Source organism: Jatropha curcas, chromosome 3 (genome assembly GCF_041381405.1).
Source record: "Jatropha curcas cultivar XTBG-Jc1 chromosome 3, XTBG_Jcur_1.0, whole genome shotgun sequence".
Lineage (NCBI taxonomy): Eukaryota > Viridiplantae > Streptophyta > Magnoliopsida > Malpighiales > Euphorbiaceae > Jatropha > Jatropha curcas.
Window position 1 is genome coordinate 23188771 of NC_143153.1, and position 144179 is coordinate 23332949.

The following is a 144179-nucleotide window of genomic DNA, read 5'->3' on the forward strand; positions in this document are numbered from 1 at the left end:
GTTTATAGAATTTTTCAATCCAAACCAAACCATTTAATCAACAAAATCAAAGTAGTTTGATTTGCAATTTGGTACCATTAAAATATATGTTACCGTTTTCTATTTCATCTTCGTTCTCTATTTCGTCTTTGTTCCTTCTCTAATTTCCCTAGCTTTTGCAATTCCAAAAGGAGAGAGGTAAACTTCAATCCAAGACCAAGACACTTAAAAATGAAGTAAATTGAATCATCTTCTTGACCGTTAAAGACCCATTTATCAATTTCTGTTGGTGTCATTGTATGTTGTTTTTTGTTTTTAATTCACGGTGAATATAAATTATTATCCAATTTACAATTATTATGAAAATTATGATCTTTTATGGTTTGTAATACGAATTTTTGATTTTGAAACATGATTTTTGGTCCTGCTAAGAATTTTGTTCCTAGTTCATGGCGACTAGGGGGCCTATCATACAATTTTTTTCCTGTGGACTTCTAGTTTTGTGTTGGGATTTCTTATTTAAATTGAAACTTGATTAAAACTGTATTGCTGCTTGTGCTTGTGCTATTACATTCTAAACAATAAACGCATGATAGAGTTTTGTGTGAATAGAGTTTTTGTGTGAACAGAGTTTTGATGTGAATAGAGTTTTGAAGAGTTGATGAAGAGAAAAAAAGATCCACAATAATATTTTTTTTATTAACATGTTTGGCAGGTGACAAGTTACTGCTTATATTGTAATCTAATATTCCTTATTAAAGAATTGAAATCTGAAGGTACAAAATAATTTATGTATTGATACAGAATTTCTCATTCCTACACAGTAGTCTTACCCCTCTTTTGAATTCTATTGCTCATTTATCATTTATTCTCTCTCAAATCAGATAATCATCTCATTTATCGTTTATCTCTCAAATCAAATAATCCTCTCATTTATCTTTTATTCTCTCTCAAATCTAATAATATGAGATTATCTTTTTTTTTTGTTAAAAAAAAAATCCATTAATAAAATCTTTTATCTTTTGTTCGTATTTGTTTTTTTTTCCTTCCATTTATATATTTTCCATTCATATTGGTTTTTCCACCTATATATATATATATATATATATATATATATATATATATATATATATATATATATATATATATATTGAATAGCTTATTTTGTTTGACTTGCAAGTAAAGATAATCCCTTGGAGATGTTTAAGGCAATATTTTGAAAATAAAGGATCATTATTTAAACCTATATGTTGTAGCTCATTTGGCAACACAGGCCGGGCATGTGAAGAGCTTTTGAGTTTAATTCCCACTAGACTTACCTGCAGGGAGGGGTAAAGAGCTTTGATTATGACTAAGCCCCGAGTCAACATAGGCGGGGCATGTGAAGAGCTTTTGAGTTTAATCCCCACTAAATTTACATGCAGCAAGGGGTAAAGAGCTTTGATTATGACTAAGCCGTGAGTCGGATTAGACGGTCTTTAGAAATAGAGTCTGGATACCAGTGATTTATACAAAAAAAAAATATACCATTATTTAAATCTTCCAATGCGTGACGAGATCTGCCCTCATTCTCATTAAATCGGTTCTACTTCTGTATCCATCTTCTTTATATATATAAAGCAGATGAATTTGTTTGCTTTGCATTTATTTTTTTTTTTTTTTTTTTTTTTTGCGGGGTTAACATTATTGCTATAGAAGTTTCTTGGGTTTTTGTTTATTTATTGAAAGTTGAATTTTGATTTGCAGATTATAACTTCAATATGGTAATGACATGAATTATCCACACAAGCACAGATGCATATTCTGCTTCTTTGATAATTATTTAATTTTTTTTTCGATAAAAACTTTCTATCTATCTATCTATATATATATATATATATATATATAATCCTGAAAAAAAAAATTTATAAAAGGCTGAGTTGGCATCCTATTCTATCAGCATTTCCTTTTTTTTCTTTTTTTACTGATTTTCTATATTTTTAATTTATTTCTTTCATTTTTATTAAATTTTTATTATAGATTTTGATTTTTTAAGTATAGTTTGCATTTTTTTTTTAAATTTCTCTCTTATCTATATCTGTATCCAGTATTTTCTCTCTCACCGTCTATAAATTATCTATTATGATTTATCACTTATCATATCATATTATATAATATATCTCATGAATAACAAAGTAGACTTTCATTCACGTATTTCACTAAAAGAACATTACCCTAAAAAGCCTAAAGGTTTTGGTATGGTGCGTATAAATTCACTGCTTCATCACCAAAGAGAGACGGAGACCACACCTGCTGGCTGCCCATATTTCACCCTTGCCAGAAATCAAATTTTGATTTTTTAAAAATTTTCTTCTTCTCTACAAGAAGCCAGTATGTATGTGTTTGATGCAAAATTTTTAAGGTTCCAATGAAGGCTTTTGCTCTCTGATAAGGTATAATCTACTTTTGGTATAATCTATTTGTAACTGTTATTTTTAGTGTTCAAATGTGATTGATTTGAAAATTTGTCCTTTTATGACGTGATATTCTTATTCTTGACTTTGTAAGTTTTGTAGTGAGCTTATAAAAATTTATCGACGGACAACTTGGTATGGTAATCTATTTGTAAGTCTCATGTGAATTTATATATAGCTAGATATGCCTTTGATTATCTTTAATTGCCATTGGCAAGCTGGGTATATATATGCACTAGAATTTTTTTTGATGGTTCTATCTCCATGAAATCTTTATCTGTATTTCCCAGAGGATGACCATGAGTTACTTAAATTGAAAACAATATCCCTGTTTTGAACAACACATTATATCCTAATGTGTCAAATCTATAAATGCAGTACTTATTTTACTTCATGTTTTTTTTTGCAGTATATGAAAAGAAACCATCCCTGAAAGTCTGTCAAGGCATGCAACAAAAGTTGCTTGGATCTTATGCAATTGTTTTTTGAACTGAAAAGTTAGTACTTTTATAGTGGCAGTTGTGATTCTTGTGAAATGTCCATTGGCATTTACAACTCAAATATTTGGAACTATTCTACAGTTTTTGAATTTTGAACTATAAAATTTGAATTTTTTTGATATCTTTGTGGTGATTTGAATTTGAATTCCAATATAAAATTCTAAAAAAGAAAGACATTGGTTCAAATATTTTGAATAACGTAACTGAATGAAATCAACGAAAATAAATATTACATAACAAATACTCATCCTATAATTTGAGATTCTTTTCGTTAAGATTTGATAGTCTTGCTTTTTCGAGATTTCTAGATGTTTCCAATTAATCCCATTTTTTTTCTTGATAATCTCAGCTTCTTCAAGGAATAAACCAACATTCGGATACACAGTATTTGTCTGTTTAACGCATTATCAACGAGTCAGGTCTAACTTCAAGACCTTTTATTGCTTCCCTCTTTAGGTCAATATAGCTTGTAAATGATTGGGTTATTAAATCATTCATCTTTACTTATTAAATTTGAGACAAATCGTAAAAAAAATAAAAATGCAATATAATTTATGGTCACATAAAAGAAAGAGTAAAGCACAAATGGTATTCCACTAAAAGAGAATGCACATAACTCTAGCAAAATATGGATAAAAAAACGTGGATGATGCTGTTATTGACAGAGAAAAGACTAATATTATTAGTAAAAAATAATTAGATAAATTACGTAAAGAGAAATAGAGAGAAGATAATTACCAAAGGATGATGATAGAATGACAATAGCATAGCAAGAGGTACGATAGGAAACCACAAACAGAGATACTTGAAAGAGAGAGTTGAGCAATATATAGAGAGAAAAAGAAAGATCGGATAGATTTATGATCTCTTAAATTTAAAATTCAACTAGATGAAGGTCCGCGCTTTGCGCAGGTTACTTTGCTAGTTTATAATTTATAAACAATTTATTTCTAATATATGAATCATATTTAGTATATATTATAAGATTCATCTTCCACGCGGGTTGCTTTATTAAATTTTCGTATTATATAGAAATTATAATGCCATTAATTTATTTAAAATAATTATAAATTTCATAGTCTAGCAAAGTTTTGTTGAAGTTTATAATTCAAACACTATTTTTTATCCTAGATAATTCTATATAAAATATAAAGTTCTATAGTTTAAATAATTCAATGTGGATAATATACAGCAAAATAATAGATAGATAAGAAAAAAATTTTTAAATAATTTAATGTGGATAATTCTATGTTAAATTAAAAATATTAAAAGCGTAAATAAAGAATACAAAATCCCGAAAGATAAAGTTACTGACAAATACAAATAACACATAAACAAAATTCACTATTCACTAAATCAAGGAGGATAAAAAATTAGTTAAACTAAATATAAACTTACAATTAATTTTTATTCTATTGTTCATACATCTATCCTTAGTGCATAACCTTGCCGTATTTTGAAGCATTTTTCCTCAAATTGCAATTGGAATAGTTGAAAAAAAATCTGAGATTTCTTGTTGAGGCTGTCATAATAAAAGCTATGGATGGAGAGTAACCACCATTTTGTATCCCAATAACTCGATCCTAATAAAAATATTGTAGAAACCAATCAACAAACAGAGTGCACTACAAAAAAAACGCTCAATTGCGACCGATTTTTGCGACCGACATATAAGGGTCGCAATTTTGCGACCGATTTGCGACTTCTAGTACATCGGTCGCTAATATTGGCGCTGAAAAATTCCCGCGAGAATGGTTAGTGATTTGCGACCTCCTTACTACGGATTTGCGACCTATTTTGCGACCGATTTGCGACTACGTTTTATCGGTCGCAAAATTTCGCGCTTAAAAAATGCGGCAAAGTTCTGAGACCGATTTGAGACTGAATTGCGACTGATTTTTTTGCGACCGATATGTTTTGTCGCAAATCGGTCGCAAAACTTGTGCCTAGTCAAACGACGTCGGCTCATTAAAAATTGCGACCGAGTTTATGGAAATTGCGACCGATAAGTCGGTCGCAAAAATTAGGGCTTTAAACAAGCCGCGCCCTCTCTTTTTTCTTTCTTCTTCTTTCTCTCTTCTCCTTCTCCTCTCCTCTCCTCCGTCCGCAGCGCCACACAGCCCCTTCCTCACACCGTTCCAGCTCGCCTGACGCCGCCAGTCCCGCCCCCTTTGCTCTCCGCCAGCCACACAGGTTAGTTTTATTTTGCGATTAATTTGTCAAAATTTTTTTTTTCGAATTTATTTGTTTTTCGAATTTATTTATTTTTATTATATTAAGTTATATATGGTTGATTTTGTATATTGTTGTTAGAATTTTGTATATGGTTGCGATTAATTTATTTTGTATATGGTTAATTTATTTTATTATTATTATAATTATTAGCTAGTATTATTGCTGTTGTTATTATTATTATTATTATTATTATTATTATTATTATTATTATTGTGATTGTTATTATTATTATTATTATTATTATTATTATTATTGTTATTATTATAATTATTACTGCTGTTCTTATTATTATTATTATTATTATTGTTATTATTATAATTATTATATACTGCTGTTCTTATTATTATTATTATTATTATTATTATTATTATTATTATTATTATTATTGTGATAGATCAGTAGAAGAAGAAATAAAAAATAATTAAAAATAATGACAAATTGATTTAAGAGGATGAATATCTTTACAGTTCATATAAAATTTTAAAAAAATGAACAATAAAATACGAAAAAAAATTATAAAAGAGCAATACAAAAATAATACTTGATCATATCTAAGCTTCGTGTTTTTTTGGTGTTTTTTCCAACCATTCTTCCTTTAACAATGATATAAATGAAAAGTCAAATAAAATAAATAAATGAACCAATAAAAATAGAAAGAATGAATTATAAAAGAAGAAATGGAAGAGAAGGAAAAGAATAATACAGTAAAAAAAAAAAAAAGAGAAATTGTATGAAAGAGAAAATTTTACCTTTTATGAAGAAAAAATTGTTCTGTAGTTCATAATCTGAAAAACAAAAATAGCAAATTTAATATGAATATAAAGAAATATAAATATATCAAGATAAAGAGATAAACAAAGAAACTAAAAAATAAAAAACAATTATTGAATCAAACTGATTGGTTTGAGGTTTGAAAGATAGAGAATAGTAGAGTTATATAAATAGTTTGCTACAACTTATAAATTTGTAAAAAATAAAAATATTTTTAGATTTTTAGATGAGATTTGTAACACCCCTTCCCGGTCCACCCGTTAACCCGAACGAACCGAGTCGAGATGATACAAAACTGGATGACTGTATGCTTTGACATGCTGATATCATAATGACTAGTGACTATTAGATTATACAAATGCTATTTACATTACTAATTTACAAAACGTTATACAAGTTTTGCTGATTATTATATTTACAGATGCTGTTTACATTAATAGTGTACTGAATATTTATATACATGATACAAGTTTCAAAATGAGATGGGCCCAACTGTGTGCCCTGTACATGCCATGAAAGAATAATAAAAGATACATATCAAACTTGGGAGCTACCCTGAAGACCGTGTCTTCTACATATGAACTGCTGCAGTTGTACGCTGACGCTCTATAGACCAGTCTCAAAAACCTGCGAGTTAAACAGGTAACTCGCTGAGCTATTACAGCTCAGTGGATATCTCAACATAAAACAACAATAAGCACACATATAAGCAGAAAGACTTATGTAAGCAAATATAATCACACATAACATGCTGCTTTCATTTGTGCCTTGATGATCTTTCTTACTGTTTATGTTACTGTGTGTTTCATGCAATAGCCAGTTACAATATCGGTATGGCTCCATAAGGTTATAGTGAAACCGAAGTGATAAGATAAACTGTATGAAACTGGATGAAACTGTATGCTATAGGCCCCGAACCGGATTCGCCTATGCCAATATTGTCCGTTTTGGTGCCCCTAACCGGATTTGCACCGCACGGTTTAATCATATCCACTCAACGGCCTGTAGCCGGAGTTCCAAACTGTATGGGGCGCAGATCTGCTATTCTATGTCGCGACATAGCCTTATCTACATGGTTTCTACCCAACCTCAATGGAGCTTAATATTAGCATATCAACAATGTAACACAATAGCACAGAAGTGGTTTCACAACTTCATAGTTCATCATATTGATTTGATTTCACATCATATAAATGCTTACATGTTGTTTTAATCCATGTTCTTATGTTATATTTTTGTTTTACAATGATTGGATGCATGCATGATGAGCAAAGGAAGTTAATTGCATAGGAAATGAAGACAAAAAGAATGTCAAAGCATCAGTCGCGAGCGCGACATGCCAAGTCGCGAGCGCGAGTTACACTGAAGAGGTAAGTCGCGAGCGCGCTTTTGAAAGTCGCGAGCGCGAGAATGTCAAATGAGAGTCAGAGAGTTTCTGGCTCAAAGTCGCGACCGCGCAACCTTAGTCGCGAGCGCGAGACCAAGTCGCGAGCGCATCTTCAAACCTCGCGAGCGCGAGATGTACCATTTGAGAGTCAGAGAGGTTTCTGGCTCAAGTCGCGACCGCGCAACACAAGTCGCGAGTGCGAGATGAAGTCGCGAGCCCGCTTGTGGAGTTCGCTAGCGCGAAATGCGCAAACTGAGAGTCAGAGAGCTTCTGGCCAAAGTCGCGACCGCGCATGTGGAATTCGCGAGCGCGACACGCTGCTCAGCCTGCGCGGCGCGCGCGACGTGATTCCAGACTGTACAGTCTGTATTCTTTTGGCCATAACTCTCAATATACAACTCCAAATTGAATGATTCAAAAGCCCACGTAAAGATAACACATAGAGGAACAAATAACTCTTCTATGACAATTCCTAGTTCCATCATTAAATGGGGTCAAAATCAAGATGAAGTTGCTGGTAAAATTTCCAGCAAACTCTGGTTCAGCATAAACTCATTCCATCCCCTGTTTTCACATCATTTTCAATCCTCTCACTCAACAATAAGCAACATATGATCTCATGAACAACACTCCACACAATTTTTCATGCAAAGAACATGGGAAGTAACAAGAGATATCAAACCTTGCGTTCCAAAAAGCTTGGACTCTGTTTTTAGCTTCTCTTTTCTGCTACCTTTGAACTTTCTTCTCCACAAGAATTCTCATAACTCATCTCCAATATAACGAAATTAAAGAGTGAATAACATATAACTTCAAGGAATTCTACTTACTTGGAGTGGACTTAATGCGTAACTTGCATGAAAAGTGCAAGGAAATGGAAGGGAAACGTAAGAAGAAAATGAAAAACGTGAAAATGGGAAAGTGAAAATGATAGGAACGGGTAGACTCTAGAAGAAGTGATTTTTGTGTGTAAAAGTTCTACATGGTACCTCACTTATAAGAAGGTTGCAGCTTCATACCCAAGCTATATATGGTGATGCCAATAAGTCCTAAACTTTTCATGCAACTAAGTCCACTTATCATCCATTCTACCCCAACCAGGTTTGGTTCAACCCAACTCAACTCAAGAGGATGTTACAAGATTAGTTAAAGAGATTGTTACAGAGATTTAGAATTTGATTTTTTTTCAAATAAATTATTAGTGACAATAATATAACTTATATTATTTTTAATCGACAAATAATTATAGTTTTTTTTTTTGTTAAAAATGAATTAAAAATCTAGAAAATTTGTAAAAAAGAAAAAGAAAAAGATGAATTCTAAAACCAGTGGATGCCAAGTCAGCATTTACAAAAAATTTTATGCTTCAAGATTATATACATATATAGATAATAATTTTTTATTTTCTTTTTTCGTCACTAAACAATTTATAACTACTATCATTTTAATCTAGGAAGAGATTTATATCTCCTTTGCAATAAATAGATGACCTATTGATGATTAAGCATTTTTAATTTTCTTGATATTTTTCTCTTCTATCCTAAATCTATCTAACTTAAAAGAAAATAAAGTTTAGGAAACTAGAAAAAAAACTAGAACTATATATTTCTGCTCGGGTCACTTTTTGGGATTTCAAGAATTTATGTCTATGTGCATATATTTCCCTAATACACTGGATAAGTAATATTGCGACTTTAGCCAAAGTGATTTTCATTATCAATTCAAATCATCTTCTCATTTTTTTTCTTTTACCTAGCAGTAAAAATAAGTTGTTATTATTATTTTTCCTTATAGTTATATATAGATATTGATTTGGGTTTGAAGGCAGGGGATTGAAAATTGAATGATGGCTTGATTTAGGAACTAAAGAATTAGGTCTAGGTATGAGGTTAAACGTCATTCTAAGACCACTTCATTATATAAAAATAGAATTAAGTACATAATAAGTAGCATTGCAAGTAGTTTGTATGATAAAGTGTAATACAAATTAATTACTGTATTTATTTTAATCTAAACAAACGTATGCTTTAATATTATATAGATAAAAAAATAAGTATATAATGAGATAGTCAACGTGCAACGCACGTCATACAAAAAACTAATTAAAGTTAAAAAAACACTTATTTTTATTTGAATGGAGGATTTTCCAACCTCACCTATGCTCCATGAATTTTATATCAAATCATCAAACTTTCTATATGGCTTCCTAAAAGAATAATAATTATAAAAAAAATTAGGTGAAGGCCTGCGTGTTATGTGGTTGCTCTACTTGTTGTACATTGCACTTTATTTTGAAAAATATTTTTATCTATAACTTCAAGCTAAATATATAATAAAAATAATTTAAATATTTTAGATAAAATAAATTTGTGCTAAGCTCGTTTAAATTTTCAAATATTTAATTTTATAACTATGTCTCAATTTTTACATCTAAATAATACAACCTATTATGCATTTTTATGAACTTAGTACAATTTTATGAAGCAATAAAAATAAACACTCCTAAATTATGATGATAAAGCAATCATGCTTGAATTTGTATTATTAACATTTAAACTGTGAGTAGTTTTCCTCCAAAAGAATAACTTACTTTTTAAACATTAGTACTCAATAAAGAATTTGAGAAAAAAAAGTGAGGAACATCATATCATAATAAATTAATAATAATAATTTTATAAAAAAATAAAAATATTATTTATGATATAATTTAGAAACTCAAATATGTTTGACCAAATTTAATTTGCTAACTAATGCAGTAGAGATGAATATTAAAAGCAATTTTGAACATTTCATTTGTAATAATGTGGCGGCCTCCATTTTTAGGCCTCTCTGATCCCATTGGAGGCTCTGTACTGACAGCTTAATTCGCAAGTGTACGAATCGCTACAAGTAATATATGATGAGAGAGATATCGTTCCCACGAGGATTGCATTCCAAGTACAAAATTATGTTATCTCGTTATTATTTAAACGATGATTAAGAAAATTGTTGTATAAATGTAAATTAAACAAGAGTCAAGTAAGCAAAAATTGATTGAAAGAAATCAAGGAAGTAAAACTACTAGGGGTTTTGATTTCACTTAATCCTATCCAATTTATTTCATTAGTTCATTGATCAATTTAATTATTCAAGTAGGGGAAACAACTTTGAATTCCCTAACAAGCTCTTCCGATGTATTGCTAGCTATTTTAATTCCATTTAATTACCTATCTTCCAATAGCGCAATCAAATATGAATTAAATCATTAGGTTATGTAGTTGTTTGTGAATCTACAATTTAAGGTTGATAAATCATAAAAACCCCCCATGAGTCAAACCATATAGTTTCCGCATCAAGTTATTATTCTCATGTGTTTTGTTAACATTTTCATATCAAAGATCCTTCTTCTGATAGTGATAATTGAAATAAATCAATCTAGGGGAAAATTCTGCCTAGAAGCATTAAGTTCATTAATAAATCATAACTTGAATAAGGAAAAATAAATCTAATTGCATAAATTGGAAAAGAGATTAAGTTACATCAAACCCCTAGTATAAGAATTTAGTTACACATAGTACTTAAATAAAACTCAACAATATTTGATAAATATTCCATAATCAATAAGAATAATGAAAGAAATAAACAAGATTAAGAGTTTAAAAATAAGAACTAGTGAGGGATTGCTTGGGTGGCTTCCTTGAAACTTTGCACAACTCTTGAGTGCCTAACTTCTAAAGAAAAACAAAACTATATACAAAGCTATGAAATGAGAGATGGGAGAAGAGATGTAGAATATGGGATGGGATACCCTTGGAATGGCTCCTTCCCCTCTTTATATAGACTTATTGAGGGAACAAGCCTTATGCTTTAATGAGTAAAGTCCAACTTTGTGAGGTGGAAAAGTTCTAAATCAAGCCATAAATTGCTCTCAATTATGGCTTTCCAAATGCATATGGTTGAACTTTGACTAGCATGTGAAGAGAGTATCCAAAGTATCCTGTGAAAATGGTAGGAATTAGTTGGCAACTTTTGACTCAAAATCAGGATTTCTTGATTGGCACGGGCGTGCTGCCTGGCACGGTCTGAGGCGTGCCAGGCTCTGGAAGTCTGGGGCTCTCAACACGGGCGTGCTTCAGTGGCATGGTCTGGGGAGGTTCCAGAGCACGGGCGTGCGCACTGGCACGGGCAGGGGCGTGCACTCCTCTGGAAGTCTAGAAGTTGTGTAGCATGGGCGTGCTTCAGCTGCACGGGCCAAGTTTCTATCTCCAGTGCGGGCACGGGCGTGCTTCTTGGCACGGCCTGGGGCATGCATCTCTCTGGAAGTCTGAGGCATTTGAGGCACGGGCGTGCGCCTTAGCATGGGCTGGAGCGTGCCAATTATGTTTTGCCTTATTTTTGTCTTTTTCTTGCAAAATCCTACACATTTCCTCAAAATCAAGTGAGTTGTGTTTCAAGGAAGCTTTTCAGTCAAAACATAACAATATTTCATAAAAACTAATTTAGATAAATTAAAAATGCTAGAAATCTTAGTAAATATTATAATAAAAACACTATAAAAATTAATACTATCAAAATTCCCCAAACTTAAATTATTGCTTGTCCTCAAGCAATAAAATTCCCTTGAAATAGTATGGAATAATTATTCACGAATTTAATAAATATCCAAATTATTAACATAAGAATAAATTATAGGTTTCCTATGTCAATTATTTTCTAACCAAAATTTTAATTTTCAATAGAACATATTCTTTTTGTTAAACATAAGTTAACAAGATTTTTGTCTCCTTCTTTGGAATAGTAAGTAAATTTAGCACACATGTAATATTTCTCATCTCAAGGTATTTTTAGGTAACCTATTTCTATTACACAAAGTGGTTGCATTTTATGCTCCATACCACTTCTCACCTTTTGCTTCTTTTGTAGTTTCATTTTATGCTCCATACTACTTATATATAGGCATGGCCGGTTCAATGAACCGCCGGTTCGAGACGTTTAAAATTTTGAATCGGAACCGACCCTTAAACCTCTAGTTCAGGTCCGGCACGGTTCAGTACGGTTCCGGTGAACCGACGGTTCAAATTACGGTTCCGATTCGGTTCCAGCATTACGCAAATTTTTAAAAAAATAATAAAATTTTGATTCCGAATTCATGAATAAATAATAATTTTAAAATGTTTAAATTTTATTAACTAAATAAATTATTATAAAATTTTAAAACAAAAACTTCTATTAACTTAGAACTATTATTACATTAAATTTACAAATTTTGCTAACTCACTAATATAGAAATTTATAATTTTTTTATTTTGGGCTTGAATTAATTAAAATTGAAAAATTTTAATTTAATTGCCTATGTATCCTCTTGAAAATTAGAGAAAATCAAAGCCTATGTAGTTCTTTTTTTTTTTATTACATTGGAAAATAACCTCCTAATTATTACAATTAATTTTAGTCATCGTTTACCTATTGAAATATTAGGAGATATTGCTTCTTGTGGTGAAAAATCAATCAATGGATTGTTTGAAACAATCCACGCTTTGAGCAACTCGCTTTCCCTTGGAGTTTTGTGAATTGTGTGCCATAATTTTAAATGGAATTATGGAAAAAAAATGAATAAATGGAATATGAAATTAATGGAATTTAGAATTGGATGTATGAAAATAAAGCAATATTAAGAAGAGGAGAGATAGGATATAATTGGTTGTGAAAAAAAATAATCAACTCATCATATTTATACATATTTTTCATTTATGTAGTTTCCTAAATTGTCCCTTATAACAGAAAAAAAAACAATTATATTTTTGGATAATTTAGTAAATTATAATAAATGAATAAAATTTATTTACCAAAACTAAAAAAATTAAATGTCATTGACACCTCAAACTACTGACTAGCCGTTTGAACCTTGAAAAAAATTGTGTAAAAAAAAAAAAGGTTCAAACGGCTAATGAAGTGATGATGTTTTTTTATAAATGATGATGTTTTTTTTATAAATGATGATGTTTTATAAAAGGTTCAATGATGATGTTTTTTTCACTACTTTTTATAAATTAAGTATTATTGCAACAAATAATTTTGTTTGTGAATTCGGTTCGAATCGAACCGAAACCGCCGGTTTCGGGCCAGTTCAGGTTCATTTTCTAACATTCACATGAACCTTAACCGGCCCTTGTACCGTCAGTTTCGGTTCAAAATTTTGAACCGCCGGTTTCGGTTCGTCTACAGTACGGTTCGATTCCTGTTAGAACCGAACCGTTGGCCATGCCTACTTATATATATGTATTTATGGGAATATAAGCAATAAGTAGTTGCATTTTATGCTCCATACCACTTTGTTTAGACGGATTTCCATTATTCCCTCAATCTTGCTTTTTCTCTCATAATACCTTCATCCTTTATTGATTTGAAACATACATGTAAGCTAAACAAAGGTTGCTTGTTTATAATCTTAGAAACAAATGGTTAAATCAAAGAAGTATGTTGAGTTAAAAATATAAATTTTGGTTAGAAGCAATTAACTTTGGAAGCACGATTAATTTAATCAAAGGCTAATGAATTTAAGATAATTTTTTTTAATTCGATCATAATTATTCCATACTTATTTTATTTAATAAAATAAAATAAAACAAAAATTTTATTGGAATTTTATAGTTTAGATAAAACATTTTTCCCCCAACTTAATTGAGCACATTGTCCTCAATGAGCTAGATGCAATTCCCCAAACTTATGGTGTTATGGAAATCGCAATAAAGAGTAGGAAGTGGAGAAAAGTACCATCATTGATGTGAGACAATATAAGGAAGCTGGGTGGCGAAGTTCATCCAAGCTATGAAGTAAGAAACATACTAAAAAGATAACCAAAATATTGAAATTGAAAAACAATTAAAAACCCAAATATGTAACTGCAACGAACTGAAATCTAAAGTATTCAAACAAAACCAATTTGAAATATTCAACAAACAGAAATATAAGAGAGAATAACCAAAATAATGTGAAAGATATCATGCCTCTGGTGGTGGAGGTGGAGGGCGCTGAAGCAAGTGAAGAATAGTCTGAAGTTGACCCTGCATCGTGTCAAGGAGAGAATCGATGCTGCCCTGCTTGATCTCAAGTGACTGGAAACGATCAGTGATCATGGACTCCACGCCAGTAAGTCGAGTGTCGAACACATCTATGCGAGGGAGCATTCGAGCAAGCACCTCATCATTAGACATGGTGGAAGTGCCCTGAAATGAAGGTCCAACTCCAGAAGTACCTACACCAAAACTAAAACCAGAGAAAGGAGGTGGCTTATCCTCCTCTATATTAGCTACTGCAGGTGTGTCATCATCGGAATTTTCTACTGGGGCTCCTATTATGCGGTATGAATCTCCAAACTTCTCCACAAGCTTCATGTGAAGCATGAGATCAATGTCTAGGTTAGTCCCTCTACTGCCTTCGAGACTGTCATAAATGGGCCTAGCCGGATTCCACACTCTTAAGTAGGTAGCGATCCGAGTGACAAAACTACCCATCATGATCGCCCCCTTGTCTGCCCTGGCAACTCGAGCCCATTTTTGGCATAGCCAATAACCCACATTCAGCAAGACTCCGTGGTTAATGGCCCATAAAAAATAGAGTTCATTTCGTCCTAAAACCCCGTCACTCTCACTTCTACCAAAAATGGCACTAATTCGAAATTTATGTAGATACCTCAAAGTAGGGCTTTTCAATTTCGATGCCTTAGAGACCCTAGGATTATAATGGTCTTCACCTGTCAATTCATGCCACCTATCGGAATCAAAAGAATCTGCAGGGATTTGTGTAGTCGCATTTTCGGTGGGAAAACCGAAAATGTGACTAACTTCATTTATCGTCAGTTAAAAATCTCTTCCAAGTAATCTAAATCAAATGAAATCCCGAATATAACCAGTTGGGAATCTAATAGTGGAGGAATATGAACTTAAAAATTCCAAAGTTAAAATGGCATTCATAGGATCCTTCATCTCAATAAAAGTTCCCCACCCCACACGCCTTAAAGGTTCAAGCACAGCATCCTTAAGTCCAACTATTGATAATGCATCAACATCTATAAATTTGTTCGACAAAAGAGGGCGTGATGAAAGTTTATGCTACCTTTCCAGTTGCTCGGGAGAACTCGGCTCAAATGGAGGAAGTGGTGGACTGTCAGATGGTGGAGATGTGGTGGAAGAGCGAGAGGAGCGGCGTCCAGCTGCTACAGATGAAGCAGATCTGCTACGTTTATACCTGAGAGGCATGATTATGAAGAATATTGAAAAAAAAAATTGAGGTTTTTATGCCTGTTTGGGAAAGAAACGAGAGAAAATGAGAGAGGAGAAAAGAAAATGCAGCTGGCGGCTAGGGCGTACGAAGTGAATAGAGCAGTTACAGGGCATGCTTTTTAAATAGAATATCACACACGACCATGCGGTTCAGCACGGTCTGGACCCTGCTCGCTCCTGGAAGTCTGGTTGATAGCGCGCATGCGCTATGGCACGGGCGTGCGCGATGGCACGGGCTAAGGCATGCAAGCCTCTGGAAGTCCTGATACAAGCGGGCACGGGCATGTACCTTGACATGGCCTGGGGCGTGCGCGTCTTCTCCTACAGGATAAAACTTAACTTACCTGGCATGGGCGTGCGGCGCGGCACGGCTGAGGGCGTGCGGCGCAGCACGGCTGAGGGCGTGCAAGCCTCTGGAAGTCTAGTGAATAACGGGCATGGCCGTGCAAGATGGCACGGTTCAGGGAGTGCGCGCGTCCTTCCTAGCACAGGCGTGCGGAGTAACACGGCTGAAGGTGTGCAATCCTCTGGAAGTCCAGGTGACGATAGGCACGGCCGTGCTAGATGGCACGCCTTGGGGCATGCGCGCATTTTTCCTGCACATTTGAAAATTACTTACCTTGCACGGGCGTGCCAAAGATTTTGCAGTGGGCGTGCTATGTGGCACGGGCGTGCTACATGGCACAGTTCAGGGTGTGCTACCCTCTGTTTCTCCTTTTTCAAATTTCTTCTTTGAAATATGGTCATGCTAAGTGATATGGCCGGGGCGTGCTGCATGTTGAACCTCTTATTATTCCTATAAATTGAATAAAACAAACAACAAGCAAATAAAACAATCAAAATGAAAATGGGTTGTCTACCATAAGCACTTTTGTTTAACGTCGTTAAGTTCGACGTACCGAACCTGATTCAAGCTTAATCAAGACTAATAGCGGTTTTAACGGGATCAAAATTTCCACCTTGGTAAACCTTTAAACGGTGAGCATTAACCTTGAAACTTCGGTCATCGTCCATTATCTTAATTGCTCCATGCGGGAGAATTTCTTTAATCGTGAATGGGTCGAACCATCTTGAGCGCAGTTTTCCTGGAAAGAGGCGGAGTCTAGAGTTGTAAAGTAATAGCCGTTGGCCTACCCTTAGATTCCGCAGAATGATACGCTTATCATGCCACTGTTTTGTGCGCTCTTTATAGATTTGTGCATTTTCATAAGCGTGGAGCCTCATTTCATCCATCATGTTTAATTGAAGCAGCCTCTTCTGACCAACTCCCTTAGTATCAAAGTTAAGGAATTTGATTGCCCAATATGCCTTGTGCTCAAGCTCGATAGGGAGGTGACAAGCCTTACCGTATACCGTTCGATATGGTGACATGTCAATTGGTGTTTTGAATGCAGTTCTGTAAGCCCAAAGAGCATCATCAAGCTTTTTGGACCAGTCCTTCCTTGATTGGCCAACTGTTGTCTCCAAAATTTTTTTGATTTCCCGGTTCATGACTTCTACTTGTCCGCTCATTTGAGGGTGATACGGGGTACCTATACGATGTGTAACACCATATCTGGAAAGTAGGGAGTCAAGATACTTGTTACAGAAATGTTTACCCCCATCTGTGATTACTGCTCTTGGAGTACCATGTCATGTGAAAATATATTTCTTGATGAAGCTTATCACACTTTTGGCATCATTATTGGGAAGGGCAACAACTTCTGCCCATTTTGACACATAGTCCACTGCCACTAGGATGTATTGGTTTGAGTATGATGATGGAAAAGGTCCCATGAAGTCCAGACCCCAAAACATCGAAGATTTTGACTTCAAGAATGCTATGTAAGGGCATCTCATGTCTCTTCGAAATGTTACCTAACCTTTGACAGCGATCACAAAGACGAACATAGTTAAAAGCATCTTTAAAAATATTAGGCCAATACAAACCGCTTTCCAATACACACGCTGCTGTCTTGTTTGCTCCAGAATGCCCTCCACATTCATTGAATGACAGAATTTAAGGACACTTTCCATTTCACTTTCTGGTATACACCGCCGGAATAGTTGATCACTATAATATTTGAACAAAAAGGGCTCCTCCCAATAGTAGTATTTGATATCATGGAAGAATTTTTTCTTTTGTTGATAAGAAAAGTTGGGAGGAGTGATTTTGCAAATAAGATAGTTAACTATATCAGCATACCAGGGGGCTTGAGTATTTACCATTAGCAAAAGTTGCTCATGGGGAAAGCTTTCATTGATTTATAGCTGGGTTGTATCTTCTTCCCCTAACTCTAGCCTGGAAAGGTGGTCAGCCACAAGATTCTCGGTTCCCTTTTTGTCGCGAATTTCCAGGTCAAATTCCTACAATAAGAGAACCCAATGAATTAGTCTCGATTTTGCATCTTTCTTTTCTAGCAAATATTTGATAGTTGAGTGGTCTGTGTAGACTATTGTTTTGGCTCCAATTAAATAGGCCCTGAATTTGTCAAAAGCAAAAACAATAGCTAACAATTCTTTTTCAGTAGTTGCATAATTCAATTGTGCATCATTCAGTGTGCGACTAGCATAATAGATAACATGCAACTTCTTGTCCTTTCGTTGCCTAAGAACGGCTCCAACAGCATGATCACTACCATCACACATAAGTTCAAAAGGAAGAGTCCAATTTGGTGTAGTGATGATAGGTGTTGAGATCAACTCCCTCTTTAACCTGTTAAAAGCATCTAAACGCTCTTTGTCAAAATTGAAAGGAACATCTTTAACTAATAAATTGCAAAGAGGTTTTGTGATTTTCGAGAAGTCTTTGATAAACCTTCTATAGAACCCTGCATGACCAAGAAAACTCCTTATCCCTTTCACTGAGTTAGGAGGAGGAAGTTTTTCAATTACCTCGATTTTGGCTTTGTCTACTTCAATTCCTTTTTGAGAGATTTTATGCCCTAAGACAATACCTTCACTAACCATAAAGTGACATTTTTCCCAATTCAAAATAAGGTTAGTGCCTTCACATCGTTGCATTACTAAAGATAAATTATGAAGACATGCATCGAAAGAAGAACCAAATATAGAAAAATCATCCATAAATATCTTAATAGATTTCTCAACCATATCAGAAAATATGGACATCATGCATCTTTGGAAGGTTGCAGGAGCATTGCATAGTCCAAAAGGCATTCTCCTATAGGCAAAAGTGTCATAAGGACAAGTGAAAGTAGTTTTCTCTTAATCCTCAGGAGCAATAGGTATTTGAAAGTATCCTGAATACCCATCCAAGAAACAATAGAAAGAATAACCTGCTAGTCTTTAAGCATTTGATCAATAAAGGGTAGAGGAAAGTGGTCTTTACGTGTTGCTTTGTTCAATTTTCTGTAATCTATGCACACACGCCAACCTGTGACTGTTCTAGTGGGAATTAATTCGTTATTTTCATTAAAGATAACAGTCATACCTCCCTTCTTTGGCACAACTTGGACAGGACTTACGCAACTACTATCGGAGATTGGATAGATAATGCCAGCATCCAGAAGTTTTATGATTTCAGCCTTTACTACCTGCTTCATGTTTGGATTCAATCGTCTTTGATGCTCGATTGAAGGCTTCTAGTCTTCTTCCATCAGGATTTTATGCATGCATACACTCGAGCTTATCCCCTATAGATCAGAAATTGACCATCCTATTGCTTTCTTGTGCTTTCGAAGAACCTACAACAACCCTTCCTCTTGATCAAGCGTTAAGTGAGAGGAAATAATAATAGGAAAAGAGTTATTCTCACCTAGAAATGCATGCTTCAAATGAGGAGGAAGTTGCTTCAGTTCTTATTTGGGTGGTGTATCTTCTTTTTCTTTTTCTTTTTCTTCTGTATTATTATTATTATCTACGCTATATAAAGTTTTCTTTACACATGTATCAATTACATCTATTCTAAAGCAATCATCGCAGTCCATAGGAAGTTTACAAGATTTTAACACATCGAAAACAACTTCCTCTTGACCTACTCTCAATGTCAGTTTCCCATCATGTACATCAATTAGAGCTCTTGCAGTTGTAAGAAAAGGTCTTCCAAGGATCAATGATCCTTCTCTTCCTTCATCAATATCAAGGATGACGAAATCAACTGGAAAAATGAATTTTCCTACCTTGACTAGTACGTCCTCTACGATTCCCTTTGGGTATTTGATCGATCGATCTGACAATTGTAGAGACATCCTTGTTGGCTTGAGCTCCCCCATACCTAGCATTTTAAAAACTTCATAAGACATCAGATTTATGCTAGCTCCTAAGTCAGCTAAAGCCTTTTCAGAATTTAAATTGCCAATATTACAAGGAATAGAAAAACTCCGTGGATCTTTCAGTTTAGGTGGCAATTTATTTTGAATGATTGCACTGCATTCCTCAGTCAGTTTCACCATTCCTTGGTCATCAATCTTTATTTTCTTGCTCAAGATTTCTTTTAAGAATTTTGCATAGCTGGGCATTTGAGCAAGAGCTTCGGCTGCAAAAGGAATGTTTATTTGAAGCTTTTTGAAGACGTCAAAAAATTTCATGAAGCTTTGGTCATCTTGCGTCTTTTTCAACCTTTGCGGAAATGGAACGGGTGGAATATAGGGTTTTACTTCTTCCTTTTCCACCAGATCGATGATAGGTGCCTTTTTCTCCTCTTCCTTCTCCTTCTCTTTTCTGGGTTTGTCCTCCAACTCTCTACCACTCCTCAAGGTGATGGCTTGTACTTGCTCTTTAGGATTTTTCTCAGTGTTACTGGGTAACGTACCTTGAGGTCTAGCTACCATCATGTTTGCAAACTGTCCCATTTAGATCTCTAGATTTCTTATCGCAGCTTGTTGGATTTTGTTATGTTCTCTTGTTTCATTCATGAAATCCATGTGCGATTTTGAAAGGGCAGTGAGGAGATCATCATGAGACTTATTCTCAGGAGGCAATAAACCTGGTAGTGCATTTAAAGTGTTGTTAGAATTACCATATGAAAGATTCGATTGATTTCTCAACCTGTTATCGTAAGGGTTCGAATATGGGTAATTCCTCCTCTGTTGGTTCATCACATAGTTTAGTTGCTCCAAAGTTTGTGGATTTGCAGAATCTAACATGCATTCTCTAACTCCATGCTGTTTGTTGCATTTGTAACAAGTTTGCATGATGGAATTCACAGATTTAGTGGTTAGCAAATCGAGCTTCCTTACCATGTTGTCAGCCTTCGCGTTGAGTGCAGTGATGGCATCAATTTCATAAATCCCAGCAGTTTTCCTTCTTTCAGAAACGCTTTGATAATGGCTATTGCTTGCCATTTCTTCTATTAAATCATATGCCTCATCTATTTCCTTTCTTTCGAAAGAACCTCCTGTAGCTACATCAAGAGTAATTTTAATGTTAGGTGACAAAGAATTATAGAAAGTTTGAACTTGTAACCACTTAGGTAAACTATGGTGGGGACATTTTCTCAATAAGTCCTTAAATCTTTCCCAAGCTTCATATAAGCTTTCTTGATCATGATGAGCTAAGGTCATGATCTCATTTCTTAATTTGGTGGTTTTAGAAGATGGAAAGAATTTGGCCAAAAATTTCTGGGCTAACTCTTCCCAAGTTGTAAAACTTCCAGTGGGACAAGATTGTAACCATTATCGTGCTTTGTCTCTTAAAGTAAAAGGAAAGAGTCTTAATTTAATGGCATCTTCAGAAACACCATTTTGTTTAAAAGTGTCACAAATCTCCAAGAAATTTATGATGTGAGCATTTGGATCTTCACTAGGGAGTCCTCCATATTGAATAGATGTGGAAAGCATTGGGATAATTGCTGGTTTGATTTCGAAATTATTTGCTTCCACTCTTGGCCTAGTGATGCTGGAGGTAGCTCCATTGAGAGAGGGCGTGATGTAGTCTCGCAAGGTGCGAACATTTTGTTATTGTCCGATCTGAGGATTTGCAGCAAGAGGTATGTTCGGAAGTTGAGGATTAATGTCGTCCATGTCTGATTGTTGTTCGGATCTATTTTCTTGTGCTCTCCTTGCTGCGTTGTTTCTTCTGCAGGTTTTCTCAATTTCTGGATCAAAGATTAGAGGTTCTGTTCTTCTAGATCTTCTTTGCATAAAACCAGAGATGGTCTAGAAAAATTAAATGAATAAAGACAAATGAATAAGTAAATGTCTAAATTAATAACAAGATAATTCGTATTGATATTAGTTTTGCCAATCCCGGGCAACGACGCCAAAAACTTGACAGCTTAATTCGCAAGTGTACAAATTGCTACAAGTAATATATGATGAGAGAGATATTGTTCCCACGAGGATTGCATTCCAAGTACCAAAATTATGTTATCTCGTTATTATTTAAACGATGATTAAGAAAATTATTGTATAAATGTAAATTAAACAAGAGTCAAGTAAACAAAAATTGATTGAAAGAAATCAAGGAAGTAAAGCTACTAGGGGTTTTGATTTCACTTAATCCTATCCAATTTATTTCATTAGTTCATTGATCAATTTAATTATTCAAGTAGGGGAAACAACTCTGAATTCACTAACAAGCTCTTCCGATGTATTGCTAGCTATTTTAATTCCATTTAATTACCTATCTTCCAATAGCGCAATCAAATATGAATTAAATCATTAGGTTATGTAGTTGTTTGTGAATCTACAATTTAAGGTTGATAAATCATAAAAAAACCCCCATGAGTCAAACCATATAGCTTCCGCATCAAGTTATTATTCTCATGTGTTTTGTTAACCTTTTAATATCAAAGATCCTTCTTCCGATAGTGATAATTGAAATAAATCAATCTAGGGGAAAATTCTGCCTAGAAGCATTAAGTTCATTAATAAATCATAACTTGAATAAGGAAAAATAAATCTAATTGCATAAATTGGAAAAGAGATTAAGCTACATCAAACCCCTAGTATAAGAATTTAGTTACACATAGTACTTAAATAAAACTCAACAATACTTGATAAATATTCCATAATCAATAAGAATAATGAAAGAAATAAACAAAATTAAGAGTTTAGAAATAAGAACTAGTGGGGATTGCTTGGGTGGCTTCCTTGAAACTTTGCACAACTCTTGAGTGCCTAACTTCTAAAGAAAAACAAAACTATATACAAAGCTATGAAATGAGAGATGGGAGAAGAGATGTAGAATATGGGATGGGATGCCCTTGGAATGGCTCCTTCCCCTCTTTATATAGACTTCTTGAGGGAACAAGCCTTATGCTTTAATGAGTAAAGTCCAACTTTGTGAGGTGGAAAAGTTCTAAATCAAGCCATAAATTGCTCTCAATTATGGCTTTCCAAATGCATATGGTTGAACTTTGACTAGCATGTGAAGAGAGTATCCAAAGTATCCTGTGAAAATGGTAGGAATTAGTTGGCAACTTTTGACTCAAAATCAGGATTTCTTGATTGGCACGGGCATGCTGCCTGGCACGGTCTGGGGCGTGCCAGGCTCTGGAAGTCTGGGGCTCTCAACACGGGCGTGCTTCAGTGGCATGGTCTGGGGAGGTTCCAGAGCACGAGCGTGCGCGCTGGCACGGGCAGGGGCGTGCACTCCTCTGGAAGTTTGGAAGTTGTGTAGTACTGGCGTGCTTCAGCTGCACGGGCCAAGTTTCTATCTCCAGTGCGGGCACGGGCGTGCTTCTTGGCACGGCCTGGGGCGTGCATCTCTCTGGAAGTCTGAGGCATTTGAGGCACGGGCGTGCGCCTTAGCATGGGCTGGAGCGTGCCAATTATGTTTTGCCTTATTTTTGTCTTTTTCTTGCAAAATCCTACACTTTTCCTCAAAACAAGTGAGTTGTGTTTCAAGGAAGCTTTTCAGTCAAAACATAACAATATTTCATAAAAACTAATTTAGATAAATTAAAAATGCTAGAAATCTTAGTAAATATTATAATAAAAACACTATAACAATTAATACTATCGAAATTCCCCAAACTTAAATTATTGATTGTCCTCAAGCAATAAAATTCCCTTGAAATAGTATGGAATAATTATTCACGAATTTAATAAATATCCAAATTATTAACATAAGAATAAATTATAGGTTTCCTATGTCAATTATTTTCTAACCAAAATTTTAATTTTTAATAAAACATATTCTTTTTATTAAACATAAGTTAACAAGATTTTTGTCTCCTTCTTTGGAATAGTAAGTAAATTTAGCACACATATAATATTTCTCATCTCAAGGTATTTTTAGGTAACCTATTTCTATTACACAAAGTGGTTGCATTTTATGCTCCATACCACTTCTCACCTTTTGCTTCTTTTGTAGTTGCATTTTATGCTCCATACTACTTGTAGATATGTATTTATGGGAATATAAGCACGGCCTGGGGCGTACATCTCTCTGGAAGTCTGAGGCATTTGAGGCACGGGCGTGCGCCTTAGCTTGGGCTGGGGCGTGCGCCTTTGACTCTTGCTTTGTTTTGCCTTGCAATTGGCACAGCCGTGCGCCTTAGCATGGGCTGGAGCGTGCCAATTATGTTTTGCCTTATTTTTGTCTTTTTCTTGCAAAATCCTACACTTTTCCTCAAAATTAAGTGAGTTGTGTTTCAAGGAAGCTTTTCAGTCAAAACATAACAATATTTCATAAAAACTAATTTAGATAAATTAAAAATGCTAGAAATCTTAGTAAATATTATAATAAAAACACTATAAAAATTAATACTATCATGTACCCTCTATACATTTGAGTGGGTTAAGTCAAAATCAGCGAGAGTACCATCTAGTACTCTTACCAACAATAAAATTTGTCCAATGGAATTTTATTTTATCTTGCAGCAAAATATAAGTTCAAGACGCTCTCGTTTTTCACAAAATTTATACTTTTCTTTTAAATTTTATTTTATTTTATTTTATTATAATTTGATTGGGTGAAATTATTAAATAATTATAAAATCATCTTTATACTTTATCTACAACAAAACAATATATTAAATTTTAAATGCATAAATCTACACATTATCTATGACAAAACAATATATCTATACATATATATAATCTTAAAGCATAAAATTTTTTTGTAAATGTTGACTTGACATCTTCTGGTTTTAAAATTCCTCTTTTTCTTTTTTTGACAAATTTTCTAGACTTTTAATTTATTTTTGACAAAAAAACTGTAATTATTTGTCAATTAAAAATAATATAAGTTACATTATTATCACTAATAATTTATTTTAAAAAAATCAAATTCTAAATCACTAATAATTATTTGTGTCTTCTGAAAATATCATCCAAAAATCTAAAAATATTTTCTATTTTTTACAAATTTATAAGTTGTAGCTAACTATTTATATAGCTCTAGTGTTCTCTATCTTTCGAACATCAAACCAATCAGTTTAATTCAACGATTGTTTTTTATTTTTTAGTTTCTTTGTTTATCTTTTTATCTTGATATATTTATATTTCTTTATATTCAATTAAATTTTGCTATTTTTATTTTTCAAATTATGAACTACAGAATAATTTTTTCTTCATCAAAGGCAACATTTTCTCTTTTTTTTTTACTATATAATTCTTTCATTCTCTTCCATATCTTCGTTTATAATTCACTCTTTCTATTTCTATTGGTTAATTTATTTTTTATTTGATTTTTCATTGATATCATTATTAAATGAAGAACGATTAGAAAAAACACAAAAAAAAAAAAAACACGAAGCTTAAATCTGATCAGGTATCATTTTTGTATTGCTCTTTTATATTTTTTTTCCGTTATTTTTAATTTTACATGGACTATAAAGATATTCATCCTCTTAAATCGATTTTTCGTTATTTTTAATTATTTTTTTATTTATTCTTCTACTGATCTATCACAATTACTCTAACACACTCTATTTATTGACCGGTTTTTATAAGATTTTTATTAGGATCGAGTTATTGAGATACAAAATGGTGATTACTCTCCATCCATAGCTTTTACTATGATAGCTTCAACAAGAAATCTCAAATTTTTCAACTATTTAAATTGCAATTTGAGGAAAAATGCTTCAAAATATGATAAGGTTTTGCATTAAGGGACAGATGTATGAACAATAGAACAAAAATTAATTGTAAGTTTATATTTAGTTTAACTAATTTTTTATCCTCCTTGATTTAGTGAATCATAAATTTTGTTTATGTGCTATTTGTATTTATCAGTAACTGTATCTTTCGGGATTCTGTATACTTTATTTATACTTTTAATATTTTTAATTTAACATAAAATTATCCACATAAAATTATTTAAATTTTTTTCTTGTCTATCTATTATTTTATTGTATATTATTCACTTTGAATTATTTGAATTATAGAACTTTATATTTTATATAGAATTATCTAGGATAAAAAAAAAACAGTGTTTGAATTATAAACTCTAACTAAACTTTACTAGACTAATTGAAATTTATAATTATTTTAAATAAATTAATGGCATTATAATTTTTATATAACACAAAAATTTAATAAAACAACCCGCAGGGAAAATAAATCTTATAATATATACTAAATATGATTCATATATTAGAAATACATATTATTTATAAATTATAAACTAGCAAAATAACTCGCGTAAAGCGTGGTCCTTCATCTAGTTAAGAATAAAACTATCCTAAAACTCACCTAACAAAAAAACGTTTCAATGTATATTGTTATAGAAATATATGAATAAAATATTATATTTTTTTTTAAATTAAAAATTTCAATTGTTTACCATCTTAGGTTTAGGTTTAATTATGTAAATTTTATTTCAAAATTTACTTTTTAATAATAATATAACCAATCAAATCTTACAAACATAAAAAAATATTAATAAAAATAATATTTTTTTCTTATTTTTTTAATCTCTCTCCTAAATAAAATATTATATATTCTACTTGAAATTTTATTTTTTAAAAATTAAATCCAATTAAATCATACAATCAAAAAAAAAAGAATATATTTTCTTTTTATTACATCCTAAAAGAATTAAATATTTAATAAATAAAATATAAAACAAACTTAAAATTTTGAAATGCTTAATTATTTATATTTATTTATTTAAAAAATAATTTTTTTTATTTATTAGGAGGTCTAATAGGCTGAAAAAATATTACAGACTATATAATTGTCACGACCCGATTCCATGGGCCGGACCGGCACTAGGGTCCAGGTAGGCTTAAGGCTCCTGAGGCCCGTAGTAAGCCTGAAACACTAAAAATTTACCATCTTAATATAATTTTAAACATTCAGCCCATATTTATAGGAAAATAAACCTCAAGATTCTATTAAATCTCGGCTCAAATTTATCAGTTATAACATTCCACAGTTCGGGCCCAATTAACAATACATTACATTTTTAATATGGGCTCACATAATTATATCATCTATGTTAATACACGACTAATTGTACACAAATTCTACAACGGAGTTACTAACTATTTGGTATACATAGCTTTTTATACATATAGTTACATAGCAAAATAATTATGGAACTAGGAAAACGTCTTTATAGCCCTGTGGCGAAGAAACATAACTTAACCGAATTAAAGAGAACCTTACTTCCTGAAAAATTAAACAAGACATGTGAGTTTTCTAAGGAGCAATAATTATTGTACTACACACGCAATCACACAAATGTGTAAACATATCAATCTAGTCATTCGACTAGTTATATGCTCACGCAGTTAGTCACACAAATGGCACATCACCAGCACTCACAATCATTAACATCTTCATATAATCACATCACGTGGAAATTGGTCTGTAGCGTCACTGAAACCCCCGATGAGCCGTCCTCCCACATGGCCCATCCTCTCATAACGTGTGCACCAGGGAGCTGATCCCCCATACTGGCCGACCGGTCTAATCCTCACTTGACCAGTCCTCTCATTGTTTTTCCAGTCTCTCTTCCTTATATATATATATATATACCAACAGGAGGCAACTCGGTGGTCTCCATCTAATCTAGATCATCAAGCGCACACAACAGGAGGCCACCCTGCGGGCTCCAATCAAATCTAGATTATCAGGTGCGCAACAACAAGTAGCCATCCTGTGGTTAATGATAACGGTAACGGTAATGGTAACGGTAGGTACACACGGGGGCGCCGATCTCCCATTTACTTGGCCGACGGTCCAACCATCCTCACAAACCCATGGTGACCTACTTCATCCCAACTCCACACAAACAAAGCATAGCATTATCACAACGCAATTAATCAAACATTGCAAGTAGATGCAAACATATTGATCAGTTGAACATCGTAATGCAATGCATAATTAGACATCCATTCTCAAATGCAATTAAATAATTAAATAAATACTATTAACAATAAACAACAATGATAAATTAAACGATAATAATAAACAATAATGATGAAAATAATAAATAAATAACGAAATAATTAAATGAATAATAATGATAATAAATAAACAATTAGAGCACTTTATTTGTTATATATCAAATTATAGAATTTATCTAAATAAACTTATTTATTATGTTCTATTGAAATTTCGGCAGAACCTCCTCTAAAAATATGACTATCTATCTGTTTAAATATCACAATAATATTATATATTTATCAATCAATACACACAGCCCATCCGTCGGACATTCAATCAAATCGAATATCCGTCCTCCTTTAAACATCAGTATCACCATTTATCATCCATGACAGCTTACATAAGCTTAGTTCATAATCTAAATAACATCATATTTACTTTATGTAAAAACATAATTGTCAAATCCCAAGCAAATTCTTTGAAACTCATACTAAATCAACTACTCTTTGCATGATTAAGAAGTTTTCATAATTCCTATTAACTTATCATACGCTTGCTGCCATTTCAAAATAAACATAAACCTTCATCAAGCCTTACAATAGCATAACAATCCCTTCAATAACTCTTAAGGTGCAGGTTTAGAATTCTAAATATTTTTAAATCTAAAAAAAATTACTATCAATATAAGATAATACATGTAAGAATGAAGACCAATGAGTGAAGTTCAATCGCTTCTCTCCCAATCACAATCACTTTTCAGCCATTTGAAGAGGGAATCAAATTTCTATATTAAATTCATAGTCTAGATGTTATATATCCATTATTCCTCAAGAAATAGACATACTACATCCTTTGCCATCTCATTATAGATATTTGTACATTACCATTCTCTTCATATTATAATGTAACTCGTACAGATAGTCAGGTTAGTTGCTGTCCTTTTGAGAAGTCTTTGATTTCCTTACCAAAATTTGCAATAACTAGATAAACCCTTTATTTCTTATATGTAATTTCAGTTCATGTTTTCAATTAGGGGATAATATCAAATTTCCCATGATAATGCGCATAATCAGTACTTTTATAAGTCTAACCTCTTCACAAAAACATAATACAGGCTTAAATCCTTCGATTTAGTCGAAATAATTCATAAAACACGAAGAATGGAGCAGGAAATTACTTACTCAGCTAGAAAATGTTGGAAACTTGAAGGTGAGAGCAGATAACGCGACTGTACAGATCGCGAGCCACGATCGCAGCTCCGCCAGCTTGCTGCGTCAGCCGGAACGAGAAAGGAGGGAGCAAAAAGGGAGACCCAAGCTTCGTCGTCGAAAGAGAGAGGCTGGTGTCGTCGGAAAATCGAGGAGCAGGAGGCTCGACGCGACTTTTCGATCGAAGGATGTCGCGGCTCTCCTGCGCCTTCTGCGTACGCCAGAAACGAAAGAAAGGAGAGAAGGGATGCCGGAATCCGCTGCGGCGAGGAGGCGACGGCAAGGTGTGGCACTGGTCTCTGGTGATCGAAAAATGAGAGGAGGAGAAGGCGAAGGTGAGGTCGACGCTGGAGGAAGAAGAAGAAAGTAGAGAAAAAAAAGAAAGAAAGAAAGTAGGTTGGTTTCTAGATCATTTCGGTTCGATTCGAACCGGTTTGGTCTGATTCAATGATTTGGCTCGATTTGCAGGTTTTCTAATCCGATTTGATTTATTTTGATTCTTTTAGTTAGGTTCTAGAACATTTCCTCAATTTATTAAATAGTAATAATAATAATAATAATAAGAATAAGAATAGATTTTTAGAATAATTAATTTATATAGTAATCACACACATATACATATACATTTTTAATAAATTAATAATTAGTGCTCCATAGTTACTCTTAAAATTTTCTAAAGGTTCTCCACTCGGCAAATATTTAACAATATGATTTAAAAATTTCTAAAGGTTCTCCACTCGGCAAATATTTAACAATATGATTTGGACTTGAGCCCAACTCCGCAAACTTGGGCGCTCGAATTAGAATTAAACAGTATTTGCAGTCCAAACAGTCGAAAATTTAGATTTTTGATTTAATAAAAATTCAAAAGTTTCGAAAACAAAAATTAAAGTTGTTTCAATAATAGGGAATAATCCTCCACTTAGCAAATTGGTGAAAACACTTTTGGTTGAGAGGTTTTGAACTCGGGACCTCTCACTTCTCACATACGTGAGAAGACAATCAGAACTCATATAATTGGCTTAAAAAATAATTTTTATAAATATATCCAATCAACTAATAAAATGTAATTTTTTAATTGGCTACGACTAAAGTTATTTTAGGATATTATAAATTTCATCAAGGGCGCTATCGAAAATCTCATTATTCCCTCTATTCCCACATTTATATAGTATAAATATAGGTAGATAGATTTGTTTATAATTTCGTTTTCCACCATGTGTTTGATAAAATGAGAGATTGATGTTACTTTATAGTTTTTTGTTGCTTGAATTGCTGTCGATAAGCAACTTACAATTGTGCTCGATGACGATGAAAGTACACTAATACTTTGTTTTTGTAATTGTAAATGTCGGTAAATCTTTTTTTTTTCTTTTTTAATCATATTTGATAATACAAATTAACGTTCTGTTTTGTATTTCTTCTCTAGAAAATTGAAGGAAAATCAAAGAGAACGAAATCAGAGGACTATCAATTGGATATAAGCGCAAACGCTAATCCTTAAACTTGACTTAAACTTCATTCACAAGACAAATTAAAGATTTAATTATATTGGATAGATTTTTTGGATTCAATTCCCACTAAACATATTTTCAGGAAGAGACAAAGAGGCTTAACTCTGACTAAGTGCTAAGTCGGATTAGGTGGTCCCTGGTAACAGGGAAGGGATTTCACCTTAAGGATTGTCAGGACGGAGGATAGGGGAGCTCAAGGGAAGTCACGGATTTCTTCTTGTTGGAGCTTTGATTCGGATACCAGTGGTTTATACAAAAAAAAAATTATAATATCTATATTATTGTTATTATTATTATTATTTGTATTTTTCAGTATTCTTTTTTAAGTTCTACTAGTGTTAAAACCTGCGCGATGTGTGGAGTAATATTTAAAGATGAAATAATTTTTTATAACTTCGACACAAACATAGCACGAAAATTAGACGGTTGATACGAACTCAACACGTTTAACCCGCTTAATATCATAAATAGGTTAAGTGGATGTGCTGACCTATATACGACCCACTTAACTTATTTATAGTATTTTTAACTTTTAACATATTTAACTCCAATCATATTTAAAAGTAAATTTTCACAGGTAAAATGCATAAATTATTCAAGATTTATAATTAAAATAAAAAGTAGTACAATAATAAAATTCAAATAAGTTTTAATTAGAGTATTTATATCTAACACTAAAATTACCTTTTCATTCTTTAAATAAATGGGTCACTCGCCAAACCCGCATGTCAACTCGCGACACAATACATTTATTTTCACATTTTATGGCTTCGGTTATTTGTATTTTAATTAAATTTGATGCATTATCTTGATGGAATGTAACTAACAGATATTATTATCAATGATAAAGACATTATCTAAAAATATAAAACAACTTATTTTCTTACAACCGTACTAAATAATTATTATTGTCATTCTCATACTTGACAATTTCAAAGGTTTATACTTAACTTTCAAATAATGCAAACTGCGCTACTTATATATATATATATTATGAAGTAAATTGGCTTGAAAAAAAAAATATTGATTATATCTCAATATTTGACATACTATTGCTTTTTTACATTTAAAGCTCAAATTCAAATCTACGATTTATTTCAAATTTCAAATTCAAAATCACAATCTATCCAAATGGGATAAATAAAAGATAAGAGTGTACAAAAATATATTTTTTATCTTTAAACATTCAAAATCTTTTAGATCTCAAATAACTTGATCCTTAAAAATCAAAATAAATAAGAAAAAAATATTATGATTTTTATTTACAAATCAAAAACTTTAATAACATATTTCAAAAATATATAAACTCTGTGCGCAAAGTGCGGAACAACGGCTAGTTATAAGTTGAAGAGAGACAATTTTTAATAAATAAACGTTTAGTTAAACCATTTACCAAATACATAGAATCCATGCATGCTACAAATATATTTGATCACAATAGCTAAACATACATAAATACAAATATGCACATAGAATTTGAAACAAATAATAAATTAAAAGCACAAAAATGGGCATCTCATGTAAAGAGCAACACTTAGAGAAAAGCTAGTTTCAAACACCACATAAAAGTCATCATTCTTATTGTCATGATTTGCTATTTACAGTAATTTGAAATGTATTTACAACATGTCATATAACTCACTTGAAATACCTAGATTTTTTATTTGGAGACTTCAATAAACTAGTTAATAATACTTAGCACTTTCTCAGTCAATCTATATATGTTATTGAAAGATCATTCTATCAAAATTCAAAACATACACCATGAAATACTTGAAAGGATTCGATGCTTAACAAATTCATAAATAGCTAATAGGAAACAATATTAAAAATCATTGTATTTAAAACTCTCTCATAAAAACTATAAATTAGAGAAAGACAATTTTTAACGAGAAGTATATCTTTCTTCAAAAACTTACGATTTTCCTTGAATTCGCTAGGTACAAATACTCAAATATTAGGAAATTTCTCTCTTCAAAGGAAGTGTTATGTCAATTCTCCTTTATATATATATATATATATATATATATATATATATATATATATATATATATATATATATATATATATATATATATATATATAAAATGTAACGACTAATAAAAAATTATATTCATATATTAATATTTCAATAAAAAAGACATTTCTAATCAATTTATAGATTTAAAATAACAACTTTGATAAAAAGTATATTAATAGTCTTCATGTTTAGAGTTGCAGCTCTCTCTTCTTTTTTTTCTCTCTAGTATTCTAATCCTAATTTTAGTTTAGGGCTGCCATTGTTTATCAGCAGTAGTCCTATTTTCTACTTTTTCTTTCGCTTCACATTTTCTTACTTTTGATCTTCTTTTACTTTTAATCCTTTATTCACTTTAACAAACTTAGTTATGTCTTTCCTCTTTTTTTTTTTTTTTTTTTTTGGCTTTTGTTTTTGTTTTTTCTCTATATTTAGAGTTTTTTTTGTCATTTCTTTAAGGGTTTATTACTAAATAAAATATGATATTTGACTTTATTTGATTGGAGATTTTAAATCTTGATTGTAAGTGTGAATCTTCCACCAGTGGAACTTGGTAATATGGTATATTCCTCTATTAATGCTATTAACTCATATTGGCAAAAACTCATATGTGTTCATCATATGTTGTAAATTTTTGGGAAAAAAAATCCAAGTATATAAGATCCAAAGAAATTATTTGGTCTTCTAAATCAATAAACGGACTAGTTGCTGTCATGAAGATTTATATATTTTATGAAGTTAACTCCAAGTGAAAAGATCTAACATAATATTTTTTAATTTTAGATTCAATATTCAAAAGAATATAAATTATTTTCTTTCTTTAAAAGATCAACGAAATGTATTAGCTACTAATAGTAAAGTTCTATGTATGTTCTATATAAATATTTGTAACTATTGGTTTCATTATTAATGAATTATATTTTAAAAAAACTTCATGTTGCTACCTCAGCTCATTTGTTAACAAAGCACACTAGCCATGTGGCTAGGGATGTCAATTTTACTCGACTTACGGGTATCAAATATAATCCTATTTTAGAGGGTTTAAGTGGTAAATAAATGGATTTGAGTTGAAGTCGGGTAGAATTTTTATTATCCGTATTTGGTTTGAGTCGGTTTCGGATTTAAGAATTCAGGTACTTACTATCCGTTAACCATTTAATAAATATTCAAAAAATATTTTAAAATAATTATTTTATTCAAAAGAAAATTATACATAGACACCGTTTTAACTTTAATTAATGCTATAATTATATCTAATATTTATATTATATTTTTCATTAAGTCAAAATAATAATTTTATAATTTTTATTAATGAAAATTAAAAATATTTTTAATACTAAATGTGTAGTTAAATAGATTTGAATTTTTAAATGGATAATTATAATTGAATTTGACACAGATTTAAATATTAAAAATAAATTTCTAGCAGCATTTATATAACGGATTCGGATATTTAATTTACAACTAAACTGGAGTTCGGCTTCTTAATTTTAGGTGGATACCTTACCCGTTCGGATCGATACAGGTGGCATACCCACTGACTTGAATGACATGTATTTTGCTGCAAAGAGACGGCGTCGTCCAATCGTTTGTCATCGTCGTTTCCACTCGCCATCGTCAAAAACCCAAAGCCATAAACCTCACTGGACTTTGGAAGCAGAGGCTTGTATCAAATGAATTAGAAACCCAAACATTTTCCTCTTCAAATCCTGCGGTGGAAAGTGACAGAAAGAAAATAAAGAAATTATTTTCCTTTCCTTTCTTTTCCATTCCCGTTCTTTTCATAACATGATATAAAGCAGAAGGAAATGGAATCCCTCACTTCTAAACCTCCTCTTAATTCCATTCGGTTTCCAAAACCCTTTGTTGGCAACTTCCCATACTTTCTCTCTTATTCCAAAACACCCAAACGCGCCTTTAAAACTACAAAATTAAGCTCTCAAAATGGCTCAATTCCGTTCGTAAACCGTAAAACATTCACAATTACTGCTTTCGCTAACTCGGTTTTGGCGTCTCCTAACTCAGAAGAAGAAGACCCCGAGTCGGCTAAGCTATTCGAGGTATTATGTTTATTAATCTTTTTTGTTTTTTTTTTGTTTTTTTTTTTTTTTTTGTCGTTTTTTAGTTCTTAAGAGTGTGAAGATGAATTTTCTTTTTCTTTTTTATAGAAATTGAAACAGAAAGAGAGACAAAGAGTCAATGAATTGGAAGAGTTAGAGAGGAAGGCAGATGTGCAATTGGAGAGGCAGCTTGTAATGGCATCGAATTGGAGCAGGGCATTGTTGACTATGCGTGGAAAGTTGAAAGGAACAGAGTGGGATCCTGAAAACTCTCATAGAATTGATTTTAGTCAGTTTTGGATGCTTCTTAATTCAAATAATGTTCAGTTTATGGAGTACTCGAATTATGGGCAGACAGTATCAGGTATGCATTTGGTTGTTATGCTGTTTGTATATTAATTTGACGATATTACTTCTTATAATTGGTTGAATGGTATAGATACACGTGGGTTTCAATTTTGGATAGAAGAACTGCATACAAATTGATACTTTGTCCAACTAAAATTCCTCAGATATGAAATTATGGAATTGGTTAGGAGAGATTGCCCGTCTCTCTCTCTCTCTCTCTCTCTCTCTTTTTGTTTTTAGATAAGAAAAGACTTTCTATTTTCAAAATCAGTCCTTTACTCAATATTTCTAATGCTTTAGCTGTTTGAAGCCAATTATATCCTTTTTTGGCTCAGTCTTTGGAGTCGAGTAATCATTTAGTTACTGTTTAGTTAGGGATCGTTACTACTTTTTTTGTTATGTATAATTCAATTGCATCTTTAAAGTCGGTTGTTATTGTTACTGGCGCAAGCCATTGGTCCGTACTTCACTTGGCTTAACCACTGAAAAGTACATTGTTGTTTTTTTTTTTATTTACTAATTGTTCTCTATGCTGGCAAATGTTGTAAAACTTACATAATTTTGTTTCATTGGCATCTTTTGCTGAAAGGTTCTGGTCTATTTCTGCAGTGATTCTGCCATATTACAAGGATGGTAAAATGGAGGGAGCAAAAGGAAATTCTAAGAAGGAAATTATATTTCGGCGCCATGTTGTTGACCGCATGCCAATTGATGGTTGGAATGATGTTTGGCAAAAGTTACATCAGCAAATAGTAAATGTAGATGTCCTTAATGTGGATACGGTTCCTGCAGAAGTGTACAGTACTGTTGCAACTGCAGTCATTTGGTCTATGCGACTTGCTTTATCTGTTGCATTGTATATCTGGATTGATAATATGATGAGACCAATTTATGCAAAGTTAATACCTTGTGATTTGGGAAAGCCCAGCCAAACAATTCAGCAACCACTCAAACGCCGTGCACTTGGCTCACTTGGCAAGAGTCGGTAAGTTGAATGTTGATTGCCTGGGGAATTGCTGTTGGATGCTTTTACTATATTTAAATGGCTGATGTCATCTCTCTTTCTCTCTATTTATCTATCTTTAGAATGAGAAACATTATGCTTAGTAGTTGATTGATTCTTTTAGACAGAAGACGAGCTCACATTTTTCAACTACAGAGGAGACGTCAAAAAATTATAGAGGTGTTAGAGTTGCCAATTTTCATAGAACATTGGACTCTACTTGTACTTTTAATTAGGAATGTTATCCATTGATCATATTCTTTTTTTACTTTGTTGCACTCCATAAGGGTCATACTTGCTTCTTGACAAATCCAATGTATTTGTTTCTACATTTATTTTCTTCTTTCTTAGTCTCTCTCTCCCCCGGCCCATGAAAAATGGGTAAGGCTAATTCTGTTTTTGTATAACTGATTCCAATTTGATTGTGTTCCATTTACCTTCTTACAAGTTACATTCTAATCTCCATTGACTTTTAGACTTATGCTATGTTTGGCAAACAGTAATGCAATCTAATGATGATTACATTGCATCAATTTCTTTATAACATTAAAAAGAAATTCCTGCAATGTGATTACTATTACCTTGCATTACGGCTTACCAAACATAACCTTAGTAGTTCAGTATATCCAATTTTAATTGATTTTGAACTATTCACCAGTTATATATTTAGTGTTTTGGTATTCAAAATTGTTAGATGTTGCAATCGGATAGTAACTACCACTGATTATTTTTTCCATCGACAATAGTTGGAGTATTTTTACAATCACAAACATCAATGCTAATTTTGGACTGCCTTTCCACCAGGGCAAAGTTTATATCAGCAGAAGAAAGTACTGGTGTTACCTTTGATGATTTTGCTGGCCAGGAATATATAAAAAGGGAACTACAGGAGATTGTACGAATTTTGAAGAACGATGAAGAGTTTAAAGACAAGGGTATCTATTGTCCAAAAGGTTTGCTTCTTCATGGGCCTCCTGGAACTGGTAAAACTTTGCTAGCTAAAGCTATTGCTGGGGAAGCAGGACTGCCTTTTTTTGCAGCAAATGGCACAGATTTTGTAGAGGTGAGGACTAATTTTCCTTTGGAAGATCCAATAAAGAAAAATGATTACAAATAATAGCAGAAGATTAGTTGCTTCCAAAACTTTATTCAATGAACTTCATTGAAAATTCAGTTGCTCTCATTTAAATAATATGAAGGCCATTTTTGAATATCAATAGATAAAGAAGAGTTTAAAAGAAAGATTTTCTCTTATTTCTTCCTTGAATTATGTGTTTAACATCAACCTTATACACACACACACAAGTCTAACTCTAAATAGGAAAATACAGAAAAAGGAAACTACAATGATCCCTCCTAAATAAGCTATACAATATATTTCCAGATTATACAACTCAACACTCTCCCTCAAGTTGGTGCATAGACGTTGCACATGACCAACTTGCAATCAAATTATGAAATTGTTTGCTGTTAAGTTTGAGGTAGGGGCTGCGCGATCATGGCAATATGTTCTGTTGACGCCAAAGGCGCAAGCACAACCAAAACGCCTTGTTAATTTCTAAATTAGTACAAGCATGAGTCCCCAACCTTACTAATTGAACTGCTTTTTTATTAAGCTTCTTTTGTCTTCTTTTTTATGTTAACTGGTTATTTTAGTCTTTTCAGTTCATGATAATTAGAATGCTTGCTTTAGGTGCCACATGGCTATCTTGCTGATTTTCACTGTAATTAAACGATTTTCTTCATCGCTGCTGACTCATGAATTATTCAGAATACCTAGAACTTGAAGAAACCTGCCTAACTTGAAAGGTGACTTTCTAGATGTTTGTAGGTGTGGCGGCATCTCGTGTGAAGGATCTTTTTGCCAGTGCCAGATCTTTTGCTCCTTCCATCATCTTTATTGATGAAATTGATGCTATTGGCAGCAAGCGTGGGGGACCTGACATTGGTGGGGTAAGATATGTGTTTGCTTCTATCTATTAAGTTCTAGTGCAGGAAATTAAACAGTGCAAAATTGTAAATATTATGGCAATTACAAAGGTGTGTTATTCCAAAGGAGCTCTGATTCATATAAAGTCATTAGGATTTCATTGGAACAAGAAGAAATAGCATAGCAAAATGCAGTCCAAAGTGGCACCATTCTAGACAGTTTCGTTGTTTAAAGTTGCATTGCTTGGTTAGTTCTTGTTTGAATCTATTAATTGCATTGCATGCTGTGACAACAATTATGTGACCGAAAGAAAATGTAGTTTTGTGAATTTTAATCTTTGATCTTCAATGTAGGGTATATTATCTTTGATTTATTTAATTCTTTTGTTGTGTGGAATATGAAATGTTGATGGAGGAGCATAGCAGTTAACCTCTTGGCAACCTTATTTATATGCTGGCAACTTCATATGAACTGGGAAATTCATTTTGTAGCAGTTCCTCAGTGATGATGACAACACTGCATGCAAGTGATAACTAAGGAAAAATTAGAGAGGGTCTGAGAGGAGGATTGTGCAATCTTAGAAGGTTAGATGTTGCTTGAAAAGTGATGAAAAGGAACACAGCTGCGCTCACACTAGAGAATATAATGCCATAGGTAGTAGACTAAAGCAATGGCGACCAAGGTGGACACAGTAATGCATTTGTGGGGCAATATTTAGAGAGAGAGAGAGAGAGTTTGAAATCACTGATGACAAAATATACTTCAAATTAAAGGTGTAACAGATGCTTACATGGAGAAGGGAGTGACAACTGCCTAATAAAAATATGAAATAGTGCCATGTGTAAATTTAGATAGGGATTAATGGAGATGTGCCATGTTCTAAGAAAAAATGGCTAACATTTAATTAATGTAGCAAGAGAGATGAACCAAGGATGAATTTTCCATAATGACGCCAATTCAAGCCCATTGAAACATTGTCTAACTATAAAAATAGTTCTGGTATCCCATTAGTTATTAAAAAGATCCATTTATTATTCATGTTTTATTTTATTTGGATTTCCAAATGATTGACATTATTTTGTTGGATAAGTATTATTTTTAGCTTTACATATACAACTTTAGATAAATTTTTAGCCATCAAAAATTGGTGATGCTGGATGGTAAGCTACTTTACTTGCATGGACATATGATAGTAGGCATGGCCGGTTCAAAATTTTTAAAATGTTGAACCTGAACCGGCCCTTGAACCGCCGGTTCGGTTCTAGTTCCGGTCTGGACCGGTTCTAGTGCTGTTCCGATGAACCGACAGTTCCCATTACGGTTTCTAGCAATATATATATATTTTTTAACAAATCAGTTCTAATGTTACATCTTTCTTTCATAAATATTAATATGAGTTTAAAAAATATTGGTAAATTTTATTTTAAATAAATTTTAGAATGCTCATACTCATATAAGAATAAAATTAATTAATTTTATAAATAATCAAATAAATTATCACTTTATTTTGTTTAAATATTATTAATTAAATAAATTATAAGAAAATTTTAAAAAATTCTTCAAAAGAATGTAATTTTAAACTTAGTAAACAATTAAAAGGGTAAAAAAAAAAAAGTTAAAAATAATATAATTTTAGACTAAATATTTCTCTTTTTTTTACCATTTTACTTTAGATTTTTAACTTTTAAAGTAAAGTATATTTTTTTAAAAAAAATCTTAAGTAAAGTATATCATGTAGTAAAATATTATTGAGACTTTTAGAGAAGTATAAAATAGGCTAAGTAATTATCATTTTGAAAATAAAAATAGAAATTTTCGGTTCGAACCGAACCGAAACCGCCAAGTAACGGCTGGTTCTGGGCCGGTTCAGGTTCATATTTTAACATTCACGTGAACCTTAACCAGCTCTTGAACCGCCGGTTCTGGTTTAAAATTTTGAACCGCCGGTTTTGGTCCAGTTCCGGTTCGTCTACAGTACGGTTCGGTTCCGGTTAGAACCGAACGGGTGGCCATGCCTACATGATAGTTAAGTTGATGCATGGAATATTATTTTTAAATACAGACCAACTATGAAAATTTAATTGCTATAGAGCTTGAAGATGTGATTTATTGTATAGGGTGGTGCTGAGAGGGAGCAAGGCCTACTTCAGATACTGACTGAGATGGATGGATTTAAAGAATTTACATCTCAGGTATGCTCCATCATATTTTGGTGCATTGAGGGGATTGCATTTTTTAATCAACTGCTAACCTTTGGCTTGTCAGGTGTTAATTATAGGTGCAACCAATAGACTTGACATTCTTGATCCTGCCCTCTTGAGAAAGGGTCGTTTTGACAAGATTATAAGAGTTGGTTTGCCATCTAAGGATGGTAGACTAGCAATATTAAAGGTATTTTTTTTTTAAATGTAGCTGTTATTCAAAAATTCTAGTTCAACTTTACATTATAATCATCATTGAGATTTACTTCTGCAGGTGCATGCTAGAAATAAATTTTTCCGTTCAGAGGAGGAAAAGCTAGCTTTACTGCAGGAAATTGCAGAGATGACAGAAGATTTTACCGGAGCTGAGCTGCAGAATATACTGTATTTACTGACTGATCAATAACCCCCTTTGATTTTCATTTGTACAAAGTGGCTAATGTTTCCTGAATTGTTTATAGGAATGAAGCTGGAATTTTAACAGCCAGGAAGGATTTAGATTACATTGGACGAGAAGAACTTCTAGAGGCTTTGAAGAGGGTTAGTGCTGCCTTACCTTCCTCCCTGTATCTGTGGCACAATTTTGTTTTTCTTTTATGTGAAAATTAAAACCTTTTTTACAGTATGATTGTTTTCTCAATGCATTTAATACTTGATTATGCAGCAAAAAGGAACTTTTGAAACGGGCCAGGAAGATAGTACTGATATTCCAGAGGAATTGAAATTAAGATTGACTTACCGAGAAGCAGCTGTTGCTGTCCTTGCATGCTATTTTCCTGATCCCTACCACCCCTTCACAGAGGTCACTGAAAGGATACATTTGAATGCTTTGATGCTCTATTGTTTGGTTAAGTGTTGAAGTACATGCCACTCACTTGTTTAAATGTGTATTCTGCAGACAGACATAAATTCTATACATAGCCAGCCAAATATGCGCTATGCAGAAATTGCGGGCAGAGTTTTTGCAAGGAAATCAGATTACGTGAATGCTGTAGTGCGTGCATGTGCCCGTAAGTTAAATAAATCTTATTCTTACAGCATAAAATTTGTTATGGATTGAGATGAATATGTGTGTGCATTTGATACATAATTTATCAATGAATTACTTAGGTTTATATACAAGAAATTTCTAGGCTATTTAGGACTATAAATCATTAACTAATTAAGAATACTAATTTTCCTTAACATTCCCCCTCAAGTTGGAGCATAGAATATAATCAACATGAGCCCCATGCAAAGCTTTTGCGAAAATATCAGCCAACTGGTAGCCAATTTTAGCGTAACCTGTGGTGATAAATTTTTCTTGAATATTGTCACAGACATAGTGACAATTGCAATTATGAAATACTGGGTTAGAAGCAATATGAAGGTGCAACTTGATTATCACACCATACTTTAGTAGGTACTGAAGACTTAAGACCAACTTCATTCAACAGTCAATACACCCATACTGATAGAGCAAGGAATGGGAACAGAATTTCCAAACAGAGATTTCAGAAAAATAACAGAAAAACAAATAGAATGAGAACTTGAATGGATTTCTTTTGATTGATAACTGAAGGATGAAAAATAGGCCAGTAATATCTCTGGATTAAAAAATCAAATGAAGGAAATAGCACGAAAGATGAAATAAACTTGACTAGCAATAATCAAGCAGGAACTGAAGTTTCTTTACAGATATCACAATCTGCCAAAAATATAAATATTCCCAAAAGATGTCTCACAACAAAATCCTCATGATGTTATATGGCACTGGTATCACCATTGTTGTAATAACAATGCCACCTGGAGCTCTCTCATTGCTTGAATCTCTGTGCATAAACCTCATACCCTTCTCCTTGTCTGCTGTCACAAATTTGGGCCTTATTGAATAAACTTTGAAAGGCTTGGTAGTGGTAATTGGCTGCTCATTCCTATTACATACACAGATTGTGCCATGGCTCTATACTTTGATTCTGCACTGGACCAAGAAAGCACATTTTGTTTCTTACTTCTCCATGAAACCAAATTTCCTCCAACAAAAGCACAATATCCAGTTGTAGATCTTCTATCAATTTTAGAACCTACTCAATCTGCATCTGAATGATACTCAATTTTAAAATGTTCATGATTTGAATATAACAAACCTTGTCCTGGAGCTCCGTTTAAATAGCACAAGATCTATTCTAAAGCTGTCCAATGATTTACTATTGGATTAGACATAAACTGAATTACAACACGCTGAATATGCAATATCCGGACGAGTCACTGTAACATAGTTTAATTTACCAACCAGTCTTCTATACTTCTCAGGATCTTTAAAACAATTCACCATCCTCTTTTATGAGTTGTATATTGGGTGCTATGGGTTCACTGACTTAACATCTAATTTCCTGTTTCTATCAACAAGTCAAGAACATATTTTCTTTGGGAAAAAAGAATACCTTTCTTGCACCTTATTATTTCAATACCCAAGAAATACTTCAACAAACCCAAATCTTTTGTTTGAAATTGGGAGTGAAGAAAGGATTTTAGGGATGCTATGCCTGTAGTGTAACTAACAGTAATAACAATATCATCAACATATACTACTAAGAATTATGCCATTCTTAGAATTCCTATAGAATATTGAATGATCACATTTACTTTTCTGCATTCCAAATACTTGAACCACTTTACTAAATCTAGCTCAAAGCACGAGGACTCTGTTTTAACCCATATAATGATTTGCGAAGATGAAAGACTTTCGCATACTCCCCTTGAGCAACAATCCTAGGTGGTTGCTCCATATAAACTTCCTCATGCAAATCACCTTGTAGAAAAGCATTCTTGATGTCAAGTTGATACAAAGGCCAGTTACAAGTTTCTGCTAGAGAGATAAACATACGAATAGGAGCAATCTTTGGTACTGGAGAGGAAGTATCTGAATAATCCACACCATAAGTCTAAGCATACCTTTGGCTACAAGAAGAGAGTTGTAACGAGCTACAGAGCCATCGGGATTTAACCTTCACAACAAATACCCATTTACATCCAACAGTAGCTTTTCCAACAAGCAAAGTTATCAAATCCCAAGTACCATTGACATCCAAAGCCCCCATTTCTTCTTCCATAGCAGCTCGCCAACCAGGATATGATAATGCTACATGAATAGTTTTAGGAAACGAAACAGAATCTAAAGACAATAAAAGAGCTAGAAGAAGAATAAGAAATGTGGTCATACAAAACAGAAGAACAAATAGGATAGGTACACTTACATTTACCTTTTCTAAGAACAATAGGAAGATCAATGCTAGGATCAAGAGGGTTCGGAATGGTAGGAATTGGATCCGGTGATGAAGAGTCTGGCGTCAGGCATGAGTCGAGAGCCTCTTACCTACGAGAATAAACATGAATAATTGGAGGAGGTTAATAGGTGCTGGTGCTAGTGCAGGTGCAGATGGAGATTTTGCAGAAGGATTGAGTGAAATAACAGGTTGAGATACGGTATAGACTAGAAGATTCTCCTTCTCTTTTTGACTATCATAGATAGGAGAGGAAGGAAAGAAAGATGTAGACTCAAAGAAAGTGACATCAGCAAATACAAGATAACGATTAAGCGTTGAAGAAAAACACTTGTAACCCTTTTGAAGTCTAGAATATCCTAAAAAGACACATTTAAGGGATTTTGGATCAAGTTTGGTAATATGTGGACGACCATCACGAGCAAAACAAGTACATCGAAAAATATGGGGTTTAATAGGAAGTAGGGGTTTTGACAGTGTTAAGGACTAGTTGTAAATAGAGTTCTGTTAGGAGTTAGATTCCTAATAGGTTCATAGTATCCTGTATATGTATATATATGTGTCCCTATTGATGAAAATATAACAACAATGTTTTTTCCACATTGAATTACATGGTATTAGAGCCTGGGGCTAGTTAATTTTTTTTTTCTCTGCTCTTTTGTGTTGAAACTACAGGCAAAGTGTGTTTTTTGGTGACTGTCAGTCTAGGTCACCCACCTAGGTTAGTGTTTTTGTCTCACCGTCACCCAAGGAAGAAGGGCAAGCCGCCGATCGGCTCTCCCTCCAAATCTGGTCATCGGAATCCTCGCGAGTGGGCATCACGCGCCACTCATATTTTTTCGCTATTCTTCACGCGCCAGTGCTTGCAGGCACGTCCGGCCATCTCCTGTCACCAGCTCTCAGTTTCCGGCATCGATTCTGCCAGTACAGTGCAACCCAGTATGTTGCGTCGACCCTCTTCGACTTTTGTGGTGTTTTTCGTGTTGCAACTTTGCTGCCGCTTTGCCGGGTATAGGTTGAATTTGTGAATTTATATTTTGCTGCTGCCTATTTGCTATTCTTCTATCAAGTTACCAAGAATCGTAGTTTTCCTTTGCTGTGCTACATTTGTTTTTGAGCGTTTAGTCACAAATCATGACGACTACTCTACCAGAGATTTTCGAATCAAAACCTGTCATCACTGATGTAGTGCCGTTACGGAAGAAAATAACGGAACACAAACTTACTGGCTCCAATTTCTGGCATGGAGTAAAATAGTTCGTATATATTTTCGTAGTTTGGATAAGGATGACCACTTGACCAATGATCCACATGAAGGAGATGCTAGGCAAATCTGGCTTAGAGAGGATGCTCGGTTATTTTTACAGCTTCGGAACTCGATTGACAGTGAGGTAATTGGTTTAATTAATCATTGTGACTTTGTTAAGGAACTGATGGATTATCTTGAATTTTTGTACTCGGGAAAAGGTAATCTATCTCGTATGTATGAGGTCTGCAAAGGATTTTATCGAGCCGACCAGCAAGATAAGCCCCTCACAGTTTATTTCATGGAATTTAAGAAGATTTACGAGGAACTTAATGTCTAATTGCCTTTTAGCCCCGATGTTAAGGTTCAACAGACTCAGCGAGAACAAATGGCTGTAATGAGTTTTCTTGCAGGTCTTGCTCCGGTTTTTGAAATTGCCAAATTACAGTTTCTTTCAGGCAATGACGTTATCACTCTTTAGGAGACTTTCGCTAGATTACTACGTACTAAAGGTTCTCATACCGCATCCCTTGTGATAATAGCGCCCTTGTGAGTCGTAATCAGACAGTTAGGCAGCCAAGAAACAGAGGAAGAGGAGGAAATAATTGTAGTAATGGAGCAATTAATCGGGAGGCGAGCATTCTTATTTGCCATTATTGCCATGAACCTGGTCACACTAAACGGTATTGTAAGAAACTGATAAATAAGCCGCCAAGGGCAATTATGGCCACTCAAGATTCTGCAGATACTTCTTCTGACAACACCATAACAATTTCTAATACTGAGTATGCTGAGCTCTCTAGATACCGTTCTTCTAAGTCTACTGATCCCTCAATTGCTGTTGTTGCCAAATCAGGCACTCCTACTACATGTCTTATGTCTACCTCATCAGAGTGGGTCATTAATTCTGGTTGCACAGATCATATGACTGGTAACCCTAGTCTCCTATCCTCAGTAAAAGAATCTGAACAATTTAATCGTCATGTTACTCTAGTTGATGGGTCCACATCTTCTGTCCAGTGTATTGGCACCGCCAATCCTATCCCATCTCTTTCGTTGTCTTTTGTTTTTTGTTTGCCTCGTTTTTCGTTCAATCTATTATCTGTTAGCAAAATTACTCATCTACTAAATTGTTGTCTTAAATTTTATCAACATCTTATGTTGATACTCAAAATGGGGTTGCAGAAAGAAAAAGTCGACATCTTCTTGAGGGCACTTCTATTTCGAACGAAAGACCCTAAACATTTTTGGGCGGATGCTATCTCTACTGCATGTTTTTTGATTAATCGCATGCCTTCTTCTGTGCTTAATGGTGCAATTCCTTATAGTGTCTTGTTTCCTTCTAAACTTCTATTCCCTATTAAACTTCGTATTTTTGGTTGTACTTGTTTTGTTCGTGATGTTCGTCCATAGGTTTCCAAATTAGATCCAAAATCCCTTCGTTATGTTTTCCTTGGGTATTCTCGGCATCAAAAGGGGTATCGTTGTTTCTCTCCCGATCTTGACCGTTATCTTATTTCTGTAAATGTCTCATTTTTCAAGACTACTCCATTTTTTCCTTCTCCTATATATTAGAGTGAGGGGGAGGATGATGAGCTTTTAGTCTATGCTATCCAGCAATTTCCTAGCTCTCTTGCTCCTGTTCCTGTTCCTGAACTTGCACTTGCTCCTGCTACAGCGTCTGCTCCTCCTATTCGCCCTCCTGCACCAGCATTGTCCCGCCCTCATTTTGAACAGGTTTATTCCGAGAGACCATGAACTCTTGACGCACTTTCCCCACCTACCACTTCAACAGAAGATCCGATTCCCTCCACTCAACGTGAGCCTGTGCCATCCACTCCTCAGTCAGACCTTGACATTCCCATTGCTCTTCGAAAAGGAAAACGCAAGTGTACCTATTCTATTTCTTCGTTCGTTAGTTATGATCATCTTTCTTCTTCATCTCGTTGTTTTGTAAGTAACCTAGACTCTGTCTCTATCCTTAAAACTATTGTCCAAGCTTTGTCCCATCCTGGTTGGTGTGCAGCAATGAAAGAGGAGATGACTGCTTTAAATACTAATGGTACTTGGGATCTTGTGCCTCTCCCGGAAGGTAAGAAAGCTATTGGTTGTAAATGAGTTTTCACAGTTGAAATGAATCCTGATGGGTCTGTTGCTCGTCTCAAGGTTCGATTAGTTGCTAAGGGCTATTTTCAAATTTATGGTCTTGATTACTCTAATACTTTTTCTCCTGTAGCCAAATTGTCTTCTGTTCGTTTGTTTATTTCTTTAGCAGCTACTTTTGACTGACCTTTACATCAGCTGGATGTCAACAATGCCTTTCTTCATAGGGATCTTCAGGAGGAAGTTTACATGAGCAACCACCAGGCTTTGTTGCTCAGGAGGAGTTGGGTAAAGTGTGTAAACTTCGAAAATCTCTTTATGGCCTAAAATAGAGTCCTCGAGCTTGGTTTGGTAGATTTTGCAATGTGGTACACCAATTTGGCATGCAGAAGAGTACTTTTGATCATTCTGTATTTTTCAGAAGTATAAAGACTGGTTTGATTCTATTTGTGGTTTATGCTGATGACATTGTTATTACAGGGAGTGATTCAACAGGCATTACATCACTCAAATCATTCCTCCAGACTCAGTTCCAGACAAAAGACTTAGGATTGTTGAAGTATTTTTTGGGTATTGAAGTGTCTAGGTATAAGAGAGGCATCTTCTTATCTCAAAGGAAGTATGCCCTTGACTTACTGAAGGAAACTGGAAAGTTGGGTGCCAAGCCATGCAGTGCTCCAATGACTCCTAATTTTCAACTTTCAATTGGTGGTGAGCTATTTGATGATCCTCAGATGTATAGAAGATTGGTGGGCAAACTAAATTATCTTACAGTAACACGTCCAGATGTTGCTTACTCTGTGAGCATCTTAAGCCAGTTTATGTCTTATCCTATTGTTATCCATTGGAAAGCTTTAGGTCAAATTTTGTGCTACTTGAAAGGTAATCCAGGTCGTGGCCTCCTTTACAGTAATCATGGGCATTTGGACATTGAGTGTTTTTCAGATGCGGATTGGGCAGGTTCGAAGGTTGATAGAAGATCAACTTCTGGATATTGTGTCTTTGTGGGTGGAAACTTGATGTCGTGGAGGAGTAAGAAACAAAATGTAGTCTCACGATCGAGTGTTGAATCAGAATATCGAGCTATGGCACGATCTGCTTGTGAAATAATTTGGATTCATCAGTTGTTAGTGGAAATTGGCTTCAAGTCGTCCTTGCCTGCAAATTTATGGTGTGATAATCAAGTTGCTCTTCACATTGCATCAAATCTAGTATTTCATGAATGAACAAAACATATCCGACATTGATTGTCATTTCATTCGTGAAAAGATACAACAGGGTGTTATCTCTACAGGGCAGGTTAAATCAAGTGAACAATTAAGAGATATCTTTACAAAAGCTCTAAATGGACCTCGGGTTAACTATCTTTGTAACAATTTGGGTACTAGTTGTAAATAGAGCTCTGTTAGGAGTTAGATTCCTAATAGGTTTATAGTATCCTATATATGTATATATACGTGTCCCTATTGATGAAAATATAACAATAATATTTTTTCCACGTTGAATTACAGACAGAAAAAGGGTAGTATAAGGAATATCGCCTTGAAGAACGGATCAAGGCATATGATTAATTAAAAAACAAGCAGTGGACACAACATCAACCTAAAAAGGTTTAGGAACTTTCATTTGAAAAGAAGTGCTCGAGCTGCCTCAAGGAGGTGATGGTTTTTTCTTTCGGCAACCCCAATTTGAGGTGTATCAACACGAGGATTGTTGTAGAATGCTATTTTATGGAATAAGTTACATCAGTGGTCACTTAATTTTATACTCAGTTTTATTTAGGTTATAAAATTTTATTTGTCATTTTTTAATCACTCAACTTTAATTTTTGTTTCAACAAGAGGTCACTTACCAAAATCCGGTAATCGAAACAATAATGACACTAAAAATTACATATATCACAAAAAAAAAAAAAAAAAAAAAAAGGTTACAGAGGAATATAAAAAATACAAGGAAAAAATGCTACAAAATATAAATGATAGAGGGAAAATTTTTTTGTCTTTTATTTTATTTAAAACTTGTTTCATGTAAATGACATTTTTTGTTAAATAAATTAATTGGTAGAAATCAAATTAACATATTAGGAGAAAATAGTAATTTTTTAAAATAAAATGTTTTATTTTCTATTGCCATGTTAGTATTTCAGATGATGGAATTCTGGAGTGACCTCCCGTTGAAACAAACATGACTAAAAAATGACAAATTAAAGTTAGATGACCTTATAAAATTAAATGTGAATTTAGGTGACCATTAGTATAATTTACCCACCATTTTATGTCGTAACTTTGAAACATTTCTGAGAAGTATTCTTTAGTATTGTCATTGCGTAATGTTTGTATAGAAACATAAAATTATGTTCTTATTTCAGCACAAAAGGCACAAAAGATAGAAAATAGTTCGGATCGACTTTTCATTATGTATAACCAAGTAACTCGAGAATAATCATCGACAAAAGAGGGTCAATGATTACCTGTCATATGATTTGTACATGACAAAAGTTAATGGGACAAAAGTTACAGGTCAATGATTACCTGTCGTATGATTTGTACATGCATAATCATTGACCTGTTTCGACGAGGATTCTACAAGACATCAAGTAGGTTTATTTGAATTAGCAATGGTAGAAACAAAGGAATTGGTAAACTTTAAGGATGCTTGATATTAAGAAAACTTTCAAATTCTCCTGCAGAACTTGTAATTGATTGCCCAGATGGTGAAGCAATGGTAGGATCCTGAATGTCTACATTTGCCATTGGATGTGGCAGAGGTTTATTTTGGAGTTTCCAACAAGTGCGCCTTGATTGAGTTAATGACAATAATAGCAAACAACTCCATTAGGACCCCGATTAGTAGCTATAACATTACGAGCAATAGATCCTCCTCTGTTTGCAGAATTATATTTGCTTCCCCTATTTCCTTGCCTTCCACGACTTACAAGAGCATTATTAGTAGCAGAATATGAAGAATGAGAGGTTGAGAGTACTCTGGTGAATGTTTTTGCAAAGAAGAAATATCAATACTAGAAAGAAATTGTGATCTCGTGGTGTCAAACTCTGGAGGTAAACCAACAAGAAAAACTCATAATATCCGTCTGTTCACGTTGAGCTTGTTTGAAATCTGAAAAATAGGCAGTACGAGGTCTATCTTGCTTTTCTAAGTGATAAAATGCTTTGCAACCATCATAGATTCTAGAGATATTGCCTTTCCCAGAATATAAAACATCCAAATAATCTATGAGTTCATTAACAAATTCCCAATGATTGATTAGGCTAATTACCTCATTGTCAATAGAATTTCGTATTTGCAACGACACCAAGCATCTCCTCTCAACCAATTATGCCCGTATCATCAGTTGGTGAATCACTACTAAGGTGATCATCTTTAACAATGCTTTGCAAATTAATTCGAATAGTCTTGCTCCAATCCAAATAATTAGAGTCATTAAGTTTGTTTTTTGTGATCTTAGTCATTACTGGAACTGCATCAGTGATAACAGCCTTTTGATTGGGAGTTCCCATGATGTTTAAATAAAAGCACTCTCAAATTGAAATGACCATAGGAACAAAAATTGATATAAACAAGAAGAAATCACCCAGAAAAAAAATTACTCAAAGGAACAGAATTGCAGCAACGATAGCAACTGAAACCATCAAAAGTACCTAAGAAACATGTGCGACTCACTGGGTTGCACATAAAAAAAAGAAACAAGCCAAACACAAGAACTCAACAAACAAAGCATCACTGTATAAAATACTTAAAACAAGGAACCTGAAGTTGACGTTAACAGGTCAATGCACCAGTCAATAGTGCCGCATAAGGGGAGTCGATGTCAGAGAAGAGAACTGGTGATGAAAAGACTGCTCTGATACGATATTATGAATTGAGAAAAAATTTGTGTTTGCACTTGTTACATAGGTTTATATACAAGAACTTCCTAGGCTATTTAGGATTATAAATCATTAACTAATTAGGAATAATAATTTTCCTTAACGATCTTCAATTCTTTAATATCATTTAGATTTTATTTTGTCTGTTACTCTATTATTTTGAGATTCAGTTTAGGAATATTTATCCTACCACAGATAGGTAGATATTTGGACAATTTTTTTGGTACAAGCCTTATATTATCGGGTCATTATCATGCAATTTTCCTCATGTCTAAATGTATGGATTTTTTTTTTTTTTTTTTTTGGTGGACTAGTGTTGTCCTAAATGGTTCTGATGCTGTTATTTTGTTTCATGTCTGCCTCTGTCCAAGAATATTTAGAGGCCAAGAGTAAGAATTGTTAATTGAAAGATGCATTCCATGAAGGGAAGAGCGTTTAGATAATTGATTGTTGAAACGTAATTTCTTCAAGGCCTCGAGTTTTTAAGTCTGATTTTGTTAGTTCTGAGGGATGCTAGCAAGCATCTACTTATTTTCCATTTCTGTGAAATTCTTTTGGAAGTTTCAATTGTAGGACAATTTATCATTTGAACTGGTAGGAGCAGTGACTGAACTACAAAGAATAGTTAAATCCTTGTTGATTAATTATTGATATCAAGTGTATTTAATTTCTATTGAATAAATTGACTAGAACTGCCACAACTACAAAGGGGAAAGGAAAAATAATGCAGACAACTAAAGTAACAGGAAAAAAAATGTCTTATATGTGCTTCATCTTAGAGGTGTCCTCTTATGACAAAACTGTGGGTGGGAATTCTGCATGTGAATGTTATTTGGTTGTCTTTTCTAACCACTGAACATGATTTTATGTAAAAACCACTATTTTATGTAAATATTTTCCCATTAACACTGGAGTTGACACATTCAAAATGTGTGTTTTTTTTCTTCTTTTTCCATCCGTCAATAATCCTTTTCCCTCTTTTTTCTTTTGTTATCAAAGTTTATCATTTTGATATATTTTGATTGTTGCACACAGATAGATTTAAATGATTTTTAGAATTCGTATTGAATTTTAGAATCCAATTGGATTCTCGTTTCACAAATACAATTTTTCTCTCACCTTCTCTCGTCATGTTCTAGATTGATTTAATATGGTTCTGTGATTGCTTTATTATGTAGCTAGAGTCATTGAGGAGGAGATGTTTGGGGTAAACAATTTGTCTTGGATCTCTGCAAAAGCAACATTAGAAGCTTCACGTCTTGCGGAGCTTTTGATTCTTCAGACTGGAATGACAGCATTTGGGAAAGCATTCTACAGGAATCATAGTGATCTTGTGCCTAATGTACAATTCTTAGATCTAATTATTAAACCTGTTAAAATCTCTGTATACATCTTGAGGAACAGCTTTAACATATTGCATTTATAATTTGAATACAGCTCGCAATACATGCGTTATGCTGTTGAAAAATGTTCCTCTGTACTGAGAGAATACCATTCAGCTGTGGAGACAATTACTGGTGAAGTTGCAATTTATAAATTATAATTTGACTTGAAGGAGCCAGTTGTACGGATAAAATGCTTATGTTTCTTGCCTTATGCGCTTAATTTGTGCAGACATTTTAATTGAGAAGGGAGAGATAAAAGCTGCAGAAATTTGGGATATATACAGAAGAGCTCCCCGAATGCCTCAAGTAAGTTCTCGTGCTCAGCAGTGAATAATAATTGTCCTGGTACCGATGCACATTTTCATTAGTAACATTTACATTTTCATTTTATTCTTATAGTGCCGGGGGATAAATGATAGTGTTAGAATATATTAGAATCTTGTACTTATTAGAATATATTAGGCTGAGATTGTGCATATATTAGGTTGACATCCAACTATAATTAGGAGATATTTTTCATTTTTTAGGATTGATACTTTGTACTATTTACATCCTATCTAATAGGAGGAATTAATCAAGTTGACTGCTTGTTTCAAATCTCTCTTCTCCTTTTCTTTTCACATGGTATCAGGGCTTAAGTAGGCCTGACAATATCTTCTCTTTTCTTCCCTGATTTGCTTCTTTCTTCAACACTGTTACACAAAACATACTGTTACTAAACCCACCAATTTCTGAAAAAGCTAGCTCTCACCAACCTCTAGATTGCTTCAGTAGCTGTTGACGAACCCCAAACACAGAATTCCCGCGCCGGAATCATTGCCATTGACCACCACGCGTCGCCCTAACTATTTGGACTCCGATCCGCGCACCAGTGCGTGAGTTCACTTTCTACGACTTTTCCGAGCGAACAAATTTCCAGTAAGGTCGCCTGCTTCCGACAATCATTCCTACCACCTTCACACTCCTCAGATCACCTACCTTCTCCTATCAAGGCACAAACTGTACAACATTTTTACCCAGAGAATACTCAAGGAAAACACAACAAAAGGATTTTGGATCCAATTTGGTAACCTATGGATGAATATCACGTACAAAATAATTACAACCAAAAATACGAGGTTCAATGGGGGAAACAAAAGTTTAGAAAGAAGTAAGACACTAAATGGAAGTTCACTATTGAGCGCAGAAGAAGGCATACAGTTGATAGAAAAACAAGTAAAGACAGCATTGACCCAAAAATGTTTATGTACGTTCATTTGGAATAGAAGTGCCCTGGCAACCTCAAGAAGATGTCGGTTTTTTCTTTCTGCAACCCCATTCTGAGGAGTATCAACACAAGAGGTTTGATGAAGAATACCATTCTGTGACATATATGATTGAAAAGAACTAGATAGATATTCTTTAGCATTATCACTTTGCAATATGCGAACAAAGATATTAAATTGAGTTTTAATCTCACCACAAAAAGAACCGAAGATAGAAAATCTCAGAACGAGTTTTCATTACGTATAACCAAGTAACACGAGAATAATTATTCATAGAAGTCAAAATATCGAAACCCAGTTTGTGAAGTAACACGACACGGAACGCAAACATCTGAATGAACTAACTCAAAAGGGGATGAAGCCCGTTTATTGACTCGAGGAACTAAGGTAAACGATGATGTTGGGCAAATTGACAAGACTCATATTTTAGAATCGATAAAGACTAAAATTGTGAACACAATTTCTTTAAAATAGGCAATGAAGGATGACCCAGATGATAATGAACTTCAAGAGAAGATAGAGCATTATCACAAGTCAAAGATAATGAAACCTGTTAATCTAGAAGATAAAGGCCACCAAACTCACGTCCTTTACGAATAATCCGCTTCGTCAAAAGATTCTAAAACACATATTAAGTAGGGTAAAACTTTACACAACAGTTTAGTATACGAGTAATTTTGCTAATAGAAAGTAGATTGAACGAAAAACGAGACAAACATAATACAAAAGACAAAGAAAGATATGGAGTGGGATTAGCAGAGCCAATACCCTTAGCAGAAGAGCTGGACCCATCAGCTAGAGCAACATGATGATTAAATTTATTAGGTTCTTTTAATCAGGATAAGAGATTAGAGTTACCTGTTATGTGATCTGTGCAACCAGAATCAATGACTCATTCTGAGGTAGATATAAGACACACATTCGGTGTACCTGAATTGGCAATAGCAACGACAGAGGGATCAACAAACTTAGAAAACCAGTATCTAGAGAGCTCAGCATACTTCGCAGTAGATATAGTCAGTGTTGTCAGAAGAACCAACTGCAGAATCTTGAATGGCCACATTTGCCCTTGGCGGTCTATTTATCAGTTTCTTGCAATGCCGATAGTGGCACCAGATTCATGGCGATAGTGGCAAATAATAATACTTGCCTTTCGATTAATTGCTCCCTTACTACAGTTATTTCGTCCCCTTCCTCTGTTTCCTGGCTGCTCGGTTACATGATTACTGCTCGCAAGAGCATTATTTACAGAAGGTGAAGGGGTATGAGATCCTTCAGTGTGCAGCACTCTAATGAAAGTCTCTTGAAGAGAGGTAATATCATTTCTAGAAAGAACCTATGATTTGGCAGGTTGAAAAGCTGGAGAAAGTCCTGCAAGGAAACTCATGACAGCCATTTGCTCTCGCTGGGTCTATTGAACTTTGACATCAATGCTGAACGGCAATAGAATATTGAGTTCCTCATAAATCCTTTTAAATTCCATGAAATAGGTTGTAAGAGGCTTCTCTTGCTGATCAACTTAATAAAATCCTTTGCAAACTTCATACATACGTGACAAATTCCATAAAAATTCAAGATACTCCATTAGCTTCTTAGCAATTTCACAGTGATTGATCAAGCCAACCACTTCACTGTCAATAGAATTTCAGATTTGTAGAAATAACCGCGCATCTTCCCTTAACCAACTCTGTCTAGTATCATCAGTCGCTGGATCATTAGTTAGGTGATCATCTTTGTTCACACTTCTCAAGTAAATTCCACTTGTTTTACTCTAATCCAAATAATTAATCCCATTAAGTTTATGTTCAGTGATTTTGGTCATTGCTGGGACTATCTCAGCAACGGCAGCTTTATTGTCAGTGGTCATACCTAAAATTGAATGCTCAACACAAGAGGCAAGGCACAAAAAAGTAATCATAACGTGAAGAATCAACACAAACAGAAGCAAAAAGTAACCATAACTTGAAGAATCAACACAAACAAAAGCAGAGGCAAAAATAGCGTAACCTAAAAAAGAAAAGCTGAGAAGCCCCTACCAGAACTTCGCCAGATCAGAAAGGTCAGTACCAGAATAGACTACTAACACCAAATTGACGTTGGAGAACCAAGCCCGGTCTTCAGAAACCACCAGTGAGACAAAGGCAGAATCTTCTTAGGGCACGTGAGAGCCACTCGCCGGTCGTCAGGCCACCAGAATTGGTGGAACGGCCTATCAATAGCCTTGCTACCTTCCTTGGGTGGCGGTGAGGCAAGAATCACAGTGTAGGTAGGTATCCTTGACTGACAGTACCAAAACCAAAAAGCAAAGCAAGCTTCTTACTGGGAAGCTTCACAGACAAAAAAACTAACAAGCCGAAGGCTATGACACCATGTAATTAATTGAGGAAAATGTTGTTGTGGTTCTATTTCATCAATGAGGGAGACAATATATGCACAAGATGTTTCAAACTATTTAGGAATCTAACTTCTAGACTACTTAGGAATAAATCTCTAAGAGCATGCTATATACAAATAGGACTCGAACTTTTCTTAACAATACTATTTCTACCTTAACTAATATGAGGAATTAATCAAGCTGATTGCTTGTTTCAAATATCTCTTCTCCTTTTCTTTTCACAGATAGCAGTTTCTGACATTTATGATCAGCTTTTTTATTCTTCCTGCTTTAAGACAAAAGGCCAAATGCTATACTGTGGCCTTTTAGTGTCTTGCTATGATTGATTGCTCATAGTTAGGTGCTACTAGCTCTAGCAAAGGCTCCCTATATTGTAGTTTTCTGAACAGGAATATATAAGTTAAGGTTTATGAGAGGTCTCCCTCCTTACTTGGCCACATATGAATTTCATTGACCAATTGCACTCAATTGCTATGTTGAAAAATACTGATGGTTTGGAGGATTTATTGCTGAAAGTTGTCATGATTGAAATGAACTTGATTGTTTACTGTTCAGTCTGCTGTTGACCCTGTTGATGAATATGGAGCCTTAATTTATGCTGGAAGATGGGGGATCCATGGGGTTTCACTTCCTGGAAGGGTTACATTTGCACCAGGAAATGTTGGGTTTTCAACCTTTGGTGCTCCCCGCTCCATGGAGGTAATAGAAATGCAATCTGTGAATTTTCCTATGCTACCCAACTTTTTATGTTAATGATGCTGACTTTTATTTTTTGGTTACTTTTCCAATGGCTTGATGACAGACTCAAATTATCAGTGATGAAACTTGGAAGCTTATAGATGGCATTTGGGATAAAAGGGTTCAGGAAATAAAAGCTGAAGCATCAATGCAGATCGAGGAAGACAATGAAAAGCCACAGGTTTTGATGGCCAGCCATTTCCTTTGAAGATGAATGTTCTCTCTTCATGGCTTGAATGCAAGTCAATGTCTGTGTCCACCTACAATGTATGCAATTCCATCTTAAACCTAATATATTTTTGGTTTCTCTGGGGTTGTTGGCATATGAGAAATGCAAGTGTAGCTCCTGCTCAAAATATCCTCTCTTAGAATAGGTTGTTCCACTTTGCAACCCAGTGAGAGGGAGAGAACCAATTCTTTGCTTTTTCCTTTGGGCAATGTAGTACCTATAAAGATGATATAGCAACTATGATTTAGCAAAAATAATCCTGACCTAATTAGTTATAGATTTGACAACAGAATAGTTAAAAAGAAAACTATAGGTCATACTCTGATGACACAATCAGGAAAATAAACTACTAATTAAATTGGTTCTTTTATTACTCAAAATCTAAAATCTGAAAATCTGCCTGTAAACAGAAATTAACAGCCTCTTATATAGCATAAAATCCCTATTTGAATAAGTTTTTATTTATAAGTACTAACAGAGTAAGGACTAAACATAACTCCTACTAGAATGAGGTGCTAATAGTAAATCCTATTGAAAAAGAACTCGACTAAAATTGAAATTTACTTAAATAAAACATAAAATAACCTAATTCAAAAAATTGCTATAGTTGCGTGAATGGTTATTTGTGAAAATTCCTAAATTTCTGAATTTTTTATTTTGCTCTTTTATCAATTCTACTGGGATAGAGACAACTTGGCTCTGACAATAAAATTTAAGATATATCAACCATAAGAATAAGATCAATTTGCCTAGACTTCTCTGCAGAATACGGTGTGCGTAGAGCATTTGTGAAAAAATAGTAGCATAAAAGTCATTCAAATAATCCATCCTATCTACAGGCTAGCAAAGTTGGTCGAAAAACAAAGACTTCTATTCATTTGCACCAACCTTCTACTGATCAGGTTTGCTGCTTGGAGATGTATTTCAACTCGATGCTTTGATTGCATAAAAAGAGAATCTGGTTTGGTTTGGTTTGGTAAGTTGCAATAGGAATCAGATTAAACGCGTGCTGGATTATTCTATGCATACAGCCACTTATCCTAAACTAAAATAGTTAATATAAAACTTACATTATGTTGCATGGTTTAGTGAGCTGGCATGTTAATGTAAACTCAAATGATTTCCTTGTTGTAACCGCTTCTTTACTTGTTTTTAAACTATGATAAGACATAAAAAAACGGAATAGAATCTAATCCAACTGCATTTTTATTGTTACTAAAACGCATTTGGTTATATTCTGTTTCAGTCCAGAATGCCTTACCAAACATAGCCTAAATTCTTATTCTTAACTTTTTTAGCGTGTGCACAGTGCACCCATGGTTGTCATATTTGTGTTTGTGCAAGTCTATCGTCTAAGGGGTGGCAACCATAATCATTTCCTTATCGCCATCACTCTTGGTTTGGATCTGTTTTTGCTTGTTTTGGAGTGAATGTACATATCAGTGCATGGAAACAGTAAAGCATGATCTTGTCGCCACGATGCTTGTTCTTCTTCATCTCCTGCTGTTAGATGGGAGGTTGTTTGTATTCAAGTAATAGCATCTGATTATCTTCCTCAAGAGAAATGAATTAAAAAAGCTGTTAATTTTTATATTACGACTTGATTCCAACCATCAGAGGAATTGTTTGCTTTATATAAAGTCAATTTCATCCCATTCTGATTTTGGACAGAATTCGCATGGTTTTGTCCATGAGTGAAATAGAAAACTTCTCACGAGGTCACTCAATTCCTTTAGTGAGTGGAGTCAGGACAGAACAGTTTACGTTGATTTAGAGACTTTTAAGTTACTATTTATACGAGCAATTAAGACCTATTACATTTTTAAAACATTGTTTCCAATCTGACAATGCCTTCAAATTTGAGTTGCCCCTATAACACAGGTGGTGTGAGGGAAGAAAAGGGAGGGCATCATCTGTTCGATTCATTAGACACAACTACCGATATATGCCGGCATGATTATTTTACAAGAACCTCTGCATGTCAATGGCAGGGAAGACGATTAAATGACTGAGCTCTATAATTATGTGTTATTATTACCATAAGATGAGGTTTGCTTGCTGAATTTTTTTTTTTTTCTTTTTTCAATATAAATTGGGAAATTTCTTTTAATCCATTGTGACATTTATTCGAGTAATTCATAACTCTAGTTCTTTCTCCCCTTTTTGGGAAGAAGATAACATTATACTTATTACTTTTAAGGGTTAATTATATTTGTAGTGCTTAGCGTTTTTTTTTTTTTTTTTTTTTTTTCTATTTTGATGTATGAATTAATAATTTTTGTACAATTAAATGCAATTAACCTAATATTTTTTTTTCTATATTATTACCTTTCTTTCATATTCTTTTTTTATATTGTTTTAAAATTGAGTAAATGGTTCATATTATTTTTTGCAGAAATAAGCTAGTCAAATGTACTTAATTGCAACTTTTTAATAATTTATATATTAAATTGAAAATTTCAAAAAAGTTTAGACACCATAAATATAATTAACTTTAATTGAATGATTGTAAAACTCTGCCGTTTTTATAGGGTTAATTTGGCATTGCTATTGACAGTGGGGTCAATTAGATATACGTAGTCTGAACTTTTAAATTGTTTTCCATTTTGGTGTAGTAATCACCTATGATTGATTGCAGTGATTAAAATAAATTAAGAAAAATGTGTTAATATGCACATAATAAGTTTGTCATATTCTGAGAATGTTTTCCCTTCTAAACATGAGAAGTTATTTCCTTTAAATAATTTAATCTTTGTTTGGATGAGAGTTTTTTTTTTTTTAAAAGAGTGAACGTAACTATGAAAAATATTTAGAGTAACGTGTTTTCCTTTGTTCGGAAAAGTGAAAAAAAATATTAAAGGAATGAATATTTCACTTATTTTTCGACCTAGGCTCGTACGTCTTCAATCTCTTCAATTTTGAAGAAAATAATGGACTTTGACTCCTTAAATTTAAGTGAGGATATTTTTTATGATATTTCAGAGTCCATGTCAATGGCAAATTTTAATGATATTTCAGAGTCCATAAAAACCATTCTCAAATCCTTCTAAATTTAAAGAAAAATATTCAAAAAAAAGTAAAAGAAAAAGCATCAAAAGGGCATCCCTCAGTTTCATAAAAGAACAGAGCATACATTGTCAATTTAAAATAAATATATATTTTTTTATCATGGCGTGCTCTAGAAGAGAGAGAGAGGAAGAAGAAGAAAAGACATTTTAGTGAAAAAATCTTATTTTCTCTTCAGACCGTCAGATTTTAATTTGGTTTAGAATCTAAAATCTTAAATATTAGACGAAAAGACAATCTAATATAAGGGACTTAAAATACCAGAGTGTAATAACATATTTTTAAAAATATAAGAGCAAAGTAATTAATTTTAGAAAAATATATGGTACAATTATAATTTTTTCTTTTTTATTTTCTTTTTTCAAAATTTGTCTTTCCAAATAATGAAAAATAAATTTATTTTCTTTCCGTCGTTGTATCCAAACACAAGATGGAAAAATAAGTATAAAAAAAGTTTACAATTCTTCACTATTTTCCTCTCTTATTTCTCTTACTCTAACAATTTCCTTACTCTTCTTTTTAAATGAATGATTAGTTTCTCCTTTCACCAGATTCTCCTAAAAATTAAAAACTTAAATAAAAGTGCATAAAACTTATACATGTACGGGTGTGGAAAGATATATAATGGTGGTAGCCTGATGGTGAAGCCCTAGTCATCTCCCTACTTGATCAAGATTTAATCCTTCATGAGCACATTCTATTGTGCATGATGTCTAAATATTAACTCTGCTGCCGGAAAGCTTGGCCTATTTGAAATGAGCTTTCTCAGGGTGGACTCTTGCATCATGGGTTATTGTAACGCCATGATCCTACAGGAAAGGGGCAAGGTCTCCCACCAATGCTTGAGAGATTGTACACCCTATGGGGATATTTTAAATCGAAACGTCAACACCTGACCGATATCCCTAGTCGACGGGAGCAATGACTAACACACCTCATAGTCTTTTTTTTTTTTTAATTTTTTTTACAAAAATAATATTAATCATTTTTTTTCAATAATTAAATTAATTTACAATACGTTAGATAGATTACCTTTCTTATATCATCCATATGTATAATATATTCTCCTTCCTAATTAACATAAATTACTTCCTAATTATTATATCTTTAATTCTCGTTAATTAATTTTATTAAATCTTTAATTAATATAAATTACTTCTTAATTAATTTACTTTAATTTTTTATTTAATTTTTCATGAAGTCTCTATAAATATTGAAATGTACAAAATTTAAATTTCAATATTACAGAAGCATATAAGCAAGAATATTAAAAAAAAATCAAATTTTCTTATTAATTTATTTTTTAAAACATGCTTTTCTTATCATTACCCATTAGACATGTAAAATTCAATTTATATATTCTTCTATACACAAATAACAAATATATCTTTAAACACTTTAATTATATCCGTTATTCATAATCATTCAAATTTTTATATTATTATTCATTTTTACTCGTTATTTATATTCGTTCAATTTTAATATTTTATTTTTAAATTTATTTTAAAAAATATATCCAATCAAATTATACAAACATGAAGAAAAAAATTATGAAAAATATATATTTTTCTTTTTTTATCTCGCTCCTAATTAAAATATTTTAAATTATAATAAAAATAGAATTAAATATTAAAAAATATAATATAAAATTCTTAAATATTTTATTGTCATATATATTTATAAAAAATAAATTTAAAAAATAGAAAATTAAAATTTTGAAATGCTTAATTATTCAAATGTATTTGTTTAAAAAATAAATTTAACAAATTATATCCAATCAACTAATAAAATGTATTTTTCTAATCGATCAATATTCAAATTTCATTAAGTGATATCAGAAATTTTATCATTCCCTCCTATTTTCACATTTATATATAGTATAATTAACTTAAGTTTTATATTTTCTTGACAACAAATAGCATTATAATTTTGCTTAGCTTTATAATTTATCTAAAATTAACTTTTATATAATTGTCACTCGACTTTGCAATACATGAATAGAAAAACCCAATTTTTATAAAAAAAAATAAAATAATAATTTTGATATTTTTGAGTGATAAAATTATTTAAAAATCAAAAATTAGGAAAGGAGATGAATTATTTAAAAAAACAGAACAAACAATTATAAAATAAAATTACAGAACGGTGTTGTCTCTTTCATTTAAAAAAGTAATGAAATAAAATTTTTTCTAGAATATTTATTATTTTTAATTATTTTATTTATATTTTATTTAAATCAAATATTTTTTTTTTCAAAAAAAATGGTTTTTTTATGTGAAATTGGAGTAAAAGTTATTAAAAATGTGATTTTTAACTATATTCAACAAGCAAATTTAGTTTTATTCCAATTTCAAAATTATTATTGAATAATTTATAGAATTATCAAATTTTTTTTTTCATTAAATAGTAATCAAATTATATTAATTACAATTATATTTTACAATAAAAATAAAAATATCACATAACTTTAATATAGTTCTTCCAAGTATAAGAAATAAAGCAAACTATATTTCAAGGGAATATATAATTATTACAAGTTATCATTGGTGGAAAGATAAATATACACACACTTACAAAGCCTAGGTAAGCTACTTGTCAAAATTTTATTCTTAAAATGCTTTTAGTATTTTTTAAATAAATAAATAAATAAATTATTTTTTATTGTGATGATAAGAAGTGCCCCTTTCTCTTCTCATTCTCTCAATCGATTCATTCAATTGAAAAAAGCACTCAGTAGTCAGTGATCAAACCATCTTTCCCCAAGATCGGTTCATTGCCTTCATGCGATGATGTCAACAAGCAGCCGAAGATGCCTTACTAATTTTCGTCTTCATCCTCTAATGGGTATTTTTGATTCTCTTTCTTATAGTACTTCTACCAGCAGTACGCATTTGAGAGGTAAAATCAAATCTGATTCATTCCAGAACATTGACGATGCTTTGGCTTCTTTTGATTTGATCCTTCGTAGTAATCGCTCACCTCCCGTTATGGAACTGAATAAAATATTATCTGCACTTGTTCGAATGAAACATTATGCTACTGTCATTTCTCTGTCTAAACAGATGGAAATGTTTGGAATTTCACACGATATTTGTTCTTTTAATATTTTGATTAATTGCTTCCGCCACCTAGACTGTGTGGATTTTGGGTATTCTCTTATGGGGAAACTTTTCAAACTTGGTTTTAAGCCTAACATTATAAGGCTTACTACCTTAATCCACGGGCTTTGTAGAGAGGATAAATTTGTTGAAGCTGTGGATTTGTTTGATGATATTGTTGAAAAAGGGTATAAACCCAATGTTTATACCTATACTGTGATTGTAAATGGTCTGTGTAAGATTGGGAAAACCAATGTGGCTTTTGGTGTTTTGAAAAGAATGATCAAGAAAGGCTGCGAGCCTGATGTGGTATCATATAATGCTATCATTGACAGCCTCTGCAAGGATAGATTTGTTACTGAGGCATTAGACCTCTTCTTCAAAATAAAGAGCAAAGGTATCTTACCTAATTTTGTGACCTACAGCACCTTAATCCGTGGTCTGTGTATGTCAAGCAGGTGGAAGGAAGCTTTTATATTCCTTAACCAAATGTTGAGAGCAAACATCACACCAGATTTAATTACCTTCAGTACTTTGGTCGATGGACTTTGTAAGGAAGGAAAGGTTTCAAAAACTCGTGATGTAATCAAATTGATGATGCAGGGAGGAACAGAGCCTGATGTTATCACCTACAGTTCATTGATGGATGGATATTGTCTACACAACCAAGTAGATCAAACTAGAGAAATATTTGACCTGATGGTACGCAAGGGTTCATTGTTACTGTAAGAGAAAAAGGATAGATGAGGCAATGCGGCTTCTTGATGAAATGCCTTGCAAAGGCTTGATGCCTAACGATTTCACTTATAATTCTCTTATACATGTCTTGTGTAAAGCAAAGAGCCCTAGGGCTGCGCATAAGTTTTTCAAAAAACTTGTGTGCTAGTGGCCGTTCTCCAGATAATGTAACCTACTCAATTTTGTAAGCATATGTGTCTTGATATGGCGTTGGATCTATTTCATGAAATGCAAAAGAACTTATTGAAGCCTCACCATATTGTTTATAACACCTAATTGATGGTATGTTCAAAGCTGGAAAGATTAAAGATGCAAAGGAACTGTTTTTTAGACTTTCCATAGAAAGGTTGCAGCCTGATGTTTGCACATACACTATAATGGTTAATGGACTTAGTAAAGAAGGATTACTACATGAAGCATTGATGGTGTTCAGGAAAATGGAAGGGAATGGTTGCTTACCAGACAGTTGCTCTTATAATGTGATTATCCAAGGATATCTCCGACACAAAGATGTGTCCATGGCAAAACAATTTATTGACGAAATGGTTGGCAAAGGGTTTTCTGCAGATGCCACTACTCTGGAGTTGGTAGTAAATGATGACCTGCTTGTGAAAAAGCTACTAAGCTGCTCTAAAAGTTCTCAAAGCGAAAGTTGAAGTGAGATTTTAAGGTAGAAGAATTGTTATGCGGTCACAGGAGGTTGCCATATTTGTATCAGACTTTTCTATCAATCAAAAAAAAAAAAAAAACGTATTTAAGGGCTAAATTTGCTCAAAGAATTTTGTAGTTTTAGTTCCCTTATTTTATTTGTCTCCATACTTTAGCAAACAGGTCGCAGACAAGGGCTGAAGCACCTTTTGTGTCCTACTGAAAATTTTAAAATCTGCTCTACTTTTAGAACCACCAATAATTTTATGTAATCATTTAACTTTTAATTTTATTGTATAAAAAAATATTAAATATTAGATTATTAACAATGACGCTTTTAATGACCTACGAACATTTTTTTTCTAATATAATTAGATGTTAGTTTTATTATAAGAAAAAAAAAAAAAAGAACTCTTGTATTTGCCTCAATATGCAATTTAATCTAATCTTCATAATAATTATTGTTTATTTTAATATCTGAATTAAAATTTTTGTATAATTAAGTCCATTTAATTTAAATTTATCACTAAAAAGCAAAATGAATTATTTTACCCTAATACTTTATTTTGATAATTTTTCTTTATTATATTTCTTTCGTATTTCTTTATTATTATTTTGCAACAACAGTTTGTTTTTTTGCTATGCTAGGAGATAAGGGAATCACCCAAAAAGAAACAATAACTGGTTGTGAAGTGACGATCTGTCAGATCACCAGTCCAATCAGCATCAGAGTAGCCAGATAATATGAGGGAGGAGGTAGCAGAAAAGTGTAAACCATGAAAAAGAGTTCCTTTGAAATAACGAAGAATTCGTAGTACTGTAGAGAAATGAGTTGAGCGAGGAGCAAACATAAACTGGCTAACCAAATGAACAATATATGAAATATCAGGTCGAGTAATAGTGAGATAAATAAGACTCCCAACAAGCTATCGATATAAGGTAGGATCATCAAGAGGAGTGCCATCAAGGGGTTTAAGTTTGCAATTTAGCTCCATTGGGGTTGATACTGTTTTGCTATTAGTAATGCCTGCTCGAGAAAGTAAATCGGATGCATACTTGGCTTGAGAAAGATAATAGCCGTCTAAACTTTGAGAAACTTCAATACCCAAAGAATAGCTAAGAGAATCTAGGTATTTCATTTCAAAATGCTGGTTGAGATAATGTTGTAGTTCTGATATACCAAAGGAATCATCACTTGTTATTATCATATCATCAACTTAAAGCAACAAAATTACAATTCCGCACTTACTTCGGCAAGTGAATAATGTAGAGTCATGTGGACTAGAGAGAAAACCAAATTGAACAAGAATGGAACTAAATTTGGCAAACAGGCCCGAGGAGGTTATTTTAATCCATATAAGTCTCGCCGAAGTCTGCAAACCTTATAAGGAGAATGATAACTAAGGGGAGGATGCATATATACCTCTTTCGTTAGATCATCATGAAGAAAATAATTTTTTACACCCATCTGGAAAAGTGTCCACTTACGTACTACAGCAATAGCTAAGAGACTGCAAACGGATGTTAAGCAGCTACTAGAGCAAAAGTTTCTTCATAGTCGATACCATACTCTTGAGTGTACCCTTTGGCTACTAAGCAAGCTTTGTAGCATTCAACAGCTTAGTAGCGTTCAACTGTGCCATCAAAGCGGGTCTTGATTTTATAGATCCATTTGCAACCAATAGGGGTCTTGTTTGGTGGTAGATCAACTAAATCCCAAGTATGAGTTTTCTCTAAAGCCTAAAGTTCTTCAGTCATAGCTTGCTACCAAATAGGGTCAGTATTTGCCTCGCGATAAGAATGAGGCTCACGAAGGGTTGCAATAGTAGAGTAACAGTGGAAATCAGAAAGATATTGAGGAGTTTCTTTTACCTGTGTCGAACGATGAAGAGGAGGAGATGCAGTCACAAGTACAGATCAACAATTGGTGCAGATTCAATAGGGGCATTGGGAGTGGGCTGATATTGAGTATATCAAAATCACTTGGATCAGGACTTGGAAACAACTCATTGGAGAAGTTAGTGAAAAATATAGAGTCAGTATTAATAGAGTGATGAAATTTGGAAAGAGAAGAGAACATAGTATTTTCCCATAGGGTAACATGACAGGAGATGCGTAACTTGTTGGAAACAGGATCCCAACAACGATACCTTTTGTGTTCGTGAGGTTGTAAAAGGATAAAAGAAGCACATCCAAAAGGTTTAAGAATCGAATAGTCAAGAGCTTGTCCAAACAACTTTTCAACCGGAGATAATTTATGAAGAACCAAAGTAGGAAGGCAATTAATAATATAAGTCTCCTCAAAACTTTTCTGGACATGAGGCAGAAAGAAGAAGGGCACGGACAGAATCAAGAATATGACAATGTTTGCATTCAGCTCACCCATTCTATTGAGAGGTGTGAGGACAAGAACATTGAACAACGGTGCCTTGTTGACTAAGAAACTGAAGTAAAGAAAAATCCCGATATTCCATTGCATTGTCTATCCAGAGAATTTTAATATCACAAGAGAACTGAGTTTTAATCATTTTTGCAAATGTGATATAAATTTGTGATAGCTCAGATCGATTTTTCAAAAAATATATCTAAGTAAAACGAGAATAATCATCAATAAATAATACAAAATATCGAAAACCATTCATTAAAGAAATAGGAGAGGACCCCAAATGTCAGAATGAATTAAGCCAAAAGAAGTGTCTGAATTAGTATCACTATGAGAAAAAGACAATGCAGGTTGTTTTGCAAGCTAACAATTTAAACAATTCAATGATTCAAACTTAGTAGATCCTAATAATCCATGAGAAATTAAAGGTTGCATTTTACTGGCTGAGGCATGACCAAGAGGAAGATGTCATTGGTGAATAGAGGAATTGGGGATTGTAGCTGCAGACACAAGTCTTTGAGGAAGATGTAAAGATGCAAGCTCAAATAATTGTCCCACCCTGCGATCTGTCCTAAGAATCTGTCCCGTTTGCAGATCCTATATCTGGACATTAAGGGGAGAAAAAATAACATGAAGTCCTTTTTCACACGGTTGACCAACAGAGATAAGATTGAGTATTAAATTGGGGATATAATAGGTGTCAGGAAGATGAAGATTCGAGGTAAACACATGACCAGTATATGTGATGTTCATTTTAGTACCATTTGCAGTATGGATTGGTGGTAAGGAAGATATAGATTTTGCATAAGACAAAAATTTAAGATTAGTGGTCATTTGATTGCAACATGCAGAGTCAAAAAGCCAATAAAAATTACTCATAATGGCAGACATGACAGCAGGGGAATTGGAAGAAATAACCTATTTGAGTAGTGCCTCAATATCACTCATGTTGATGACAAGAGAACCCTTAATAGCAGCAACAATAATGACAGAGGAAGATCCAGTCTTAGAGACATTCTTGCATTTAGAATTTCCTCTTTTTGGTCTTAGAGGGCATTTGGGATAATTTTCAAGAATATTCCCATAACTATGACAATATCTGCATTCTAGAGTTGGACAATAAGAAAAAACATGACCAATTTGATTACAGTTCTTATAGAGTTAACTGTCAGATTTCTGATGTGAGAATCGAGTAGTTGCAAGAGCTGTTTCAAATTGAGGAGTTTTATCCAAACCGAGATGAGTCTATTCAAAACAATCTCTTGAATAACAATATACAATGAAGGGAGTGGATTTCGATGTAGCAGGGATGCTTTAATAGCCTCATATTCTGATCGGAGAGCCATTAAAACTTGAATGAGATGAAGATATCCTCACTGATTTTTGCCTGAGATATTTGATTCCAAACTGGTTGAACCTGGGCAAGAAAATCATTTACAGATTGGCATATTTCTTATTTCAGATTATGAAAAGTAGTCCATAACTGATAATAGTGGGCAAGCCCAGTGGTTTGATATCAATTAGCCAAAAAATCCTAGATTTCTTTTGCAGAGTCATAATCAGCATATTGGATATGAATGAATAGGACAGAGGCATTGCGAAACCAAGTGATGATCTGATGATTTTTACTTTCCCAATCCTCAAGACGCTCAAATAATTTTGCATCAGTTTCATCTTTCTCTCTTGTTGGCTTAGTGATATCTCTGGTAACAATATGCCAAAGCCAGCGACCTATCAAGCAACTTTCATTCCTTAACCCAAAGATTATAGTTGGAGCCATTTAGAACCTGTTAAAGTTATAGCTACAGCTATTGATGCAAGTGTTGTTGACAATTTTTGGAGGTATTTTGTTAAAGTCATTTAGATTTTGTTGTATTTTGTTGAAGTTAAGAGGTAGGTGAACTACCTTGCTTTTAGGTAGGTTTGGTGAACAACCTTCCTTGACTTATGGAAGGTTGGTGAACAAACTTTAGACTAGCTCTACTATAAATGTTTACATTATGCTGTAATGGAATTAATAAGAAATTAATTGTTTCTTCACACTCACAAAATCTGCAGCTTTTTCTTTTTCTGCAGAATTTCCTTCTCTTCCTTAATTTTCTGCTCTTCTAAACCAACAAGTGGTATCAGAGCAACCTTGATCTCAAAGGGCTGTGTGTGTGTTTGAGTGAAAGTCATAGAGAAAGCCACCAAATAAACCAGAATTTGTGAAGTTTTTCTATTTATTTGCTTTTCCTCAAATGGCTTCCAGCAGCATGTCTCTTTCACCACCTCATTTTAATGGGGAAAACTATCATGTTTGGGCTGTGAAGATGAGAGCTTATTTCAAGGGGCTTGGATTATGGCAGTATGTGGAGGAAAACAGAGTACCTCCACCTCTTAATCAAAATCCAACCCTTCAGCAGATTAGACAACATGAAGAAGAGGTTGCTAAGGCTCCAAAAGCTCTGTCCTATATCCATGCAGCTGTTGCAGATCCTATCTTCACCAAGATTATGACATGTGAGACAGCACATGAAGCTTGGGAAAAGTTAAAAATTGAGTATCATGGATCTGAAAAAACTAGACAGATGCAGATATTCAATTTAAGAAAAGAATTTGAAATGTTGAAAATGAAGGACAATGAAAAGGTGAAAGATTACATTGATAGAGTTATGAAAATTGTAAACCAAATTCGATTGTTGGGAGAAGAGTTAGAAGAGAAGAGAATTGTGGAGAAAGTTATGGTGACTCTCCCTGAAAAATTTGAAGCCAAGATTTCTTCTCTTGAAGAAACTTGGGACATGTCACAAATATCCTTAAATGTGCTTTCAAATGCTCTACAAGCTGTAGAACAAAGAAAAGCCTATAGGGAAGAAGAAACCATTGGAGAGAAGGCCCTTGTTGTGACTCATAAAACAAAAATGCAAGAAGGAGGTTCAAGAGGCCAGCAAACTGACAGAAAACCAAAAATGAAGAAGAATTTCAGAAAAAATTGGAGGAAGGACAGATTTCCACCTTGTCCACATTGCAAAAAAACAAACCACACTGAGAACTACTGCTGGTTCAGACCTGGAGCTCAATGTAAGGTGTGTAAGCAATTTGGTCACACCGAGAAAGTTTGTTCTACAAACCAGAATCAGCAAACACAAGCCCATCATCATGCACAAGTCACCGAAAATTCTGAAAAGTATGAAGAACAACTATTTGCAGTAAATGAAATTGAAAAATGTGGTGTCTCAATTGAAGCTAAAGAAGCATGGCTTGTTGATAGTGGCTGCACTAACCACATGACACCAAACTTGGTGAATTTCGATAGCTTGGATCCAACCTATTCTTCAAAAGTCAGACTTGGAGATGGTAGGCTTGTTGATGTCAAAGGCAAAGCAGATGTGTTTGTACAAACTCCTTCAGGTACAAAGCTTGTTTCCGATGTTCTTTACGTACCGGAACTAAATCAAAGCTTGTTTTCGGTTGGTCAATTGCTGGATAAGAATTACAGTTTGCTATTTAAAGATAAAACTTGTGAAATAAGTGATCCTTCTGGCTCAAAGTTATTTGCTGTCAAAATGAAACGGAGAAGCTTTCCTCTAAATTTAAGAGACTTCAAAGAAGAATCTTGCTTGAGTCATAAAGAAGAATCTGATTTGTGGCATAAGAGACTTGGTCACACCAATCTCAATTCATTAAAATTGCTACAATCCAAGAAGTTAGTTGCTGATTTGCCATCTATAGTTGAAGAAGACAGCAGTATATGTGAAATATGTCAGTTAGGCAAACTCAGCCAAACACCATTTCCATCTGATCAAGCATGGAGAGCTTCTATGAAACTTGAATTAATACACACTGATGTGTGTGGCCCTATGAGTGTCTCATCTTACAATGGCAGCAAGTATTTTCTATTGTTTATTGATGACTACACCAGATTCTGCTGGGTATATTTCCTCCAATTCAAATCTGAAGTTTTCAAAATGTTCTTGAAGTTTAAATCAATGGTAGAGAATCAAGCTGGCTCCCCAATCAAGATTTTAAGATCTGATAATGGGGCTGAATTTACATCCAATCAATTCAAGCAATATTTGCAAGAAGCTGGCATTCACCATCAATTAACAGTAGCTTACACACCTCAACAAAATGGTGTAAGTGAAAGAAAGAATCGATCTGTGATGAATATGGCGAGATGTCTCTTGTTTGGGAAAAATCTACCCAAAGTTCTTTGGGCTGAAGCTGTAAACACTGCTGTATATCTTCAAAATCGGCTTCCAACCAAAGCTATTGATGGAAAAACTCCTTTCGAAAGCTGGTTTGGAGTTACACCATCGGTTGGTCATCTCAAAATCTTTGGAAGCATATGTTATTCGTTTATTCCAAATGCAAAAAGAGGGAAATTGGATCAACGAGCTGAAAAAGGAATTTTAGTAGGCTACAGTAGTGAATCCAAAGCCTACAGAATTTTGAATCCTGTTACTAAACAGGTGTATGTCAGCAGGAGTGTCAAATTCGATGAGAAAGGTGAATGGGATTGGAGTAAAATGGAACCAGAAAATTCTAAATCAATTCTTGATTTTCAGCAAGAGCAAGAACTTCCAGTTGACAATGAAGAAGAATCAAATGAAGATGATTATGCAATTAGAGGAACTAGATCCCTAGAGGAAATTTACAGCAGATGTAATGTTGTCTCACTTGAACCAACTCAGGTGGATGAAGCCTTAAAATTGCCTGAGTGGAGAGCTGCCATGGAGGAGGAGTTGAAGATGATTATGAAGAACGAAACATGGATTTTAGTTCCTAGACCATTGAATAAGCATGTAATTGGAACTAAATGGGTATTCAAATTGAAATTAAATTCTGATGGCTCCATCAATAAGCACAAAGCAAGATATGTTGTTAAAGGCTACGTTCAACAGCAAGGGGTTGATTTTACAGAAACCTTTGCACCAGTTGCAAGATTTGACACTATTAGATTGATTTTGGCACTAGCAGCAAGTGAAGGTTGGCAAGTCTTTCAATTGGATGTGAAATCAGCTTTCTTAAATGGTTCTTTGAAGGAAGAAGTGTATATTGAGCAGCCTGAAGGTTTTAATGATGGAAGCAATAGAGTGTGTTTGTTGAAGAAAGCACTCTATGGTTTAAAACAGGCCCCAAGGGCCTGGTATGCCAAGATTGATCATTACTTGCTGAATTTGGGTTTTAAACGAAGCTTGAATGAGGCAACACTTTACGTAACTCAACAAGGAAGTGATGTGCTTATCGTTTCTGTGTATGTTGACGATCTACTTGTCACAGGTAACAATTTACAATTAATTCAAGAATTCAGATTGAAGATGCAGCAGGTTTTTGAGATGAATGATCTTGGCTTAATGTGCTATTTCCTTGGGATTGAAATTGCTCAAGATGAGCAAGGGATTTTTATTTCACAAAAGAAATTTGCTTGGGAGCTGCTTAAAAGGTTTGAACTTAGCAAATGCAAACCAGTGAGTACACCTATAGCCCATGGAATAAAATTGCAAAAGGATGATGGTTCTCACTCTATAGATGCTTCAACTTATAGGAGCATGGTTGGTTCTTTGTTGTATTTATCTGTAACAAGACCAGATATCATGTTTGCAACAAATTTACTGTCGAGATTCATGAATTCTCCAACTGAAAATCATCTTATAGCAGCCAAACGAGTTTTGAGATATGTGCAAGGGACTGCTGAATTTGGTTTGTTTTATAGAAGATTAAATGGTGTGAAGTTATTGGAGTTCTCAGACAGTGATTGGGCTGGTTCATTGGACGATATGAAGAGCACTACTGGTTTTTGTTTTTCACTTGATTCTGCTGTCATTTGCTGGGGAACAAGAAAGCAAGCTTCAGTTGCTCAATCAACTGCAGAAGCAGAGTATGTTGCAGCATCTGCTGCTGTAAACCAAGCTATATGGTTGAGAAAGGTATTAGTTGATCTGAATTTTCAGCAAGAAAATCCAACTAAAATACTTTGTGACAACAAATTAGCTGTTGCTATGGTTAAAAATCCAATCTTCCATGGAAAAACCAAGCATATCAAAATCAAGTATCATGCAATTCGTGAAGCTGAAAAGGAAAATGAAATTCAGATTATTCATTGCAATTCTGAAGACCAAACAGCAGATATTTTCACCAAGGCATTGCAAAAACCAAGATTTGAATTTCTTAGGAATAGACTTGGTGTTTGTCTCAACTCTTGCATCAAGGAGGAGTGTTAAAGTTATAGCTACAGCTATTGATGCAAGTGTTGTTGACAATTTTTGGAGGTATTTTGTTAAAGTCATTTAGATTTTGTTGTATTTTGTTGAAGTCAAGAGGTAGGTGAACTACCTTGCTTTTAGGTAGGTTTGGTGAACAACCTTCCTTGACTTATGGAAGGTTGGTGAACAAACTTTAGACTAGCTCTACTATAAATGTTTACATTATGCTGTAATGGAATTAATAAGAAATTAATTGTTTCTTCACACTCACAAAATCTGCAGCTTTTTCTTTTTCTGCAGAATTTCCTTCTCTTCCTTAATTTTTTGCTCTTCTAAACCAATAGAACCGTGGTAATAGGTCTTGGAACATCAAATTTCTCCATTGGAATAGAGATGAACAAAGTAGGAAAATAGAGGCACAACAAAAAAAATGAAATGAAGTGCAAAGTGGTACAATAACAGAAATGAGGAATGAACCAAAACAAGTTGTAGAGAGAGAAAAGAGACCCCAGAAACTAGAAATGAAGCCTTTTAGCTCTGATACCATGTTAACAGAAATAACACAAGTAATAGAGGAAAGATTGTGTATTGTTTTTGTGTGTATTATGCACAGAGATAGTACATCTATTTATACATGACAATTACCCGTAATCATGCTAAATCAAATCTCCTATAATCATAATCAAATATTCTATAATCATAAATATCCTACAATCATGCAAGTAAATCAAATCTCCTACAATCATGCAAGGACAGATTTTCTACTAACAAAAACTATTAATCAACCTTTTCAATAATTAATTGATTTACAATACCATAGATATATTAGGTTTCTTATTTTATCCATATGTATAATATATTTTGCTTTCTAATTTACTTATATTACATTAATTATTGTATTTTTAATTCTTCTTAATTAATTTTATTATTGAATCTGCAATTAACATAAATTATTTTTTAATCAGTATAATTTAATTTTTCTTGTTTCGTTTCACCGAGTCTCTATATAAATATAGGAATATACATAATTTAAATTTTAATATTATAGAAGCATATAAGTAAGTATATTAAAAAAAGGGTAATATTCAGTTTTTCTTATTAACTTATATCTATCTATGTATATCTATATCAATATCTATAGCTATAGCTATAGCTATGGCCAAAATACATATTTTGGATTCTGTATTTTAACAAAAATAACTTTGTGGTCCTTTAACTTTTGAAAGAACCTATTAGGTACCTATACTTATTTTTTTTGTAATTATTGCATACCTCACTACAGCAAACACAAAGCGTGCATTGCAATCGCCCTGACTGGCCAAAAAACAAATCATTTGGCAAGTGAATATGACACGTCAGACTTCGTGCAATTGGGGGCAGTTTCTTTCCTTCCAATGCAACGACTCTCAATTTGTTTTCTTTTATTTTTTTTTATTTCAAATCTTAAATATACTTTGACAAAAACAAAAGCATATTGGAGTTTGAGATTGAGAGGAAATCTATCTACATCTACAGGTGTCACTGCATTTGTGTAAAACGCATCCCAGAAAGGAGAATCAAAACTCACGTCTTACACTGATAGATGTAAGAGCGAATGTGGATAATGGAATGCAGTTTGTTTGTGATTTTATGAGTTTGTTTAGTTTCTTTTTGCTTTTTATTTGGGCAAAACCACTGCATTTATGATGTTTAAAAGGGTTTGTCACTTTAAGAGAGAGGTAAAGTGAATTTTTTTTTTTAATTAGTGGAAAGAGTTTTGGTTTTTGAGGGGTTTCACTTGAAATAGCTAAACATGGACTTGGCATTTTATGAATTCTTTGAATTTATTAATTAAAAATTAGGTTCTTTGATTTGGTATATTTGCTGCAAAGCATTTGGGTTTAAAATATTCCTATTTTGTTTTCTAATCCAAGATGGTTGATAAGAAGGTAAATATTATTATATTAGATGGTTTCACAAGGCACTTTTGACATTTGCCATAAATAGTATACATTGGTGGTATGAGATCCCTAGAAAAGGGAGTTGACCCTAATAAATGCTCATACTTTAATTTTCTTGTTAAAGCATTTGATTTTGGGTACCAGAATGTGATACAACTTTATTATAGATAGATGCTGGCTGGTGAGTCTGAGGTTTATTCTAGTTTGAATAATGATACAGATGTGTTGCAAGTATATATGACTTCACTCTAAATGGTGGAACCTTAGAGATTTTTATCGAGCATGCAATTGACATAGCTAAAGTTATGAAGGTAGGTGAAGCTCTTATAGGGGGTATTAATGAAGGGGGGTGAAAATGAGGCGAGGTTAATGTGCAAAATACATTTAGTTATGTGGTAGGGGATAATGTGCAAGATTTTAGTGGGCTAGGGTTAACGTGCAACATTCTAGTTGGGCTGGGACAACTGTGCAAGGGTTTGGTGTGCCACCTACTAATATGATAAGGGCATCTACCCAAGGGGTTGGAGAGGCATCACATAATGCTAGAGCTGCTACTAATGAGAGTAGCAGTTGTGGAGAGAATGAGGAGGACACAAGCAGCAGTGAGGGAGATGGTGGTTCATATGCAGATGAGGATGATGAGGGTGATGTAGCTAGGGACAAAGAGGAAAGTGATATGGATGAGGAGTTGAGGATTGAGCTGATTTTGGTTTTAAAGGTAAAGACCACTTAAATAAAAGATATCAAGGTATGACTAGGGGAGATGAGCCTTATTGTGATAGCTCAGATCCAGACAACAGGGAAGTGAGCGATGATGAAACTGGGGAGGGTATATAAGCTAGCTTTAAGTCAAAAAAAAAAAAAAAAAAACCAGAAACTTACATTATGATCCTAACACAGAAGTTTATTAGGAATTGGTTATTATATTTGAGAATATTGTAGAGTTTAGGAGGTTAGTAAGTAAATATGTTGGGTTGATTTTATAATTAGATTGTAGGACTAGATTGAGGGTTAAGCAAAGAAACTGTTGTTTATGGTTATTGTTTGCTAGCATTGAGTTTGAGACAAAACAATTTCATAATTAAGACTTATAATCCTCTACATAAGTGCTATAGGAACAATAAAAATGTCACGACCCGTTACCTTCGGCCTAACCGGCTTCTAAGGAAACGGGAACACCAATAATCGAGAAGTAAGAATCAGATAAACGCCACAAATGAGTTGATAAATCTATCTAGAATTCTTGATGCAATTAGAGGAAGTAATCTCTCATTATCACTCTAGGCAAGGAAACAAGCAAACCTTGAAAATTTCTATAATTCAATTTGATCAAGTTGTTTGTTTACAAAGAAGATGAGAATATTTATACTAAAACCTAAACATAATGGGCTAACTTTATGAAATAGACCCATTAACAAAAGGCCCATATAAAAATAACAAAGAGGCTAAACTAAAGAAGGCATTTTAAGGATAAAACTCGTCCAAGTCAGACCCTAGCACGCCCTAGGCATGCTACCTAGCACCCTCGTGCTACAAGAGGCAGACTCTAGCATCCCCAGGGTGTGTCACTCAGCACGGGCGTGCCACACCATCAGCACATGCCTCCAACATTGTAAGAAGCTTAGGAATGCCTTCAAGTTCCTCATAACACTTGTTAAATGCCACACCATCAAGCTCTTGTGTTATTTGGACTTGAACATATAAGGACATGGCTGCCCCATATCGCTTGGCACGACTTCGTGTAATCGGTCCATTAGGAAGCACCAATGGATCTCCTACGTTGTTCTCCATGCTTCCTTGAGCTTTATTGACGAGTGGTGGCGGATCCGTATCATTCCCTTTTTCCTCAAAAAGATTTGTCCTCAAATCTGCATTCAAATCAAAAGGAGACAAAATCACTAACATTAAAGGTAGCGGAAACACCATACTCACCAGGTAAATCTATCCAGCAGGCGTTTTCATTGACGCGTTCCAAGACTTGGAATGGACCATCTCCACATGCATCCAACTTAGACTTTCGTTGGTTGGGAAACCTCTCCTTCCGAAAGTGCACCCAAACCCAATCTCCAGGCACAAACACCAGCTTCTTCCTTCCTTTGTTTGCCCTGTCAGCATACTATTTGTTCTTCTTTTCGATATTTGCTCGAGCTTTCTCATGTAAAGTCTTCACCAATTCAACCTTTTTATCACCATCTAAGCTAGAAAGCTCATGTAAGGGTAAAGGAACAAGATCCAAAATAGTTAGTGGGTTAAATCCATAAACAAGTTCAAATGGAGAAAAATCTGAAGTAGAATGTATGCTTCGATTATATGCAAATTCAATAAATGGCAAACAATCTTCCCAAGTTTTTAGATTTTTACCCACAATAGCATGTAGTAGAGTTCTTAAAGTCCTATTCACAACTTTAGTTTGCCCATCTGTTTGTGGGTGACACGTAGTAGAATAAAGTAATTTAGTACCTAACTTACTCCACAAAACTTTCCAAAAATGTGAAAGGAATTTAGCATCCCTATCAAAAACAATGGTCCGCGGTACCTTATATAATCGTACCACCTCTCTAAAGAATAAGTCAGCAACATTAATGGCATCATCAGTTTTATGACATGGAATAAAATGAGCCATTTTACTAAATCTATCAACTACCACAAATATGATATCTCTACCATGCCTAGTCCTAGGTAAACCAAGCACAAAATCCATAGATATGTCAACCCAAGGTGTACTAGGACCTGGTAAAGGCATATATAAGCCATGAGGCATAGACTTAGACTTGGCCTGTTTACAAGCAAGATAAGAATCACAAACTTTCTCGACATCTTTACGCATATGAGGCCAATAAAAATGGTCATTTAACATGCCATAAGTCTTATGTACCCAAAATGTCCCATCAATCCCCCACAATGAGACTCAAGCACAAGCAAATCACGCATAGAGCATTTAAGCACACAAAGTTTGCTGCCCCTAAACAAATACCCTTCATGTCTATAAAATTTATCAAATGCTCCATGTTTCACATGCCAAATATACATTACCAAAATCAGAATCAGACACATACAATTCCTTAACATACTCAAATCCTAGCAACTTAAAACTAAGAGTAGTAAGCAAAGCATATGTTCTGGACAATGCATTAGCAACAATGTTATCTTTCCCATGCTTGTTCTAATTACATAAGGGAATTGCTCAATGAACTCAACCCACTTACCATGTCTTTTGTTGAGCTTACCTTGACCCTTCAAGTGCTTTAGGGCTTCGTGATCGGTATGAATGACAAACTCCTTAGGCAATAAGTAGTGTTGCCATACGTGTAAAGTCCTCACCAAGGCATACAGCTCCTTGTCATAGGTCGAGTAATTAAGTTGTGCTCCGTTCAACTTTTCGCTAAAGTAGGCAATTGGCTTCTTCTCTTGGATCAAAACTGCTCCAATTCCTACACCAGAAGCATCACACTCAATTTCAAAGGTTCTCAAAATTAGGTAAAGAAAGTATAGGAGCAGATGTCAACTTCCCTTTAAGCGTGTCAAACGCTTTCTATTGTTCCTCACCCCACTTGAACCTAACTTCCTTTTTAATTACCTCCGTTAGTGGTGCGGCAATCAAAGAGAAATCTTGTGCAAATCTTGTGCAAACCGTTGGTAAAAACTTGCCAACCCATGGAAACTTCGCACATCTGAAACTGTTTTCGGCGTTGGCCATTCCTTGATAGCTTTCACTTTCTCCTCATCCACTTCAATATTAGCTCTAGCCTTATCGTGCATTTGCTTGACTAAGGCGACCTTCTTCTCACCATTAGAAAACTCCTACAACAAAGAAACAATACTAGAAGGCAAAGTAGAAGTGTCAATGTTAGGCATATTAAGCAAATATTCTTTTAACCGAATCATCAAGACCGGCCTACCATCACTAACACTGCTTCATTTCTTTCCCACTCTCACATAAAGAGTTTGTTTCTTTCTCTCCTCTCTCAGTGTTTCTCTCTCCATTAGGCCATTAATTTGTTTCTTTTCACTCTTGGCCTCTTTTATCCTCTTTTCATCATTTTTTTCACACTTTTGCTCCCTCAAATTAGAAACCTCACTCCCTTTTTCCCTCAAAGCCAAAGCCTCTTTCTCAGGTAGCTTCTTTTGATCAGCAGATACTTCAAATTTCTGCAAAGGATTAACAAACATTCTTGGCAAAGATGGGTTAGGATCATTAGTGGTCAAATAAGCTTCTTTGCACAAAGTTACAAATATAGGCTGATTGTTGTGCAAAACATGTTTAACCTCACTTGTCCTAGCTATCAAACTCACATGTTTTTCCTTTTCTTCTCCCTCTTTCTTTTTATTTGCACTCTGTGTATTTTCACTCATTTTATTTTCACTCTCTTTTTCTTTCTTTTTAACCTCAAGTCTCATACTTTACTTTTTATATTGGTCTACATACACTTCTTTTGACCAAACTGGTGTTAGAATGGTCTTCCACTCATCCTTTGTGAATGAATACCTATTGAGGTATTCCACACTTTTCCCTCCTTGCACCCTTCTTAACTTATTATGCAATCCCTAAAGTAATGATCATGGACAAATTTCTAGTGCATCAACTCTTTCATGGTCTCTCATTGTGGTACAGGTCGCATTCCCTTCTTTCTTCGTTCAACAACAACTGTTCCCACCAGAACATTGCATACCCCTTGAATTCAACAGCTGCTAGGTGAGACTTCTTCTCCTTCGAGTAATTATGGCACTCGAAGATTTGCTCAACCTTCCTTTCCCACTCAAGGTACTCTTCTGTGTTGTTGTTTCCATTAAACTCTGGAATCTTCATTTTGAAGGATCCCAAATCACCATCAACTGTACCAACTTCAGGATTATCGACCTCCTCATCTTCGGGAGTTTGAAATCTAGTTGATGGAGTATTAGTTGTACGAGCTCTTGTTGTATTTGAACTTTGGGCGGGTTTAATCTCCTGCAACTCCTCTCCATATCTTGGAGGAAGTTGTTATAGGATCTAAATTGCCCTTGAATTGACTCTATAAAGAGCTTCAATTGGGGATCTTTAATTTGATTTCCTTCCCCACTAGTTTCTCCAAACTTTCTTGTATTCATGGTTAGTACTCAAAGAAGTAATCATAAAAGAAGTAAGGTTAAAGTGAAGAAAACACGACCTCACGTGTTTACACTCCTTACCACTCTTTCCAAATCCTCCAACTGTACTTCAGAATTCCAGGCCAATCAACCAATCTCAAAGTACGTTTAAACTCAACGAAATAAAATCTTAACAAGGAAAGCAAGCTCAATTTCTAGAAAGAAAAAGACTCAAACAAAAGACGAATGGTAGCACAAGAACAAGAACGATGTACTACTTAATTATCAACTAGAGTGTAGTAAACAAGCAAATACACTCTAACAATATAAAAGAAGCAAAGGAAGCACAAAGCAAGAATAAGAAACTAGAATAAAGGAAAGATGAATTCTGGATACAATAGATGAATTTAGTTCACCACAAGGCAAACCAAATATGGACATATGTATTACTACCCAAACAAAGCAAGCAAACAAGAAAAACTCAAGATTTAATTTTTTTTTTTTTAAAAAAGTCAGGGGTTAGCACGGGTGTGCTAGATGGAAGCACGAGCGTGCTAATAGGTTTTGATTCGAAAGGAGAGTCAGAGCCTTGCACGGGCGTGCTAATTGTGAAGCACGGGTGTGCTGAGTTCTGTCCTACCTTATCCCACACAATATAACCCAATTTACGTAGGTTATAGTCCTTAACAAGAGATAAGTGGATGGTTTGTGTCCTAAACAGTCCCAAAAGTATTTAATAATCTTATAAATGCTCAATAATTGCCACAATTTAATTTTTTTTTCTTTTTTTTTTCAATTGAGCAAACCCAAGGTCTTTTTTATTTTTTCTTCTTTTCTTTTCTTTTTTTTTTTTTTTGATTAAGCAACTGTATGGTCTCTAATTCCCAAATTCTTTGTTTGTTTTTTTTTTTTTTATCAAGAACACAAGCAACACAAAGAGAAGATTTCAAGATGAAGGTTTGATCTAATATGGAACACAAGAACAGGAATTGAAATGAACCCTAAGCTAAGATACCGGAACTTACCTCAATTCTTTGATTTGGCTCTGATACCAAATGATGCGGAACCCATAGGAAATGGATTCCTAGAACCCCTAATCGGATGGATCGGATCAAAGATCAAGATGAAGTTCGCCTCTATGGCACCCCTCGCTTATAAGGAAACGGGAACACCAATAATTGAGAAGTAAGAATCAGATAAACGCCACAAACGAGTTGATAAGTCTATCTAGAATTCTTGATGCAATTAGAGGAAGCAATCTCTTACTATCACTCTAAGCAAGGAAACAAGCAAAGCTTGAAAATTTCTATAATTCAATTTGATCAAGTTTTTTATTTACAAAGAAGATGAGAATATTTATACTAAAACCTAAACATAATGGGCTAACTTTATGAAACAGACCCATTAACAAAAGGCCCATACAAAAATAACAAAGAGGCTAAACTAAAGAAGGCATTTTAAGGATAAAACTCATCCAAGTCAGATCCTAGCACGCCCTAGGCGTGCTACCTAGCACCCTCGTGCTACAAGAGGCAGACTCTAGCACCCCCAGGGTGTGCTACTCAACACGGGCGTGCCACACCATCGACACATGCCTCCAACATTGTAAGAAGCCTAGGAATGCCTTCAAGTTCCTCACAAAACTTGTTAAATACCACACCATGAAGCTCTTGTGTTATTTGGACTTGAACATATAAGGACATGGCTGCCCCATATCGCTTGGCACGACTTCGCGTAATCGGTCCATTAGGAAGCACCAACGGATCTCCTACATTGTTCTCCATGCTTCCATGAGCTTAGCGGCACTAAGACTTGGGTAGGCTTAAAGCCACCAAAGCTCGTAGTGATGGCGTGGTGGAAAGGACTGTGGTTTTGATAGAGAAACACGAGTGCTACAGTAACTTGCTACAGGAACTCAGAAGCATCCGTGCTACAGTAACTTGATTCAAAATGTGATGAAAGGCTAAGATAGTTGATGGTGAAGATTAAAATGAAAAAAGATAGATGATTGTTTTTGGAAACAAACAAAACCCAATAGTTTTTGGAAACTAATAAAACCCAAATGTGATTAACACTTTCTTGTTATTCCAAATCTCCCTTTCAAAATACACAAAGTCCCTTTATATAGGGAAACAAGAGATAGCCATAAACTCCCTTTGAATGTGTTGTTCAAAGACACAATTTCAAAGGACACCTAACTAGGTTGAAAACAATACATTCAAAGATACACCTAACTAGGTTGAAAACAACTTATTCAAAGGACACCTAACTAAGTTTGAAATAACTCATTCAAAGGCACAATTCAAAGAACACCTAACTAAGTTTGAAAACAACACAAATGAGCTGGAATTCATAGTCAATGATCAACCAAGTGCTCCTTGATTATTGTCTTCAAAGATGATTGTTTGAAGGAACCCAAATGGCCCTAAAAGGAGCTGTAGCTTCAGATTGAACATGTCACTCCCACCAAGCCTATCTTTACTTGGACTGTCTTCATTAACTTCACTAATGGAATCAAGACCAAGGCCCATGTCTAGGACAACTTGTAAGGCTAGGCTAGATGGACCTCCATCATTCTCCCCTTCTTGAAAAGTTTCAACTTGGTCAGAAGTTGACATGGTGTCTTCCTTATATTTGGCTAAGTCACTTACATTGAAGGTGTTGGAAATCTTGTAAGACGGAGGCAGCTCTACCTTGTAAGCATTCTAGTTTACCTTCTTGATGATCTTGTAAGGACCCTCGGCTTTGGGCATAAGTTTATTCTTTCTTTTAGAAGGGAATCGTTCCTTCCTTAAGTGAACCCACACTAAGTCACCTTCTTTAAATTCCACAACAGGTTTTAGCTTGGCTTGCATCTCGTAGGCTTCGTTCTTCTTCTCAATATGTGCTTTTGCTCTAGCATGGAGTTTGACAATTGCAGTAGCTCTGTCCTCGGCCTTTAAGTTAGAGGGGATACTAGAGTGTGTGTTGCTCAAATCAAGAGGAACAAGTGGATTAGCTCCATAAACTAATTCAAAAGGAGTAAAATTAGTGGTCTTACTCTTCGAACTGTTGTAAGCAAATTCAGCATGAGCCAACAAAGAATCCCAATTCTTTACTTTCCCCTTTAGCAAACTTCGCAAAATGTTGCCTAAGCTTCGATTGACCACTTCTGTTTGTCCATCTATTTGAGGATGAAAAGCCGTACTGAACTTCAAGGTAGTTCCTAACCTTGCCCACAAATGCCTCCAAAAATGACTCAAAAACTTTACATCCCTATCACTTACTATGCTCCTAGGAATTCCATGGAGTTTTACAACATTTTCAAAGTACAAATTCAGAATATGAGATGCATCATTAGTTTTGTTACAAGCAATAAAATGAGCCATTTTTGAGAATCTATCTACTACAACCATAATGGAATCATTATTTCGTCTTGTTCTCGGCAAGCCAACAATGAAATCAATACTTACATCTTCCCATGGTGAGCTTGGAATCGGCAAAGGCATGTATGGTCCGTGAGATTGTAAGGTCATCTTGGATTGCTTACAAGTATTACAACCCTCAACAAGTCTTGAAATCTCTTTCCACATCTTTGGCCAATAGAAATTTTTGCTTGCCAATTCATAGGTTTTGTCTCTTCCAAAGTGACCGGCTAGGCCTCCACCATGGACTTCCTTAAGAATTGCTTCCCTTAAAGAGCTTTGAGGAACACAAACAGCATCAAGCTTGAAAAGATAACCATCATGAATAGTGAAGTCCCTAAATGCACCATCTTTCCTAACTCTCTCCCAAATTTGACCGTAATCCCCATCACTCTCATACAAGGTCTTAATATTCTCAAATCCTATTACATGAGCATGCATGGTACTAAGAACCTCATATCTCCTAGACAATGCATCAGCCACTCTATTACTTGGACCATCCCTATACTTCACTACAAAATCAAAGGATTGCATGTATTCAACCCAAGATGCATGTCTCTTGCTTAACTTAGCTTGACTTTGTATGTATTTGAGGGCTTGATGGTCAGTAAATAAGATGAAAGAGTTAGCCAACAAATATGCACTCCAATGTCTTAGAGCACGAATCAAGGCATAGAACTCAAGATCATAGGCAGAATATTTTCTCCTACACTCATTCAATTTTTCACTAAAAAATGCAATAGGTTTGCCTTCTTGACTTAAAACAGCCCCTATCCCAACCCCACTAGCATCACACTCCAATTCAAAAGGTAAGTTGAAATTAGGCAAGGCCAAAACAGGAGCTTTTGTCATTGCATTCTTTAAAGTGTTAAAAGCAAGGGTGGCTTGAGGTGTCCATTTAAACACCCCTTTTTTCATGCAGTCTGTTATAGGACTTGTTATAGTACTAAAACCTTTAATGAATCGCCTATAAAAAGAACAAAACCCATGAAAACTCCTTACTTGAAACAGATTGTTTGGAATAGGCCAATCAACAATGGCCTTGACCTTTTTAGAATCCATACTTATACCATCTTTAGATACAACATACCCTAAAAAACCAATGGTGCTATCACAAAAATGACACTTCTCTACATTAGCATACAATGATTCACGGTCCAAAACCTCAAAAACAAGTCTCAAATGCATATAATGCTCATGTAAACTAGTACTAAAGATCAGAATATCATCAAAGTATATCACCACAAATTTGTTAAGAAAAGGTTTGAGTACCTCATTCATGAGTCGCATAAAGGTGGAAGGTGAATTAGAGAGTCCCATAGGCATGACCAACCATTCATACGGCCCCTCATTGGTCTTGAAGGCTGTCTTCCACTCATCACCTTCTCTAACACGAATTTGGTAGAATCCATTTGCAAGATCAATCCTTGAGAAAATTGAAGCTCCATGCAATCGATCAAGCATATCATCAAGCCTTGGAATAGGAAACCTGTACTTGATCGTTATCTTGTTAACAGCCCTTGAATCTATCACCATTCTCCACTTGCCATTCTTTTTAGGAACAACAAAGGCTGGCACAACACAAGGAGAAACACTCTCCCTTATAAAGCCTCTCTTTAACAATTCATCAACTTGCTTTTGTAATTCATCACTCTCTTTAGGACTCATTCTATAGGAGTGCTTATGAGGAATTTGAGCTCCCGGAACAAAACTGATCTCATGTTGTATTGATCTTAGAGGGGGCAAACCGATAGGTAAAGTGTTCGGGAAAACTCTCTCAAACTCTCTAATAAGAAATTGTACCTCTTTTGGAATCACATGATTCTGTTTAGGCTCATCCTCCACATCAATTAGAACATAGCTAGGCAGCCCTTCCATGATCTCACTCTTCTCATCATTGGATAACAATCCAACCATTCCAACTTCTCTTTTCTTCTTTCGCTTCTCGGGTAGTAACGGTGTGAGCAAGATGGTGTTACCCTCATGGAAAAAGGTGTAAGTATTGGCCTTTCCTTGGTGTTGCACATCCTTATCATACAACCAAGGTCTCCCAAGAAGCAAGTGACAAGCTGTCATTGGGATAACATGGCAGCTCACCTCATCCACGTATTGCCCAATTGCAAAAGGAACTAGACACTTCTTAGTGACTTTAATTTCATGCTCAGAATTCAGCCAAGCCAACCTATAAGGGTTGTCAATTGGCTCAGTTTTCAGTCCCAACTTCGTAACCATTTCATTGGATACAACATTCTCACATGCACCACTATCAATAATAACTTCACACAATTTATTTTTTGTCAAACATCTAGTGTGAAATAAGGATTTCCTCCTCCAATCCTCCTCATTCTTTTCAATATTCAAAATACGCATCATCACTAAACACTCCCCATCTTCCATTGCATCACAAACTAGCATATCTCCCTCATCAACATTCAATTCACTATTTACTGCAACAGAATCAGCATGGTATATTTCTTCCTCAATCTCCTCTATCTCTCTAAGGGTCATTACTTTCCTTGAAGGACATTCAGATTGGAAGTGTCCATACCCTTGGCATTTGAAACATTTCAAAGCATTCTTAGAGGTACTTTTGGATGGTGGGACAGATTGGGTATTTCTTGGTGTGTTGGAAGTGTTTTTAAGAGGGGGTTTTGGTGAAGGTGTGTATGTGGTCTTGATAGGGGCAGCATTGGGGCTACTAGAGCTGGGTTTGTAGTTATAAGGTCTGATATTGGTTTTGTTTTGGTGTGAATGCTTCAAACTTGTCTCACTTCTTAGTGCTAATCTCTTCAATTCAATAAGAGATTCATAAGGATAGAAGCTTACCATGTCTTGGATGTCGAATCGCAAGCCTTGGAGAAAACGCCCCATGATCAGCTCCTCGGTCTCCTCGACCTCACACTTCAATAAGAATTCCTCAAATTCCATGGTGTATTGTTCCACGGTTTTAGTATCTTGTTTGAGGCTCAACATTTTCTCAATCATTTTCTGTCTATAATGGGGTGGCAAGAACACCGCATCCATCTCTTCTTTCATCCTATCCCATTGAGTAATTTGAGGCCTCCCTTCCCTCATCCTTCGTTTTTGCAAATTATCCCACCAAAGGGCAGCATATCCCTTCAACTTCATAGCAGCAAGCTTCATTCTTTTGTCTTCGGACACCTCCCTCAGTTCAAAGGATCTCTCCATTGAGTATATCCATTCAAGATAGGCATCAGCATCGATCTTACCATGAAAGTCAGGTAATTCGATTTTATAGTTGAAAGATTCTTCTTGTCTTTCAACACGGATGGGTGGTGGCAAACGCCTTGCCCCTTGGCCAAATCCTCCATGAAACAATCCTCTCCCTCTCCCTCTAAAACCTCCACGTCCCAACACAAGGTGTTGGTCCTCTCCATTGAAATCTTCATTAGTCAGTTCCTCTTCATGAGGACTTTGGGTATTTGGGGGAGTATTTTGGATGAGTGTTTCTAAGGCTTCATTCTTGGCCTTAAGAACTTCCATTTCCAACCTCATTTTCTCAATTGCTGAGGCTAGATCTTGATCTTCTAACATGACTTGTTTGTCTTTGTTAAGAGATGCTTATTGGTTATTAAGCATAACTTGAAAACAAATGAAAGTGAAAGAAGGTAAGATTGTTGGCTCTGATACCAACTGATGGCGTGGTGGAAAGGACTGTGGTTTTGATAGAGAAACACGAGTGCTACAGTAACTTGCTTCAGGAACTCAGAAGCATCCGTGCTACAGTAACTTGATTCAAAATGTGATGAAAGGCTAAGATAGTTGATGGTGAAGATTAAAATGAAAAAAGATAGATGATTGTTTTTGGAAACAAACAGAACCCAATAGTTTTTGGAAACTAATAAAACCCAAATGTGATTAACACTTTCTTGTTATTCCAAATCTCCCTTTCAAAATACACAAAGTCCCTTTATATAGGGAAACAAGAGATAGCCATAAACTCCCTTTGAATGTGTTGTTCAAAGACACAATTTCAAAGGACACCTAACTAGGTTGAAAACAATACATTCAAAGATACACCTAACTAGGTTGAAAACAACTTATTCAAAGGACACCTAACTAAGTTTGAAATAACTCATTCAAAGGCACAATTCAAAGAACACCTAACTAAGTTTGAAAACAACACAAATGAGCTGGAATTCATAGTCAATGATCAACCAAGTGCTCCTTGATTATTGTCTTCAAAGATGATGGTTTGAAGGAACCCAAATGGCCCTAAAAGGAGCTGTAGCTTCAGATTGAACATGTCACTCCCACCAAGCCCATCTTTACTTGGACTGTCTTCATTAACTTCACTAATGGAATCAAGACCAAGGCCCATGTCTAGGACAGCTTGTAAGGCTAGGCTAGATGGACCTCCATCACGTAGTAAGCTAAAACTATACCAGACAAGACTCATGTTCAATAGAAATGACCTCAAGCTCAATATCATCAACATTCAAATATCATAAGTCGTGGCCTCACTTAGCTCGTATCATCATATTCAATAATAAGTTAATTTCCAAAGTTCTTTAGGCCCGTCTCAATATATTACATAATGGAAACTTTAATAAGTAATACATCAATAATTTCTAAATTTATTACACATGACTATTGTAACTATGGAATAATCTAAAAACTTAAAATTTGAAAATATTTATCGAGGTTTCTTCTAGACGTCTAATGATAGGGGACAACGAGTTATTGGAAGGCCAGTAACCTGAAAACATATTAAGGTAAGGATGAGCGCGAGCGCCTAAAGTCAGTGAGCTAGAAAGCCCCTCTCATCCCACACAATCATACTAATGTGTATATAAATCAATCTAGTCCTTCGACTAATTATATGGTCATGCAGTCGATCACATAAATGACATTGCAATAACAATCACAAATATTAACACAGTCACATAATCACGTCAAGTGGAGATTGGTTAGTAACGTCACTAAACCCCCCCTCCCCGACAAGTTGTCCTCATATATGGCGCGTGCCCTCGTCACTGTGCACCAAGGAGCCGATCCCTGTCTCAACCTCACTTGACCAGCCCTCTTTGCTTTTTCATACCAATAGGAGGCCACCCTATGATTTTCCATATCATCTATATCATATTTCATCATATGCACACGGGATTGTCGATCTCCCCATACGTGGCTGATGGTATCATAGATTGTCCTCACAAACCCAGCGATGACCCACTTCATTCCAATTCCATACAAACAAAGCATACATGTATCACACCACTACTAATCAAACAATGTTCATTAGCAACGAATGGTCCAGCACAAATGACAATTTATCAAGTAATGCATGTATAACATTTAGTCGTGTATGCATAAATGAAAAATGTAGGTGGATGATGTAATTATCTAACACTACTCTGCTTCGAAGCCTTAAGAGGGACAGTTGTTGGCTCTCCTTTTGGGCGAGGAGAAAGTAAGCGCGACCCAGCGAGACCTACTCCCACTTACTCTAGTTGCGTTCGTGAACATGGGGAGAAAGCAAGACCTGTATTCATTATATAAGCTTGGAGATCAAGTTTGAGAAGAAGTAACTGAGACAAAAGAAAAGGCTTCTCTTAGCCAGTCAAATCAAGGCTCAAGAGACCTGTTGTTCAATCAAGTAGCTTGGATTCTATACCCATAGCCTCCTACGGTCCTCTTTAGGGTGTTGGCTCGCTGGAAACTATGGTCGTTTGGCCGAAAAATGGGAAAGGAGGAAGGGGTCTGTCGGTGATGGAGAGGAGAAAATGAAGTTCTGTTGGCTTTCTCTCTCCTCATTGATTGGCTTATAACTGATTTGGTTTAATTCAAAGGGTTTGGTTCAATTATTGGAAGCTTCTAAGTCCTTAATTTATTTCTACTGGTTTGATTTAGTGTCTAGAATATTTTTTCATTTTACTCAATAATAATAATAATAATAATAACAATAATAATAATAATATTTGAGTTTAGGATAATTAATTTAAATAGTAGTCATATACAGTTTTTTTAATTAATTTAATATTGAAAGCTCAACATTTATTTTTGAAAATTTTTGAAGGTTCTCGACTAGGAATACCGATAAAATGTTTTTGTGCTTGAGTTCGACTTTACGAATTTGAGTTTGGAATATAATTATTTGACACTTATAGCTCATATGATCAAAAATCCAGAATTTTAGTTTCATTGTAAAGAGATTTAAAGCAAGGGTATTATCTTAATCTGGAATTAAAATTAGAGAAATTTAAAATTTGTGTAAGGATAACTTAGGTGTTTATGTGGGGTATTGTAGCTAGAAGAGTAATCTTAAGGTCTTAAGGTCTTAAGGTCTTTTATAGGTGATTATAGGATTGAATATGCTAGATTACATGACTATGTAGATGATATTAAGAACCAATCATGGGTCAACTTGTTCTGCAAGGTGCAAGAGGAGAGATGACGGAATGCAAAATGTTAAGAAATTTTATATGTGCCTTTATGCATGCAAGTAGGGTTTTTAGAAGGTTATATGACTATTTTTAGACTAGATGGGTGTTTTTGAAAGTTCCAATAAGAGGGCAATTCTTGTTTGTGTATCTAAAGATGGGAACAATTAGATATTTCCTATAGCTTGGGAGAATATAGAATTGGACTTGGTTCATATCCACACTCAAGCAACTACTAGACTAGGATGGATAGTAGTAACTAATATGCAAAAATAGAATGGACGTAAAAATTGGACAGTTTCTAATACTTTATTCATTTTGCTGTCAGCAATCCACATCGTATGGATGGAGATAGGATAAGCTGTCCATATAATCTAAAGAAATGCAAAAATAGAGCATGCTATGATATTGAAGCAATTAACCTCCACTTACGCAGAGATGAATTTGTAGAAAATTAATATCAATGGGTATATCATGGTGAATTTCAAAATTCTTCTAATTTCCATGGACAATCTAGTGCTTCGAATAATCAGGGTATGGAATTGCAGTTGGATCCAATTATGTGATCCCATGAAATGGTCATAGATGTGGTTAGTTCGGATTTCATGAAAGAATCATCAAATATGGTGGCACCAAAGTTGTTTGACATGTTAAGTGCTGTTAATCGTGAAATTGGGCACAGACGTAAAAATTATTCTTTACTATTTGTAGTCGCATGACTGTTGCATATTAAGTTAGAGCACCACATTTCATATTAAGTTAGAGCACCACATTTCATAAAAGTGGTATGATGATTTCAAGCAATTAATGAGAGAGTTGATGCCACATGACAATTCTATGGTTAATAAATCATTTTTTTTTTAATTTCCCTTGTAAAGTAGTGCAAAAACAAAATTTTCCTTGATTTTGATCCTTTAATTCTGAAAATTTCTCTTCGGTCCTCTCTAATTGTGGAGTCTAATTCCACCCTTATTTGATAATTCAATAATAAAGGCTATATTTAATTCCGATAATTTTATCAAAGTGAGCATATAATAACATATCAATTATCAGACCAATTGATTTGCATCATGCAAACAGTAATGGATTTAGTAAAATTAGACTAGACTAATAAATACTTGCATAAGATAAAGGAAATTTATGCAAATTAAAGCACAAAAGGAAAAAAGAAGTTTCAAAATTATCTTTTTTTTTATAATAATTATAATCAAAAAAATTTGTATTCGTTGGAATTTTAAGTACTGAAATTTTACTATTTATTTTCCAAGAAAGAAATTAGTAGAAATGTGGAAGGGGCAATTTTTGGTTTTGAAGAAGTAATCATATTTTGGGTCTGGTTTCGTGGTGGGTGACCCGATCCAATTTTCGTCATTGAAGAAAAGAAATCGAAAAAATTAGGTTATCAAATTAGACTAAACGAGAGCAAAAACTGTTTACGCAGAGGAAGATAATCAAATTTCTCCCGAAAACTGCTTCTCTTTCGCTTTGTGCAGAGGCAGATAATCGATGATGTCTACCAGCAGCCGGAGATGCCTTACTGTTTTTCGGGTTCATCGGCCAATGTGTATTTTTGATTCCGCTTCTTATAGTAGTTTTAAAAGCAGTACATATTTGAGAGGTAAAAGCAAATCTGATTCTTTCCATAACATTCATGATGCTTTGGCTTCTTTTTATTTGATGCTTCGTAGTAATCCCTCACCTCCCGTTATGGAACTCAATAAAATATTATCTGCACTTGTTCGAATGAAACATTATGCTACTGTCATTTCTCTGTCTAAACAGATGGAAATGTTTGGAATTTCACATGATATTTATTCTTTGAGTATTTTGATTAATTGCTTCTGCCATCTAGACCATGTGGATTTTGGGTACTCTCTTATCGGTAAAATCTTCAAACTTGGTTTTAAGCCTGACATTGTAACGCTTACTACCTTAATCCATGGGCTTTGTAGGGAGGATAAATTTGATGAAGCTGTGGATTTGTTTGATGATATTGTTGAAAAAGGGTATCAAGCCAATGTTTATACCTATAATGTGATTGTGAATGGTCTGTGTAAAATTGGGAAAACCACTGTTGCCTTTGGTATTCTGAAAAGAATGGTGGAGAAAGGTTGTAAGCCTGATTTGGTGTCATATAATGCTATCATTGACAGCCTCTGCAAGGATAGATTTGTTACCGAGGCATTAGACCTCTTCTTGAAAATAAAGAGCGAAGGTATCTTGCCTAATGTTGTGACTTACAGCACCTTAATCCGTGGTTTGTGCATGTCAAGCAGATGGAAGAAAGCTTTTATGTTGCTTAACCAAATGTTGAGAGCAAACATCACACCAAATATAATTACCTTTAGTACTTTGGTTGATGGACTTTGTAAGGAAGGAAAGGTTTCAAAAGCTCATGATGTAGTCAAATTGATGATGCAGGGAGGAACAGAGCCTGATGTTATCACCTACAATTCATTGATGGACGGATATTGTCTACACAACCAAGTGGATCAAGCTAGAGAAATATTTGACCTGATAGTAAGCAAGGGTTGTACACCTGATGTCTTTACCTACAGCATCTTGATTCATTGTTACTGTAAGAGAAAAAGGATAGGTGAGGCAATGCGGCTTCTTGATGAAATGCCTTGCAAAGGCCTGATGCCTAACGATTTTACTTATAGTTCTCTTATACGTGGCTTGTGTAAAGCAAAGAGCCCTTGGGCTGCGCATAAGTTTTTTAAGAACTTGTGTGCTAGTGGCCATTCTCCAGATACTGTAACTTACTCAATTCTCATAGATGGCTTTTGTAAGCATAGCTGTCTTGATATGGCATTGGATCTATTTCATGAAATGCAAAAGAAATTATTGAAGCCTAACCTTATTGTTTATAATACTCTAATTGATGGTATGTTCAGAGCTGGAAAGGTTAAAAATGCAAAGGAATTGTTTTCTAGACTTTCCATAGAAGGGTTGCATCCTGATGTTTGCACATACAATACAATGGTCAATGGACTTAGTAAAGAAGGATTACTGGATGAAGCATTGAAGGTGTTCAGGAAAATGGAAGGGAATGGTTTCTTACCAAACAGTTGGTCTTATAACGTGATTATCCAAGGATATCTTCGAATCAAAGATTTGTCAATGGCAACAAAACTAATTGATGAAATGGATGGCAAGGGGTTTTCTGCAGGGAGTTGGTAGTAAATGAAGATCTGCTTGTAAAAAAGCTTTTTGGCTGCTCTAAAAGTTCTCAAGGTGAAAGTTGAGTTTAATTGTTATGCAGTTGCAGGAGGTATTCTTCTGTTTTGAGTTTAATTCAGTAGCTTGTGGTTCCATATATTTGCTGCAGTGGGCCTTGGCAATAATTTGGAATATTAATTGTTTTATTTGCTTTCTTTCTCTTGAACTTGCTGCATACCCATTGAACGCGGCATAGAAAAGCAGCACATTCGATTAAAAGAGGGAACTAGTTGTTTATTTTTCATTGTTTTACTCTCCCTGTCATATTTATGTGCCTTTGACGTGATAAATCTGTAAATTTTCTTCCAAATAGAGTTTTATTTTGATCTTGTGTTGTGTACATCTGATACTTAGTTTGTTAGGCTTTGTTCTGAAACTAGTTAATGTGATTCTTTCAAGCTTTATATTTGCCTATTATATTCAAAACTAGTTTTGTTACGAAAAGAGACCTATTATATTTTTACTTGCTTTCTCTTGAATTTGCTATCAAGAGAAAAAAGGGAGCAGTGTTGTTTCTTTTCACTTGTTAAATTTGCTATCCAACATAATTTGTAATTTTTTTCCCCTTATTTTAGCAAAAATAACTGTCTTATTTTAGTAAATCTGTCTTCTCTTTCTCTGTCACTTGTTCTTCATTTTCCTTTTAATTCAAAATCTATTCCATCTTCTTTTCCTATTCCTGGTCCTCCTTATTCTATTGCTTTTGATGTTTCTTTACCTAATCCAGCACATTTTCCTCATTCCAGTTCTACTGAACTTTCTCAATTACCTATCTCCCTCCTATTGATTCTTCTTCAAATCCTGCATTTTCTCCTGTTTCTCAAAACCCTGTTCCTTTAAGAAGAAGTACAAGAAGTCTTTCCGAACCAGCATGTTAAAGGATTTTGTCAATATTGTCATTTCTCCATCAAGTTCTTTCTCTCCAGTACTGATTCAAGTTCATTTAGCTTTCATTCAAATAGCTAAAATTCATGAACCAACCACTTACCTTAAAGCCTCAAAAGATCTTAATTGGGTTAAGGCAATGACAGAAGAATTGACCGCTTTAGAAAATAATGGTACTTGGATTTTGACTACTTTGCCTAAGGGTAACATGCCATGGGTAATAAATGGATTTTTAAGATCAAATATAAGCCTAATGGAGTTATGTCAAAAAGATATGTTTATGGTCTTAGACAAGCTTCGAGGCAATGAAACCTTGAATTTACTACCTTTATTTTGAAATTGGGGTTTTGTCAATCTACTCATGATCAGTGTTCATTTATAAGATCTATTGATAATCATTTTCTTGTTATTCTGGTATATGTTGATGTTATAATTACTAGAACTGATATGGGTGCTATTACTTCTGTTAAACAATCTCTTGATGGTAAATTCTTTAAGAAGGATCTTGGTTCTGCAAAATACTTTCTGGGTATTGAAATAGCCAGGTCTGATACGGCACTATTATTAGTTAGCAAAAATTTATTCTTGATGTGGTTCATGAAACTGGTTTGCAAGATGCTAAGGCTTCATTATCTCCTCTTCCTAGAGGTCTTAAATAGTCTCTAGATGAAGGAGAACTTTTAGATGTTGGTGAATTACTTTATCCCCTTTAACAAGACCCGACGTGAATTACTATGTTCACCATCTCAATCAATTTATGTCTTCTTCTAGACGACCTTATCTTTTGGTTACTCTGTATCTTGTTAAGTATTTAAATGGTCGTCCCTCAAGGGGTCTGATTTTCTTTGCTTCTAATAATTTGCAGCTCATAGCTTACCGTTATGTAGACTGGGCATCATGTTGCTTTGGAAGGAGGTCTCTCATGGGGTTTTGTGTATTTCTTGGAGATGCTTTAGTCTCTTGGAAGTCTAAAAAGTAGAAATAAATAAAATTTTTTAAAATTAAAATTTCTATTCAATTGAGGAATGATTTATTTATTGTTTAAATAAATAAAATCAAAACCCTTGAAGGTAAATTTGTCCATTTCTAATTTAATATAATAATAATAATAATAATATTATTATTATTATTATTATCACTCCCACTTTATAATGATTGTAATTATTCACTATTATTTATTATGCGTATATTTTTTTTACTAAAATCTTTTAACTAACTATGGCTTTTTTATTTTTCAGTTAAAATTATATATATTGTTAATTAAATTATTTTAATTGGTCATGACTAAGGATATTTTATAATTTTTAATTAAAATTTTTAATTGTCCCATGCTAAGGATATTTTTGGATATTTCAAACTTCACCAAGGTTATTTTTGAAAATCTTATTATTTTCTTATTTTTCCCACATTTTTATATAGTATAGATATATATAGTTAGATAGATTATAGAATATAAGTATTTCATAATTTGTTGTCAAAAAGAATATATATTTCATGTTGCAAATTCAAATTCATAATTACTAAATAATATCACTTATCAGATATTCATTATTTTTTATTTTTTAAAATAAATAAAATAAATATGTCACAATCCAAAACCATAGGCCGGACCGACACTAGAGCCCAAGTAAGCATAAGGTGTCCGAGGTCTGTAGTAAGCCTAAATCACGAAAATTTAACCATATCGATATGAATTTCAAACAGTCAGCTCATATTGTCATACACGATAAGTCTCATAATTATATTATAACCTAGCCCAAATCTAGCATCTTAAACATTTCATAACTCGGGCCTAATTATAATACAAAACATCCATAACAGGGCTAATTGGTTCATGCATTCACATGAACGAATAACTAAACACCCACATAAGTTTATCGGTTACAATCCTACAACTACGAAGTTCATTAACAGATAGATATAAATAAGTTCTCGTACATATAGCTACATAATTTAAATAACTGCTGACTCTAAAGGTTACTTTTTTAGCTCTGTGGTGGAGGAAACAGAGCTTTAATCGAAACATTGAGGAATCTACTTCCTAGAAAATTGAATAAAAGAGAGTGAGTTTTATAATGAATAATGATTAATGCATAAAACAGGCATTCACACGAAATTCTTCCTAAAATACTAGAAATGAACACAACCAATCAAGCATATGGCACACATCAGCATCCACAAGTAATCGCACCTTCAAATAATCAAACAAGTGTCAGTGGTATCACCGAAACCCCCGACGAGTTGTCCTCGCACATGACTTGTCCTCTCAAAAAGAGATAAGGTTTTCGAATATCATTGTCGTTTCTCTATATTTTGTATTATAAACGGAAATGTTCTATTTTTGCTTAATGCGATTGTTGTTTCATACGCAAAGGAAGAGAGAGAGAGAGGCTTTTGGATGGGGATTGGTGAGGTTGTTTTTTTATTTTTAAAATTATTGATGTGTAAATAAAATTTGGTCCCATTTTTATTTACTTATCCTACTCTATTTATTTGTAATACACACGCAGTTGCCAATATCGAAAGGTGTGGGAAGGTGTTTACTTGGTGCAAAATTTTTGACTTTAGGTGCATAATTAGTTTCCGGCAAAGTTGGGGATGCCGTAGGGTTAATTTATTAAAGTTCCGGGGGCAATCTATGTATTTGGCCATTTTTATATTATACGCACATAAAATATTAAACATTAGATTATTAACAATGAATTTACTATTTTTAATGCTACTAGTTTTTTTTTATGATGTGCGTTGCACGTTGAGTTTGCTTGTTATATATTCGTTTAATTTTTTTATTTATGCAATACTGAAGTATAAATTCTTATTTAGATTAAAATAAATATAATAAATATTTTTTTTAACATTTCTTACAATATAAAATCTAATTGAAAATAAAACAATATTTTTGCTTCTTTGTTTAATAAAAAATATAATGTTATTATTAATTAATTATATAAATAACTAAAAATTTGCACTTACCATGTTGCAAAATATTTTATAATTTGACGATACTATGACATTAATCTATTAAATCAATATTTGCTTTATATAAAATATAAATTTGAAAATTGACATCAATTATTCTAATAAGATGAAGTTAAGTTGAAATTTTATCAATGGTATGTAACATTTTGGGTTCATGTGTTTTGCACAAAATCTAAAATTAAATTGCTTAAAGTTCCATATAGAGATCAATGTGCAAATAATAATATTGGTAATGGAAGATCATTTCTCAAGTTTATAAATAAATATAAATGAGATTAAATTCAAATTTTCAAAGTCCTACATTATTACAAAAATTTGAAAAAAATTAAAATCTCAAAAGTCTAATTATCTTTATATCAATTTTAAAATTGCTTTTAAAAAAGTACATCTAATTAAATCATAAAAAATAAATGAAATTTGATAAATTTTGTTTTTAAAAAAATAGAATGAACTATTGAATAAGAAGAGAGCTCTTGAATTTTCTCTTTATTTTATCTTTAAATTTAAAAGCTGAAAATGAAAATGCCTAAATAATCACTTTTTCAAAAAGATTTCATTAGACTAAAAAAGGAAAAACATTCTTATTTAATATATTAGTAAAATACTATAATTCTATTCTTTTTGTTAAATTAGAATTATAAAAATTTTTAAAATACAACAATCTAAAATACAATACTATAATGTGTAAATAATCTAAATAAGTCTAAATCAAAGAGAAAATTTTAAAAAATTTATTTTAATTTTATTGTATTTAACTAATAGACTTTAATAGTAAATTATTTAACCATATTTTAAAAAATTCAGAACATAATAAATTAAAAGAATTTAAGTTTCATTTTCAATACTTAAATTCATGTTTTTAATTTACCTCCTAAAAAGTAATATATCATATGAGAATCTATAATTAATAATATCAATATAAGTAATTATAAAAATTATTAGACAATAATACTGCAAGATCAAATATATAATATAAATATACATATTTTATCAAATTACAATGCACAAAAAATATAAGTAAAAGGATATTTAAAAGGAAAAATGGAATCTGTTTTCTCAACTTAAAAGGTCCTTTTAAAGGATAAATGAATATATTTTCTCCAATTAGAATGCATTAAAAATCTAACTAAAAGAATATATTTGAAAATTTTAATTAAACTAAGGTTAGTTAAAAAATTTTATTATTCCTCCCTTTCCCACATTTATATATAGTGTAGATAGATTATTATTATTATTATAGATAAATAGATTATAAATTATAGATTGATACATGAAATATTGAAAATCTATTATAAATTAATATTTTTTTCTATTCTATAGTCTTTAATACTTCGAAATTTTAATTATTGCATTATCTCTAGATATTTAAATTATATAATAATCTATATTAATTGATGTTTAATTGTAAATTATTCTTCTAATTTCACGTGTCATGCTGTTAGTATTGGTTGGGATCTTTTTTTTTTTTCTACCTTTTCCTTTTCCTTTTTATATCTTCAAGAATAAAATAGGTGATTGTTAACGGTTTCATTATATAGTCTTCATATTCATCGAATTATAGAGATTGATAATAGAAATAATACTTAATGAATTTTCTCCAAAAAAAAAAAGAATTAAAATAATATTTATCAATTCAACGTATATTATTTTGTTGCTTTTGATATCAATTTTGTCCAATGTAGTGGAGCTTCCAATATATTATCACGTAAAATAGATTTAAATAAGTGAAATAATATAAAATTGTATAAATTATTTAATTGATATTTGGATAAATTGGTAAATTAATATTAAAAGATTAAAAGTCAAGCTTTGTTGTTACAACCCGTTTCCATGAGCCGAACCAGCACTAAGACCCAAGTAAGTTTAAGGCTCCGAGACCCGTAGTAAGCCTAACTACAAAATTCAACTAAATTAATGTAAATCTCAAACATTAAACCCATATTTATATTATACTTTGGCCCATTATAACATCTTATACCTTACATAGTTCGAGTCCAATTTGTAATATACTACATTCATGTCATGAACTTCCCATTAATACATAAACATAGGAAGATAAATAAAACATTTATGGGCACATAAATTATCATACTTACCTTATCACATGACTAGCAAAACATATGACCTACAACTATGGAATTCTCTAGCAGATAAATACAAAATTATAACATTTTATACCTTACATAGTTCGAGTCCAATTTGTAATATACTACATTCATGTCATGAACTTCCCATTAATACATAAACATAGGAAGATAAATAGTACATAAACATAGGAAGATAAATAAAACATTTATGGGCACATAAATTATCATACTTACCTTATCACATGACTAGCAAAACATACGACCTACAACTACGGAATTCTCTAGCAGATAAATACAAATAAATTTTCATACAAATAGTTAGTAAATAAATTAATTAATGAAATTAGAAGATCCTCTTCTAGCTCTACAGTGAAGGGAAACATAGCTTTACCAGGACAAGAGAAATCTATTTCCTGGAAAGGTTAAACAAATAGATGTGAGTTTAAAATGAATAATAATTATTGCACAATACATGCATTCACACGAATGTGTAAATATATCGATCTAGTCGTCTAACTAGTATATGCTCATACAGACAGTCATACAAATGGCATAACAACATCACTCACACTTATTATCAACTTCACATAATCACATCACGTGGAAATTGGTCAGTGGCGTCACCGAAATTCCTAATGAGTCGTCCTCACATATGGCCCACCCTCTCATACGTGTGCACTAGGGAGCCGATCCCCATACCTGGCCGACCGATCTAATCCTCACTTGAGCAGCCCTCTTATTGTTTTTCCATTTTCTTTTTTCTTTTCCATACCAACAGGAGGCAACCCGGTCATCTCCGTCAAATCTAGATCCGTCGGCCCACACAACAGGAGGCCACCCTACGGGCTACCATAAAATCCAGATTATCAGGTGCACCCAATAAGAAGCCACCCTGTGATTTATCCTTATTATCCATATCATATCATCAGATGCACACGGGGTGCCGATCTCCCATACGGCCAAAGGTCTCGTGGACCGCCCTCACAAACTGATGCGGGGAAGATGTAGGGCTGCCAATTTTCAATAAGCTAGAATAGGGTTGATTGTAGGTGGAACAGTAATCAGTAATTAGGTTTATAACCTTTAAATTAAAATTATGAGGAAAATAAAATGATTTACAATGCTATTAGTGCTGTTTATTTGTAGTGATAAATCCTAATTAAAGAAAGAATTAAAACTCTACTTCTATTCAATGATAAAATAGTAAATCCTAATCAAATATGGAAATGGAAAACTAATGCAAATCTGAAATAAAACAGTAAATTAAATAAAATCCTAGTTGTGCTAGGAATCCAATTAGGACTAGGATTGCTCCTGCATCATTCTCCCTGGGAGCCGATCCCCATACCTGGCTGACCGATCTAATCCTCACTTGAGCAGCCCTCTTATTGTTTTTCCATTTTCTTTTTTCTTTTCCATACCAACAGGAGGCAACCCGGTCGTCTCCGTCAAATCTAGATCCGTCGGCCCACACAACAGGAGGCCACCCTGCGGGCTACCATAAAATCCAGATTATCAGGTGCACCCAATAAGAAGCCACCCTGTGATTTATCCTTATTATCCATATCATATAATCAGATGCACACGGGGTGCCGATCTCCCATACGGCCAAAGGTCTCATGGACCGCCCTCACAAACTGATGCGGGGAAGATGTAGGGCTGCCAATTTTCAACAAGTAAGCTAGAATAGGGTTGATTGTAGGTGGAACAGTAATCAGTAATTAGGTTTATAACCTTTAAATTAAAATTATGAGGAAAATAAAATGATTTACAATGCTACTAGCGCTGTTTATTTATAGTGATAAATCCTAACTAGACTAGGAATCCTAATTAAAGAAAGAATTAAAACTCTACTTCTATTCAATGATAAAATAGTAAATCCTAATCAAATAAGGAAATGGAAAACTAATGCAAATCTGAAATAAAACAGTAAATTAAATAAAATCCTAGTTGTGCTAGGAATCCAATTAGGACTAGGATTGCTCCTGCATCATTCTCCCTGGGTTGGAAAAAGACTCGACTCCGACGAGTAAGCCTTAATATATTCTGCATATATGGCTGGATCAACTTGCTTTAGCTCTTCTTTAGAACTCCATGTACTTTCACCTGCTAATTTTCCAAACCACTTAACTAAAAATCGTCTATATTGGTTGCCACGCCTAGAACGAGCTTCCTTGACATCCAACACTTCCTCAATAACATCAGCCTTTGCAATTGGCAATCCTCGTACTTGTGCTTCAATGGAGGATGGCACCCCATCAAATCCATGAAAAGGATACAAGTCTGAAACATTAAAAATTGGTCTGATTTGTAAATCAGATGGAAGATCAATTACATAGGCATTGGAACTAATCTTCTTCAACACCTTACAAGGTCCAAACCTTCTAGATTTCAACTTATGATAAGTTCCTTTAGGGAAACGTTCTTGTCTTAAGTGGACGAAAACCTGATCGCCTTTTTCAAATTCTTGTACACGCCGATGCTGGTTGGCTATATAGGCATATGATGCATTGCTGTCTTTTAAGGCGGCTTTCACCTCTGTATGAATTTTCTTGATGTGATCAGCAAACAATTCCCCTTCAGCACTTACTGTAGCCTCTTGGGGCAAAGGCACCAAATCGAGTACATTCTAAGGTTTAAGTCCATAAGTAGCCTCAAAAGGAGTCTTCTTAATACTTCGATTGACTGAGTTGTTATATGCGAATTCAGCTTGGGGAATAACTAGATCCCATGTCTTTGTATTGCTCCCAATGAGACATCTTAATAGATATCCCAAACTACGATTGACAACTTCCGTCTGACCGTCTGTTTGCGAATGGCAAGTACTGGAATATTTCAATTCAGTTCCAAATTTTCTCCATAAAGTCCTCCATAAGTGCCCCCATAAACTTTACATCTCTATCGGAAACAATAGAAGTTGGAACATAATGTAGTCTCACAATCTCTTGAAAAAATAACTCAGCAATATGAACTGCATTAGAAGTCTTGAAACATGGGATAAAATGAGCCATTTTAGAGAAACGATCCACTACAACAAATATATAATCAAATCCCTTTGCTGTCTTTGGAAGTCCCAAAACAAAATCCATACTCAAGTGAACCCAAGGTGCATCTGACTCGAGTAAAGGAGTATATAATCCTGTATTTTGCGTGCTTCCCTTTCTGAGTAAACAGGCCGGACATCGTTCACCAATTTTCTCACATCTTTTTCCATCTTTGGCCAATAATAACAGTCAGAACAATCGCAAAAGTCTTGTCTCTACCAAAGTGTCCTCCCAAACCATTTCCATGAAGTTCTCTAGTGATTTATTCCCTTAAAGATCCTTCAGGAATGCATAGCTTATTCCCTTTGAATAAATAACCATCTTGCAATCGGTATGACAGACTTTCAACTTCTGAAGAATGCAGTAACTCAACCTTTATCTTGCCAAAACATGAATCTGAATCATATTGGTTTTTCAGTTCTTCAAAACCAGTAATTTGAGTGCTCAAAATTGACAAAATTAGGGATCTTCTACTCAATGCATCAGCCACAATATTAGATTGACCAGATTTATACTTTAGTGAGAAATTAAATTCATCAAGGAAAGAACTCCACTTAGCATGTCGATTGTTGAGTTTATTCTGAGATTTTAGATACCTCAAGGCCTGATGATCAGAAAAAACCACAAACTCACGATAAGCTAAGTAATATTGCCAATGTCGAATAACTCTTACCAAGGCATAGAACTCTAGATCATAGGTTGAGTAACGCTTCTTAGCTCCAGACAACTTTTCACTAAAAAACTCAAGAGGTCTGCCCTCTTGGCTAAGAACAGCTCCAATCACTTCATGTGAAGCATCATATTCAACAATAAATAATTTCTCAAAATCTAGAAGTGCAAGAACAGGTGCTCTAGTCATCAAAAACTTGATTCTTTCAAATGCCTTTTTTGCAGAATTTGTTCACTTAAACTTTTCTTCTTTCATAGATTCAATTATAGGACACGTAATTGAATTAAAATTTTGGATAAATCTCCTATAAAAAGAGGCCAAACCATGAAAGCTTCTAACTTCTTTGATGGATTGTGGTGTTAGCTATTCGGTAATTGCACAAACATTTTTTGGATCTGGTTTTAATCCTTCAACGGACACAATGTATCCCAGAAATACCACTTCTGGTTGCAGGAAACTACATTTTTTTAGGTTTATATACAGCTGCTCTTGACGAAGTACTTCTAACACTTGTTGCAAGTGATTTAAATGATCTTCCTTGGTGCGGCTATAAATCAAAATGTCATCGAAATATACCACAACGAAAAAATTCAAGAAAGGTTTGAGTACATCTGGCATGACTCTCATGAATGTGCTTGGTACATTAGAAAGGCCAAATGGCATTACTAACCATTCAAATAACCCATTCGGTGTCTTAAAAGTTGTTTTCCATTCATCACCATGCCTCATTCTAATTTGGTGATATCCACTTTTCAAGTCAATTTTGGAGAACACTTTAGAACTCACTAGTTGATCAAGCATATCCTCCAATCTTGGTATTGGAAAGCGATATTTGATTGTAATCTTGTTTATAGCACGACTATCTACACACATTCTCCAAGAACCGTCTTTCTTTGGTGTTAATAAGGCTGGGCAGGCACATGGACTTTTACTTTCACACACTAAACCTTTTTCCAATAATTCCTTAACCTGTCTTTCTATTTCAGCCCGCTGTAAAGGAGGCATTCGATATGCAGGCAGATTTGGTAAAGCTGCTCCTGGTACCAAATCAATAGAATGTTGGATGCTTCTTAATGGTGTCAAGCTTTTCGATACATCTTCACTAATCAGCTCCTTGAATTCCTGCAATAATCGTTGAATTTCAAAGGAATATTCAACTGATTTTTCAACTTGGTCAGCTCCTATTAGTTTGCTCACTAAGGCATACGTGACTCCCACCTCACTATGCGCAGCTGCAAATTCTTTAACACTTACAAGCCCATTTAATTTACGAGTTGCAACTCCTTTATTTGCTATTTGCCTTGTTTCATCCTTGAAATGATGCAAAGTGTACTTCTTGTTGTCCTTGTAGAATGAATAAGTATTAGGCCTTGTCTTGTGGTCCATATCATGATCATACAACCAAGGTCATCCCACTAGAATATGCCCAACATCCATTGGTACTACATCACATAGTGCTTCATCTGCCAAGTCATCTCCCATTGTGAATTGCACTAAGCATTGAGATGTTATTAGTATCTCGTGTCCTTTCTTCAACCAACCTACTTTGTATGGATGAGGATGTTTTGTTGTAGGAAGCTTTAATTTTTCTACAGCCTCCTTTGATATTATATTTTCCATACTTCCTCCATCAATGACTAAATTACACACTTTGCCTTCACAATTAACACGTGTACGGAAAATGCTACGCCTCCTCCACTCTTCTTTTCGTTCTTTATTCATGGCTGTCATGACTGTTCGAACAGCTAAAGACTCACCTTGAGCTGGGTGAACATCAATTTCTTCTACTTCCTCATCATGTTCATCGAAAATAGGGTCTTGGTCTTCATCATACTCAGCTAAATTCACCCTCCTTTGTGGACAGATGAATGAAGTATGTCCCTTTTCTCCACAAGTAAAACAACGAACTTGAGAATTGTTGCCTCTCCTTGTAGACGAACCAGAATTGTTTTGTCCACCATAAGGTACTATACCTTTCCCTTTACCGTTCCCATCAACACGAGCTATCTCTTCATTGTATTTATTAATAGAGGCAACGTCTTTCCCGCTTCGTTGAGTTGTTTGAATCCCTCTTGCAGGTCCAAAATTGTTTTGCAAATTGCTTCTGTTTATGGGCGTTCTAGCACCGTAACGAGAAACTCGCTTCTCAGCTGCTAAGGCATATTGGCGAGCATCTTCAAGATTGTGTAACCGGACTATGCCCATTTCATCTCTAAAGGACTGATTTAAACCAGCAAGGTAGGGAGAGGTAATTTGTTCATTACTTTCAGATATTCCAACTCGAATGGACAAATTATTAAATCCTGCAGTGTACTCTTCAACAGACATGCTATTTTGTTTCAAGCAGTGGAACCTTTCATATAGTTCCATTGTGTAATCAGTGCTAAAAATTGCTTCCTTAGCTTAGTTTTCATATGCTCCCACGTGTTGATTTTAAGCTTTCCTTGTCGTGCACGCTGGTCCTCAACTCTCTTCCACCATTGAAGTGCAGTACTCTTTAATTTAAGCTTTACAAAAAGCACTTTTCGAGTTTCAACCATTGGTTTCCATTCAAAATAATTTTCTAAACTAGTTTTCCAATCTAAATAGTCTTCGGCATGCGAGTTTCCATGAAAATCAGCAACTTCAATTTTAACTCCTCCACTATTTAATTCAAGAGCATGAAGTAAACGCTCTTCCAATCTGCCTCGTGCTTCTGGGTTTGCAAGTCCAACTTCATGAAAGGGGTTTACGTCCTCGACTTCCTCTTCACTCTCAAGAGCTTCTTGAAAATCAAGGTTTTGGTGGTTGCGTTCCGGAGTCTCCATTCGGGCTTCCATGAGTTCCTGACGCTGCAAGGCTTGTACAGCCCGGGTCAAATCCTCAATCATTCACCGTATCTCAGCTATTTCATCTTGTTGGGGCTGATTGCCTCTGCCTCTTCCAACCATGGTTTAATTCAGACAAAAAAAAAAAAAAAGAATCGTAGGATCTATTTTTGTGCTCTGATACCAGTTAACGCAGGGGAAAGATGTAGGGCTGTCACAACAAGTAAGCTAGAATAGGGTTGATTGTAAGTGGAACAGTACTTAGTAATTAGGTTTATAACCTTTGAATTAAAATTATGAGGAAAATAAGATGATTTACAATGCTACTAGTGCTGTCTATTTATAGTGATAAATCCTAACTAGACTAAGAATCCTAATTAAAGAAAGAATAAAACTCTACTCCTATTCAATGATAAAATAGTAAATCCTAATCAAATAAGGAAACGGAAAACTAATGCAAATCTGAAATAAAATAGTAAATTAAATAAAATCCTAGTTGTGCTAGGAATCTAATTAGGACTAAGATTGCTCCTGCATCATAAACCCATGGTGACCCACTTCATCCCAACTCCACACAAACATGGCAAAACATTTTCACATCACAACTAATCAAGCATTGAAATCAATTAAATATCATGATCCCATAGCACACTTAGATATCCATATTCAAATTCAAATAAATAAATAAGTAAATAAATAAATGATATTAACAATAAATAACAATGATAAAATAAATAATAATGCTGAACAATAATAATGAAAATAAATAATTAATTGAATAATTAAATGAAAGATAATGATAATAAATAAATAATTAGAGCACTTTATTTATTATGTATCAAGTTATAGAATTAATCTAAATAAACTTATTAATTATGTGTAGCCTAGATTCTACCGAAATTTCGGCAGCATTTCCCCTAAAAATTGGACTATCCACCTGCTCAGATATCAAAATTTTCATTTAATATTAACTCAATCCACACGGCCTATCTGTTGCGCAATCAATCAAATCAAATACCCATCCGCCTTCAATAATATATCACCAATCAACCATAATTTACAAATTAAAAATAACCTTCACTTGTTCCAAACATATTACCAATCATTCTTGTTCAAGGTATAAACATCATATTTTATCGTTATTAAAACTCTATATTAGTCACTAAACTAATGCATACTTTAAGTAACCCAACTCGCAACTTAAACATATAATTAAGCCCCATCAATTTTTCTCCGTCTTTGACATAAAAATACAACTTCTAGATATAGCTAAAGAGTTTTATATTTGAATCGTTAATTTAGCAAGAATATTGTTATCAAGCGGTAACCAGCATAAGAGTATTAAATATATCAATAAATACATATATCTGTTTCCATGCCAATTATATAAAATGGTACGAATTATCCGAAATAGCTGCTACCCACCAACAATAATATAGTTTCCTAAACTTAAGCTTATACCGCATCAAGAACCTGGTTCACGACTTCACATACTCATCCGGCCAAAACACTACAATTCAAGAAATCAACTAAATAAATTGTTGCTCGCTCAAGGGCTTCAAAGTTTTCTATTTAATACCCATGATATATCCATTGGTTTTGCACATTTCTTAATAAAATTCAGTTTATAACTCATTCAAAATGGAAACAATTCAATAATTCCTTCATAGGATAACAAGGGCTTGAACATATAGCTAGCTAGCTATCTTCAACCTAAAGAATGCTTAATTCTTCACAAGGATTTATAACAAATGTAATAATGTAACCATTGATATAGGAATAACTTCATATACCAATTTAAAAGCAAAAGTTCGAAATTCCTAATCACATTCACCTGAACAGTAGCTAGATATATATAAATTTCTGCAATAGCCTACGTATTAGCAATAATAATTGTAGTCATAATCACGCTACACTCATTCTTAAACTATAATCAAAGAATTCATGAAAATATACTGAAACGGGTCAAAAATCAATTTACCTGGCTATAGAATGTGTCGAAAATTGAATATATCCGGTTAAAATGACCGAAAATAGCTCGAATGCTCAAGACCGATACTGTCAGTGCGAACTTGGATGGAACTGACGAGGACCAGCTGCGATACACGCTGGAAATCGAAATTTTGCGGTTAGAACGACCGGCAGCGGCTTCTTTGTTCAAAAGCCAATCCCATCGATGCTAGCTTGATTGATAATGAATAGGATAGTGCCGGAGAAATGCTAGAGGTGAGGAGAGGGCCTATTATGAGCTGGTGTCTCCAGAAATGTCAAAAGAACAGAGAGAGCGAGAGAGAGTTGTCCCGATCGAAAGAAAACCCAAAATCGCAGCTTCACCTGCGATCGTTGCACTATAGTCGGAAGCAGAAAGGGGGTGGCGGAGGAACGACAATGGCAAGGAGGAACTTCAGTCGGCACGGTTCTGTAAACAACAGAGATAAAGAAGAAGCAAAGACACTCAAAATTAACAATCTTTTTGTGGTGTGTTACGTATGGTAACAAACACTATTTTTCTTATATAATGAAAAATAACAAATCTCCTGCTACAATTCAGTAACACGTTACTTCCACTAAGTCACTTCTTAAAAACTAGTTCAACACCTTAACTAACTAGTCCTTATTTTATGGAGAAATAAAACAAATAAAAAACTTAAATGCTTACAGCTACAATTTCCAGTTGAAGTTTATGACAGCAAACTAAAAAAAACAAGTTTAACAACTAACATTCACTCCCCTAAACTTGTTTTACTTTGCTGAAGCAACTTTCTTTACACCAATCTTCTCCCTTAACTCCAGGAAACGTTGCCTAGCAAGAGGTTTTGTCAAAATGTCTGCCAACTATTCATCTATTTTCACATACTCTAACTCAATAGCTTCAGTTTGCACACATTGACGAATAAAATGAAACCTGGTATCGATGTGCTTACTTTGATCGTGGTAAACAGGATTCTTCGCCAACGCAATAGCTGACTTATTGTCAACATTAAGCTTAGCTTTCACTTGTACTTGACTGATGTCACTCAAAATTCTTCCCAACCATACACCTTGACATGCTCCAGCAGTCGCAGCTATATACTCAGCCTCACATGATGACAAAGCCACAACCTTCTGCTTCTGCGACACCCAAGTTATAGGATTTTCTCCCAGATAGTACAACACACCGGTTGTACTCTTTCTATCATCGATATCTCCTGCCATGTCACTGTCACTAAAGCCTACAAGCTCCATATTTGACTGCTTCTTTTCATAAACACAGCCAAAATTAAGAGTACCTTTCACATACCTCAAAATCTGCTTCACAGCTATGAGATGTGAAGTCGTTGGTGTCTCCATATATCTACTCATCACACCAACTGAGTAGGCTATGTCAGGCCGTGTATTCACCAGATAACTTAAGCTCTCGATAACACTTCTGTATAGTGTTTCATCAACAGCAGGTTCTCCATTCCCAAATTTACTCATCTTCGTTCTTGGTTCCATGGGAATTGAGCAAGGATTGCACTCCCCCATTCCTAGCTTCTCTAGGATTTTTCGAGCATACCCAGCCTGACATAAGGTGATTGACTCATCATTTTGCCTCACCTCTATACCCAAATAATAACTCAACAACCCAAGATCACTCATTTCAAATTTCTGCTGCATCTCCCTTTTGAATTGAGCAATAAACTGTTTGTTTGAGCCGGCTATAATTAAATCGTCCACATAAGTTCCAACTATCATAGCTTCAGTACCCTTGATTTTCTTGTAGAGAGCATATTCCTGTGGACATCTAATAAAACCAATCGATTGCAAACACTGATCAAGTTTAAAATTTCAGGCCCTCGGTGCCTGTTTTAATCCATACAAGGCTTTATGAAGTTTTAGTACCTTGTTTGGATTTTCTTTGTCGACGAACCCTTCTGGCTGAGCTACGTACACCTCCTCTTCTAGTTCTCCATTCAGAAAGGCTGTCTTCACATCCATATGATGTACTTCCCAGTTTTTGATTGCTGCAAAAGCCAAAATTAATCTCACAGTTTCTAATTTGGCCACAGGTGCAAAGACTTCGCTGTAATCTATACCATACTGCTGTGCGTAACCCTTCGCCACGAGTCTCGCCTTATGCTTCACTATTTTTCCTTCTGGATTCTTCTTCAGTTTAAAAATCCATCTAATGCCGATTGCTCTATGATTCTTCGGCAAATCAACAAGTTCCCACATTCTGTTCTTCTCTATGGACAAAATTTCAGACTTCATGGCATCCCTCCAATTTTCATTCTTAGAGGCTTCCTCATATGAGGTCGGTTCCTCTACAGAAAGAAAACAAAGGCCAGCTTCCTCCTCTGCTTCGTTCAGTTGTTTGTAAATCTCTTCTAAAGATCTGAATTTTTTAGGAGTTGAAGTGCTTGATGATGACGCCTTTGAGGTACTGTCTAGCGTTGATGAGGTTGAGGACGAATTCTCTATTTGTCTTTCACCTCGATCAACTTCAGTTTGTTCATAATTCTCCTCTGTTCTGCTCTGTTTTTCTGAAAGTTGAACAGTAAATGTTCCTCCTTGCTCATCTTCATCTTTTGCATTCTCTTCCCAACACCATTGCTTCTCTTCTTCGAAAGACACATCCTTGCTCACAATAAGTCTGTTCTTCTTTGGATCTAACAGTCTGTAAGCCTTGGTCCCATCTTCGTATCCCAATAGAACAGTCTTCACGCTCCTATCAGCAAGTTTGGGAAGATGTGAAGATATATTCTTGGCATGAGCAAGACACCCGAAGATTCTAAAATGATGAACCTTCGGTATCTTCTTAAACCAAGCTTGATATGGGGTACCTCCTTCAACTCCTTTTGTTGGTGACTTGTTCAGTATATACATGGCAGTTCTAACAGCTTCTCCCCAGTACTTTGCAGGCATTTCTTTGCTTTTGAACATACATCTGGCCATCTCAACAACTGTTCGATTATGTCTTTCTACTACGCCATTTTGCTGCGGTGAAAATGGTGCAGTAAAAAATCTCTTCATACCTTCATTCTCGCAATAATCTTTGAAAGCGACAGACATGAACTCTCCACCACGATCAGTTCTGAAACTTTTAACCTTCTTGCCTTTCTCAACTTCCACACTGACTTTGAACCTTTTGAATATCACCAGTGCTTCACTCTTGTTCTTCAACATAAACACCCACATAAATCGTGAAAAATCATCCACCAATAACATAAAATATCTATTACCTCCACAAGTGACTGGTGAGATAGGACCACATAAATCTCCATGGACGAGATCCAATGGCTCCTTTGCACGATATGTTGCTGATTGTGGAAAAGGAGTTCTGTGCTGTTTTCCAATCAAACACCCATCGCAGAATTGATTGACCTGGGTTATCTTGGGCAAGCCTTCAACCATTCTTTTGTCAGTTAATTTTTTTAAGGAATGAAAATTCAAATGTCCATACCTTGCGTGCCAACGCCATCCATCATTACTGATATTTGCCATCAAACACACCTGTTTCGCAAGCTTCAGTTTTGCCACATACAATCTGTTAGATTGTCTATTCACCATAATGATCAAGTTTCTGGCCCTGTCATATATCTTCATAATGCCATCTTCTATGACAGTTTTATTTCCACTCTCATCAAGTTGTCCCAAACTCATTATGTTGCTTTTGAGTTTAGGTATGTAATAGACTTGTGACAATATCAAATGCTCATCAGTTTTGCATTTGAAAAGCACTATCCCTCGTCCACAGATGTCTATCACAGAATTGTCTCCAAATCTTACCTTTCCAACAACTGACGTGTCAAGCTCACGAAACACTTTTCTTTCTCCTGACATGTGGTTGCTCGCTCCAGTATCCAGGTACCAGGAATTTTCGGCTCCAACATTTGCTGGTGGCGGCACTATGGTTTCATTCAGCATAATAACGTCTGGCTCCTTGTCACGTGTATTCATTATTTCACACGTTTCTATCATCAGCAATGAAGACTCCTCATCCTTCTGCATCTCTGTCAGATTGAGTTTTTCATCTTTCGAAGAACACTCCGATGCAAAGTGTCCCATTTGCTGACAATTGTAGCATTTAATTTTACTTTTGTCAAACTTCTTTTTCTGGGTTTGTGACCCCCCTTCATCTCCACGATGTGAGTCACTTTGCCCACGATCTCTACCTCTTCCACGACCGCGTCCCCTGCCTCCTCTAGAACTGCCTTGATCCTTTCCTTCTTTCTTAGAGGATTTTGCATTCTCTCGTGCCTTCCATTCTGCACAAGTGAGGAATACCGTTTCTTCTTTTTCTCCAAATCCTTGCAACCTTTCTTCATGAGCCTTGAGTGATCCAATGATCTCATCGACTGACTTTGTTTTGAGATCACTGAACTCCTCAATAGTTGAAGTGATTTGAAGAAATTTTGCAGAGGTGGATCGTAAGAGTTTCTTTACTACCTAGATGTCATCCACAGTATTGCCGAGGCCTCTCAACTTGTTGACAATTATGGTGAGTTTCCCAGAGTACTCATCAATACTCTCTGAGTCTCCCATTTTCAATGCTTCAAACTCTCGCCAGAGTGTCTGCGTCCTCACTTCTTTCACCTTGTCTGCACCTAGATTCATGTTTTTCAACATGATCCAAGCTTCCTTGGCTGTTTTCCTGGCACCTAATTGCAGCAGTGTGTCCTCTCCAATGCTTTGATAAATGGCTGCCAATGCCATCTTATCTTTGCGATTATCAACAGTTTCTGGTGACTCAATTGCCTCCCAAACACCTTGTGCCATCATGAATACCTCCATCTTAATTGCCCAAGCTGCATAATTACATCTTGTCAGCATTGGGTATTTGAGTGTAACGGATCCCTCCTTCTCTTGAATTCGTACACCAACTTCATTTGAGGTATCATCTCCAGTCGCACCTGTGTTTTGGCTTGTTTCACTCATTTCCTCTCTCTGTTTTTATTCTCTTTCTCTTCTTAACCACTCAATTTCTAAATGAGACATTGTTGAAATCAGGCCTTGATCTTGAGGCTCTGATACCAAATGTAAACAACAGAGATAAAGAAGAAGCAAAGACACTCAAAATTAACAATCTTTTTGTGGTGTGTTACGTATAGTAACAAACACCGTTTTTCTTATATAATGAAAAATAACAAATCTCCTGCTACAATTCAGTAACACGTTACTTCCACTAAGTCACTTCCTAAAAACTAGTTCAACACCTTAACTAACTAGTCCTTATTTTATGGAGAAATAAAACAAATAAAAAACTTAAATGCTTACAGCTACAATTTCCAGTTGAAGTTTATGACAGCAAACTAAAAAAAACAAGTTTAACAACTAACAGATTCGATCTCCGGTGGCCGGAAGTCGCTGGAGTTAAATCATTGAAAGAAATCGCAGCCTCTTCTCTCTCGCTTGCGCTACGACGAACCGATGACAGAGAAAGCGGTGGCCGGAGGGGTCGGTAGCAAGGTGAGGATTGTCAAGTCGATGGACCTTGAGCTCTGGTGAACGAAAACCTACTGCGTGCGCTAGATAGGAAGAAGAAGAAGAGAGAGGAATAGATCATTTTGGTTCGATTCGAATCGGTTTGGTCTGATTCAACGATTTGGTTCGATTTACTTGGTTTTTGAGTTTTTCACTTGGTTTTCAAAAAATTTCAAGCTGTTTTACGGGTCCAATTAATTTATTTTAATTGATTTAATATTCAATGCCCAAAATAATTCTTGAAGAGTTTAGAAAATTCTCAATTAGGGGTTACGATACTATACTTTGGGCTTGGCCCAACTCGCGAATTAGGATTATATAGTACCTGCATCCCGTACAGTCGAAAATTCTGATTTTTGATTTAATAAAAAGTCGAAAGTTTTGAAAATAAAAATTCGGGGTATTTCATCTATGAACCATCAACTTTCATCACATCTTGATGATTAAAGGGGAAAAAACTTATTCGTCAAGAAATAAATTTTTTTTTTATTGATTTAATTACTTTGAAATTTTAATTAGAATTTAGATTCAAATAGGAAACTAATACAATCAAATGAGAATGAGCATATGATTATCACATTCTACCTAATATATAGAATAAAGAAGACAAGTATTACATACTCAAACATATATTGAGACAAGTAAAGAATATAAACTAGCAAATAGTTATCAAATATAATAAGCGACAGATCTAAAAATACATGCTAAAAGACAAAATTTGATGAAGTAGGATTAAATATAAATTTGACTTTAATTTTTTTTATTTCCCCTATAAAATAGGCCTCCTCCAATTTTGGAATCTAGTGCCAACTTTAATGGATAATTTGATGATAAAGTCTATATCTAATTCTGATAATTTGATTAAAATGAGCATATATAACATATCAATTATCAGACCAATTGCAAAGTTTCAAAGCAGATCAATTGCTTGAATAATGCAAACAGTATTAAATACTTGTATAAGATAAAGGAATTGTATACAAAAGGAAAAAGAGAAGTTTTAATACTTATCAAAAAAATTTGTATTCGTTGACTATTTATTTTCCAAAAAAGAAATTAGTTGAAATCTGGTAGGGGCAATTTTGGGTTTTGAAGAAGTAATCATATTTTGGGTCTGGTTTCATGGTGGGTGACCCGATCCAATTTTCGTCATTGAAGAACAGAAATCAAATTAGACTAAACGAGAGCAAAAACTATTTCCTTCCAAAAACTGTTTACACAGAGGAAGATAAACTGCTTCTCTTTCGCTTTGTGCATAGGCAGATAATCGATGATGTCTACTAGCAGCGTGAGATGCCTTACTGTTTTTCGGCTTCGTCGGCCAATGGAAATTTTTGGTTCCGTTTCTTTTAGTAGTTCTAAAAGCAGTACTCATTTGAGAGGTAAAAGCAATTCTGATTCATTCCACAACTTTGATGATTGTTTAGCTTCCTTTAATTTGATGCTTCATAGTAATCCTCCTTCCCCTATTAAGGAACTCAATAAAATATTATCTGCACTTGTTCGAATGAAACATTATGCTGCTGTCATTTCTCTCTCTAAACAGATGGAAATGTTTGAAATTTCACATAATATTTATTCTTTAAGTATTTTGATTAATTGCTTCTGCCATCTAGACCATGTCGATTTTGGGTACTCCCTTATCGGTAAAATCTTCAAACTCGGTTTTAAGCCTGATATTGTAACGTTTAATACCTTAATCCATGGGCTTTGTAGGGAGGATAAATTTGGTGAAGCTGTGGATTTGTTTGATGATATTGTTGAAAAAGGGTATCAACCCAATGTTTATACCTATACTGTGATTGTGAATGGTCTGTGTAAAATTGGGAAAACCAATGTGGCCTTTGCTGTTCTGAAAAGAATGGTCGAGGAAGGTTGTGAGCCTGACGTGGTGTCATACAGTGCTATCATTGACAGCCTCTGCAAGGACACATTGGTTGCTGAGGCATTAGACCTCTTCTTCAAAATAAAGAGCGAAGGTATCTTACCTGATGTTGTGGCCTACAGCACCTTAATCCGTGGTTTGTGTATGTCAAGCAGATGGAAGCAAGCTTTTATGTTGCTTAACCAAATGTTGAGAGGAAACGTCACACCAAATATAATTACCTTCAATACTTTGGTTGATGGACTTTGTAGGGAAGGAAAGGTTTCAAAGGCTCATGGTGTAGTTAAATTGATGATGCAGGGAGGAACAGAGCCTAATGTTATCACCTACGGTTCATTGATGGATGGATATTGTCTACACAACCAAGTGGATCAAGCTAGAGAAATATTTGACCTGATGATAAGCAAGGGTTGTGCACCTGATGTTTTTACCTACAACATCTTGATTCATTGTTACTGTAAGAGAAAAAAGATAGATGAGGCAATGCGGCTTCTTGATGAAATGCCTTGCAAAGGCTTGATGCCTGACGATGTTACTTATAGTTCTCTTATCCGTGGCTTGTGTAAAGCAAAGAGCCTTTGGGCTGCACATAAGTTTTTCAAGGACTTGTGTGCTAGTGGCTATTCTCCCAACGTGGTGGTGTACTCAGTTTTGATAGATGGCTTTTGTAAGCATATGTGTCTTGATATGGCATTGGATCTATTTCATGGAATGCAAAAGAACTTGTTGAAGCCTCACCTTATTATTTATAGTACCCTAATTGATGGTATGTTCAAGGCTGGAAAGGTTAAAGATGCAAAGGAGCTGTTTTCTAGAGTTTCCATAGAAGGATTGCAGCCTAATGTTTTCACATACACTATAATGGTCAAAGGACTTTGTAAAGAAGGATTATTAGATGAAGCATTAAAGGTTTTCAGGAAAATGGAAGGGAATGGTTGCTCACCAGATAATTGCTCTTATAATGTGATTATCCAAGGATATCTCCGACACAATGATTTGTCCATGGCAACAGAACTAATTGATGAAATGGTTGGCAAGGGGTTTTCTGCAGATGCGACTACCGTGGAGTTGGTAGTAAATAATGATCTGCTTGTGAAAATGCTACTGAGCTGCTCTAAAAGTTCTCAAGGTGTGAAGATGAAGTGAGATTTTAAGAAAGAAGAATTGTTATACAGTCAGTGGAGATGTTGTTCTGTTTTGGGTTATATGACTTAAATTTGTCTCTATTTTCTGCAATTCAATATTTATATTTGTATCAGACTTCTATGCAGCTGGCCTTGGCAATAAGTTGTAATACTAATTGTTTTTGTACGCTATCAAGAGAAAAAAAGTAGCAGTGTTTTTTGTTTCCTTATTCTACTTAGCAGAGCTGTATAAACAAGATAACGTATTTCATAGCAAAAGCTTGTAATAAATTGGCAAATTTTTTGTTGCAGGCTTTTACAATGAAATTTAGACTCTGAAATACAGGAGATTGTGATCTAAATCTTCCGGAAGCTTACGTTGAGAAGGAAATTTTGGAAGCAAATTAGCAATATTTTTTGCCATCTCTAAATAGGAGGTATGTTTGTTGACAATTCTCCCACCACAAGCTAATGGCAAGTCCTTAAATGCCTTTTTCTTGAAAGTCCAGTTGCCATTTTTCCAATTGAAATGATATAATGGAAGAAATCGTTGGCCGTAAATGGCTATAAATTCAACTGCTGCAAGAATGAACTCAAATTCCTCTTCAGACATGTAATATGGGAAACTAATCCTTGTCCATCCTGGCTTTACTCCAACATACCCCTGTAAAAATTCATCAATTTTGTTGGTAAATTTCTCTATATTTACTTTTTGTTGCAGTATTTTTCACATTCTCTATATTTACCAAATTACCTTTTGTATTGCTGATCTAATTGCAAGAGAGGTAGTCTGATTGATGTTGAGCAAAAAATGACCATAAGGACCAGCACAGGCACACCCACCTCTAGACTGAATTCCAAACAAGTCATTAAGCAAAGCAGCAACAAATGCTCCATGTAAAGGCTTATCTCTTTTGTTTCCTGTCTCTGCCCACATGTTAAGATCTTCTTCTCCCTTTGCCTCTAAAAATTCACTACTAGTAGTTGTAGAATATATGAGGAAGGAGAATATAGCTTGTCTCTTTTTGCTCTTGCTATTATTTTTTCCTAAAACCAATATATTTTTGTTGGATTTCAGCCTCTCCAATGCTTTTTCTATGTAGTTGTTTTCTTGTTTTTCAATCACTTTGTAACTTATGTATTCTTTAACCCAAAATGCCAATGCTGCCCTAATTGTTTGTATTATTTGTGGTGTTCCTCCATTTTCTCTCTCTTCTATGTCCTCCCAATATAGTGTGTCCTGCAAAAAAAAAAAAAAATATATATATATATATATATATATATATATATATATATATATATATATATATATATATGTTTTATTTCTATTTATTTTCCACTAAGTTTGAAGTTTCCAATAGAAAAAATATTTGAAAATTCAAATGAGGGACAATAAATTTCTGGCAAGTCAAAATAGATGGGCTGACCTTTTCATTGAAGCCATTGACATAAGAAACTGTTCCTCCTCCACAAGTTGACGGAGGAGAAGATCTTAGCTGATAAAGAGCTTTACTCATCAGAAGAATTCCAGGCGATCCGGGCCCACCAAGAAACTTATGTGGGCTCAGAAAAATAGCATCATACCCGTCCATCTCACCAGACCTCATGTCAATATCTGTGTATGGCCCACTGTATACATTTTCCAAACAAAACTTTATAATTTAATTTTTTAAAAATTGATTTTATATTTATTAACTAATTATTCTTTTTTTTTACATTGAAATTAATTAATTATTATTATAGGAAGAAGAATGTACCTTGCCGCAAAATCAAAACACACGAATCCTCCGTATTTATGAATAAGCTGAGCGATTCCTCGAGTATCAGAACAAATCCCAGTTACATTACTACAAGCTGAAAACGACCCCAAAATCGGCCGATTCGCATTCCTATAAACGCTAAGTCGTTCCTCTAAAGCTTCCATGTCTATTAACCCAGCATCATCAGTACCAATCTCTATCACTTCAGCTAAGCTCTGCCGCCATGAAAGAAGGTTCGAGTGGTGCTCATAAGGTCCAACAAAGACAACCCACCTCTCTTCATTGGTAAGGCATTTTATTAGCCTATCTCTCATAATCGATGGAACCGCAATGCACACTGTCTCTTGCAATCGTTTAATCGCTGCAGTGGTGCCCGAGCCGCAGAAGATTATCGCGTCGTCTAATCCGCCGCCTAAGCATTTCTTTATGTATTGAGTGGCTTCGTGTAACATTTTTGTTGTTCGTTGTCCCACGTAACTGTCACACGTGTGAGTGTTCCCTATATGGGGTAATAATAATAATGCGCATTTCTATGGTTAGAAAATGATTAGCTTTACTGATAACTAATAAATATAGCATACTTAAAAGATAAAATAAAACATTAAATAACACTAATAGTATGTTTTGACAATTAAAAAATGAAAATAATATGAATAAATGGTTTTATTTCATTTCAAATATTAATAATAATAATAAAGGGCTTTCTTAATATATGAATAATTAATAATAATTATTAATTCAAGGGTTTTCTGTATCTAATGTCATGTTCAAGGAGAGGAGGACAACTGTTCTTGACTCCTCTTTTTTTTTTTTCTTTTTTTTTTTCTGAAAAAAAAAATAGTAGCAAAGTTGTATTATTATTCAAACCTAAGACCATGACTGGGAAACCCGGACACCCAAATTCAAAAGAATTTTAAAATTTTTACCTGCAAATATTGCAAGCCTCTCTTAATTTTAAAAATTTTCTTTTAGCTTCCTCTAACTTTAGTAAGTGTGCCTCCACCCCCTGACTATTTTGTTATCTTATAGATTGCATAGACACAAATACAAACGCTACACTGAATAAATATAATCTATTAATAATTCAAATAAGTAAACAAATTGTAAAATAAAAATAATTCAAATAAGTAAAATTTTTAAATGTCTCTAACGTGTCCAAGAATAATAAAATAAAATAAATAATAAGACACATTTTTTAAGTTTTCGATACTTATTAAAGAGTGTTTATGTCTGACAAGGAGTTGAATATTTTAATGTTATGTAACTCTCCTAATTTATTTATATAATTTTTTTTAATACAAAAATGCAGGTAGCCGCCTAATTAAAGGGATTCCACGCAATGGGTTGATGGAAACAGGCAAGCAGCAGCCTATATAGATTATTCTAAATTATCATTCAACTGTCTAACACCATTAATCTTCAAACACAGACATAGAAAATATATAAATGTGAAGAGGTTTCAGATTCAAATTTAATGATTGCTATTTAAGAGAGGGTTCCTTAATCCTCAACGGTATTAAGCATTTGGCCTTCAATACAACAATTAATAAATTAATAAATGAAAACTATTGAAAAAGAAAATGTGCATACCATAAAAAGGAAGAACATTGTCAATGATGAAATTCTCGATATAGTGAAGAGACTTGCCGGAGGCAGTATGATCAGCATAAGTAAGCGTTCGTTTTCCAAACGGAGAATCAAATTCCACACCATTACCCACAATTTGAGATCGCAACCAAGCAAGTCGTTTCTCCGGCGAAACGTCCTTCGGAATGCCCATCTCCAGTGTCCGAAACGATTCGGAGCGATTGCAAAGATCATTGTACGACGTCGAATGACTTGTAGTTTTCGACGAGGTAGTCGATCTCGAAGTGTATGTATCAGTAGTTTCTAAACTGGAAGAGCTAAGTTTTTGAACGTTAGGAGTATTTCTGGGGATTGGTTGCTCTAGCTCCATTTTTCTGTATAGAGTAAGATAAAGGAAAGGAGATGGCGATAGGTGAGTTGCAGAAGGATAGATATGGGGTATTTAAAGAGGCTGGTTGGAAGAAAGCGGTGAAAATAGCTGTCACCTGTAGAATAATTTAAAAGAGAAATTAGGAATTCAATTGACTTGTCAAAATTGTATAGTTCTAGTTGTAAAAATTCGGCAACGTTGGATGCTTGTTTTCGACCAACTGATTATAAGACACTGTGTTCTCTGTGTTCTTTTGCTTGTTTAAGTTTGACTTCTTATCTTTTAAAAGATTTCTTTTGAAAAAAAAAAAAAAAAAACTATAATCTACTGTTTATACCGGAGATTCTTGCCTCCGCAATAATGAGATTTCTAATAGAATTCTGAATGAAATTTAAATATTTTAAAATAATTTTACTTATGACCAATTAGAAAATTATATTTTATTTTTTAGTTTTAAGTTTATTTTTTAATAAATATATATGATAATAAGACATTTGAAAATATTTTTGTTTTGTTTTTTAAATATTTAATTATATTTTTATTATAATTTAAAATATTTTATTTAGGAGAGAAATAAAAAAAAAAGAAAAAAAAAGGATATTTTTATAATATTTTTTTCTTTATATTTATATAATTTGATTGGATATATATTTTTAAAAATAAATTTTCAAATAGAATATACATAATTAAGCCTTTTAAAATTTTAAAATTTTAACTTTTTAAAATTAATTTGTAAATAAAATAAACACGTGTGTGTGGGATGACAAATAATTGAAAATTTTAATTTTAAAAATACATATAATTTTTTTGTTATATCTATATAACTATATATATTCAAACGTACTTATTGGGTGATATTGCACGATGACACATATATAATTATAATGAATTTTAGATAAATGACGGTATAAATTGAACTGAAATATATGTATATACACACTTACTATTTTATTAATTAATCATTATATTTACATTAATCTTATACGAAATTATGTTTTAACGTTATAAAAATATAAGATAAAAATTATAAATAATATTTAATATTAAAAAATAAAAACGAGTATAAATAATAAGTAAAAGTGAGCAATAAAATGAAATTGAACGAGTTCGAATAATGAGTACAATCAACGTGCAATGCATGTTATAAAAAACAGTTTATATAAAAGTATGAATGAGGGAAAATTAGGTCCTTAAAACGCCTAAGTTTATGGATTAATAGAAAAGTCATTAAAGAGTTAAATTTTATTGGTTGAAAAATAAAAGTAGTTTATGATTTGGTTATATTAATTTTCTATTTAAATCTAAATTTTTTTAGACAGTATAATCTAATTCAAAATAAGAAATTGTTCGGTTCAGTCTCATTATAATTAGGAAGGTGCTAGTTAACTGATGATATACTTTTTTTTTAAGGTAAAACTGCAGACTTCATTAACATAATTCATCTAACAAGGAATCAACAATGAGACAAGACCTTACTCCTTCAGATCAGATACAGAATTGACATGAGTTGTAAAAGGATGAGCAACCCTATTCACTGATCGTTTAGCTGATGATATTTTATTTAAATATTGTATAATGAAATCAATATATATATATATATATATATATATATAACAAATATTTTTTCCCCCAGAAAGTTGATGAGTGATATATTCACTTAGTATTTTAATTGGACATGTGACATATAATAATCAATTAGGCTTCCACTTGACATGGTTTAATTTGATTATTTAATATATTAATGTATTAGTTTGTTTGGATTTATTTTGAATTAGTGTTTTTGATTTGGTTTAATTTGATTATTTAATGTATTAATGTATTGATTTGGTTTGGATTTATTTTGAATTAATGTTTTTGGTTTGGTTATTTAATGTATTAATGGCTTTAAGTGATTATTATTAATTATTAACTTTAAAAAAAATATAAAGTTTAATAACAATGAATTGTTCAATTAATGTATTTTAATATATTACTTTATAACAAATATTTACTCTCAAATTTAGATAGAAATAGATCATTTAGTTAGTTCTACATTACAAACGTTTCCTCTAATAACAATTTTCTATTTTTAATGTTTCCTATTTAAACTTTAACCAAATAGCTCTATCGAAAAACACAAGAAATAGAAAGTTGAGCTAACTCATGGGCCACAGAAGTTGCCTGCTGTCGAACACGACAACACTGAAACACTGGAAAACTGCTAACCAAGCTAAGAACATCCATCATGCGAGTTCCAAATATATTTTTGAAGCAAAGAATTTTCTTTTTTTCATTGCCCTCATATATGTACATTCTAAATTGGCTTAGATTATGAAATGATATTATTTTGGTGACAGGAATTGATGAGAAGAATACGTTTGCCATGAATAAATTGATTAGCATAAAAGGTGTTTTTGAAGAAAATTTAAAATTGGCCTACTATTTCAAAGTATACTACATCCTATATATGCTTATCCATTTGTTTTTTAATACATTTTATGTATTTGTTATACCTCAATCCATTATTCGAAGAGGGAGATCAAACCAACTGTAAGACATCATTTAGAGTTGAAGCATCAGAATTTCACCCTCATGTCAAATAAATTACTGTGGATGAATACCTTAATATCTTTTTCTATGTTGACGTGATTTAATATTCTCCGGTTGCCAACTTTAAAATTTCTTTTCTGTTACTAGTATTTTTTAATGTGTATTGCACATTATTTATACTCGTTGTACTTACTCGTTCCATTTACTATTTTAAAAAGTGATCTTTCTCTCCTTTCAAATCTTCTATTTAAGTTTTTTTTTTTTTTTTGAATGATTATGATTTATTTAATTCGTTTTTTTAAGAGTTTAATATAAATAATATGTTTCAAAATTATGAAGGTGTGTTATTTTTATTAATTAAATGGATTACAAATTTTTCTTTTATTATCATAGGTAATTAAATCTTGAGTACATATATCACGAATCAAATATATACTCTAATGTATACAATAAATGCATTAAAATATAACATTTAATTATATAATGAATTTCTAAATAAAAATTAATAGATAAAAATTTAATTTCTTCTGAAAAAATAAATAAAAATTTAATTAAGATATTAAGTAAAATAATTATTATCTCTTAAAACAAAGAAGGAGAATGATAAAGCAAAGAATTCTTATTAATTGAACTCTATGACAAATTGTGATAGATCATATATATAATAGTCAAGAAAGGAAGAGAAAGAAATTCAGTTACAATAATTAATAAAAATTATATGCATATATATATTTCACCTAATCCTGATTGCCGCCGAAGAACGTAATTATATGTGTTCCAACGTTGCATTAGAAGAAATGTTTTTTTCTTGAGGTTCAAAAGTGTCTAAAAAATTAGCTCTAAATCCATTAAATAATTTAAAATTAAAAAATCTTTTTATTTTTTTATTATTGAAAATTAAATTATATTTTTTATATTTTTTATTATTTATCCTTTAATTTTTTTAAATAAAAAAATTAAAATCTTAAAAATATTTTTATCAACTTTAAATTTAGTAAGAGTATCTTGGTTAATCAAATGTTTCCCTTTTTTATCCCTACCTTTATATATATCAGTATTATTATAAATTAAAATTCCTAAGTTAAGAACAAATAGAAACTCTTTTAATTAATATAATAAGAATTCTTAGTGAATAATTATTAAAATCATAATCTAAATCCTTATAAAATAAATTGTTAATTTCAATTAACTTGTAATTTCTAGTTGAGAAGCTTTATAATAATTAAAATTCTTGATTGAAATAAAAATTCTAAAAAAAATTCCTAATTGAAATAAAAAAAACTATACAAATTAATAGCAATAAGTATGTCAAATAAATCCACTATTATTTCCTAGTTTGAGTCAAATACAATGAAACTACCGTATATTGATGTTATTGAGAAAAAAAATTGTTATAACCATAACACGCACCCAACTGATGTTGCGAGCTCAATAATTCGTACAATAAAAATTAAAAATTAATTCATACAATGAGATTATATTTACCGAAAGAAGAAGATATAATTGGGAGCTCAATAATTCCAAGGAACAAATTCTTGATAGTCAAAATAATAAAATTAATGTGAATGTTAATAAATAAATAAAGCATACTAATTAGTATATTAAAACTATAAATTTTTATATATTAATTAAACTACTCTAGTTGTATTAATTTTCTATTTAGAATTAGATTAAAATTTTTAATAGAATTTAGATTCAAATAGAAAATTAACAGAACTAATCAAAATTAAACTATATTTTATTTTTCTTTATAGTCTTTTTGTCAATCCATAAATTTAACAGGGGCATTTTAGAAAATCAATGTTTCATATTCGTACTTTTATATATAGTATAGATATAAATTATAGATTATAGAATAATATACCTTGTTGCATCAATAAAAGTAAAAATATTTAAAAATAAATAAATAAATAAAAGCATGCAGTAAATTATTAGATTCTAAATCTGTTGGCATCACGCATGATCACATAGTAAGCTTGATAAGCCTATATACCATTGTCAACAATTGTATCCATAGTTAGGGATTTGGATAATAATAATGTGTGAATAGTGAAATCAAAAAGTTGTTCAGGCTTTCACATTGGTGTTTTTAGGCATCACAGCCAACCCACAACTTCAAGGATGGAGAAACTCAAGATAGTATATTTATTATGTAAGAAACTATTTATATCTTTTTTTTTTTTTGAATAATAAGTATTTATATCTATTAATTTAAATATAGGGAGAGTTAAAATATATATATAAAAAAAAAAACACTCAGGGGTAAAAATTATGGTATCAATTTATACAATGAGATTATACTTATTGCAAGAATAATGTATGATTGCAAACTCAATAATTTCCAATTAGTAAGAGCTTGATGTAATAGTTCTTAATAGTTAAAACCAACAAATTCTTAATAGTCAAAAGCAATTAAAACTAAACCTATATATATTGGTATAATAGGACAAATTCCTAATTAGAATAGGATTAAACTCCTAAATTATATTGTATATCAAGGCATAGTCCAATGGAAAGTGCATATATGACCTGAGGTTCGAATCCCCTCTCCCGAAATACTCAAAAAAAAAATCCTAATTATATTAAAATTTTACTATATGGATAATATTAACCAACAATATTATATTAAATAGATAAACGTCCTATAAATAAAAATACATATTGATTTATAGTAAACATCCCATTTATTGTATTAAATCAAATAATTAAAACTTTTAAATAACAATCAAATCCGCTGAATTCATCCTATTCAATTACTGTTAATCCACGCATGCTTAGCACTACAACTCTAGTTTTTATCAATTGTCAAAAAAAAATATCCAACCTTTCTTTACCTGTCTTCCCTACTAATCCAATGAACGATTCAATATTTTAATAAATAAGAAAATAACAATTTTTCTATAAAAAAATAATTAAAACTAATTCCTTCTTAGAATTAAATTAAACTTTCTAATATTATTTAAATTCAAATAAAAAATTAATATAACCATTCAAAATTCAAATAGGAAATTAATATCATAATCAATCAAAATTAAATTACGTTTATTTTTCAACTAATAAAATTAAAGTCCTTAACGATATTTTTATCAATCCATAAACTTAGCAAGGGCGTTTTAGGAATCCAATGCCTCCCCATTCGTACTTTTATATATACTAGTCTTTTTTTATAACGTACCTTGCACATTGACTATGCTCGTTTTATATTTGTACTTTTTTAATTTTTTTATCTATATAATATTAAAGCATAAGTTTTTGTTTAGATTAAAATAAATACAATTGCTTAATTTGTATGTATTTTTTTGTACAAGCCATTTGTAATGTTATCTCTTATGTACTTAATTCTATTTTATTTATAATGAAGTGGTCTCAAAATAAAATTCATCCCAATCCCTAGACTTAATCTTTCAGTTCCTAATTTATAAATGTAGATTCTTAAAACATTAAGAAGTGCCAAAAAAAAAATCAAGTCATCACTCAATTTTCAATCTCCTGCCTTCAACCCCAAATCAATATCTATATACAACTATAATGAAAAATAATAATAAATTATTTTTTACTGCTTGGTAAAGGAAAGAAATGAGCAGATGATCTGAATTGATAGTGGTAATTACTTTAGCTATAGTGAAAGTATTACTTACCCAGTGCATTAGTGAAAGGAATATATGCACAGACACGCAAATTCTTAAAACCCCAAAAAGTGACCAAAAATAGAAATATAGTTCTTGTTGTAACATCCTACTGAATCGAATCGTTGCATAGAGTCGAGTCGAGTTGGGCCGAACAAGAACCCAGTTCGAGCCATTTAAATCCAGAGTGGGGTAGAATGGGATGTAACTTAAATAAGTAAAAGAAGTGGACTTATTTGAATGAAACAAAAAGATCAAAGTATAAGGAGTAGGACTTACTTGCACTAAAATATAAAGTTTAGGTATTAAAATGTAACATATGGAAAATATAGGTACTATTTGGTAATTTTTAACACACAATCAAAGATAAATTTGGACTACACGAGACTTCCATTTCAGTTTGCCTTCTTCATTTTCTTCATCTTCATCTTCAACGTCTTCTTCATCTTCATCTTCCTCTTCATCTCCTTTCATCTTTCTCTTCATCTCCTTCCTTTCTCCATCCATTTTCATGTGATTTAAACACTAAATTCAACCTAGAACTCTATCCAAGTAAGTAGCCCTTCTTGATTTTCATACTTTTGTGATATTTTAGATGATTTCTAAGAGTTATTATGTATAGGAGAAGGGAACTCAAAGTTGGAAGAAAAGGAAGCTAAGAAGAGGATTTAAAGCTCTTTTGGTTGAAGGTTTGATATCTCTTTTAGTTTTTCACATTTTCTTGCATGAAAACTTGTGTAGTGTGTTGATAATGAAAACATATATTGCTGAATGTTGAATTAGAGGTCTGTAAATGGTGATAAAGCATGGGATGAATTGAATGAATGAAGTAGATATTGATTTCATGCTGAACCCAGTTTGTTGGACCATTGACCAGTAACTTCACCCTGATTTTGACTCTGTTTAACGATGGAATTAGGAAGTGGTATAGAAGAGTTATTTGTTCCTCTGTGTTTTATCTGTCCATGAGTTTTTGAATCACCTAATTTGGAGTTATAAATTGAGAGATATGACCAAAATAGTACAGACTGTGCAGGCTGGAAATCAACAGTCTGGACGGACTGGAAGTTGCTCATTTCGGTAAATATTTGCCTACCTTACCAACGTAATTAAGAGATGTGGTAGAAGACAAATTTGTAGCCTAATGTGTTAGCTAACCATAGAAGGCAGAATCACCTAAATTGGAGTTATATATTGAGATCTGTGACCAAAATAGTATAACTTGTGCATGCTGGAACCCAACAGCAGGGCAGACTGACAGTTGCTACTTGAGCTCAATGTTTGACTACCTTACCAACGTAATTAAGAGATGTGGTAGAAGACAAATTTGTAGCCTAATGTGTTAGCTAACCATAGAATGTAGAATCACCTAAATTGGAGTTATAAATTGAGAGATATGACCAAAATAGTATAAACTGGGCAGGCTGGAAACCAACAGCAGGGCAGACTGGCAGTTGCTACTTGAGCTCAATATGTGACTACCTTGCCAACGTAATTAAGAGATGTGATAGAAGAAAACTTTGTACCTTAAGATGTTAGCTAACCATAGAATTTAGAATAACCTAAATTGGACGTATACAGAAAGAGTTATGATAGGATTTGTGAAACATGTACAGGCTGTCTGGCAGATTTCAAGAACACATTAGAAATGATGTTGGAATGCATATGTAGATTCATTCACCCGAAAATTATTACTGCATTTTACCTTCTAAGTGAACTTAATTCAAACTAAGAATTTCATTAATCTAAATGGTAAAATTTAGTTACATAAATATTAGTAAGAATTGCATCGCGGGTGCAATAGCTAGAGTATTTCCATGCAAGTTACTTTATACATTATCAATGGTATGCATTATTCCTCATTAGATATTTTCTAAATAATTCTTGTATTATCACAATACACATAATATGCTCCATTAAGGTTAGGCAGAAACCACGTAGATAAGACTATGTCGCGACATAGGATAGCAGATCTGCACCCCATACAGTTTGGTACTCCAGCTACAGGCTGTTGAGTGGATATGATTTATATACGGGCCATAACAGCCCAGCCATACAGTATTCATCCAGTTTCATACAGTTCATACAGTTTTTCTTATCACTTTGGTTTCACTATAACCTTATGGAGCCATGCAGTTATGTGATTTATTATTTATAAAGTATACGATGGTTAATAAAAGTTGCAAAATTTATACAGCATCATGAACAGCAGGTAAAATCATGAAAGTATAATGATATGTGTGCTTATATGTTTATTGTTTTATTTCTTATTAAATTGAGATATCCACTAAGCATTATTTGCTCAGCGAGTTATTTATTTAACTCGTAGGTTTCGAGACTGGACCGTAGAGAATCAGCTTACAACTGCTGCAGTTCATCTGTGGAAGACTCAGTCTTCAGGGTAGCTACTCACTTGGATATTTTGATTCTGTCTATCCTTATCATGGCATGTACAGGGCACACAGTTGGGCCCATTTCATTTTGAAAATTAGTATCATGTCTTGTAAAAATATTAAGTACATATCTATATTTTCCTAATGTAAAAAGCAACAGCTTGACATCATAATCAGCATACAACATGATATTAGCATGAAAGGACATAGGTTCAACCAGATTGTAGCGTCTCAGCTCGGTTCATTTGAGTTAACGGGTGGACCGGGAAGGGATGTTACACTTGTTTTTTCTAGTTTTATAAACACTGTTTTCCTTCAAATCAAACAGATTTATAATATAATAGAAAAAATATTAAGAAAATTAAAATGTTTAATCATTAAGAGACCATATTTTATTGCAAGGGAGATATAAATGCTTACTGAATTAAAGTGATAGTAGTTACAATTAATTCGGTAACGAAAAAGAAAATAAAAAATAAAAAAATGTTATTAAAAACAGAACTTTTTTCGGAACTCAACATATAATAAAAAATAAATTATATTAAAAAAATTATCAATTTGAATTTCAAAAACAAACCTCTTTTTTAACTAGAAAATATTGTAATTTAATGAAATTTGATGTTGATAGACAAAAAAAAAAAATAAAAGATTATAGTCAAGTCAATAAATGAAAATTACAAAGCAAATAATGTTAGGATCTAACTTTGCTTCTCTATTTTTCTAAGTTGCAAATTTAAAACAAATATATAAGTTAATTAATTGATAAAAATGATTCATAAAAGAAACGTTCCATCATCGTCAAATAGACTCTTAATTTTTTCTACAACCATATAGAAAAAGAAGAGTATATTTTTTTTTTCTTTTTTACTATCTATATGTATTTATTTAAAAAATAACTTTTAGAAATTATATCGAATCAAATAATAAAATGTAATTTTTCTTTTTTTTGCCTAACAACAGGTATTTCGAGCCCACTAGGCTAAAACTAAACTTAAAATATTATATTATTATCATATTTAATATATACTTTATATAGTATATAATATAATTTCTTAAATAGAACCAGATTTAAATAGGAAATCATGCCACCAATTAAAATTAAGTTACCATTATTTTTCAACCAATAAAATTATAAACTTTAATGATAGTTTTGTTAATCAATAAACTTAGTAGAAATGTTTTTGGCGATCTCAATGCTCTCCCTCCCTATTCATACTTATATATATATATATATATATATATATATATATATATATATATATATATATATATATATATATATATATATATATATATATATATATACTTAAAATTTCTTTTTTAATAGTAGAATAATTTAATTGGGTTGGAGTCCAATGACCTGAAGTATATTGGATTATCCTTTCTGTACCATTTACTTTTTGTTTTAAAATGCCTCCATAACCAATATTAGAAGCATCAGTTTCAACAATTTTAAAAGCAGTAGGATCAGGAATATATAAATAAGGAATTTCTTTTACTAATGATTTTATCTTTTTTACGAGTTGAGTATGCTGAGTTGTCCAAGGACCAGCATTTTTACAAAGTCTATTATGTAAAGGTTTTATCATGCAATTTAAATTTGGATAAAAATCAATAACATAATTTAAACAACCAAGAAAACGTTGTAATTGGGGTTTATTAGTAATTTCATCAGGAAATTTTTCACCAAAAACAAGTGCTCTTTCTATAGGTTGAATCTTACCTTGTTCAATATAATGGCCTAAAAATCTAATTTTAGTTTTGAATAGATCCATCTTTGTTTTACTAAGTGCTAAACCATTTTGCCTAATTACCATACAAAAAGTTTTTAAGTGTTTAAAATGATCATCAATAGTTTGACTAAATATTAACACATCATCAATGTATACTATACAAAATTTACTATAGGGATTAAATATGTCATTCATGATCCTCTGAAATTCAGAAGGAGCATTTTTTAATCCAAAAGGCATTACATTCCATTCATATTGACCAAATGGAACTGTGAATGCTGTTTTATATCTGTCTTTAGGATCAATTTGAATCTGCCAATAACCAGATTTCATATCAAATTTACTAAAAATATTTGCATTGTATAATTTCTTTAATAGGTCTTTTTTATTAGGAATTGGATATCTGATCCATTTTAAAGCTGGTTTAGATGGGCTGGATAATTTATTGCGGATCCATTGGCTAATTTTATGTTCAGTGGTGGAATTCTTGAATGATCCCCACCATTTTATTTTATGTCTTTTTACTATCATGGGAATTTGACTTCCTGGAACATACTGATAATCAAAATACCATTGATATACCCATGGAGTGAAGAAGGTCATACAATAATACATCAAGGAAGGAATATGGACTTCTTCGGGTTTGGGTTTATAATGGGTTTTAAAGAACTGATACAAATAAAGGATATCATGAGGAATGATTTCCTCTGAAATTCCCTTAAATTGCCACCATCGTTTAAACCAATTTGGGATTTTTAAATCAGTGCGTATATTTTGATCAAAATATATTAACCATGAATGAGTAGTGGTGGGATTTTGAAGACAAAATATCGTATCCCATGCTTTTTTATAATCAAAATAATTATAACTCATATTATATTTATGTAATCCTTTAAATTTTACTGGTGTTACTAAAGAAGGTACGGGCCAATCCTTAGGATGGATGACGCGTTTTATTTTTATAGAAGAATAAGAAATTATTCCATTTTTATCAAAAGTATGTTTGATGTTTACTGAATCAGTATCTAATAATATATTATTATAATAAGCCTGAGGTTTTGATAAGTCTGTAGGCATAAAAAACCAATTCTCAGGATAATAGTTTTTTATAATTTGCCAAGGATTGGTATGATTATATCCATCCTCAACTTCGATTTCAAAATCAAATAAATTTTTATCAAACCATTTATGTATACTACCAGTAGATTTATATTGGATTTTTGGCAAATCCACAGCCATCAACGGATTTGATAACTCTTTACTGTCTACCGTTTGAGACAGAGTAGCCGTATCATGAGCGGATACGATCGCTTTAGATTTAGAAGACATACCTGGGTCCTCTGTGGAAGAGGATGCCATACCCTGCAGGGCTTTAATGACTTCGGGAGATTGAGAAAGTTCCTCAATCCATTTTTTAAGATCTTTAGGAGGAGTGGTTTTAGTGTTTAAGGTTTTAAGGTCTTCAGAGTGCTCAGAAAGAGCTTTAGTTGGGGAGCCGGAATCTTGTTTAATTTCTTTCCCTTTATCCTTCTTTCGTCCCATGGTGCTGTAAGAATTCTCTAGTTAGAAAGTCTGGAATATTATTATCATTGCCTTTAATATATTCTATGTCAAATTCAAAAATACTTAAAAGTGCTTGCCATCTAGCAAAAATTTGTTTAGAGGCAAGGTTTTGGACATCTTTCTGCAGAACATCTTTTGCAGATTTACAATCAATACGAAGTAAAAATTTTTGATTTAAAAGATCAGATTGAAATTTATTTATACAAATAACAATACTTAAAATTTCTTTTTTAATAGTAGAATAATTTAATTGGGTTGGAGTCCAAGGACCTGAAGTATATTGGATTATCCTTTCTGTACCATTTACTTTTTGTTTTAAAATGCCTCCATAACCAATATTAGAAGCATCAGTTTCAACAATTTTAAAAGCACTAGGATCAGGAATATATAAATAAGGAATTTCTTTTACTAATGATTTTATCTTTTTTACGAGTTGAGTATGCTGAGTTGTCCAAGGACCAGCATTTTTACAAAGTCTATTATGTAAAGGTTTTATCATGCAATTTAAATTTGGATAAAAATCAATAACATAATTTAAACAACCAAGAAAACGTTGTAATTGGGGTTTATTAGTAATTTCATCAGGAAATTTTTCACCAAAAACAAGTGCTCTTTCTATAGGTTGAATCTTACCTTGTTCAATATAATGGCCTAAAAATCTAATTTTAGTTTTGAATAGATCCATCTTTGTTTTACTAAGTGCTAAACCATTTTGCCTAATTACCATACAAAAAGTTTTTAAGTGTTTAAAATGATCATCAATAGTTTGACTAAATATTAACACATCATCAATGTATACTATACAAAATTTACTATAGGGATTAAATATGTCATTCATGATCCTCTGAAATTCAGAAGGAGCATTTTTTAATCCAAAAGGCATTACATTCCATTCATATTGACCAAATGGAACTGTGAATGCTGTTTTATATCTGTCTTTAGGATCAATTTGAATCTGCCAATAACCAGATTTCATATCAAATTTACTAAAAATATTTGCATTGTATAATTTCTTTAATAGGTCTTTTTTATTAGGAATTGGATATCTGATCCATTTTAAAGCTGGTTTAGATGGGCTGGATAATTTATTGCGGATCCATTGGCTAATTTTATGTTCAGTGGTGGAATTCTTGAATGATCCCCACCATTTTATTTTATGTCTTTTTACTATCATGGGAATTTGACTTCCTGGAACATACTGATAATCAAAATACCATTGATATACCCATGGAGTGAAGAAGGTCATACAATAATACATCAAGGAAGGAATATGGACTTCTTCGGGTTTGGGTTTATAATGGGTTTTAAAGAACTGATACAAATAAAGGATATCATGAGGAATGATTTCCTCTGAAATTCCCTTAAATTGCCACCATCGTTTAAACCAATTTGGGATTTTTAAATCAGTGCGTATATTTTGATCAAAATATATTAACCATGAATGAGTAGTGGTGGGATTTTGAAGACAAAATATCGTATCCCATGCTTTTTTATAATCAAAATAATTATAACTCATATTATATTTATGTAATCCTTTAAATTTTACTGGTGTTACTAAAGAAGGTACGGGCCAATCCTTAGGATGGATGACGCGTTTTATTTTTATAGAAGAATAAGAAATTATTCCATTTTTATCAAAAGTATGTTTGATGTTTACTGAATCAGTATCTAATAATATATTATTATAATAAGCCTGAGGTTTTGATAAGTCTGTAGGCATAAAAAACCAATTCTCAGGATAATAGTTTTTTATAATTTGCCAAGGATTGGTATGATTATATCCATCCTCAACTTCGATTTCAAAATCAAATAAATTTTTATCAAACCATTTATGTATACTACCAGTAGATTTATATTGGATTTTTGGCAAATCCACAGCCATCAACGGATTTGATAACTCTTTACTGTCTACCGTTTGAGACAGAGTAGCCGTATCATGAGCGGATACGATCGCTTTAGATTTAGAAGACATACCTGGGTCCTCTGTGGAAGAGGATGCCATACCCTGCAGGGCTTTAATGACTTCGGGAGATTGAGAAAGTTCCTCAATCCATTTTTTAAGATCTTTAGGAGGAGTGGTTTTAGTGTTTAAGGTTTTAAGGTCTTCAGAGTGCTCAGAAAGAGCTTTAGTTGGGGAGCCGGAATCTTGTTTAATTTCTTTCCCTTTATCCTTCTTTCGTCCCATGGTGCTGTAAGAATTCTCTAGTTAGAAAGTCTGGAATATTATTATCATTGCCTTTAATATATTCTATGTCAAATTCAAAAATACTTAAAAGTGCTTGCCATCTAGCAAAAATTTGTTTAGAGGCAAGGTTTTGGACATCTTTCTGCAGAACATCTTTTGCAGATTTACAATCAATACGAAGTAAAAATTTTTGATTTAAAAGATCAGATTGAAATTTATTTATACAAATAACAATACTTAAAATTTCTTTTTTAATAGTAGAATAATTTAATTGGGTTGGAGTCCAAGGACCTGAAGTATATTGGATTATCCTTTCTGTACCATTTACTTTTTGTTTTAAAATGCCTCCATAACCAATATTAGAAGCATCAGTTTCAACAATTTTAAAAGCACTAGGATCAGGAATATATAAATAAGGAATTTCTTTTACTAATGATTTTATCTTTTTTACGAGTTGAGTATGCTGAGTTGTCCAAGGACCAGCATTTTTACAAAGTCTATTATGTAAAGGTTTTATCATGCAATTTAAATTTGGATAAAAATCAATAACATAATTTAAACAACCAAGAAAACGTTGTAATTGGGGTTTATTAGTAATTTCATCAGGAAATTTTTCACCAAAAACAAGTGCTCTTTCTATAGGTTGAATCTTACCTTGTTCAATATAATGGCCTAAAAATCTAATTTTAGTTTTGAATAGATCCATCTTTGTTTTACTAAGTGCTAAACCATTTTGCCTAATTACCATACAAAAAGTTTTTAAGTGTTTAAAATGATCATCAATAGTTTGACTAAATATTAACACATCATCAATGTATACTATACAAAATTTACTATAGGGATTAAATATGTCATTCATGATCCTCTGAAATTCAGAAGGAGCATTTTTTAATCCAAAAGGCATTACATTCCATTCATATTGACCAAATGGAACTGTGAATGCTGTTTTATATCTGTCTTTAGGATCAATTTGAATCTGCCAATAACCAGATTTCATATCAAATTTACTAAAAATATTTGCATTGTATAATTTCTTTAATAGGTCTTTTTTATTAGGAATTGGATATCTGATCCATTTTAAAGCTGGTTTAGATGGGCTGGATAATTTATTGCGGATCCATTGGCTAATTTTATGTTCAGTGGTGGAATTCTTGAATGATCCCCACCATTTTATTTTATGTCTTTTTACTATCATGGGAATTTGACTTCCTGGAACATACTGATAATCAAAATACCATTGATATACCCATGGAGTGAAGAAGGTCATACAATAATACATCAAGGAAGGAATATGGACTTCTTCGGGTTTGGGTTTATAATGGGTTTTAAAGAACTGATACAAATAAAGGATATCATGAGGAATGATTTCCTCTGAAATTCCCTTAAATTGCCACCATCGTTTAAACCAATTTGGGATTTTTAAATCAGTGCGTATATTTTGATCAAAATATATTAACCATGAATGAGTAGTGGTGGGATTTTGAAGACAAAATATCGTATCCCATGCTTTTTTATAATCAAAATAATTATAACTCATATTATATTTATGTAATCCTTTAAATTTTACTGGTGTTACTAAAGAAGGTACGGGCCAATCCTTAGGATGGATGACGCGTTTTATTTTTATAGAAGAATAAGAAATTATTCCATTTTTATCAAAAGTATGTTTGATGTTTACTGAATCAGTATCTAATAATATATTATTATAATAAGCCTGAGGTTTTGATAAGTCTGTAGGCATAAAAAACCAATTCTCAGGATAATAGTTTTTTATAATTTGCCAAGGATTGGTATGATTATATCCATCCTCAACTTCGATTTCAAAATCAAATAAATTTTTATCAAACCATTTATGTATACTACCAGTAGATTTATATTGGATTTTTGGCAAATCCACAGCCATCAACGGATTTGATAACTCTTTACTGTCTACCGTTTGAGACAGAGTAGCCGTATCATGAGCGGATACGATCGCTTTAGATTTAGAAGACATACCTGGGTCCTCTGTGGAAGAGGATGCCATACCCTGCAGGGCTTTAATGACTTCGGGAGATTGAGAAAGTTCCTCAATCCATTTTTTAAGATCTTTAGGAGGAGTGGTTTTAGTGTTTAAGGTTTTAAGGTCTTCAGAGTGCTCAGAAAGAGCTTTAGTTGGGGAGCCGGAATCTTGTTTAATTTCTTTCCCTTTATCCTTCTTTCGTCCCATGGTGCTGTAAGAATTCTCTAGTTAGAAAGTCTGGAATATTATTATCATTGCCTTTAATATATTCTATGTCAAATTCAAAAATACTTAAAAGTGCTTGCCATCTAGCAAAAATTTGTTTAGAGGCAAGGTTTTGGACATCTTTCTGCAGAACATCTTTTGCAGATTTACAATCAATACGAAGTAAAAATTTTTGATTTAAAAGATCAGATTGAAATTTATTTATACAAATAACAATACTTAAAATTTCTTTTTTAATAGTAGAATAATTTAATTGGGTTGGAGTCCAAGGACCTGAAGTATATTGGATTATCCTTTCTGTACCATTTACTTTTTGTTTTAAAATGCCTCCATAACCAATATTAGAAGCATCAGTTTCAACAATTTTAAAAGCACTAGGATCAGGAATATATAAATAAGGAATTTCTTTTACTAATGATTTTATCTTTTTTACGAGTTGAGTATGCTGAGTTGTCCAAGGACCAGCATTTTTACAAAGTCTATTATGTAAAGGTTTTATCATGCAATTTAAATTTGGATAAAAATCAATAACATAATTTAAACAACCAAGAAAACGTTGTAATTGGGGTTTATTAGTAATTTCATCAGGAAATTTTTCACCAAAAACAAGTGCTCTTTCTATAGGTTGAATCTTACCTTGTTCAATATAATGGCCTAAAAATCTAATTTTAGTTTTGAATAGATCCATCTTTGTTTTACTAAGTGCTAAACCATTTTGCCTAATTACCATACAAAAAGTTTTTAAGTGTTTAAAATGATCATCAATAGTTTGACTAAATATTAACACATCATCAATGTATACTATACAAAATTTACTATAGGGATTAAATATGTCATTCATGATCCTCTGAAATTCAGAAGGAGCATTTTTTAATCCAAAAGGCATTACATTCCATTCATATTGACCAAATGGAACTGTGAATGCTGTTTTATATCTGTCTTTAGGATCAATTTGAATCTGCCAATAACCAGATTTCATATCAAATTTACTAAAAATATTTGCATTGTATAATTTCTTTAATAGGTCTTTTTTATTAGGAATTGGATATCTGATCCATTTTAAAGCTGGTTTAGATGGGCTGGATAATTTATTGCGGATCCATTGGCTAATTTTATGTTCAGTGGTGGAATTCTTGAATGATCCCCACCATTTTATTTTATGTCTTTTTACTATCATGGGAATTTGACTTCCTGGAACATACTGATAATCAAAATACCATTGATATACCCATGGAGTGAAGAAGGTCATACAATAATACATCAAGGAAGGAATATGGACTTCTTCGGGTTTGGGTTTATAATGGGTTTTAAAGAACTGATACAAATAAAGGATATCATGAGGAATGATTTCCTCTGAAATTCCCTTAAATTGCCACCATCGTTTAAACCAATTTGGGATTTTTAAATCAGTGCGTATATTTTGATCAAAATATATTAACCATGAATGAGTAGTGGTGGGATTTTGAAGACAAAATATCGTATCCCATGCTTTTTTATAATCAAAATAATTATAACTCATATTATATTTATGTAATCCTTTAAATTTTACTGGTGTTACTAAAGAAGGTACGGGCCAATCCTTAGGATGGATGACGCGTTTTATTTTTATAGAAGAATAAGAAATTATTCCATTTTTATCAAAAGTATGTTTGATGTTTACTGAATCAGTATCTAATAATATATTATTATAATAAGCCTGAGGTTTTGATAAGTCTGTAGGCATAAAAAACCAATTCTCAGGATAATAGTTTTTTATAATTTGCCAAGGATTGGTATGATTATATCCATCCTCAACTTCGATTTCAAAATCAAATAAATTTTTATCAAACCATTTATGTATACTACCAGTAGATTTATATTGGATTTTTGGCAAATCCACAGCCATCAACGGATTTGATAACTCTTTACTGTCTACCGTTTGAGACAGAGTAGCCGTATCATGAGCGGATACGATCGCTTTAGATTTAGAAGACATACCTGGGTCCTCTGTGGAAGAGGATGCCATACCCTGCAGGGCTTTAATGACTTCGGGAGATTGAGAAAGTTCCTCAATCCATTTTTTAAGATCTTTAGGAGGAGTGGTTTTAGTGTTTAAGGTTTTAAGGTCTTCAGAGTGCTCAGAAAGAGCTTTAGTTGGGGAGCCGGAATCTTGTTTAATTTCTTTCCCTTTATCCTTCTTTCGTCCCATGGTGCTGTAAGAATTCTCTAGTTAGAAAGTCTGGAATATTATTATCATTGCCTTTAATATATTCTATGTCAAATTCAAAAATACTTAAAAGTGCTTGCCATCTAGCAAAAATTTGTTTAGAGGCAAGGTTTTGGACATCTTTCTGCAGAACATCTTTTGCAGATTTACAATCAATACGAAGTAAAAATTTTTGATTTAAAAGATCAGATTGAAATTTATTTATACAAATAACAATACTTAAAATTTCTTTTTTAATAGTAGAATAATTTAATTGGGTTGGAGTCCAAGGACCTGAAGTATATTGGATTATCCTTTCTGTACCATTTACTTTTTGTTTTAAAATGCCTCCATAACCAATATTAGAAGCATCAGTTTCAACAATTTTAAAAGCACTAGGATCAGGAATATATAAATAAGGAATTTCTTTTACTAATGATTTTATCTTTTTTACGAGTTGAGTATGCTGAGTTGTCCAAGGACCAGCATTTTTACAAAGTCTATTATGTAAAGGTTTTATCATGCAATTTAAATTTGGATAAAAATCAATAACATAATTTAAACAACCAAGAAAACGTTGTAATTGGGGTTTATTAGTAATTTCATCAGGAAATTTTTCACCAAAAACAAGTGCTCTTTCTATAGGTTGAATCTTACCTTGTTCAATATAATGGCCTAAAAATCTAATTTTAGTTTTGAATAGATCCATCTTTGTTTTACTAAGTGCTAAACCATTTTGCCTAATTACCATACAAAAAGTTTTTAAGTGTTTAAAATGATCATCAATAGTTTGACTAAATATTAACACATCATCAATGTATACTATACAAAATTTACTATAGGGATTAAATATGTCATTCATGATCCTCTGAAATTCAGAAGGAGCATTTTTTAATCCAAAAGGCATTACATTCCATTCATATTGACCAAATGGAACTGTGAATGCTGTTTTATATCTGTCTTTAGGATCAATTTGAATCTGCCAATAACCAGATTTCATATCAAATTTACTAAAAATATTTGCATTGTATAATTTCTTTAATAGGTCTTTTTTATTAGGAATTGGATATCTGATCCATTTTAAAGCTGGTTTAGATGGGCTGGATAATTTATTGCGGATCCATTGGCTAATTTTATGTTCAGTGGTGGAATTCTTGAATGATCCCCACCATTTTATTTTATGTCTTTTTACTATCATGGGAATTTGACTTCCTGGAACATACTGATAATCAAAATACCATTGATATACCCATGGAGTGAAGAAGGTCATACAATAATACATCAAGGAAGGAATATGGACTTCTTCGGGTTTGGGTTTATAATGGGTTTTAAAGAACTGATACAAATAAAGGATATCATGAGGAATGATTTCCTCTGAAATTCCCTTAAATTGCCACCATCGTTTAAACCAATTTGGGATTTTTAAATCAGTGCGTATATTTTGATCAAAATATATTAACCATGAATGAGTAGTGGTGGGATTTTGAAGACAAAATATCGTATCCCATGCTTTTTTATAATCAAAATAATTATAACTCATATTATATTTATGTAATCCTTTAAATTTTACTGGTGTTACTAAAGAAGGTACGGGCCAATCCTTAGGATGGATGACGCGTTTTATTTTTATAGAAGAATAAGAAATTATTCCATTTTTATCAAAAGTATGTTTGATGTTTACTGAATCAGTATCTAATAATATATTATTATAATAAGCCTGAGGTTTTGATAAGTCTGTAGGCATAAAAAACCAATTCTCAGGATAATAGTTTTTTATAATTTGCCAAGGATTGGTATGATTATATCCATCCTCAACTTCGATTTCAAAATCAAATAAATTTTTATCAAACCATTTATGTATACTACCAGTAGATTTATATTGGATTTTTGGCAAATCCACAGCCATCAACGGATTTGATAACTCTTTACTGTCTACCGTTTGAGACAGAGTAGCCGTATCATGAGCGGATACGATCGCTTTAGATTTAGAAGACATACCTGGGTCCTCTGTGGAAGAGGATGCCATACCCTGCAGGGCTTTAATGACTTCGGGAGATTGAGAAAGTTCCTCAATCCATTTTTTAAGATCTTTAGGAGGAGTGGTTTTAGTGTTTAAGGTTTTAAGGTCTTCAGAGTGCTCAGAAAGAGCTTTAGTTGGGGAGCCGGAATCTTGTTTAATTTCTTTCCCTTTATCCTTCTTTCGTCCCATGGTGCTGTAAGAATTCTCTAGTTAGAAAGTCTGGAATATTATTATCATTGCCTTTAATATATTCTATGTCAAATTCAAAAATACTTAAAAGTGCTTGCCATCTAGCAAAAATTTGTTTAGAGGCAAGGTTTTGGACATCTTTCTGCAGAACATCTTTTGCAGATTTACAATCAATACGAAGTAAAAATTTTTGATTTAAAAGATCAGATTGAAATTTATTTATACAAATAACAATACTTAAAATTTCTTTTTTAATAGTAGAATAATTTAATTGGGTTGGAGTCCAAGGACCTGAAGTATATTGGATTATCCTTTCTGTACCATTTACTTTTTGTTTTAAAATGCCTCCATAACCAATATTAGAAGCATCAGTTTCAACAATTTTAAAAGCAGTAGGATCAGGAATATATAAATAAGGAATTTCTTTTACTAATGATTTTATCTTTTTTACGAGTTGAGTATGCTGAGTTGTCCAAGGACCAGCATTTTTACAAAGTCTATTATGTAAAGGTTTTATCATGCAATTTAAATTTGGATAAAAATCAATAACATAATTTAAACAACCAAGAAAACGTTGTAATTGGGGTTTATTAGTAATTTCATCAGGAAATTTTTCACCAAAAACAAGTGCTCTTTCTATAGGTTGAATCTTACCTTGTTCAATATAATGGCCTAAAAATCTAATTTTAGTTTTGAATAGATCCATCTTTGTTTTACTAAGTGCTAAACCATTTTGCCTAATTACCATACAAAAAGTTTTTAAGTGTTTAAAATGATCATCAATAGTTTGACTAAATATTAACACATCATCAATGTATACTATACAAAATTTACTATAGGGATTAAATATGTCATTCATGATCCTCTGAAATTCAGAAGGAGCATTTTTTAATCCAAAAGGCATTACATTCCATTCATATTGACCAAATGGAACTGTGAATGCTGTTTTATATCTGTCTTTAGGATCAATTTGAATCTGCCAATAACCAGATTTCATATCAAATTTACTAAAAATATTTGCATTGTATAATTTCTTTAATAGGTCTTTTTTATTAGGAATTGGATATCTGATCCATTTTAAAGCTGTATTTAATGGTTTATAATTTATTACTAGTCTTGGAACACCTCGTTCAATTTCAGCATTTTTATTGACATAAAAAGCTGCACATGACCAAGGACTTCTAGATTTACAAATTAATTTTTTATTTATTAAATCTTGAATTTCTATTTTACAATGCTCAATTAATTCAGGATTCATCTGAATTGGTCGAGCTTTAGTTTTAATAGTTTTTTCATCAAAATCTTTTTCATATGGTAAATCTACCATGTGTTGTTTACGATCCCAAAATGCACTTGGATGCTCAGCACATAGTTCTTTTTCCATTAATGTTTGGAGATTTTGAATTTTATGTTTAACAAGATCTCTGCCTAATTGAGTTTGAATTCTATTTAAATGGATATTGTTATTTAAATCTTTTATATTTTCTTCTTTTGATTTTATTAAAGAATTGATTTCTAATATTTTAACTGAATGAGCTTTTAACAAATTTAATTGTTTTGTTTTAGGTTTTTCTGTAAATTCTAATCTAGCTCTACTATTTCTTATTTTGAATTTAATACAATCTTCTTTTACTGAATATGGTGTGATGAGATTTATAAATGGAGTACCTAATATTACCATATAATTTATCTGAGGTGAAAGTAAAAATACTGTGTTTATTTCTAAGGCTTGATTTATGATTATTGCATCTGTTTTTCCTATAATTTCAAGTTTAGATTTGTTGGCTGTACTTAATTTTTCACTAGTTTTTAACCAATATCTTTTAGGAACTAGATCAGATTTTATACAGTTTAAATCTGCACCTGTGTCAAAGAGTGCAATTGCATCTATCACAAAATCATTTATTTGAATGTTTATTTTTACTAAATATTTTCGTGAAGTGATTTCTTGTAATAAATTGAGAAAATTACAATCTACATCTTCATCTAATTCATATATTTTTAAATTATTATCTGGTTCGTCTTCTTCTGAAGAAGAACTGGAAATAAGTTGAGATTCTAATATTTTTATTTTTTTAGAATTTTGTTGAAGTTGGGTTTTTAATTCTTTTACTTCATTTTTTAGCATCTTAATTTCTTTATATAATTCTTTAGTAGAGTCATCTATATCGACCTTTTTAGGTTGATTTTTATTTAAAATGGTAGTTAAATCATAAGTATTAGACTGAATTTTAGGAGTAATATTTTTTGCTTCATCTACGTCTTCAAAACTTTTTATTAGTTTTTTAAGAAGTTTAGCTTTAGTTTCTTGATCTTCAATATCATTAACTACTGTTAATAAATTGCTTTGATCTTTAGATAACATGTTTAAAGAAAATTTTGATGAACTGGAAGAACTTGAAGTAGTTCCTAATTCATCAATTTGATTTTCACTTTCATTAGTCTCAAATTCTGAAGAATCTGAATCAATATAGAGTTCGTATATTTTATTTAAAACATTTTCTTCCAAATTTAATTCATGTAATCTTTTATTAAATTTACAAAATTTAGATGTATGCCCTTTTTTACCACAATTGTAACAAGTTAAATTTTTATAAGAAGTTTTAGTGGTAGATTTAGAAGGTTGTTTATTTTTGTTTCTATAAGAAGATTTTGTTCTCTTTTTACTATAAAATTTATCTTGACTAGGTGTATATCTATATTGTTTTTTAGAGTATTTATTTCTATAATATTTTTTAGGTTTATTTGTTTTAGAACATTGACCATCACATCGTTGGTTTGATACGAAATTATAATCAAATTGCTTACAAAATGATCCTAATTCTTTTTTAGTTTTTTGCATTTCATATTTTATTTTTCTTTGAAGTTTTAGATCATGACATATTTGTAAACCTTCCTTTTGAATTATACTAATTAATTGTCCATAGGTTAACTTACTATAAGGTATAGGTTGACCATGTTGTTGTTTAATATGATTTCTAACTTTTTCTCCCAAGAAATAAGGTAACCCAGCTAAAAACTTTTCTTTCCAAAAGCTTTGATTAGAGTCTTCCCTTAACATTAATCTAGTGAGAAAAGTCGTTTTATAATTTTGAAAATCACCTAAATGTTTACATTTTAAATTACTAAGTAACTCGGCATTTTTATCTTTTAAGTGAGATGGATCTCCTATAAAATGAAGTGAAATGGTGAGAATTAAAGATGACACCGCATCTTGAATTACTTCACCATTTTCATCATATATAGGTTCACCTTCATCATTTATTTGAATTGAATTTAGAATTTCTAAATGTTGTTGGTCAGTGAGATGATAATCCCACCATCCTTTAAGTTGGCCGGTAAATCCAGCAATTAAGATTTCTGCTATAGCTTTATCAGAAATGATTGACTGTGTTTTATAAGCATTTGCAGCCATTGTCATTTGTTGCAAAATACTTAAGATATTATATTCACTTAAACCATCTATGTTCCATTCATAGATTGTTGAAGCATTATATTTAAATTGAGATATAGTATTAGGTTTATCAACAATTCCTAAGTCTGGTGCTCTATTTACTATTTCTCTATGATGATTTATAGGATTGATTTCAAATTGTTGAATATTTTCTGAGTCAGGTTCACTAACATCAGAGTTGGTGTTTTCTTCAATTATATTTATGTTTCTTGATGCTGATGATTGAGGAGTATCCTGAGCTACATGTTGGGTAGTCGCAGATCTAACTTGAATTTTACTTAATTGATCTTTTAATTGATGTACAAATTCTTTTTTACTTGATTGGGAAATTTGAAAAGGTTTAAACATATGAGATTGTACTTTTTCTTTACCTTTTACCGTTTCATTCACAATTATATTATTGTCCAATAAGTTTTCAATTCTTTTTAATTGTGTATTTAAACAAATTAAACTCGCATTACTAAAATTATTTTGTTCGATTATTTTTTTATTTACATCATTATCTTGAGCAGTTTTGTATGGGGCACAAGTAATTTCATTATCATGGTGTTTTAATTTACTAATTGTTTTAGGTGGAAAATCACTCTTTATTGTTTGATCATTTACTACAAATTCTGGTCTCTTGTCTCTAATAGTTATTGGGTTTAGACTATTCTCAAATTTATTTTCTTTAATTA

At 33.2% G+C, this 144179-nt stretch overlaps 5 protein-coding genes, 1 long non-coding RNA gene, 2 other non-coding genes and 1 pseudogene across 12 annotated transcripts; 6 read left to right on the forward strand and 3 right to left on the reverse strand.

Annotated features, from left to right (window-relative positions):
- Positions 1–16501: 16501 nt before the first annotated feature.
- LOC149497738 (uncharacterized) lies at positions 16502–16957 on the reverse strand. The gene has a single exon (XM_089719275.1). It carries the CDS (start codon positions 16955–16957, stop codon positions 16502–16504), a length of 456 nt encoding a protein of 151 aa, XP_089575401.1.
- Positions 16958–21001: 4044 nt separating this feature from the next.
- LOC119369280 (small nucleolar RNA R71) lies at positions 21002–21108 on the forward strand. Its single transcript, XR_005176956.1, has one exon. It is a non-coding gene; the product is annotated as a small nucleolar RNA R71 (small nucleolar RNA).
- Positions 21109–34091: 12983 nt separating this feature from the next.
- Positions 34092–56879, forward strand: LOC149497739 (putative inactive ATP-dependent zinc metalloprotease FTSHI 4, chloroplastic). 5 transcript variants are annotated; one of them, XM_089719002.1, is made up of 16 exons: positions 34105–34609; positions 34718–34973; positions 35567–35942; positions 36765–37023; positions 37782–37913; positions 40008–40082; positions 40156–40281; positions 40366–40475; positions 40553–40631; positions 40756–40893; positions 40990–41101; positions 51769–51953; positions 52026–52107; positions 52205–52281; positions 56191–56334; positions 56438–56879. In XM_089719002.1, exons 1-16 carry the CDS (start codon positions 34358–34360, stop codon positions 56579–56581), a joined length of 2547 nt encoding a protein of 848 aa, XP_089575128.1. In that variant the 5' UTR covers positions 34105–34357; the 3' UTR covers positions 56582–56879. The 5 variants fall into 5 exon arrangements, 3 of the variants coding, with proteins under 3 accessions (XP_089575126.1, XP_089575127.1, XP_089575128.1); XR_016320020.1 differs by lacking the exons at positions 56191–56334; positions 56438–56879 and adding an exon at positions 38044–38136 and having other exon boundaries at positions 51769–51932; positions 52028–52107; XR_016320021.1 differs by lacking the exons at positions 56191–56334; positions 56438–56879 and having other exon boundaries at positions 34109–34609; positions 51769–51932; positions 52028–52107.
- Positions 56880–62355: 5476 nt separating this feature from the next.
- Positions 62356–63758, forward strand: LOC149497740 (uncharacterized). The gene has a single exon (XM_089718742.1). It carries the CDS (start codon positions 62455–62457, stop codon positions 63493–63495), a length of 1041 nt encoding a protein of 346 aa, XP_089574868.1. The 5' UTR covers positions 62356–62454; the 3' UTR covers positions 63496–63758.
- A 3318-nt stretch (positions 63759–67076) lies between these two features.
- On the reverse strand, positions 67077–67881 carry LOC149497741 (uncharacterized; annotated as a pseudogene).
- Positions 67882–90829: 22948 nt separating this feature from the next.
- On the forward strand, positions 90830–93086 carry LOC119369234 (uncharacterized). Its single transcript, XM_089718652.1, has one exon. The coding sequence runs from the start codon at positions 91042–91044 to the stop codon at positions 92716–92718; it is 1677 nt and encodes a 558-aa protein (XP_089574778.1). The 5' UTR covers positions 90830–91041; the 3' UTR covers positions 92719–93086.
- A 20813-nt stretch (positions 93087–113899) lies between these two features.
- On the forward strand, positions 113900–115914 carry LOC149497742 (uncharacterized). The gene is made up of 2 exons (XM_089719710.1): positions 113900–114057; positions 114392–115914. The coding sequence occupies exon 2, from the start codon at positions 114537–114539 to the stop codon at positions 115704–115706; it is 1170 nt and encodes a 389-aa protein (XP_089575836.1). The 5' UTR covers positions 113900–114057; positions 114392–114536; the 3' UTR covers positions 115707–115914.
- LOC105638534 (uncharacterized) lies at positions 115847–119484 on the reverse strand. The gene is made up of 5 exons (XR_016320208.1): positions 119035–119484; positions 117442–117943; positions 117112–117313; positions 116439–116924; positions 115847–116348 (listed from the first exon to the last, which is right to left on the reverse strand). It is a non-coding gene; the product is annotated as an uncharacterized LOC105638534 (transcript).
- Positions 119485–125915: 6431 nt separating this feature from the next.
- On the forward strand, positions 125916–128122 carry LOC149497743 (uncharacterized). Its single transcript, XR_016320148.1, has 3 exons — positions 125916–126108; positions 126179–126245; positions 127886–128122. It is a non-coding gene; the product is annotated as an uncharacterized LOC149497743 (long non-coding RNA).
- The last annotated feature ends 16057 nt before the right edge of the window (positions 128123–144179 follow it).

What these genes read in the sequence shown, in the direction of transcription:
- LOC149497738 (XM_089719275.1), bottom strand. Translation starts at nt 16,957, where the DNA reads ATGTCACCATATCGAACGGTATACGGTAAGGCTTGTCACCTCCCTATC.
- LOC149497740 (XM_089718742.1), top strand. Translation starts at nt 62,455, where the DNA reads ATGATGTCAACAAGCAGCCGAAGATGCCTTACTAATTTTCGTCTTCAT.
- LOC149497742 (XM_089719710.1), top strand. Translation starts at nt 114,537, where the DNA reads ATGGTCGAGGAAGGTTGTGAGCCTGACGTGGTGTCATACAGTGCTATC.
- LOC119369234 (XM_089718652.1), top strand. Translation starts at nt 91,042, where the DNA reads ATGATGTCTACCAGCAGCCGGAGATGCCTTACTGTTTTTCGGGTTCAT.
- LOC149497739 (XM_089719000.1), top strand. Translation starts at nt 34,358, where the DNA reads ATGGAATCCCTCACTTCTAAACCTCCTCTTAATTCCATTCGGTTTCCA. An exon ending in GGCTCACTTGGCAAGAGTCG is followed by an intron (nt 35,943 to 36,764) that starts GTAAGTTGAATG and finishes CCTTTCCACCAG; the next exon opens with GGCAAAGTTTATATCAGCAG. An exon ending in GCTGAGCTGCAGAATATACT is followed by an intron (nt 40,476 to 40,552) that starts GTATTTACTGAC and finishes AATTGTTTATAG; the next exon opens with GAATGAAGCTGGAATTTTAA.